This window comes from Pseudorasbora parva, chromosome 20 (assembly GCF_024679245.1).
Source record: "Pseudorasbora parva isolate DD20220531a chromosome 20, ASM2467924v1, whole genome shotgun sequence".
Classification (NCBI taxonomy): Eukaryota; Metazoa; Chordata; class Actinopteri; order Cypriniformes; family Gobionidae; genus Pseudorasbora; species Pseudorasbora parva.
Window position 1 is genome coordinate 18,244,321 of NC_090191.1, and position 144,179 is coordinate 18,388,499.

General features: G+C 38.4%; 4 protein-coding genes across 6 annotated transcripts; 2 read left to right on the forward strand and 2 right to left on the reverse strand.

The window, feature by feature from the left end:
* Nucleotides 1–4,749: 4,749 nt before the first annotated feature.
* Nucleotides 4,750–24,012, reverse strand: creld2 (cysteine-rich with EGF-like domains 2). The gene is made up of 9 exons (XM_067428501.1): nucleotides 23,673–24,012; nucleotides 23,327–23,409; nucleotides 21,709–21,819; nucleotides 20,981–21,072; nucleotides 18,579–18,755; nucleotides 17,628–17,726; nucleotides 13,602–13,685; nucleotides 11,992–12,087; nucleotides 4,750–5,111 (listed from the first exon to the last, which is right to left on the reverse strand). Exons 1-9 carry the CDS (start codon nucleotides 23,799–23,801, stop codon nucleotides 5,032–5,034), a joined length of 951 nt encoding a protein of 316 aa, XP_067284602.1. The 5' UTR covers nucleotides 23,802–24,012; the 3' UTR covers nucleotides 4,750–5,031.
* A 3,171-nt stretch (nucleotides 24,013–27,183) lies between these two features.
* Nucleotides 27,184–34,180, forward strand: alg12 (ALG12 alpha-1,6-mannosyltransferase). Of its 2 annotated transcripts, XM_067427045.1 has the most exons (9): nucleotides 27,184–27,357; nucleotides 27,776–27,908; nucleotides 27,990–28,163; nucleotides 29,772–29,966; nucleotides 30,088–30,190; nucleotides 30,321–30,545; nucleotides 33,463–33,632; nucleotides 33,714–33,789; nucleotides 33,866–34,180. In XM_067427045.1, the coding sequence occupies exons 1-9, from the start codon at nucleotides 27,196–27,198 to the stop codon at nucleotides 34,101–34,103; spliced, it is 1,476 nt and encodes a 491-aa protein (XP_067283146.1). In that variant the 5' UTR covers nucleotides 27,184–27,195; the 3' UTR covers nucleotides 34,104–34,180. The 2 variants fall into 2 exon arrangements, with proteins under 2 accessions (XP_067283146.1, XP_067283147.1); XM_067427046.1 differs by lacking the exon at nucleotides 29,772–29,966.
* A 583-nt stretch (nucleotides 34,181–34,763) lies between these two features.
* On the reverse strand, nucleotides 34,764–56,706 carry zbed4 (zinc finger, BED-type containing 4). Its single transcript, XM_067427061.1, has 2 exons — nucleotides 56,427–56,706; nucleotides 34,764–39,510 (listed from the first exon to the last, which is right to left on the reverse strand). The coding sequence occupies exon 2, from the start codon at nucleotides 39,313–39,315 to the stop codon at nucleotides 35,554–35,556; it is 3,762 nt and encodes a 1,253-aa protein (XP_067283162.1). The 5' UTR covers nucleotides 39,316–39,510; nucleotides 56,427–56,706; the 3' UTR covers nucleotides 34,764–35,553.
* A 1,245-nt stretch (nucleotides 56,707–57,951) lies between these two features.
* brd1a (bromodomain containing 1a) lies at nucleotides 57,952–85,357 on the forward strand. Of its 2 annotated transcripts, none has more exons than XM_067426907.1 (13): nucleotides 57,952–58,247; nucleotides 58,868–60,230; nucleotides 60,482–60,638; nucleotides 60,709–60,840; nucleotides 60,935–61,063; nucleotides 65,330–65,642; nucleotides 66,181–66,420; nucleotides 69,248–69,706; nucleotides 69,834–69,939; nucleotides 72,143–72,279; nucleotides 78,487–78,596; nucleotides 83,294–83,448; nucleotides 84,462–85,357. In XM_067426907.1, the coding sequence occupies exons 2-13, from the start codon at nucleotides 58,885–58,887 to the stop codon at nucleotides 84,643–84,645; spliced, it is 3,468 nt and encodes a 1,155-aa protein (XP_067283008.1). In that variant the 5' UTR covers nucleotides 57,952–58,247; nucleotides 58,868–58,884; the 3' UTR covers nucleotides 84,646–85,357. The 2 variants fall into 2 exon arrangements, with proteins under 2 accessions (XP_067283008.1, XP_067283009.1); XM_067426908.1 differs by having other exon boundaries at nucleotides 72,146–72,279.
* Nucleotides 85,358–144,179: the final 58,822 nt, after the last annotated feature.

A 144,179-nucleotide genomic window follows, 5' to 3' on the forward strand; every position in this document is an offset into this window, starting at 1 on the left:
ACCAGTTTGAACTGTCCAAAGAAGGCAGGATGGATCCATTTCATGCTTTCATGTTGTTTACACCCAGTTCTGACCTAACCATCTGAATGTTAGGCTACAGCAAAAATCAAGATTTATCAGATCAGGCAATGTTTTTCTAATCTTCTATTGTCCGATTTTGGTGAGTTTGAGGGAATTGTTTTTAGCTGATAGGACTGAGAGGAGTGTGTTTGCTTCTGTAGCCCATCTACTTCAAAGTTCAGTGGATGCATTTGTGTAGGAAAAATATCCCTATTTAAAACTTTACAAACTGTAATCTCTAACTTCCGGTAACTGTCATACTCTCATTCACCTGTTCCAGCATATGATGTAGATTAGATAGATTAGATTAGATTCAACTTTATTGTCATTACACAAGTACAGGTACAAGGCAACGAAATGCAGTTTGAGTCTAACCAGAAGTGCAATAGTAGAAAGTGCAGTATTAACAGTGGTTGAATAAGTGCAGGACATGGTTATGTACTGATATAAATAGAGATGATTATTGCTATAAACAGAATATACAGGTTAATATGTACTATATAAATATAATATACAGATAACTATTACTATAAACAGATTATACAGGTGAATATGTACTATGAATATGATCATAGAATCAATGTGTACAATAAATTAGATTAAGATGAGCAGTGTAGCAAAGTATGATATAGTGCAAATGAGCATATTCAAGTTAAGGTGGAGTAGTGCAAGATGCTTAAGTAAACAGATGTTGCTGTATTAAACAGTCTGTAGTGCAAATGAGCATTCCAGTAGTGCAAACGAACTAAAGGCAGATGTGAGGGGGGAGAGGAGAGTTAGCCATGTATGAGGGGAGTTGGGTCAACGAGGGTTAGAGTTCAGCAAAGAGACAGCTTTTGGAAAAAAACTGTTCTTTAGTCTGCTGGTCCTGGTCCGGAGGGACCTGAAACGTCTGCCGGAGGGCAGGAGAGTAAACAGTCTGTAGGCTGGGTGAGAGGAGTCTTTAAGGATGCTGCAAGCTCGATGCAGACAGCGTTTCCTCTGGATGTGCTCGATGGCAGGTAGTGGAGTCCCTGTGATGCGCTGGGCAGTTTTCACCACCCGTTGCAGTGCCTTGCGCTCTGCAATAGAGGAGCTCCCATACATACTGTAACACAGTTGGTCAGGATGCTTTCTATTGTGCAGCGATAGAAGTTCACCAGGATAGTCGAGGAGAGCTGGTTCTTCCTCAGTGTCCTCAGGAAGAAGAGGCGCTGGTGAGCCTTCTTGACCAGGCTGAAGGTGTTGGTTGTCCAGGACATGTCCACCGAGATGTGGATCCCCAGGAACTTGAAACTGGAGACATGCTCAACAGCCGTTCCGTTGATGTGGATGGTGTCGTGTGTGCCTCTTGAGTCTTTCCTGAAGTCCACGATGAGCTCCTTCGTTTTGGTGGTGTTGAGGAGCAGGTTATTTTCAGTGCACCATGTGGCCAGGTGCTTTGATCTCCTCCCTATAGGCAGTCTCATCGTTGTTGCTGATGAGACATCGTTGTTGCTGATGTAGGACACAGACGTAGTGTAAATACCGGTGATGAATGCGGAAGCGAAGATATAGAAGGATAGAGCAAAACAAAACCTGGTTCTCTCCAGAACCATATTCTCTAGCATATTCTCACCAGAGCATCTTACATCATACGCTGGAACGTCAGTCCCTCGTGAAAGCGTGTGCGACAGTTAAGTGCAAATTAGAGAATACAGATTGTAAAACAATCACTGCCACTAAACCTTGGATGATTGTATTCGTCTGAAAGAACAATGTCATATACACACTTGAGGGTGAGTTAATCATAGGCTAATAAGGCATTTACAGAACTGCATATATTCATATATATTCAAATATTCATACAGTCTCCAAACCATAGGATCAGGGGAATGCTTGTCTAGCTAGACTTTCAGACTGACGGCAGAAGGTCTGTGGGTGTGATGTCTGAGGCTGAAATTAGCGGGATGTTGGAGAATAGCTCCAAACTAGCGGGATGCTGGGACACCATATAGGCAGATGGTCGATGGTATATTATAATACAATATATATTATTTTAGATTGTCATGCTTAAAATTAAACAAATATAAACAACAATAAAAATTATGGAGAAAGTAGCTCATGATCACTGGAGTATAAAATGCATTACAGGAGCTTTAAGAAAATATAGTTTTCTGAAGTCGTAATGTATTTTTGTTTTAATTTGTATATTAAAGTTAAAAGTTCTGCATATTAAATTAGTTTTGCCTCTCGACATATTTTTGATTACCAATTTACCTTATTTATATTACTTAATTTAATTTTAGCATTCATCTATAACATTTTGTATCTTGGGTGCTGGTACACTAGTTTGTGTACAAGGTTTAAAACATTTAAATAGATATTGTCACAGACTGCATTCCCCATGATCCTCCCTGGCACCTGATTGTGTGCACCTGGGAAAGACGACTTCAGAAAGAAATACACATGAACACATGAAATATTTATTTTTCCTCCAAAACACCTTGGCCATAATAACTGTTGGGACAATTGTATGGTACGACGAGTCAGGAAAAGACTCTTAGAGAGTGTGGCCTACGAACTCCTTGTGAGACTTGAAGCTGGCTTCAAGTTCCATAGTGAAATAATAAGAGTTCAGTATGGACATCACATACAGTGAGTCTCAAACACCCCCCTCCTTTATATGTAAATCTCGTGCATGAAAAACACCATGAAAAAATAAGTGATTCTCAACATCACGCCACATGTGACGCAATCGCTGGGGATCATTAATACAGGTCCTTCTCAAAAAATTTGCATATTGTGATAAAGTTCATTATTCTACATAATGTAACGATAAAAATTAAACTTTCATTTATTTTAGATTCATTGCACACCAACTGAAATATTCCAGGTCTTTTATTGTTTTAATACTGATGATTTTGGCGTACAGCTCATGAAATCCCCAAATTCCTCAAAAAATTAGCATATCATGAAAAGGTTCTCTAATCAAGCTATTAACATAATCATCTGAATCAACTAATTAACTCTAAGCACCTGCAAAATATTCCTGAAGCTTTTAAAAACTCCCAGCCTGGTTCATTACTCAAAACAGCAATCATGGGTAAGACTGCTGACCTGATGAAGGCCATCACTGACACCCTCAAGCGAGAGGGTAAGACACAGAAAGAAATTTCTGAAGGAATAGGCTGTTCCCAGAGTGCTGTATCAAGACACCTCAGTGGGAAGTCTGTGGGAAGGAAAAAGTGTGGCAAAAAAAAACACTGCACAACAAGAAGATGTGACCGGTCCCTGAGGAAGATTGTGGAGAAGGACCAATTCCAGACCTTGGGGGACCTGCGGAAGCAGTGGACTGAGTCTGGAGTAGAAACATCCAGAGCCACCGTGCACAGGCGTGTGCAGGAAATGGGCTACAGGTGGACGTCCGTCTCTGTGGTATGTACTGTATTTAGTGGCCTGTCAACATTTGGGTGTGTTTACTCGCAGTTTATGAGGACATGATTCGGTTTATGGACTATTGTATGCGACTAAACGCTTAAACGCCAGTAGCAAGTAGCAAGCAAAACGGTTTTGCACGTCAGACTAGTGTAATGTTATACATAGAACAACAATGGAGTAACGTTAGCACATTTGAATGACGAAGCACGCTTTGTGAGAACGCTAGGTTTATGTTTGGGAGGTTTTACAATAAACAAACACCTATATTGGTCAGCTAAACAAATGTATTTAAACACACACCATAGATCGCATGCTCCATTGATAAATTAACTAACGTTATACACGATCGTGTTGTTTACTGATGTTTACTTACGCGACGATAGCCAACAACATAGACATTTGAATAAGTTTTACTCACAGTCTGTTTCCAAACCAGGACCGTGAACCCTTATCGTTGGGGCCGCTGCGTCAAAAATACACTTCTTTGGTAACTGTTGATTTCGTGAAGGCCTGCCAGCAGTGACCGCGGAGATCCATGTTGATCCGATGTTGTGAAGCTTCTCGACATTTCTGTGTTCAAATGGGTTCAAATGCAGCGTTGCCTTCCCGGAATGCCATGCGGCCACGTTAAAGTCGTTTGATGTCACCCATAGGAATAAAGTGGAGCGCGGCGTGACAGAAGTGTTCACGGACCTGCAGCTGAGAGCAGTGTTTATGGGCGTGCATTTGCTCTCTCGCCTCTGGTCGCGCGCTCCCTTCCAGGAGAAGAGCCCGTACGGCCCATACAAGGACCTTCCGCTCTGTCAACGTCAAGCGGACCCATACTCGAAAAAAACTCTCCAAAACTTGTGAGAGGAGTGGACCACAGTGTGCTGCGGAGCTAACAGAGACTTCCACCATCAGCTCTGTTTCTGTTCACCATCAGCTCTGTTTCTGTTCTGTTTTCTGTGTTGGTTGATTGTTTGTAGTATTCTATATTTTTACTTGTTATTCATTTTTTTTATCCCCCCCCCCCCCCCCCCCCCCCCTCCCCCCTCCCCTTGTTGCACTTTGAGATTCTTCGGAATGAAAAGTGCATTATAAATAAAATCTATTATTATTATTATCTTGTTCAGATACATGGTATCATGGAGTCTAGCAAATACCAACAGATTAAAAAAAGAAATAAATCAACCTGCTGGCCTCTGCTAGAAATCTTATAATAGGCCGTGGTTGAATCTTCCATCAGGACAATGATAAAACAGTCTGTGCCTAGTTTGTAAACAATTTTATGTAAAATGAAAGAAAATGGAGGATTTAGTTTGACTTTATTTCACTTTCAAGACAAAAAACAAACAAACAAACAAAAAAAACCCAACATCAACATCCAAAATATATCCAAATCAGCATAAGTTAAAAAACAGACGCATTTGTAAATGCATCTTAAGTAAACCTTACTCATTAAATAGTAAGTGTAAATGCCTTTCAGTCTTGATTATTGCAGATGAAGAGCTAACAGTAATGGTGCAGATACTATTGGTCCGAAGGCTAATTTTGTGTCGTGGTTGTTGTTTTCTGCAAAGCCATGTGACATCAGAGGTCCTCATGTTTTTCAGGCGAGTCCCCCGTTTGGGCACCTTCAGAATTAAATGCAGGCACATCTTTGTTCTCTTCTAAAATGAAAGAGAAAAATGATAGAAGTATGAATTGATAATTTAGCCTGTTATCATGTACGCACGCTCATGTTATTTACTGTCTTCCATTTGCAAAACACAACACATCCATTCATATTTATTTAGGTAAATTCAATGGCAGCACCTTCACTTAAACGCTTAAACGTTAAAAGATAGTGAGCAATAAAAGTACACGCAGCTTAATTTTCCCAAGACTGATAAAACACTTGGAAAATGATCAGCGACATCATGCCTTTATGCTAAGACTTATGGGTACTTTATTAAAGTACGTCACCATCTACCGTCATTGAACTACTCCAAAAGGATATCCACTAAATGATCACCCTTAGTATTCTGCAGAAACAACTTTAAGGCAAGTAAATAACAACAACTTTAATTTATGGGTAAACTGTGTAAACAGTACAAGTACATATTCACAACAATTGTAAATATTTACTATGAATTTCTTCAACCTTAACACATTCCTGGTGGTTTTTAATACACATGGCTTCCAATTGCTCACATATCTACAAGGGCATAAAGAGAGTATATGGTCCAGCATGAGAGAAAAAGCAAACAGGAAAGTTACAGTATATTACACACTGTTTATCAGCATAAATTCACTGCTATATGAGAAGAATTGGCTAAACTCATTAAAGTAGCAAAAAATCAGCATGTATGCTCGACTAGGCTATTAAAAGAGATGCTTCAAAAGGTAATAGATCATCTTAATATCATTAATATTATGTACCGAAAACCCATGCTTTTTTAGGCTTTTATCATACCAATCTCTCATTTGAAAGACACTTTTCTAGCATCTGTAAAACTGCATTCTACCATCTTAAAAATATATATTATGGCACATGCATTCAATGACAAATGCTGAACAGTCAGTTCATGACCTCAAGGCTAGATTACATAGGGACTACACATGCGGATAAATCCTCCTCTACTGGGTGGTTGCCCTGCTCACTTAATAAACAAACTCCAGTTGGTCCAAAACACAGCAGAGTTTTTACTAGAACCAGGATCACATTAGCCTGGTTCTGTCAACACTGCACTGGCTCCCTATTAAACATTGTGTACATTTTAAAGCGGTGGTTGTATGCAATTTCACTTTTTTAACTTTAGTTAGTGTGTAAAGTTGCTGCTTGAGTATAAACAGTATCTGCAAAGTTACATGCAAAGTGCAACGCAAACAGAGATATTGTCTTTTAAAGCTGCAAGCTTTTTCCCGGGTTGGTGACATAAACCCTTGATAGTTACCACAGATGTGACTTCTGGCCATAATGGTAAGGGGCGTGGCATTTCCGGACAACCTGTGCTTGACACTTCAGCCAATAAAAATACATGTTTCATTGGCCATCTTACCAATCTAAAGGCATCTTTACACAGCAAACGCGGCACAGAAACCGATTCTGAAACGGCATAAAAAATAATAATAAAAAAATTATAATTTTTTTTTTAGTATATATAAACAAACTCGAGCCGAAGCTCTCGTCACTCTGCCGCCGTGCTGAAGAAGCGCAGCGGACAGACAGTTTTTCCTCACTCTTCCTCTTCTCTTGTTCAGTCGCGCTAAAAACCGCCGCGGACAGAGAATACTAGAGTATATAATACTAGAGTATGTCCACTACATGCACCCCTACATAAGCACTTAATTCAACATATAAAACGAGGTTACTCGCTACAGTTTTATCTCGCAGACCCCCGCGATTCACGCTGTGGCCGAGCCCTCAGTGAGAAGCAGTGTGAGTCACATGCTCCCGTTGAGGTGTTAAAACTGTTAAAGGAGAGAGCGGTGGAAACAGTACACCCGACGCTAGCGAGTCAGGTTTTTACTGTCGCTAATTCCTCGTCCCGAAAATGGATAGTGGTCTCAGGCCCATTTTTCAGACATCTGAACAAAGCACTTAGGACATGCTCGTTCAAGATGCTGATGGTAAATTAAATTCCTTGGTGCACATTCGCCCAGAGGATTGGTTTTTCATAATAGATCTGAAAAACGCATACTTTCACATTCAGATAGCCCCCCACTACAGGCCATTCTTGAGATTCGCCTTCGAGGGGTAGGCTTATCAGTACAGTATCTTTTCTGGCACTGTCATCGACTCAAGACTCATGAACGAGCGGCTTACGTCATAAGATCCACCACGTCTTGGTAACGTACATAAAATCACCAGGGCAGCCGAGAGCTGACTCTTCACGCATGGCTAATCCATGCCATAAATCTCCTTTTATGGGCAGAGCACAATCTTAGGTCCCTAAGGGCGGCTCACGTGCCAGGTATTTTGAATCAGGGTCTGGACATGTTATCCAGAGGACCCATTCCCTCAGGGGAATGGTCTCTTCACCCGCAAATGATTCAGCTCGCACAACACTCGCTGCCCAATATTTTTCTGCAAACGCAGGGACAACCTGGCCCATGTTTGGCCCAGACTCCCTCTATATGCTCCCTCCGATCACGATGCTGCTGCAAACCATGTCTGTCGCCTGATACGCCTTTGAAGTGGTCAGTGGTTTTCTAATCAGTGTTCTGCGCGAAATATCGACGCACACATGCAAACTGGCGGAACTGCTCGCTTTTCTCCAAGAGCTAATTGACGCGGGTCGTTCCCCCTCCACGCTCAAAGTTTATGTCGCCGCCATAGCAGCTAACCACACTCAGATCGCGGGACATTCACTAGGAAAAAGTGATCTTATTGTACGTTTTCTTAAAGGGGCCAGGAGATTAAACCCACCTCGCCCCTTCCTCAGTCCCTATTTGGGACCTCGCCGTGGTTTTAGAAGCCGTGAAGGGTCCCCCCTCCTAACCACTTCAGTCCATGAGCTTGAAGCACTTATCACTCAAAACCGCTTTTCTGCTGGCTTTGGCCTCGGTTAAGCGAGTGGGTGGCTTACACGTACTCTCCGTGAGCCCTTCCTTCTTGAGATCGGGTCCAGCAACTTCAAGGTTGTGCTCAAACCGAGACATGGTTTTATACCCAAAGTGCTATCAACCCCTTTCAGTATGCAGGTCATTACACTGCCTCCTTTACCCGCGTCTCAGAGAATAAGACGCGAACCTATTCTGCCCAGTCAGAGCATTGAGATTGTATCTAAAACACTCCACCCCCTTCAGGCAGTCGGATTAGCTCTTCATTGCTTCGGTGGCCGCACTAAAGGTTGTGCTGTCATGAAACAAAGACTCTCACACTGGATAGTGGATGCGATCTCACTAGCATACAGGTCTAGAACTTAACCTGTCCTACAGGCATTAAAGCCCACTCCACTAGACGCATGGACTCGTCTTGGGCTTGGTCATGTGGCACTTCCATGGAAGATATTTGTGCGGTGGCAGGCTGGGCCTCTCCGCCCACTTTTATCAAATTCTACAATTTGGAGGTCCCAGCTTTACAAGCAGTGCTTTTCTCCGTCTAAGGGCTCTATCTGTAGCCCTGGCAACACGATTGCTTATATTGTACTCTACCATAGATCCGACTATGTCCGGTTAGGTGTTCAAACGAATCGACTCTTCCGGTTCTTTTCATTCTCCTTATGAAGCCCTCGTGTCGGTCTCTCTAGAGGTTTTTTGACTTTCCCTCATTCAGTTGGGGATTTTGGGTCAGTCAGTACGCACAGCGTTTTACATTGTGTTCCCATATGCAATACAAGGAACCTCTCGAAAGGGAACGTACTCGGTTACTTTCGTAACCTCGGTTCCCTGAGAGAGGGAAAGAGTATTACATTCCGCGCCGTGTTCGTGCTTCTCAGGTGTCGCTTCAGTCGATTTTTAAAACCTGACACCTATGGCGAATCAGGGTCTTATATAGCCTCCTGTATGCCAATACAAGCTCCTTTTTCAGCGGTCTCTCTGGAGCGCCCCCATTGGTTTGTTCCTCTCAGCCGCCTCACCATAGGTTCCTGCAGTTGCCGTAGCCGGGCCAATCAGAGCCCTCCTTGCGCCATTGCCGTGCAGCTGCATAGGTTACATACCTTTATTAATAAAGTTGCTTCATATTCTTGAGAAAAGGAGTTTTTCCCATACGCAATACTCGTTCCCTCTCTCAGGGAACCGAGGTTACGAAAGTAACCGAGTACGTTTTCCACAAACGCCATATACTGCAGTCACTCCGCCGTTTCTCTGGCCGCTCTGTGTCTGCGCTCGCTGCGGCTGCTTCCCCTCCCTTTACATAATGGATATTTTTATAGCTTAATGCTCTTTAAATATGTTGTTGCATTGTGAAAAGTTTCGTTGCATAAAGGACGGACCTGTCCACGATCGTTCTCTGTGGTTCTAACCAAAGAAGAACGCTTTGGAATCTCCATAATAGGTACCAGGCTGCATAGCCTATCTCTCTGAGCCCATAGACTGTAAAAGTGGTCAGGAATGTAATATTTCCCCAAAACAAAGTTTAGTTCTCAGCTCGTATAACATGAGCTTGAATATTTGACAATTTGTTCCATTCGATTTCCTTTAAATAGGTCTATAGCCTACAGACAGTTAGGCTATTTAATTAAAAAAAAATAATGTTATAGGCTAATATTTAAACATAGCCTAACTATGACATTTTAGGCTACGTTTTCTTTAACCCTTTGTCCAACGAAATTAAGCACCGGCGCATTTTGTTCCTTTATGACAGCGGGAACAACACACTCTAATATTTTGCCATATGCTACAGATAGCAATACATAATTATAAACTTTCTACTTTTATGTCATAACAACAAAGGCCGTGGATTCTGGGAACATATTGATAATGCACTTAATTTCCAAATGCTGTCTTAATTCATTTTTTTTAATAGCCTACAAATTGTTTATTAAACGCAAAGTTTAAGTTCAAAAGCATTTCTAAATTCAGTTAATAGTTCCAAATAACAAAATTTCAAGCCAAAATAACAAAGTGGTAAAAACTATCACCATGCAAATTAAATTTAGCCCTTCTCGCGCAGTTAGTAGGCTACAACCTGACTGGGAAACTGTAATAAGCTAAATGTTCTAAATAAATATGCACATAGCCTAATAATAATGATAATTAAAAAAAATACACAACTTTAAATAAACTCAAATATTCTACAATGTTGCTTATAGACAAATTACAATACCATAAATGATTGAGTAGGCTAAGAATAGGCTGCACTATGCCTAAGGTAAAAATCCAAACTTCAGTCTATTTTAACGACATGTAGGACAGCACATAGAATATATCAGAAAATATCAAGTCTAATATAAAATATCGTTCTCTCAAAGAGATATTTTTGGAATATAATACTGGGTTGCACAGTGACGCCGACTGGGTTAAGCATTTCTATGTCGCCTTGGATACTAGGGGCCGAGGTGGGTCAGATCCGGCAAAGCAGACCCACTTTAGAGGCGCCTTAACTTTGCTGTGTAAAGATGCCTTAAGACAATTGAGTTTTTCGGAGGGATGGGCTTCATAGAAGCAGAAAGCAAATGAGCCGTTCAAAGGACACTGGAGACAGCGGTGTGGAATGAAGGTAAAATATAAGAAAAATACGGTGTTTTAATGTTATACTGCGCCCCAAAACACAACAAAGCCTAGAAAAAAAAACACGGAACCACCCCTTTAAAATCTTGCTTATTAATTACAAAGCACTAAATGGTTCATCTTCTCATCTCCTCAGTACTTGAGCGAGCTCTTAACACATCCTTGTCTATTGCAGTTAAAAACTCAATAGATGGTCAATGGTCAATTGGTAATACCTAGAATATAAAAATCAACCAACCAATTTAGCACCCAACCTCTTCCTAGCATTGTTCGGGAAGCAGACACTGTCAGTTTAAATCCAAACTAAAAACGCATCTCTTTACTATGGCATACATATAGAACATTATCAATTTCTATTATTCAAACCAGTTAAATGATTGTTAGGCTGCATTAACTAGGTCAGCCAGAAACGGGAACACTTTCCATAACACCTGATAGTACATCAAAAAGAAGAATGGGATCTACGCTAATGTTAGTCTCTCTGTTTATCCCAAGGTTTACTGCAGTCAGCAGGATCCAGGCTTTATCCAGATCAGATGGTGGACCTGCGGCTGGACATTACCCACGCATCCCTGAAATGTCGGTAGAGAGCGTGTCAATTAAACTCCCCCTGCAATTGCTGGATCGACACAACATCCTCAATAAACCCGTCTCCAGCGTGACGACTTCAAGCTCTCAAATAATCTTACTGTGGCGAGGTGAACGATCGAGAGACATGGGAGGAGCGAGTGAGACTGGGGACGTGATTGCGAAAGAGCGTCACCTGCGAGCCACACCGGTCTCGAGTCCTCTCATGAGGGAGCTCGGAGGCAGGACGAGCGACACCAGTCAAGGACTAGAGTGGACCAGGCCTGGACTTTACATCGAGTTTTGTTTATGGTTTGTTATGTGTGTTCGGGCAGTCGTCCGTGAGGGGCTGCCCACAGTTTACTTTCGTTTTGTTTATTTAATAAAAGTTGTTGAATGTTCGCCGGTTCCAGCCTCCTTCCTTCCCATTTCTACGAACTTTATTACACTTACAAATACTTATTTATATAATAGGACTTCTGACCTGTAAAATTGCCAGAATCATAATCATATACTGTTTGTTGGCCAGAGGAGAACAGGCACCCAGACTGAGCCTGGTTTCTCCCAAGGTTCTTTTCTCTCCATTCTGGCCCTGAAGGACTTTTGGTTGCTTGCCACCGTTGGCTCTGGCTTTTGGCTTGCTCACTTGAGGGCACATTTAAATTTAAACTATATTACCAATCTGCCCGAATTGACACTATGATAATTTAAATTAGCTGAATAACATCACCGTTTTCTCCAATGCGGCTATACAGCCGAAACCAATTCTGTTGCATTATTTTTATTATTAAATTAAGGTGATTTTACATTAATGTGAAGTGATACCTGTGCAAGTGCCTTCTTCATCCTTATAGCCATCAGCACAGGTGAGGCAGTTATCGGCACCAGGTCCTTTGCAACCAGAGCATTCATTATTGCATTCTGGGATATAAAATAACAGTAACAGTATTTTAGTGGCCTTATTACATGCACTTACTTTAATAATAACAACAGCAGTAAGTTATGCATAATTACAAGCAACTGTCCTGAACCTACTGCAAGTACATGTCGTTGATTAATATTTCATCATTACTCCATACTAATTTGTGTAATTACACTATGCCAATTCACATTGAACCAACAGATACTGACCAATAGAAACTAATGGACTAACATTTGAGAGCAGCAGCACCACTAAGTTCTATAGATGGTGTCGCTGGATGAAAATCTATCAGTTAATTTAATAAATTACTATTGTTTTGCATAGTTTTGTTAATAAGTGCAGTAACTAATAATATTACTTGTTTTTTAATGGAAATTTACCAGTAGCACTGAGCTTGAATTTATACGCAGATAAAAGTAACTTATTAACAGTAGTGCAAAAACCTAATTTTTACAGGGAATTCAAATATTCTACTCTTAATAAATGTACTATGGTTCTTGTATTTTATCCCACTGAACAGACCAAAAGGTTCAGTGATAAGAAAAAGAGCATTCTTGTTTTCTGTGTAGTTTAATTATAATTTGAAGAAAAGTTTCTTCATGGCATTTTGTGACCTTCTACTTTCCCCACCAAAGACCTTCCTAATGACCTTCCACTCATTAGGAAAGGTGAGTGGAAATGGCTAATATGTGCTCTGCTCAACTACTGGTTATAGTGATAATTTCATGTAATTTAAAAAATAATAATAGCCTGCATTGGTCAGCATCTATCAGTGCAGTGTAAAGTGGCTTTAAACTTTTAAAGGGTTAGTTCACCCAAAAATGATTTTATGTCATTAATGACTCACCCTAATGTTGTTCCACACCCATAACCTCCGTTCATCTTCGGAACACAGTTTAAGATATTTTAGTCCCAGAGCATATGCAGTCTATGCACACTTTACTGTCCATGTCCAGAAAGGGAATAAAAACATCATCAAAGTAGTCCATATGTGACATTAGTTGGTTAATTAGAATCTCTTGAAGCATCGAAAATACATTTTGGTCCAAAAATAACAAACTACGACTTTATTCAGCATTGTTTTCTCCTGTGTTTCTCTCAAATCGATTAAAACGGCCATGAATTGATCAATGATTCGGATCGCCAGCGTCACGTGATTTCAGTTTGGATCACGTGTCAAACTGCTGAAATCACATGACATTGGCGATCCGATATTTTTTTTTATTTTATATTTTAGGACCAAAATGTATTTTCGATGCTTCAAGAGATTCTAATAAACCAACTGATGTCACATATGGACTACTTTGATGATGTTTTTATAGGCTTTCTGTACATGGACAGTAAAGTGTGCAGAGACTGCATATGCTCTGGGACTAAAATATAAAATATCTTAAACTGTATTCCGAAGATGCACGGACGTCTTACAGGTGTGGAACGACATTAGGTTCATCAATTAAATTTTTGGGTGAACTAACCCTTTAATACAGGGTACATTATAAACACTTCAACAAACCTTTACAGGAGAAAGAACCATCTGTGTTTAGGCAGTATTGGTTATCTTTGCATGGAGCTGAATCTTTGGTACACTCATTGATGTCTGCAATGGAGAAAATTTGGAAAATTAGGAATATGTAGGACTAATATATGAGACTTAGAATTATACATGCACAAATGTACAACTTCTTTAAGAATAAGGTCCCATTTTGGCTTCTAATCAATTGTTCTCATTCACCAAGTTTGTGTATGATGAACAAATTATGATTGACCAAAAAAGTAAAAAAAAAAAAAAAGTGATAAAACAAAACAAAACAAAACAAAAAAAAACAGGTAGGGAAAGCAAGGAAACAGCCCCCCAAATGGTGATCAGCAGTCACTAAAAAGTAAACGAAAGAAATGGTGGTGACAGAAGTCAAAATTAGGATAGAAGAAGAGTATCTGATTAGAGTGGTTAGCCAGCATCAGTAAAGACACTGGATCCATCTATGACACCCAACCAAATCCATGTAATCAGTCTCGGCAGTATGGCACAGAAGATTGAATTGTCCCATCTTTGAGGCTGCAAGGGCAAATAATGCAGCATGATGGCTGGCTACAAGACAGGGATGTTCTGGTTCTGCAAAAGCTGGCAGAGATCCTTGAGGTGTATATATCTAAAGTAAAGGTAATGTCACAGTTTGCAGGTCTGTGGATTTTCCTGTTTGGTTTGTTGATCGTGTCTGGAGATCGTGGGTTGCTGGGCAACTAACGATTGTTGATTAGCAGCTGCGGCTCAGTGCTGCTATTTAAGATCTGTGTTTGTTCGTTCAGTGTCGGATTGTTCTCTGTGGTAGTGTGCGAGACGCTGTTCCTTCCAATTCTCTGCCCTCCATCTTCCTGAGTTCCTGTTGTCCTGATCCAGTGTGGAGGTCCGTCGGTTCAGAGTTCCTGTTCGCTCTCCGAGTGGATGTGTATCTGTCATTCGGTTCCTCGAATGGAAGGTGTTCTGAGACCTGCCCATTGTAGTCCCTGTGCTGCCGAGGACTTGCTGCACCACGACTTTCTGACTGTTTCTACTATCATTCTGAGTTTATTCCTTTTAATAAAGGATTTGTTCACTTGCAACTGAATCTTGAGTTATCATTCCTGACAGGTAAAGGCAAACAAAAGCCACCCTCAAAGACAGTTCAGTCATTTTTTTAAAAATATAAAAATGTAAGGGTGTGTGCAAGTTTTATCCTGACACCTGGAAGTAATTGCCTTGATTAGAATGGTCTAATGAAATGGTCAAATGCTGCTACAAAAGCAATCATGACTGAGCTTACCATTCCATGGGAAGAGGAAATAAACACCCCATGAAAGGAAGAAGTTAAAATGCACTTATCTTGTTGCTGGGTGCAGGAAACATGCATTTATCATGTGTATCCTGGATGGGTGTAGGGGATTCATGGGAATATCAATGCAGAAGCAAGAAAGTATGGGTAGAGAACAGCTGCTTGTAGGAACAAAGGTTTGTTCCTCGGGCAAGCCATTGTACTGCATGAGACTTGGAATGTCTGGGTGGGAAGGCAAGATAAGTGCTGCAGAGGTGGCCGGGATACATGACCACTACCGATACACCAGGAGATGTGAGAAAAATACCCTACAGGTTTTGTAACAGCTACCGGTTTAATTTTAGTTTCCATCCCCTTTCCTTGATCAAGATAGGTTGGAGGTGCTTATCCATTGGTACTGTATATCAGAAACCAAGCCATAGACTTTTTGCATTCCAATTTACCATATTTATTACTGTACAAAAGTTGTACAAAAAAACGATGGTAAATTACGAAAGCCCTGAAAGGCCATGGATAATTTTTTTCTGTCTTATGTCGTGATCACATTAATATTCTCTAAGTTACACAACTGCGCCAACAGGTGGCAGTATAGAACCTACTAACTGAAGCTGCGGTATAGCCTATCCACCTTACTGTGTTTTATTGGTCCAGAATGAACGCATTGAAGACCTTTCGTGATCGCTATAATTTGTGCAGTACTTTGTGCATTAAGTAATTTAACTAACTAATAGCGTTTGGTGTTATACTAAACTTACAGTTTACCTCATTTTGAGAACTATTCTGTTTACACCTTATTGTGCATCTTTAAGATGCCATTTTAATTAACAGCCTTAATAACTTAGTTTGCCACTGTGAGTCACTCAATTTATATAGCTTATTAATAAGAAATGTGATTTATAGCCCATGTAAAGATGTGTACACTGTAAAAGTTATTTAGAAAAAAAGTTACCTGGTTGCCTTAATTTTGAGTTAATTGAAATTAAAATTGAGTTAATACAATGAACATTTTTGGAGATTCAACAACCTTTATTCAAATATTATTAAAAGATGTTGTAAGCATATTGGGTAATTGTGTGCGTTTTATTTCTGATGATGCAGTGAAACATGCCAAAGTGCTATTTTCATGATTTATAATTTTTTTTTATGTGGTTCAGATACAATAATATTTTGAGTTTCTATTTATTAAACAAATTTCCTTTGTATCAACTCAAATTTTTAATTTCAATAAACTCAAAATTAAGGCAACCAAGTTACTTACTTTTAAGTTAAACCAAAAAAAAAAAAAATCAACACTTTTTTTTACAGTGTAGCAGCCTATCAATTAATTCAGTGATACTATGTAATCAAAACTATTGTATTTTGTAAATTTCTTTGTAGCAAACCACACACAAAAATACTTTTCAAACAGCATGGATTAAACGTTTGTTTTTAGAAACATGGAGCTGCGTTGCACCTCTTTTTAATGGAATAGCATGGCTAGTAGGAACGTACATGATACCAGTCACAGCCGATCCTACAGGATAGTAGGATACTATAATAACAACAAATTATGTAATGCAATATTACATTTTCAAACAAATGAGGAAAATAAAATGGGTTGAATTGAAACTAAACGTTTTTTAGAATAGTTACAGAATAATCTGCCATCCTTCTGAAGGCACTCCCCCTGTGCTTTTGATAATTTAAACATGTTAATTACACAAATAAAATGTTTATTAAGCAAAGAAAGATTTTGCTGAAAGAGCCGTCAATAAGATGTGCATGAAAGTTATGTTCATTGCTACAGTAACAGTAGACTTCGGGTGCTGTGCAGTATTTCATAATGAAACTTTTGTCATGATCACAAGTTATCTCGAGATGACAAGAAAATGAAGTCATGATCACAACATAAGACAAAATATCCATGGCCGTTCAGGGCTTGCATAAAATATAGTATTGTGGTACTCACAGGTCAGAGTAATGAAAGGATGACTGCATAGTGAGCAAACTATCCAGTCAGCACACTATAATCTGTAATGAAATATTTTAGAAAAGATCTAGAAAAACACAGCTTAAAGGAATAATTCACCCACCCTTGTGTCGTTCCAAATCCGCAAGACTTCTGTTCATCTCCGAAACACAAATTTCATTTTTTTTAATGAAATCCGAGAGCTCTCTGACCTCTCCATAGACAGCTATTTAATTAACACATTCAAGGTACAAAAAAAGGTAGGAAAACTTGTTAAAATAGTCCTTGTTACAACCTTAATACAAAAAAAATAAAAAAAAATAAAAACTTTCTACTAAAAAACACTCCTTTTTAACAATTTCATTCTAGCCTGTACCAGTCTCCTATCCGTTGTAAAAAGTGCAGCGCTCATGAGCTCTACGACAGCCAATGCCGTTCGTGTGAGCACCATGACACATCTGCGGGATACAACGTAAACAGCATAGACTGGCACAGGCCAGAATGAAGTTGTTAAATAAATAGTTATTTTAGTTTGCTTTTGTGCACAAAAAGTATTCTCGTTTATTTGTTTTTAATACCTTTCAAGACATTTAAACTTTTAATTAAATAGCTGTCTAGGGAGGGGACTGAGAGCTCTCCGATTTCATCCAAAATATCTAAATCTGTGTTCCAAAGATGAACAAAGGTCTTACAGGTTTGGAATGACAATTTTTTGGATGAGCTATACCTTTAACTAAATGACTACATGAATTAAGTTTTCAAAGCAATTTTTTTTTCTTACCGATGCATGCTCCTTCTCGGTCTTCCTCCCAACCATTCCTACATTCTTTACAATCCTGATTGGTTCCTCCAGTGCAGGTAACACAAGACTCATGACACGCTCAAAAATAAATAAATAAATCAATTACAAATATATGACTGTAAAAAAAAGACATGCATGTCAAATATCAAAATATAGGACCAGCATAGCTCATAAAACTTGCATTGATAAATTCACATCAAAAGGGTATGTTAAAAACAGCATGCACCCAAAAAGATTTTAGAATTTAAAAAAAAAAATGCATTTTTTTAAATTCGAAAACTTTTTTCCGATTTAAAATCCACATTTTCAAGGAACTCAAGACTTCTGGATAACAGTATATGGATAAAATCAGTTCATTATTATAACTATAGAACAGAAAAGAAAAAAAAATCCCCTGTTAATATATCTCACAAAAAACACCCATGTCATATCAGAACTTTTGCAACTTTGTAACAATCAAGCTCAGGTGAAAAAAGTAACTTCAGGTGAAGACAGGCAAGTCACTATATTAATATTTTGGAATAGCCCAACCAGAGCACAGACCTAAATCCCATAGACAATCTATAGGGTGACTTAAAGCAGGCAGTGCATAGGAGATACCCTCACAACAGATTTTGAATGTTTTTGCAAAAAAGAGAGGGAAAATATTCCCAAATCAAGATGTGCCAAACGGTTTTCCTTCACCTAGGTTCAGGGGTGTGCACACTTAGTCAGTTGGCAATTTCATGTTTTTTTTCCCCACAGAAATGTATCACTTTGGTTTTCAGTGGCAATGCATAGGTTGTAATTTATCACATTTAAAAGGTACAAAGGTTCTGATATGATTTATCTTTGTTTTTAATTAAACAAAATAATCTGTTTTAATAGGGGTATGTATACTTTTTAGCTACTGTATATGAGGGTAATCAAGTTTTTTTTATTTTTATGTACCTTTGCACAAGGAGAATGTATCATTCCTCAGTGTACTGAAATATCCATCACTGCAGTCCAGACAAAACTCCCCTTCATATCCCTTATCACAACTGCATTTCCCATTCCCAGCCCTCGTTCCTTCTCCATCACATTTGCCGTTACCATGGCACGGTCTGTCAGCTCCTCCAACACAAGCTTAAAATAATACAAAATAAGATACAGTTTTTCAAGTTAAGATACATTTCCCTAAATCAAGATGATGGCATTAAAGTCTCCAACAAAAATGCACATACTCAATTGCATGCATTCCAAGAAGCTCTGAAATAGGCATATATTTGTCTTCCTCCCATTTCCATCAGCTTATATCTAGCTACCTGAAGCAAGCTTAATGGATCACAAATTAGAAGTTTACTCAAAGTATGTTAAATGTTTGTTCACCCAAAAATAAAAATTCCATAAGTTACCAACCCTCAAGTCATCCTAGGTGTATAACTCTTCTTTCAGCCAAAAACAATCAGTCATTTAAAAAAGAAAAAATCCTGGCTCTTCCAAGCTTTATAATGGGAGTGAAAATACCTTGAGTTTTTTAAGCTCCAAAAAGTGCATCCAGCCATCACAAAAGTAATCCATACCAGACTTGTGCAAAATTCAAAATTTCCTTTTAATATGATTAGTAACTAATTGAATTACACAGTTTACCTCAGTAATAAAACAATGTGTAATTAAATGACAAAATTAATGTCAATTTCCTTACACGCATCTACACTGTAAAAAATATTACACAGTATCTACTTAAAAAAAAAATGATGGTAACAATATTACATAATATTTCAGTAGTTTTTATAATGAATTATCTTATTAGTGGAATGTGCTTTTTCAATTGAAGTTGATTTTGAAAAAATTATATATATATTAAATGGGAGTAAATGGAAATAACCTGTTAATGTTTGACTTTCAGTTATGTTATTCAATTAATAGTCTATAATCCTGGCATAAGTAGAAACAAACTTGTTCTTGCACTAGCATTAGCAAAGTTATTGCTTATTGAACAAAGCAACATTCTTCATAATAATAATAATGTTATTCACATCACAACCTAACCAGAAGCTATACTCTTCTGCACAGAGGTAATGGTCAAAACTTCAACATTACAGAAATTCTTTCAAATGTCAAACATAAATGAACATTATACATTAACAGATGTTTCCCTTCACTCAAACACATTAAACAAAACTTAATTTCAAAATTAATCCCCATTTCCAGCCACATGTAAAGCCTGCTGGGAATTAACAATGGTGTCTCTAAATAAAACTACATAATTGAGCTTATTCTCTTAAACAAGTAATCTTATTTTCCTTAATTTTATTAGCTTAATTGGTTTCTCAATTCAAGCCTCAAAATTGATTACATTTCCTTAAAGCTACACTATGCTTTTTTAGTTTATTCTTAGCTAAAAAACACTTAGTTCTTTCAAAAATAGATGTGCTCATTAATGTATATTTACGTTTTAGTAACAAAGTATTCTTCGTAAGTTTATAATATGCCATTGAAAATACATACGGGTGAGGGGTTCGAATGCTGGTCGCCATGTAGCCCCTCTATCTTGAAAGTACATTAGCCAAAGAGGGACATGCCCATAAATTCAAGCTTCGCCTTTCGCGTTTTAACACTCGATGGCACCGTGTCAAATGTGAAGAGGGGGATTGCCATGTTAATCTTGAACTAAAGCGGCCACTGTAAGAGTTAAAACAAAATCAGAATTGAGAGGAACAGAAACTATTATTCACTGGATGGTCATATGCCTTTTCACCACTAGATGGGGAAAAATATCACACAGTGTAGCTTTAAAAAAATAAATAAGGAAAGTGTATCTCTTGGTGACATGACATAGGAGTAGTGTAAGCTTAAGTCACCTCTTTCACTTTAAACAAATAGGGCTTGACAACAAAATCAAGCTCCTCCGACATTTATCTTTAAAAACTCCTTTTATACTTTAATTCGTGGCCAGCGTTTTATTTTGCTCAATCCTCCGTGCTTCAGTTTTTGTCAATACTTCATGCATCAGGTCAGAGGTCACTCTTCCGGTGTAACTACTCGACTCACATACAGAAGCATACATTCGTTACCAGAAGCCAGTGATTATGGTTCATAAAAGTTATAAATATGGATATTTTTCATACAAAGACTCATCACTTAACCTCAGAAGTCCTTTATTAACACACTGCAGCCATATGAATTACTTATGTTGGATGGATGCACTTTATGGCGCTTCAAAAAGCTCTATTCCCTTATAAAGTATAAAGAACCCTTTAAGTATGTACAAATTACTGTGCACTTGCAATGTGTTAGGCAAGTATTCGCATTTGCTTCTGAAAAAAAATCTCTATGTGGTCTAATACAGTAAGGCTTAATTCACTTACTGTTGCAGTCAGGACCAAAGGAGCCTTTAGGGCAGCACACTTGAATGGTCTCTATACAAAACCATTTAAACAGATCTGGGTGTTTTCTTTTCCTGCAACAGAAATGCAAACAGTTCTTAGAATGAATTTCTTAATTTGATTAAATAGATGCTTTCAATAACAAGTCCAGAGCGTACATCCATTGTTGAGCGCAATACTTAAATTACAGACAAGCTTTGTAAAAAGATGGTGACTGATTGCATGGAATAAGCAGTAGGTCTTTATGAAAAAAGAAAAAAAATCTCTATGACCGCTATGAATATGCGTTAAATTTTTTTATAAAAAAGATAGGACTGTACATAACATGACAGCTGCACAAATGGATTTTTTCAATAACAGTTTTGTTTACTTCAGGGAAGAAAATATTAATACAGGCTTCTTTGAAATGCAGGCTCATAATTTTGGGTCTATCCCACAAAATGCAAGACAGTTGATCACCCTACCAAAGTATACAATGCTTCTTCTTTGTCTTTCAGAGCAGTGGACACTATACTGGACACTACAGCTGTAGTATGACAAAAAAAGCTGAAGTGCAAACAGGTCCATCTCACAAGCAGTCAAATGAAGAATGCTTGAAAAAGGCTTGCCTACTCAGCAGTGCATGAGACACAACAGCACACAGTATACCTCAGTCTTGAGAATAAAGTCTTCAGTAATTATGGCACAAATTCCCCATCTGAGTTCCTGACCTCTTGAACCACCATGTCTCAAAGTGTTCCTCGTTTTCCTCCAACATGTGGTTGCACTCAAAACTGCTGCTGTAACACGCACCCTCCAGTATCTCCATCAGCCTAATCTCACTGAAGAAATCACAGATTTTAGTGAATGACTGTAAACAGGTCTATATTGACCATCTGAGCAAATATAACCCAGCAGGCACAGTTACGTCAATGTGACATCAGTTAGACGTTGAATTCCAGAATCTAATGTCAGACATTGGTTTGTCATGCAAGTCATATTTTGGTTGAAAATAAAAGTCGAGTTGACGTCTAAACCCAACGTTTGTTTGAGGTCAAGCTCCAAAATTGGACAGACGTTGAATTTTGGGTGGAATAACAACCACAATGTAAAAAATATAAAATAAATAAATACATTAAAAAACAAAGAAAAAAATGGTGACATGTATGGCAACAAATTAAATCTCTGAAGTTATCAGCAGAGGAGGATTAAACAACTCCACAAACAGCATTACCATCTTCACACATTACTAACCAGAAAGAATTTATTTCTGCCAGAGGACTACAGAAGCTCTTATTGAGAATTAAAAGAGGTTTAAGATGGTGTTTTATTGAAATTAATAGTTTAGTTTGAAGTCACCATTATGGTGATAAGTGTTTACTTTAGATGGATAGTTTGACTTGACTTTTAAACTTAAGTTTTACTCTGGCTGTTGTGTTTGTTATGGCAAGAAAGGGAAGAGAAAATGTGATCAGATGATATTGTCTTACCTGATGATAAAGACATGATCTATTTCAGATGTGGTCTATTTCATTGATGCCATCAATATATCTAATCTAATATTTTGATACCTTATAATTTTGTATAATTTATAGCAAGCCTGAAATTCTACATTGTCCACTTATAACATTTTGATCTCTAGCATCTATTAGACTCACTCAGAAATCAATAACCAACATATGAATCTCAGCAATGGTGGTGTGCTTAATGCCACAGTGCATTCCGGGAGCCATAGACTGGTTTTGTATGATGCACCCACATCACTGTTATTGAAATTTATACGCTGATTCTTTAATGTCTGTGCGTATCTTTAAAACTTTTGGGGATTCCTCAGATCTGATCTCTACTGGATAATCAAAGGAATATTACAATCGATAATAAAATATTGATAACATATCTAAATAAAATAATAACCCTGAAAATGATCAGTGAATCGAACACTACATGATCACCATATCTTTATCATCAACAAATAGCTTACATCATCTGAACAGTTTCTCTCTCAGTTTTTCCCATAAACACAGTTACAGCAGCAAGAGAAATACTAATGCGATCACCATAACGGTGACTTCAAACAAAACATTTTTAACTGAACAGTAACATCTAAACCACAGTTATTTCTCAACAACTTTTGACATCTTACAGAAATAAAGTCTATCTGATTACTAATAAGTGACTTGGTTATTCGAACCAAAAGCAAACAAATGTTGGATGTAGACGTCAAAGCAATTTTAAATTTCAAACAAAATCTACATCCTGTGTCTGCTGGGAAGTTATAGTTGTGCATTTTCATTAGTGCATGCAAGTAAATGTTGTTTTAAGAGGTTTTTCAAATTTGATTCTTCTCACCTCGACTCATATTTGGAGAGTTTTCGCTCTTCCCATGCTGTGTTTCCACCACCAAAATTCTGATTTGCTGTTTTTTCAAGCCCCTGCGAAAAATGCATAGGTCAAAATCTAAAATAATTAAAGTGAAGCTTTAAAAAAATAATAAAAAGAAAAAGAAAAAAATTCAGACACTTGTATCACATTTATCCGAATACTATTACAATAAATGTAGTGTATCTAATGCTAGACACTCTCTAATAACTAATACAGCATATTGATTGTTTTATCATTTTAAAACTAACAAACTTTATTTAATGAAATGTGTCACTTTAAATGTGCAATGTTTTAGATGATAGATAGTACATACCTTGTCAAAATTGTCCACTAATTGTCTGCATGTTGAGCATAATGTATTAAAGTCTTTCGTATAGATAGATCCAAGTGATAGAAACAAAATAGCAAACATCAAATAAAAAATACTATATGGAAGTAACATGCTTTCATCAAGGCTATTGTCTAGCTCAAATGCTGTCCAGTAATAAAACACTGTTTTTTCTGGGTTTGTGTCCAGCTAGTTAAGATACCCTGAATCAACATCTAGTGCCTGAAATTATGACACGTTAATTATAAAGATGTGTAGAATGTCACTTTTACAAATTTCCATACCGCCACAACAGCTCAGACATTTGATTCAGTTTCCGCGTCAGCCCTTCGGTAATATTGTGTCTTCATGTAATTGGATAGTTCTCCTGGCCATCAACGTATTAGCCAATGAACTGCCTCCACGCGCAAGCGTGTCCGACTGGTACTTTAAACCACGCCCAAACAAGTTACGCCCCCTTCACCGAAACAACCAATTAGGGAATCGCTGATGTCGTCACTAGCATAGTCACTAGTAACACTTTTCTTCTACTTCTATTTCCTCACTTTTTTCTTCTCTCTTTCGCCACCTATCAATACGGCGGTATAACTTTAATCATGACTTTAATCACAATCATAATCATTTATCATTATTACTTAACTTATACACTAGGCTACTATACTGTCTTATGGTGTATTTGAAACCTGTATTACATGTATGAAGTGCTATTCAGTCAGTTGACTATAAAATACCAACGTGTCTGAAGCAATAACATATTTCTAGAGTAGCCTATTTATGAATTTATTACACATACACATTGGTCACAGGACTCTTTTAAACATTCATATACAAAAACATAAAAAGTAAAGTATATAACAGTAATACATTTCACATAATGTTGTTTTTCCATTTCAACAAATATTTTATATTTGTTAACAATACAGCATTAGGTGTCATTTAACAAAGAACAATACTGTTTTACGGAATTCATTAATCTTGGATAATGTAAGGGTCCATGTTAGTTAAGTGCATTAATTCATGTTAACACATATGTTAATTATATTAATATGTATATGGAAAACAAAAGCTTGACAGTCCATGTTAAGTAATGGATCAAGTATTGGTAATAAATGTATAATTCTATGGAAGGGATGGGCAACTCTTTTCCTGAAGGGTCCCGCGGATTTTAGTTCCAACTACATGAAGTTTCCCATCTCTGCTTGCTGCGATGTTTTCCAGGGTAGCATCAGTTAATCTTTCTTCATATTAGTTGTACGTAACTAATCCCAGTGCAAAGTCATTTGGGAATTGTTTAAAAGACATTTCCTCATGGGCTTTTGGCTCTAATATTGAATTTGACAGAGTTCAAAATCCCATAAAGGACACATAATCATATACTAACCACCTAGAAATAGGAAAAGAACACACACGTATTGTGACTGTTAGAAGGAGGTCTATGTTCAAGGATGTTTTTTTTAATGTAAAAAAAATCACACACATTCAGAAACACAGTGACTTTGATATAGAGTACATTTTCATCACATCAAGAATGAAATACTAACAAGATGCTTTTTTCAAACATTTTTTCATAAGTGCTCCTTGTTTTCATCTCCACCTTTAAATTTAGAAGGTTGATTTTAGAGCCAGAGTATAACGTTTAAGCAAAAAACATGCAACAATTGGGCACACCCCTTTTCTCACTTAAAAACACTAGGAAGACTATTAATTTGATCCTGGCCTCACCAGACTCTTTAAATGTTAAATCCTATAATTAAACAATGAATCCATGGTGCCTATCATATGCAGGTGACACAATAAATGGATAAAAAAAGTACAAAAAGAAAACAAAAGGAAACAGTTCTTACAATTGAAAGTGATTTTGTTTTTGTAATATTAATAAATACAATTAATCGAAACAGATTTCGTTGTAATGCATTCATACATAACATTACACAATATAAACTGAACAGGAACAGAACATGAAAGAAAAAACAAAAACAAAAAACATTTGTACTCACTTTTCACAAAGCCCTCTGCACGGAATTTCATTACAAACTGTGAAAGAGGACCCTTAATCTGAAAGTCACTGAAAGACATTTACCCAATTTCTCAAAATAAAAGTTATGTGTTAGGCAATGTAAAAGATGATCTACTTACCTGCCAAAAAACAACAGCTTTTTTACATAATGACAATTACCACAGTTAACACATGCAAAATTATAATAATGTGCTGTCAATGCCTCGACGTGCAAAGAAAGCCAAAAAGAAGAGTAATAGTCATAGTTTGGATATTTCATCTGGTTTGTTTGCTGCAAGATATCCAAGGCTCAACCAACTTCAGTATCATTCTGGGTAAGCACATTTGTAATATTCATATTTCAACATCTCACTGATTTGATATGCTTACAATAATTATGTGAAACACTGAGTGACTAGGTTCAGTGAAATGTTACTGCAACAGTAATACGACAGTATAATTAATTCAAATTAAATACAAGAGAAAGGTTCCAGTTGAAAAAGTGGAAAAGTCAAATCCAGTTAAATGAGGTTGATTTTATGACCTGAAAGCATGAAAGATACATGATATAAAAATAAATAATAATATATAACAAAGGTTAAGTGCAGTGTAAATATTAGGCTACATAGTCATTAAAACGGTGCAGCTCTTTCTTGATAAAGTAAAAAAAGGAAAACACCAAAGGAAAACAAAATAAAGAAAAAAAGAAAAAGAAAAAGAAAAGAAACTAGCTACCCAATTAGCTAGGACTCCAAAAAAAGCTCCAGGCGATGTATTTCCACTCACAATTTTGTGTTAACCATTATTAGCTAACATTCGCTATGAATATCGTATTTACATAATATGTATGACATACTATAATGAGAGAGGATTTGCTCAGAGGTGAGTGGAATATGATTTAAACACTTTTGATTGGCCATTGCGTTCTAGAACTCCATTTTTTTATTATTAAATGCCAGTTACATACATAACAAATTTAAAACAAAAATACATATAATATTCACAAATTCAACAATACAAGAACAATTAAATGTAGTCTAAAAAATTAAATTATATAATTAAAAAAAAAAAAAAAAAAAAAGAGAGTATGAGAAAAGTAAATAACCTGAAAGCTTCACATAAAGACCTAGTACGTTTTGCTTTGCTGTTTTTCATCCCGAGTAATAATTCAATATAACTCTTCATTTCTATCCGAAACAACAAAAAATTGGGTTTTTCTTTAGCCCATTTTTGCTTATGAATATGATATTTTCCCATTATCAAACAGAGATTAATAGTGAATGCCACATAGTTCTAGAACTCCATAGACACTTCCTTGTCCGGTTTTTGACGTCACGACTGCAGCAGTCTATTTACATCTGTCTAATCATGAATTTCTACTTTAAAATGCACTGAATTTAATAAAAATAGATCCAAATTACCGGATCAATAATAGAAAATGTTTGGGTTGCTAAGCCCCGCCCATAAAGCGCAGACATTTGCGCATGCGCCTGTGGACGTGTATGACGCGCTATGATGGCGCGGAAGGAAGCTCTGAATGAGCATCGTCTCCTAATTTTAATGATTGGTGTTGCATTTCTACATTTGTTTACCTGTCCCTACACTAAAGTCGAAGAAAGTTTTAATTTACAAGCAATTCACGATGTTCTGTATCATGGATTTGAATTTGAAAAGGTAAACACGAAGCTTATTTTTACACGTTTAGGGTTGTGTTCTGTTTGATAAGTTGTATATCGTGAAATTCAAGAGGTTTGTGATATTTTACATGCGTTTAGATGGATTTTGATGGACAGTTTAGTCAAAGCCTTCCGTAAAAAGTACTATGGGGGAAGGCTAATATTACACCATGGTACTATCAGATTGTAATACCACGCTCCAGATTGAATACTAGGCTATACCGTGATATGTGTACATTTTTGAAAATAACCACAAACATGAAAATAAGAAGACGTGTATATATATATTTATATTTATATTGTAGTAGTGCTTGGACACTTTTGTGCTGTTTAAATTTTTCTTTAAAAAAAAAAAATTTTTTTTAAATTAGAGTACAAATACCACTATTAATTCTTTGTTATAATGGTTTCTCCAGTATGATCATCATGAGTTTCCTGGTGTGGTTCCACGGACATTTCTTGGACCCTTGTTCATATCAGCACTCAGTGCACCAATGAAGTGTGTGCTTGCCCTCCTTCAAGCACCAAAGTTTTACACTCAAATCCTAGGTATATCTGAGATCACTATTTGTAGGCTTCATATTATTCTCAATTATTTTTTGTTTCATTAACTTTTTCTCTGTTCCACAGTGAGAGGTGTTCTTGGACTATGCGTGATTCTGTCACTATGGCAGATGCAGAGAGAGGTTCGGAGGCAATTTGGGTCAATGGTGGCCAGTCTGTTCTGCTTCATCTGCACTACACAGTTCCATCTGATGTTTTACAGTACCAGAACCCTCCCAAATGTGATGGTTTTGCCTTTAGGTAAAGGCTATAAAGTACAACATTCACATATAACACTGCCAGTAAATATGGTTCTTAGGTGGAGTTTTATGGAGCAATTTTTAGTTAACTTGGAGTAATTTAGTTCTTTTGGTTTAAAAAAAACAAAACAGCTAAAGCAACATGGCTAAATATAACACATTTGTGTTTATTACTATGTCTATAATTACTATTATGTACTATGTCATTGTCCTTTGTTAGGTTTTGAGTGTTTGTGAGTACTATATTTATATTCATGAATTATGTTCATGATTAATGGCCAGTTAATTGTCGTTAAGATACTCAACTGAGCTTGTCAATTGATTTCAGTTAGGACATGAGCACATGGCAAAACACTGCTTATATCTAAATCTGAACATTATCAGGGTTTCCACAGGTCTTAATTAAGTCTCAATTTGACTTTCCACAATTTAAAGCATTAAAACGTCTTAAAAAGTTAGAGCAGAAGGTCTTAAATCAATATCATAGCATTCAGTTAGGGCCCTATGATTTTTGTGATGCAGAAAACATGGACTGAATTGCAGAATCCATTCATTAAAATGTAATTCACTGTATAATGCAGAATGTCACAGAATTTGTCAAATTTTAGATGAATAAATCAAAAGTAGGTTAGAACACTTAAAGGGACAGTTCACCCAAAAATTTAAATTCTGTCATAATTTACTCACCCTAATGGCGTTCCAAACCCGTTAGACTTGCGTTCAAGTCTCGAGTCGCTTCGAGTCTTGTCACAAAATTCGGAATAAACCGCTTGATTCATATGGATTAGTTTTATGATATCTTTTTGAAGCATCAAAGTGGAAGTTGCTTAGATTGTTAATGGAGGGACAGGAATCTTTCCCATTTCAATAAAAATATTTTAATTTGTGTTCTGAAGATTAATGAATGTCCATTTCAAAATTCACATTTAATTTAACCAAACCAGAGTTCATAAGGCCTTGATTGCAAAATTAAATTGCATGCACTGCAAAAAATCTTTTCCAGTACAAATTTTAAGCATCCTTGTATCAAGATACATTTACTTGTGCTTGTAAAAAAAATTACTTGTAAAAATTAAGTTTTGTTTTCTGAGAAAGTTAGCAAAATTAAGTGATTTTATGCTTAAAGCAAGAAAAAATATCTGTCGTTGAGTATTAAAATGACTTTAATTTGAATTGTTGATTTTTATTAACACATGGGCAGTTATTTGTTTAAATCATAAAATAACTTTCACAAGGTTTCCAAAGATTACTTATCTCAAAATATTTTTTGTAAAATTTATTAAAAAGCTATGGAGAACTGTTGGAAATAATTGTATTTTCAAACTTCGAACTCAGACTTACAACTCATTGTGTGCTTCTATATTTACATTTAGAGAACATATTGATGTGTTATGTTCGCTTAATTTTATTCTAACTTATTCTAAAAAAATTATTTAATTGGTCTTAAATTTACCTTCACAAAACCTGCAGAAACCCTGTTTATTTACTTCACTCTAATAAATGGTTGTCAATCCCAAACCTTTGCATTATGTGGCTAAAAAAACACAATAAGAATCATATTCATAAAAATGGCATTGTAATAGCATCCATATTGTGTTTTATTAAACAGTTCTGCTGACGCTCACATCTTGGCTGGCCCAGAGACACGGTGCGTTCATTTGGCTCTCTGCTCTGGCCATTATTGTGTTCCGCTCTGAATTGTCTCTCCTCTTCGGCTTGATGTTGTTGATGTCACTCCTGAGCAAGAAACTACATTTTCTACAGCTGCTTTACCATGCCATTCCTGCTGGTGTTTTATCTTTGGGTCAGTGATGCACAAATGTTTTTAATTCTGTATTTTGTCTACTTGACACAGACTGTGTCAAGCTTCACAGACCCTTCTGTCTACCCTTCACAGACTGAAGTGTGTTTGCTTTCTTTTGTAGGTCTCACTGTCATGGTCGACACAGTTTTCTGGAATAAGCTGCTCTGGCCTGAGGGTCAGGTACTATGGTACAACACGGTCTTAAATAAAAGCTCCAACTGGGGAATATCCTTTTGTAAACTACAGTATTGATCAACGTGAGATTGTTCATTTTTGGGCCAACTTAACAAAAAAAGTATTTCTGCGTGATCCTGTCCAAATTTTGTATCTTTCCTTGACTACTTCTGTGCCTCAAACTTTCCCTTTTCTGTGGTATTTCTACTCTGCTCTTCCTCGAGCTCTTGGCAGCACAATCATTTTTATCCCACTCGGCCTATTAGACAGACGGACAAGAAAACTACTCATCGTAACAGTAGGCTTTATTCTGCTGTACTCTCTACTGCCCCACAAGGAGCTTCGTTTTATCATCTACACCTTCCCTGTGTTCAACATGATTGCTGCCTGTGGTTGTTCCTTCATGTAAGCAGAACATATTTTGACAATTTAACAATTCGTTTATTGTTAAAAGGGGCATGAAACATACTGCAAGTTTCATAAATCAATTCTTACACAAACGAATGACAGTTAACTTACAGTTTAAAATATGATTTTTTTTTTACCCTTCAGAAAATGGGAGAATCTATTAAAATATTAAAAGTATTTATAAAATATATTTTATTAAAAGAGATGGTAGTGCCAAGCAGTTGCGTAGGCAGAATTTTATCTTTGGTCGGGCCTGGGCAAAATTGAGCAGGAACATTCATGCGAGGGGAATGGACAGTGTTAATGTCACTGTCTACATCATGGGTGGGAAACGTTGATCCTGGAGGGCCAGTGTCCTGCTGATTTCAGCGTCCTGAAGAGTTCAGCTCCAACCCTAACCAAACACACCTCAAGCTAATCAAGGTCTTCAGGATTACTATAGTTACAGGCGGGTGAGTGTTCCTTTTCAGGGTTGGAGCTGAACTCTGCAAGAGAGTGGCCCTCCAGGATCAAGGTTCCCCACCCCTGGTCTACATAAACCAAAACTGTAGCTACAACCTGTCCACATACAAAACATGAGCAACAGTTACAACAAACATTTGAGACTTTATTTCCACTTTTCACAAAAGGTTTTCTTTTCCGATCTAATATGTGATGAGAAAAGGAAGTACATCGAGTTCGGCAAATGGTGGATTTGAAGTGCAGGTTGAAGTGCGTCAAAACATTGCCATGCACCGTACCCCCTTTTTTTTTTTTTTTTTTTTTTTTTAAGAAGTCCTACTTATAGAATTTTGCATTGCAGCTGTTTCTCTATCACACAACTGCAAATTATAGGCTAAGTGAATAGGTAAACACACTCCATGAAGTCACAGGCATGAGCCACGTCACATGAGACCACATCTGTCAATCAAACTCATCAAGCATTATGCAAAAAACATTTCATTTATTTTAGTATTTGAGATGCTATAATAATTTTGTAATTATGTCAAAATAATTTAAACAACTGTTATTTAACAAATATTATTTGTATAATAAACTGGGGAGGGGCTAGTAATCATAGTAGGTGGGCTGCTGGCTACTGGCTACGCCCTCGGTGCCAAGCATTTTGTCCTCCAAAGCAACGCTGGTAAATACATTTATTTTTTGCCGTGTACAACAGTTGAGGATGGAAAATAATTTGTTACAACTATTTGACCTTTGTAGTGCAAAAAACTTTATAAGCTGACCTCGAGAAACATAATGTAAAAATCTGAAACTGCTTTTCACGATCCCATTAAAGTGCATTATGAGGCATGATGAGTTTTTTTCAGGACATGCATCCTGAACATTGGGGTGGGGTCCGTATAAAATCAGATCTTGCATCTATGGAACTATGATCCGTTTTACCCCTATTTAATAGTTGTAATGAGTTTTCTTGCAGGTACTCCTCTTAACGTGATGTATTTTAGAGAGAAATGGAATACTGAATGAGAAAAATGTATAACAAGATTTTATTCATCCATCCAAGAAATTTTGATTCAAAATAAAAACATAAAAGTGGGCATTACCAAAATGGAGCCAAATTAAATGTGACCCTGGACCACAAAAGCAGTTATAAGGGTAGATTTTTGGAAAATAAGATTTATACATCATATGAAAGTTGAATAAATAAAGTCCATTGATGTTAGGGTAGGATAATATTTGGTGGAGATGCAACAAATCACCTTTAAATGGCTAGTTCACCCAAAAATTATAATTTCTGTTATTAATTAATTACCATAATGTCGTTTGACAACCGTAAAACTATCGTTCATCTTCGGAAAACAAATGGAAGATATTTTTATTGACAGGCAATGTCATTTCCTCTAGACCCAAAAAAGGCACTAAAGGCACATACAAAGTCCATCTCACTACAGTTTATGTTTATGTATTAATTTTATGAAGCGACAAGAATAGTTTTTGTGCGCAAAAAAACTAAATGACGACATATAGTGATGGGCCGATTTCAAAACAAATCCTGAATCGATACGCTGATTCATAACCGTATCTATGCTGTTGAATTCTATATTGATTGTGGTTTAGGTCTTGGCGTAGTGCTCAAAATGGTGCTAAAGTGTGCATTTCCTGTAACCATGAGAAACAAAAAAGTGTACGTAAAAGTGCCTTATTAAAGCCACAAAAATTAAGGGCTTTACGTAATATTCTTGCGTCTGCGTCATGGTGCTTCGTGAGTTCACGTCAGAGGCTCATGCGGAAACTTGTAGAATTAAATCATTATTTCAATTTTTTGCACACAAAAACTATTCTTATCGCTTCATAACATTATTGTAGAATCACTGTAGTAAGATGGACTTTAAACATCTTTAGTACCTTTTATGGGTCTTGAGAGAGGAAATGTCATTGCTGTCAAAGGAGGCCATTCCGAGCCATTGAATTTCAACAAAAATACTTTAATTATGTGTTCTGAAGGTGAACAAAGGTCTCATGGGTGTTAAACAACATTAGAGTAAATAATTAATGACAGAATTAAATCAATTCAATTGAAGACATCAATTCATCATCCAGGTTTAACTTAATTTTATGGGGAGAGGAAATGTCATTGCTGCCAGTTGAGGCCTTTCTGAGCAGCACTATCACAACGGATTTCAACAAAAATATCTTAATTTGTGTTATGAAGATGACATGAGATTTTTGGGTAAACTAATCCTTTAACTCTAAACAAAGGAATGGCTATTCTCTTATTTGCTTATATTGGCAAATGCTAATATAGTCTAATGTACAATAAATATTAATATAATTTAAAAGACAGCATTTTGCAAATATGCTATATTTATTATTAGCTTTGCTTTAGTATCAGATTTGACTTTCAGAAAAATATGAAATCTTGCAAATGAATTGCTCATATTGTTTTTATTTCACTATTGTTTTGTTGCAGTTTGAAGAACTACCACAAGTCATGGATGTATAAAATTGGTTCCATAGTTGTGGTTGGACAGTTGATGTTAAATGGAGTATACACAAGTGTTTCTCTGTATGTTTCCCATCATAACTACCCAGGAGGGAAAGCAATGCAGGAGCTGCATAGATTAAGGCCAGCAACAGCACGTACGTTTATTTTTGCATATTTAATATTGAATTATTATTGTAATCCAAGCAATCTGGTTAAGTTGCATACTTTACACACAGATGTGTCATTACACATTGATGTACTTGCTGCACAAACGGGAGTCTCACGGTTTCTGGAGCTAAATAATAACTGGAGGTGCGTGACCATTCAACTATCAAAGATAATTATGTGCAATGTGATTAGTCTGAATGCTTTTCCTTCAATTTCCTAGATATGACAAGAAAGAGGATTTGACCCTTGAAGATCCACTTATGAAAACTTATTCACACCTGTTAATGGAAATGAATGCAACTAAGATATTGCTGCTCAAAGACTCTTACAAACCTTTGGTCTTCATCTCAGGATATCAAAGCCTTGCATTTGAGATGTCCCAATTTCCACCTCTCAAAATCAAGTTAAACAACAAACTTGTGCTTCTAGAAAGACATTTAAATAATGAACCTAGATAACAGATAACGAAAGCTTGGAGTGAAATTGACTAATAAATGCTGCATTTCATAAGACCAATAAATAAGTGGTTATCTGAGTTCTGTTGCTGGTATTATTTGTGAAATTTTTATTCATGGAAAGCCCCTTGAGATGCAACATCTCGTTTTCAAGGGGGACCAATTGATTGGGGGACCTATTACTGAGGGAAGCATTCATGATTCCAAGTGCTCTTTATTGTGGCTTAATTTCATAGATGCACACATTTTAAAAATGTGTTTTATTTATTGATGCTTCTTCCACAGGCTTTAAGATTTTTGCAAATGCATTCACTTTTTTTAAGCATGTTATCACTACACCTCCCTGTGGTTTGTCAACTTTTTAATGTTTCATAGAATAATAAGTCATAGATTTTCCAGTCAGACTGCCCTCTCCAACAAATGCCAAAATAAAATTACCTTTTTTTTTTTTTTACACTACTCATATAAAATTACTACATTGTTCAGTTTGGATTTGAATTAGAATACTTTTAGCAAGATCATTCAGTTATGGAAACTATATGCATCTAGTGATAATTACAAAAAAATATATAATGATCTGAAACATTTCAAAATGTAAAAGCAACATGGTTTTCAAAGTGTAAAGTTTTATTTACAAATTGCAAAAAAAAAAAAAAAAATATTCCAGTTTGAATTTTTCCTGTATCAAATTATATTTAGGAAATTATTTATAAAATGTACAGTACATTTCCTTGATGTCCCATAATTTAACCCTTTAGATTTATATAAAAAAAGATTTGTGCTTGAGACAAATTTTCAAATAGATTTCAACCTGAAAGTACAGCATTATGTACATTTTTTTAAACAAATAAAAACAAATCATCATCAGCAAAAAAAAAAAAAAAAAAAAAAACCTACTACCGGTAATTCTAACAGTACCATGAGCCACAAAAATCACAACACATAATTAAATAAAATACATTTAAAACATCTCAGTCACAGCATTTATTTTGGGCCATGTATTTATATAAAAACAGTATTCAGCATGTAGTTTCAATTTTATAAAATCAGTAAAATCAGAAGACTACGACTTTGCACATCAATTAATATTTACAGCATGTTGACCTGAAGTAGTTTGTATAAGGCACAAGGAGAGAGAAGACAAAGATATATTTTATCAAATAAAAAGAATCAGTACAGCAACAAACAATAACTACCCCTATAACTAGATAACCCTCCCTCCCTGAAAACACTTTTCACCAGGAATAAGACTCCAGTTATCAAGTGTACTCAACAGTAGTACTCAAAGCAGTCTTTTATTCAGTTAAATATTCAGATGCTCTGTGTATTGAATTTGAACCACAGTAAAATTAATTGTGGTTAATTAGGCCTTCTCAGAAAGTTACTTGAGTGGTCCTAGTTTGAAGTTCATCAGAGTCTAAGAAACAGCCTTGTAAATATAAATACATAATTATCAGTACTGAAAATATATCAAAGGAAGGTTGACCTTTAAAAATAGAAGTCCTTCAAGATTTTCTAGCAATGGTCGGGACTGATTCAGAGCACAGTTGACACTTGATGTGCTAAAAAGTGTGTCTGCTGGTACAATGCTGGGTGGACAACCCACATAGCGTACAGCTACTTTGGCAAGGTCAGGCCACAGTAACTTCTTCAGGTTCCAATAATCCAGAGGATCACAACTCTGGTCAAGAATGTCCTCCTCCAAATACTCCAGCACAGCAAGCTCCAGTGATTTTGGTCTCTCCTCTTGCTTGATTTTCTGTCTAATGTCATCCATTAGAGCCCAGAGGTTCTCTTTGTTTGAGGCCATGCTGTTTGATGAAGCTGGTATTTCACTACATCCATTTGAAAGTGGTGGCTTGGTCTCCCCAGGGTTAGATGCAGACACCTCAAGCTCTTGTATGAGGTCATGCTTACACTGTTCTGCTTCTTCTTCAGTAAAGAGGGATGTCTTATACCTTGGGTCCAACATGGTTGCCCATATGTACCTTGGGTCATGAAGTGTAGGGGACATTCTAGTCACCATTGCTTCCTTTAAAGACTTCAGCATATTATCAATACCCATCGTCTCATCAAAAAGCATATCTATCTTTCGGTTGAGTATGTGAATAAGTGGAATGACCTGACCTAGTGTTGCAGTGCGATTGCTCATCTCCCTGCAGGCTACCTCAAAAGGCTTAAGAGCATTGCAGACCGATTGCATGACTTCCCACTGGTCACAGCTTATCAGTTCCCTGAAATTGCACTCTATCGACATCTCATCAATGGCTTTCTTTTGCTCTACTAATCGCTCAAGCATAAAGTATGATGTTTTCCACTTAGAGGGAACATCCTGAACCAGCTGATTTTCAGGTAACTGATAAGCTTTTTGCAGCTCTGCCAACTTCTCCTTTGCTTTAGCAGAACGGTGCACTCTTTCACAGATTTTTCGAGCAATACTAAGCAAATTCTGAACCATCCTCTGACTTTTTATGGCTTCATTAACAATGAGGTCTATGTTATGACCAAAACACTGCATGGTGGTGTGGTCACTGCTCTCTAGTATGCTTCCAATAGTTTGGTTATCTGTTACAGTAAATCCAATTTTAAGGCCTGAGGAACCAATCCAGGTATCCCAAAGATATTCAAGCTGCTTCTGTATGTTCAGCATATTGTAGTCACAGTCAATTGAGGAAACACCGAGGAGGGCTGAACAGTGGAAATCTTGACCCTGAACTAGAACTTGAGACTCAAATGTTACCCAGTGGGCTGTAAGAATCAAGTACTCTTGAGTTTGGCTGCTCACCCATACACTTGTTGTGAAATGGATGATTCCACCTTCAGCCTCCTTTAGGTGGGTCAGAACTACTTCTTTCACACTCTCATACATTTCTGGGATTGCGGTGCTGGTAAAGTAGGATGAGGAAGGTAGAGAATACTGTGGTTGGAGGTATTCCAGTAACCGGTTCAGGCCAAGATTTTCCACTACAGTTGATGGCTGAAGATCCAGTGCAAGCATTTCTGCAATGAGTTTGGTAATTTTTTTGGCAGCTGGGTGGCATTCACTGAACTTTTCTGCATTCTCCTCATAAGTAGAAATGTCCATGAGCTCCTGCTTAACTTGAATTTCAGCAGATGAGACATCACCTGAGATATTACTATTATTTTCAAGCACATGTCCATGAAATCTCTGCATGTGCCTAAATAAGCAACTAGTGCCTAAATTTGTTGTCTTTTTCCCCCTACTAATTGTGCGGCTACAGTGCAAACAGACCACCTTAGTTGGGTCCGCAGAGGAAATAGAAAAATGATTCCATAGCTTTGAAGTCTTTTTGCTGAAAACAGGCATTGTATGGGGTTTGTTCTCAACAGCAGGGGTGTCTGTTGCATTTTTCATCAGGTTGTCCTCTGCAGTAGGTGTTGAATGAGGTGACTGAGGTGAGGAAACTTTGTCAATTGTGCTTTTTTGCGTCTTGAGAACATCAGGATGCCGTCGCATCAAATGCCTCATTAAACAGCTCGTGCCAAAGTCCCCTCGTTTACCACGACTTATGACACAAGGACAATATCGACACAAAGCTTTGAGTTGGTCAACAGGAGAGACAATGAAATGATGCCATACTTCTGATTTCACCCGTTTCATTATTTTCTTGTTTTGTTGAAAAACCGAGCTCTGATCTTGGGATACACTGTGCCCCTCAGTTTGTTCCTCTGGAGAGGATGACAGAGGTATATTTTCCCCTTTCAGTCTAAAAGATGCATCAAGTAAGGACTCTTGTCCAGATTGATATGTAACATCATTTGCCTCATCTTCAAGAGTCATGTGCTCACTGTCATCATTGGGCACTTCATCTGATATGGTATCAGGGCGATGCGAGTTACAGAGGAATTCCTTTTTGACCTCTGTGGATTCTTGTGAGCGTGATAGCAAAGTTGGCGGAGTGGTGTAAGGCGGAGGAATGGTTGAGCCCTGTCCGTTTTCTTCAATGACTATATCTCGATGGGCCCGCCACATGTGGCGAATAAGGCAGCTCGTCCCCAAGTCTTTTCCATTTTTGCCACGACTGAATTCATTCATGCAATGAATACACACTGCTTTTGAGCTGTCAGCAGGGGATAAATAAAAGTGTTTCCAGACTGCGGAGCGCCGCCGAGAACTTGAGCTTTTAGGGGCTGATCCAGGGGATTCAGTCAAGTCTGTGGCATCATCATTATGGTTGTTCAAGGAATGTGGGGAAGGAACCGTACTAGAGTCATTCTTGACACTCTTTTCTGCTTTTGGTTTGACCTTTTGTAAAGAGTCTTTGGACACTATGTCTGTGGCCTCAGCTTGAAAGGAGGACAATGAAGTATGGTTGTCTGTAGGTTGCTTGATGCTTACAGACAAGTCTCCATTGTTTGGTGATTTGTTAGGAGGTATTAAAGATGAAGAACTGGACAAATTATTTAATGAATCCCCATCTTGCAGAAGAACAGTGGGATGAGCCCTTCGCACATGCCTCATTAAACAACTAGTACTGAGGTCTTTCTCATTTTTACCCCTGCTGAATTCTTTCATACAGTACATACAGATTGCTTTGGTACTATCACGTGGTGATATGAAAAAATGATTCCAAGCAGGAGATTTTTTTCTAGGGTTAAGGGGACTTCTTATGGATGATAGAAGGCTTTGTGTGACAGCATCCATTGCAACATCATAAAGAGTACTTGAATACCCACTGAACAAGTTACCATAATCATCATCATAACCTCTAGTGGCAAAGGGGCCAAAGGCTCCATCAAATGATAACTTTTCATCATCCTGAGTGATTTCACTGGTTTCATTTGGTTCTGCTTTGATACATACACTGGTTTCAATTTCTGAATTATTCATTTCAATATTCTGGCTCTTATTTGAAATAGCTGGAGACGTTTGAGAGTCATGCTTTTCACAAATTTCTGCTGCTGAATCCTCTGTTGAAAGCCCATCGACCTCAGAAGATCCATCTTCCTCTGCGCCCTCAAATGACAAAGACACCAAAGAAGAGTTTTTTTCCAGTGTCTCAGAGGGACAGGCATGGGGTTCTTCTTCCAGTATCTCTTGAGGAGTAATTCTGTATGATTTGAACACATAACCATCTTTCCCTTCAATTTTTAAACAGGTTCCTTTGGCCTCTATTCTCTTGTTATCTTTGGAGCCATTATGCTCGTGGCTTGCATCCTCAGTCTTCTTTGAGAGGCTGTCCTCTCCGTCCATTATTGCAGAAAATTCTGCAGTGAAAGAAAACTTTCTTTATTCAAAGCAGCTTTTTAAGTGTTCAAGTGTCATGGGTGTGGTTCTTTCTTCCATCCAGATGTTTATTTTAACATGTTATATCTGAGCCCAGATGCAACAGACATATATAGACCTCCATTTAGGATAGTGTAAATCACTTGTGTTCATTTGTAGAATCTGCAAAATAAGATAAGAGATAGAAAAACATTAAAATAATTACAAATACAATTAACAGTATAAGTAAGTAATCTGCATGAGTGATAAAACATGCTATATACATTGACAAAAAAACCCCACAACAAATAACTCCTAGGAGTTATTTAATTTACTAACCAATAGCATTGCTATTGATTATGCCTGGGTGTCAAATTAAGATATTTTTGATGAAATCCGAGAGCTCTCTGACCCTTCCATAGACAGCAATGTAATTACAACTTTTCAAGACCCAGAAAGGTAGGAAAGACAAAGTTAAATTGTCAAGTCAAGGCAGCTTCACAGTGTTAAAGCAGCACCAGGTAGGTTTTGCTCTCGGGGTCCCCCTACAGTTGGGAAACCGTATTGTCCTCTACTACTGTCGTAAACTCTGTCATCCTACATCAGGGGATGCGCACGTGCATTTGTTGACATGACAGGTACAGTGGCATATATTTCAGCATGTCATATGAATATAATTTCATCTAATTTATTTTTTCAAACGCCAAATGATTGCTCAAGTTTAAAAGCCATCGTCATTATTGTAGCCTAGTCTATTGGTTACCGTTTTACATCATGCTACCATAGATGAATCAGCAAATTTGAAAAATCGATTTGCATTATAGCTTGAGGCAAGACAAATAAACAAATATCACAGACATGTTAGGTATCCTAAAACGATAGTTAGGCTAGCATGTCCGAATTTAAGAGTGTTTAAGACGAATTTAAGACCCCTGTGGTGGAAGTGACGTATATGCCGTAAAGCAGTCGAATTTTGTAGTTCTTTGTTCTCGGATTACCCAAAACCCGAAGTTTAAAAGTATGATTAAAAACGATACAGACCCTGTCAGGCTATGGCAGACGTGTCATTCAATCTATCTTAAGTCGATGTATCACAAGAGTCTTGAAAATATATTATGAAGGTTGAAAAGTTGCCTGGTGCTGCTTTAACAGGAAAATAATACAACAGATTTTGATTCGGCTGTACAGCCACTCTGGAGAAAACGGTGGTGTCATCCAGCTATTGTCATACAGTGTCAATGCGGGCAGATCAGTAATATAGTTGAAATTTAAGCGTCCCCTATTGAACAAGTGAAAAGCCAAAGGCAAAGCCAAAAGCTGTTAAAAAATCGTCCATGTCACTCCAGTGGTTCAACCTTAGAGGGTTAGTTCACCCAAAAATGAAAATTAGATGATTATCTGCTTACCCCCGGTGCATCCAACATGTAGGTGTGTCTATTTCTTCACAAATTTTTAACTCCAACCGTTGCTGTGTGCCAGTCATATAAAGGGGTGAATAGGTAAAAAGATTCAAATGGTGTGAATCGATCAATGCTTGGGTCGCCAATGGCATTGATCCATTCACTGACTCATTAACCGTTTGAATCTTTTTGGAGAAACACGGAAGAGGACAATGCTGAATAAATTTAAATTTATAGATTTTTTTAAAAAAACAACTGATGTCACATATGGACTACTTTGATGATGTTTTTATTCCTTTTCTGGACATGGACAGTAAAGTGGGCATTGACTGAATATGCTCTGGGACTAAAATATAAAATATCTTAAACTGTGTTCCGATGATGAACAGAGGTCTTACGGGTGTGGAACAACATTAGGGTGAGTCATTAATGACATCAATTTCATTTTTGACAGCTGAGATCGACATCTTCTCTGAGTGAAGTTGTCACTGAGACACTAACAGGCTTTTTCCGGGATTTTTTCAGCTCTATCGTCACCGAATCAGCTGTTAGAAGCAAACCATCCACCCGCACCCGATAGTCACAACTTCAAATCCTACGTGTTAAGCGCGATGCTATCGTCACATATTAGCTACACTGAAGTAGGTTGCTAAACAAAACAAAAAAACTTATTTTGGCAAAATTACATTTACATAAACCAGGGTCGACATGAGCTGAAAACGAAAGTTAAAGAACGACACGCATTCATTGCGTTTTAGCGTGATATGAGAGTTCTGCGTCTTTATTAAAATCAACATATTAACGATTTCTCTCATCCACCAGCAATGTTTGGGATGTTTATGCACCTGAACCGCGGATATAACCGCAATCTGCTCATACTCCGAGTCCTTACACAAAAAAATGTCTTTCTGCAATATCTGTGTGTAGTTAAATGGACTAAGCGAAGCATCGAGGCAGATGATTTTGCTTCAAGGATTTTTTTGATTCGATTAACTCGAGTTACTCAATGAATCGTTTCAGCCCTAAAATTACACTTCAAATTTTTTTTTCCCCAAAGTTAGTTTATGTCATTGAAGGCAGTTATCATCACGATGATTTCATTTCAAGTGTTCGTTTTTAAAATAAGTTTAGTTTTAGTTAGTTATCTGACGCTGTAAAAACGGGGGGTGTGACGTCATGATTGACAGCTGAGACTAACGGCTTCTCTGAGTGAAGTTGTCACTGAGGCACTAACAGAGTTTTTTCGAAATTTTTGGGAGCAGATTGGAGCTTTAGCTTTAATTTCTACATTTCCATAACTGTTTATTTCACACCAACATAATTAATTGTTCTGTATCTGCGAGAGTGTGGGCGGGCTTTTGATATCGCAGCTGTACTTCCTGCTCTACTTCCTGCGCAACTCCGGTCCCGAAATTGCTACTGCTCAGACTCGGTCCCAAGATGTCAGCGCCGTGCACCCCCGCCTGAAAGCTTCAAAAATGGCAAGCGGAAACGGATGATGTCGAGTCATCCATATTTTTTTACGGTCTATGGTATCAACTCGTTTAAGTTAAGGGAATAACATAGTTTAATATGAAAAGGCAGTGAAGTATCCCTTTAAATATCCCAAAATTGGCAGCTTGGCAGGCTACTGAACTGTATAGGTTTGATTCATGTTGAAGTGTTTGGGACACTTTTAATGTTGAGCCTTTTGCTTCAAGCTCTCAAAGTTTACTAAAATAAAATAATTTCGCTTTATCGACATTCAAATATAAATAATTATCGGTTATCGATATCGGCCAAAACATTCTTCTCTCAAGAATCGCGGGCAAGGCTTATATGCTCCGAGAATCTCCCATGATCGATCGTTGTTTAAATTAACAAACAATTAATCGATTAATCGTTAACCTTATATACTTAATACTGCAATATGGGTCTACAGCAGTGGCATAGCCGACAGCATGACAGGATGTGAAAATGCTGCTCAAAACGCATGTTCCTCACCAAATGAATTATTCCGAATGTGTGGACACACACTTCCTGGAACAACAAGCTGAAATGGCACCTAAATCCAATTCATTCAAAACGATTTTTTTAAATAGTGTTTTCATTAATGTTATGTAATGTGACCGTCCCAATCATAGTTCCTGGAACAACGCTCTGAACACGGCACCTAAACCCAATGAATTTTCAACCATTTATTAAAATAGTGTTCTCATTAATGTTATGTAATATGACAGTCTCAATCATAGTTATTATGCATTGCTGTTAGAGGTGCATACACTAAAGCAGAAGCACTGAATGAAAACTGGTAAAAACTGAAGCCCTTTGCTAGCATGTTTTATTTAGCTAAAAGAAACGCATCCTATATGAAATTGATCACATATATACAAAATACATGTAATATTGCATGTAAAATCTGCACAATCGGATGCGAATGCACAAGTGAACTTACGTGCACGCGAGTCAGAATGCTTGACTCATGTTGTGCACGCGCTCTTCCTGGAGCAACGCAATGAAACACGGCAACTAAACCCAAATTATTCACAATCACAATGTTTTATTACAATAGTGTTCTCATTAATTTTATGTAATTTGACAGTCCCAATCATTATTAACTGTGTATTCAGTCGGTCTGTGTTCTGTCAGGACAGTCAGGACGCACGAGCTGCTTCGCTAAACAACTGAACTGCTGTGTGCTGCTGAAATAAGCCAATCAGAGCAGAGCTCAACATTAATATTCATTACTCTTCCAAATAAGGCAAAAACAGAGAATTACACCCTAGGGACAATTTATAGGGTTGTAAATGGACCTGTAAAACTGTATCTGGACAATTTTTTCCCTTAAATAAGCCACATACCCTCTATATATAGCCTGACAAGCCAGACCCACATTAGGGCTGGGTGATATAGAGCATAATATATCTCGATATACAATATATATCTCTATCTTTACAGGAAAAATAACCCCCCAAAAACTACAGCAAAAACAAATATGCCAAACACCACAAATTCTTTATTTTTATTTTTATTGAAGTGCAAAGAGGTCAGTTCATGAAGGAACAAAGTGCTTTGGTGACATAAAAAAACCTCCCTGATTACATAAATAATAATAATTTAACTGTAAAATAAAATAAATAATAGGCCTACAATACATATAGCCATCCTTTCATTCATTTCATGCTTTTTAAAAGACGAATCAAAAAATCCTTTTTTAAACTTAAACAGTAAGCATTTTGCAGAAAGATGGGGGCATGACTGAGATATTAATAAACTGATTTTGTCATAACACCACTTCCTGTTAAATTTGTACCAAATTTCAAACAGTAGATGTCGCGCTCTTTACTAAAGATGCCTCATCATGCGCATCATTTAGGCTACACGAGTCTAGACATGTGCCGATTTTCGATAATGCGATTTATCACGATAATGAATATGCAAGATATTGTTATCGTGGGCACTTTAAAATATCGTAAATAATAATTTATTAACAATTTATATTTTTTTTTATAATGCACTCAAGAATACTTTGCCCATCAACCGTATAAATGCTCAACACTGCTGTATTCTGCGTCAAAGGGACACGCGCTCAGATATAAACAAGCCCAACGTGCGTTTGCACATGACTGAACCGGTGAAGGAGACGCTGCTGAAGTGCCGCTCAGTGACAGCAGAGGGCGCTGATGAACTGCAGAATGCAGCCGGTTACCCCGGAAACCAGCAAACAAACAAAAAAACGCGTGTAGTTTTTAAAACAGCCATTTGTTTTTGTAATCTCAATGTTGTTCATCACAGCACCAAATACTTAATACTTAAAGACTTAATAGGCTATTTATTTTCAAATTTAAACATTTTTATGTTTTAATCTGGACTACAACCCTAATAATTAGAACTGTTCTAATTATTTGTTATTGTTCAGTATAACTTTGAGATACGACTTCATTAGTTAACATGTTAATTCATTATTACCAAACTGACAATGAAAAATACTTATAAAGAATTAGTCATTCTATGTTAATTTCTTAGTTACTTTTTAATAACATTAAAATCAAAATCAAAATAACTTTTAATGGACCTAAGATAAAACTAACAATGATCAGTATTTCTTAACTAACATTAACAAAAACATTATACTTTCTGTACCAAATGTAGCTATTGCTCAATCTTAGTTAATGAATTAACTAATGAGCCCTTATTGTAATTTGTAAGCCTACCTGTTGTTCTTTATAGCCTAATTCTTTTGCACTTTAATCTGTTTGAAAATTTTACTTTTACAGCTCTGAAAAAAATCAAGAGACCACTTAAGATTGATTTCTCAATGAGGGGTCTCTTAATTTTTTTTCCAGAGCTGTATATATTTTTGGTGCATTATTGTATTTAAACATTCAGTTATTTTTGTTCTTACAAAAATAGTTCGTAAAGCTGTTATGCTATGGCAACACTTTTTTTTTGCAACTTATTTAAAATATCGTGATAATATCGTATATCGTGATAAAACGTCATCAATTAATCGCAACATGAAAAATTGATATCGGCACATGCCTACATGAGTCGATTTTCACTTCTTTTCCAGTTACTGAACGAAATATGAATGTCAGAAAGTAGGCTATAATATGATGGCTAAAGTACAACTTACAGAAGAGCACTGTGTCTCATAGGACACCCGGGATGTCTCGTATTTCCCTCTTGGTTAAAACATGAATAGACGTATTCATCATAATCCTGTGATAAAGCTGACAAAATAAAAATAATGATATTGCAATCATTTTAAATGTTTTTAAATAATATGCGATCATCAGTTAGAAACAAATCATAAACTGACATGATTGCGACTGCGAGTGCGTCTCGCACGTGTCAATCACCTTGACAGTAGGGCTGGGATAAACGATTATTTTTTAAACGATTAATCTAGCGATTATTTTTTCGATGCATCGATTAATCTAACGATTAATTTTTCCTGTCCGATTCGGTTACGATTCGATTCGATTACCGATTATCTCCCCATTAATTGCCTAATAGCAATTTATACATGTTGATTTAATTATCTGAATGAAAAAACAAATTCCTTAACATTGCAATATATGTTTATTGCTCTTAAAATTCCAAAGTAAGACTATACAAGAGCAATGCATTCAATAAAACCTTGAAAACATAAAGTAGGCTACACACACACACACACACACACACACACACACACACACACACACACACACACACGCACACACACAAATAAATAAGTATTAACCTACAACAAAGAAACATATTATACGATTTTTCTATGTATGCAACTCAGCCTACAGGCTATGCCCATCGATTAAATATCAACAAGTTGGTTAATCAAATCTGGGGACACACTGCAAGCGTGAGCGTCTCGGCTGCGTCGCGTGTCCGTTTTTGTTTCGGCTCACATGTTAACAGGTTGGAGTTTGCACACTGCCTGTGACGCGCGGAAAACGCGTGCATGCTGGAAATAGAAGAGCGCCTATTTTTCACACGTGTTGGGAGCGTCTCCAGGCAAAATAGAATAGGAAAAGATGTATATATATCATTTTGACACGAATACATATTATTAAATTACATTTTCATGTTTGAAAGTCTGTAGATTTACATAAATGCAGATATAGGCCTAATTGTAATAATAATAAACGTCAATTATCGATTTTGAAATATTGCAACTGTCAATACAGAACGAAATATTCTGTAGCCTATTTTGCCGTCAATACCATAGATATGTGGCTACTCCCGACGTTTTCTTTGCTGTATCAGTAGGCTATTTATGTTTAACATTAGGAATAGGGCTTCCCTCCGCATCAATAGCAGCAGCAGCGCCGCGTCAGACACGCTTCTATAGTGTCCAAAGGCAGAGAAAACGCCACACAGCCCCGTGGCTGACACGCAGCAGAAACGCCACGCGCATCCGCGGCATGACAGTGAAAAAAGTTAAATGTAGAGTGCATTATGGGCCACAATATTCTGTTTAAAACCGGAATAGTCCTGGGATGAAACTGCTCACTTAGAGGATGGATACCCTCGGTCACATCAGCGCGATTAGACATTGAACATTTTAAATTTAAAACAGCTTATTATGTAGGTAACGTAGCCAATGTGTCCGATGCTTTCACTTGATGCAAACGTTTGTTTTTGTGATTAAAATACATCAAATATTACCAAAACATCTGTCTTCCTGTGTGCAGAAATTTGTTTATGTAGCCGTGACAACAAAACGCGTGCGCGCATGCCTGTGATGCTCCGTGCGCACCGCGCGCCAACCCCATAGACTGTGGCCAACCCGCAAGCCTTGCACTTCTCAAAGTCTGAGGAGCCACTCGTGTTGCTACCATAGATATACATAATAAATAATATACTTAATTACATAATATACTTTATTATGTACATCTATGGTTGCTACTACTCTCCGGCGCCGCCATCTTTATTTTGAGTCTGACGAATCGACGCGCATATTTTGCATCGACGTATTTTTTGCGTCGACGTCATCGATGACGTCGACGCGTTGTCCCAGCCCTACTTGACAGTGGGTGAAACTTGCGATTTGAACTATGATGAACATTAATATTTCTTTATGAGTTTTAGCAAGCAGTTGTGTTAGAACGAAATTCATGGTCTCTAAATTGAGTACTGAACAACGGGCGCGCTTGTCAACTTGATAAATAATCCTCACCTGGTTGCGAAAGCCGGCGTGTTCAATGAGACAACACGTGAGGGGAGGGGGAACAAAAGCAACGAGGAGGGAGGCGCGCGAGCTGGGGGCGAGCACAGCACAGAGAAGGCAAAAGAAGCAAAGTGGCGGAATCAGAATTAAATATAAACAATATATCGATATATACGATGTTGTCAAAATCCATATCGAGTTAAAAAAATATCTCGATATATTTTAAATATCGAGATATCGCCCACCCCTAACCCACATCAAGATGTTTGGTCTGGAAACTCACCATTGACAGGGCTCAATCCGAGGGGTGGGATAAACAGTTGCCTTTCAAACTCGAGCTTGTTGATAGATTAAACATTCGGCGTATCCGGTCGGCAAAACTCCGAACACATCTTCCCTTTTTAAGAATGACTTCACTGCCGTTCTTAGTTCTTTTCTTAGTTTTTTGCTTAACTCCAAGTCTTCCAGAGTCGTGGTCAAAGCTGATTCGAAAGGCCGCTGTTCGCCAGTTTCTGTGTTTACTAAAAGCACGCGCAACTCGGCCGACGTCATTATGGCCCCGCCCACCGACTCTATACACGATGTGATTAGCCCGGCAAGAGTTTGGAACCTCAGAAGGGTATTGAGAGTTGCTAGACGACACTCGCGGGCAGATTAGATTTGCTGCCGCTAGGGTGCGTCTAGATTTCTAGGCGACTCTATGTACATATCAGAGAACAATTTAACATATCGTTTCAACTCATTCTAGGGCACCTTTAATCAGTGAATGTATTTCAAGAACAGGGACAAATCACAATGGGTGCATTTCATTTTGTGATTTGAACGGAATTAATAGTCTCCGCAACAGCAATCAATAGAAGCGCTAGTCAGTGCATGAGCCACCGATACTGAAAACAGCGGCCACGAGCACTCTGCATGATTTCACAAACGCATTCCAGCGCCAGATCACTTCTTATGTAACTACTAATCAACTAGAGATGTTTAATTTGTATTACATACAACAACCTTAAGGTGCAATAAAAGTTGCTATCTGCCACCATCACTGCTGCTGATACTTCGGGTACTTCGTCATTTGCCTTGAGACTGAGAGTTACCATCAACATCCCTGTGGACACTGCCCACTAGCGGTCTGCATGTGAAATTGCACAGACGTGGACAACAATGGAGAAGTATAAATGAAAACCAACGCGTTACTTGTGGCGTAGGTCCAACTAGGCCTGTAACGATAACAAATTTTGCTGGACAATAAATTGGCCAAAAAATTATTGCGATAAACAATAATATTGTCGTTTTGAGACCATTTTCATCTAAACACTTCTAAAGACTATTTAACACTGAAAAGGGAATACATTTTAAATATTCACAACAAATGAACAAAACAACCAAAAACAATAAAAGTAATGGACTCTTAGTAGGGATGAACCGATCCACATTTTTTCACTTCCAATCCGATCCCGATACCTGAATTTAGATATCGGCCGATACGATACTATTCCGATACCAGAGCTGTGTTTGCTTTAATATTATTATTATCATTATTGTTGATTTTATATGATTCTGAAATAAACTCCTCTCAACAGGCAAGTATGATATGTATTAGGGGTGTAACGATTCTCTCGTTTTCACAATGCATCGATTACAAATCCTGACGATGCATATGCATCGATCTTGAAACGTGTATTTTGAATCGTGAATCGCTAATTTCGACCGATACTCGATGTAAAATGCTAAGAATCGGATGAATCGCAATTAAAAAACGATTAAGTGCTTTAAAATAAACATTTGATTAGATCTACTACATGCAAATTAATATAGGCGTTGTGCTGCGTCACCCGCGCCCTCACAGACATGTGCTGCGCTCTTTAGTGCCTTCACTGGACTGCACTCCCGCTCCGTCCGTAGCTTATATAAAATAAAATACTGAAGTTGAGGAAATGGGTCATACTGAGCATTTGAAATACAACCCCGCTTATTCAAGGATGCACATTTATTGCATGGACAGTGCAAACAGTTGTAAGTGTCTAAAATGCATACGCACAGTTCTGATGAATTTATATTAGGGCTGCACGTTTTCAAGTTTTTCATTAACCGTTAACCGAGGCCCTTAGCGGTTAATACTCGGTTAACCATAGTGTGCGTCAGGGTTATTTTTAGCTTATTAATTTGACGACCACCATCTCCGTAGTGAACGCGTCTATATAGAGAAATGCACATCATGGATTACATATTCAGAGAGTAGCCTATTTCTTTTCGTTTTAAATTGTTAAAAGACATTTCAAGTTTCTTAAGGTCTATTTCATGTCTGCGAGGCGTACACTGAGTTTCGTTAAATTAGGATGAGATGCGCTCCAGTTCACGAGCAATGCGAGTGGCCGCGAGGGCGCCTGCATGATTAGGGCATGTAGTAAAATATGCAGCCGAGAATGATTCACACAGACAGCGTTTGACTCGCGCGGCTGAGCCTCTCCCGGTAGAGAGTTCAAGCATCTGTGGACTCGTCCCTTCAGCTCTGGCCATCTTGCTTTCAGTCCGCGATTAGCTTTTTTGTTTTCTTCATTACAGTTAAAGTAACGTCTGCTTTTCTCTAGTCATTCACAAGTTTCTCACTTCAAACTTTCTTTCTTCTGCTCCGTTATGCACAGCGCGCGTGGCTCGCGCTCTGCTTCTGCCCTAATGCGACTTTTAGTCCAGTGTGATGTATGTTATTTTCCTCTTCATGACGCATATTTTGACTGATGCGACTCATTGTCCGGAGCGACTTATAACATTCTTGCATTTTGGTGATTTGCTAGTTATTTTTTGTTTTAATCAGGCTCATGTCCGTCAGTCAAGTAAAATTCTCTTTCACTTGTCCCTTCAAAACACCCAAGTCCCAGACAAGCGTTAATGTTGAGCCCTGCTTTATATTAGTCGTTAAGATCTTTGTGGTGCCGTTTTAAGTGATCAGACAAATCGGTGTTTCCTTGTTTTGTGGCCACAAGACACTCCATGCAAAGTACCTCTTTTTGTTAAACATCCTCCTTTATGTAGTCAAAATAGTCCCAAAAAGATGATTTCTAGTACGAATCTTTTTTTTCCCCTCTTCGGATCCTCTTCGTCGCACATTTTAGCAGTGAATATTTGGCCGTAAGCGGTAAGCAGCGGCATAACGAACCAATCACTGTACAGGCATGAGGAACGTGCATGTCACTCCAGCAACAAACTTGTTTACTGTGTGCTACTGTTCTCTTAATACACCATGGGCTACTACCCTACACATCGCATGTTCCGGCGATGTGACTATCGCACACGCGCACATCGCAATGTCGATGTTAAAACAGAATATCGTTCAGCCCTAATGCGTGCTGCAAAAATAACAGTGCGTGAGACCCCATTTCGCTTTACGTGTGCACATAAAATTTTGCAACTTTGCGTGTGGCTCTGCGACCGAAGAAGCACGAGTTCCAGGGGAATCTGGCCGAGCATGATGTCTCATCACCCAGTCTGCGCGTTGAGTTTAAACACTTCCCCAAATGGACGAGTCGCGCGCACAGTGAGCGAGAAAGACGAGGAAAACAAACAAGCATGCAAATGGAAATTATCGCGACCTAAGAAATTATTGAGCTCATTTTTTTTATCGTGCGATTAATTGATTTATTGACTATCACGACAGGCCTAGGTATCTATTAAATACTTAAAGTAACATATATATTTTGTAAATGCCTTACAATAATGCCAGTTAAACTTAACTACACTGTAAAAAAATTCTGTAAAAATAGGGCACAATATACTGTATAAATATGAAAATTTTCCGTATTGTTTTTTTTTCAGGTGTTTTACCTGTATTTTGTACACAATGCATTAGTTTGTGTTTTAAGAATCAATGGAAATATCCGTTAAATTACTGTATAATGTACTGGTAGAAAATTACCAGTACATTTTCCATTTTTATTTGCAGTGTATGACTATGTCCAATAAGGGTGTAAGAAAATCGGTACACATGAATATCGCAATATTTTGTTTGGCGATTCTGTTCTAAAAAAAACACTGTATCGATATTTATATATTATAATCTTGTGGCTCAACAATTTTACCTCCTACTGACCAAAATCCAACGTACTTCCAGACATGGCTTTTTAGATTATGGAGTTAAAATCTCTTTCTCTGCTGCGGTCGAGTTGGGCTCTGCACTTTCTGCCATCTTTACTGCAAGACGCGTCCACTTTCAGCATTGACTCCTGTGACCTGTCCCTGAACACCCATGCGCACGCTCACTCGCAAAGCAAGACAGCCACGCCTCTACTATCGCAGCGGGGGATTTTTTCCGCTTTTTTTTTCTTTTCTTTTCTGAATATTAATTTTCACCTTCGAAATTTGTTTTTTAAAAACTATTCGAATATATATTCGAATTTAGAATATTCGTTGACAGCCCTAGATGGCAGTGTGTTATCTCAGAACCTAACTGACGCGGAGCCAGAGAAGCGCAAGGTGAATATGTGTGCGGGTACATTAGCATTAGTAAACCTCACAAGACGATAGAATTATTCCACTCCTGCAGTTTACAAAGTTGAAGTGTGGACTCACTTTGGCTTCAGCTACAAAGAAGCCACTAAGGAAATCAACAAGAGTCTATTTGTTTGCAAAATAGGCAAAGTTCAAATCCAGTACTCGGGAAACATTGAATCGGAGAGCTAGCTTAAACATAGATATGTATACGTACACATATCTATGCTTCCAAACGTCATCCGCGTTGCTGAGAAGCGTTTCGGTAAAAAATAGCACATTTTCCTCCCAGTAACAAAGTAAACACACTCCAAAACTGACAGTGGTGGCAGCAGAACGAAATCATCTGATCATAGTGATGTGGATATGGATGCACCAGCTCTGCAGTTAAGCCTACTTGAAATGGGACTTTATACAATAGACTGCATTAAAGAAAACAGCTTTAGAGTATTAAATATAAAACAATGAACCATGGAATGAATGAACTATGCACTTTCTGTTGCTAAATAATTTAGAAATGAAAAACTGCTATACTGTAAACCTTTAAAACATGTAGAATAAAGAATCCTGCAGGCACTTTACTGTTTCCCTTTACTTAGATTGCACAAAATAGTGATTAGTTATATAAATGATACTGTATTAATTAAATAAAACAGTTACTTGTCATGCTTTATGCATATGGTTGTGTTCTTTATTCTTTTAAATTAATCTTTCTAAAAAAATGATGAATGGTTTGTCTTTTCTTACAATATCACAATACATCATATCGTAACCCCTGTATCGTGATAAGTATCGTATTGCCAGATTCTTGACAATACACAGCCCTAATTTCCACTGTTTCACTGTAAATAATTCTGTTTTTAACGAATCAGCTGAGTCGACGATTTGCTAATAACGCATTCAAATTTGGCTGGGTGGTTAATAACACATTTGTCTGTGGTGTGACAAACTCAGAACACATATTTAATTTTGACTTTACAGGGACTTTAAAATAAACATTATGTGGTTGAAAAGAAAACACTGAGAAGTTCTGATAAATGAAAAGCGCTGGCTGAGTGAGTCCCTCTCGACTCACAAGCCACACAGTATCTACACAGATGGCACGACAAATTACCGATAGTAAAATGACGCCCCATTCTATTTCTGACGTACTTCATGTGCTCATGCTACAACTGGTGGGTTGGTGTAGGTCAGGTCGTACGTCTTTTATGTTGAGTCGAGTCGCTAATCATCAAACTTGGGACTCGAGTCCAAGCCAAGTCCACGCAAAGGAATACAAGCAACCCCCTGCAACTGCGATGGTCATGGTTTTTCATAAGGCTATGCTCTTCTTGTTTTAAACTTCATGTATGTGTATTGAATGCTATTTAATTTAACAAGTGTGAAAAACTAATTTTTTCCCACCAACTGGCTTTTTATTTTTATTTTTTTACTTACTCTAGATAGTTTACCCAAGAATTAAAAATGTATATTTATCTGCATACCCTCAGGGAATCCAAGATATATGTGACTTTGTTTCTTAAAAATAATGATTTTTAACTCCAACCCTTGCAGTCTGTCAGTCGCATAATGCATGTGAATGGTTATTATATATATATATATATATATATATATATATATATATATATATATATATATATATATATATATATATATATATATATATATAATCCTAATCCATATGGACTGACCCACGGTTCGGCATGCACGTGACCTGTTGTGGATTTATTGCTGTTTTGTTGTTGTTGTGTAAAACAGGCATAAGAGGTACTCTCTCTGTTGAGAATGTTGACATCCTAATCCTTTTGAAAAAATAAATAAAAAATTGTGTCATTATAAGCTCAGGCCCATTTTCAAGTTTCAGGTTGTTTTTTACGGTAACAACTGAGTAAAATATGATATATTCAGCTGGTTTATTTTATTTTTGTTAAAACCATAACCATATAGGTTATGTTTGTTAACACCAAAAGTTCCTTGTTAACCTATAAACCATATAGGTTATGTTAACACTAAACGTTTTCATGTAATAAATGGAATGCAAATTGTCTCCACTGATCCAACAGCTTTCAGTGCGCTATGACTTCCGGTAAGTGTCAATGTACATGATACGGCGTAGAGATGCACGCAAGAGATCACTTCCCATGCTTGCGTAAACTACGCCAGATCGTTTAAATTGACCTCATTTACCGGAAGTAATCACACACTGCAGGCTGTTGGAAATAGTGGTGTATTAGAGGTAAAAAATAATATAAATACTGTTCGGTTTCTTGCACAAACCGATCGTTTCATGTCTTAAGACATCATTGTGTCATCACAAGCCACAGGGTTTAAAATGGATTTGTATGTGCAGACTGACAGACCGCAATGGTTGGAGTTAACCATGGTGTTCTACTTAAGAAACAAAGTCACCTATATCTAAGGGTTGGGTAGCGTTCACATTTTAATCAGTACCGATACCGATACAGCTGATCTAAAATGAGCCCAAACGTCGGCTTTTAACATTGGTGGTGCAGACTTGAACGGGGGCAGCTGCTGTCTACAATCTTGCTGTTTTGGTAAAGCGCGTCTTGTACAAAGCTGAACGCTCTCACTAGACTGTTGCCCACAGTGGGCTGAATCGATTCATAGGATTTGATGTATCGCTATTGAAAAACAAATAATTCCAATGCATTGATGAATCGATATTTTTATCCAGCCCTAGTACATACAGAATATTTTTTTTTAGATGAGCTAAACATTTACAGTTTAGGAATAATCATTTTGGCACACTTTCTTGCGATTAGAACTGTGACAGATTGCACTGATCAAGCATGAGCGCTGCTGGAATGACACTCCTCAAAAATAGCGAGTCAAAGCGCAAACAACATTTAAAGCGGCACTCCTAATAGTGAAAGCACAAACATAATTTTAATCACCAGATCCCATTTGGTTTTAGTAGTATGATTATTTAATGCATTTTAGATGGTTTATTCTTATATGTATAGTGCATTTATAACGGGAGAGGAGGTACATAGTGACCGGGAGAGAATGCCTACATTAAAAAAAGCGTGAGTAATGCGTGAGGGGGGAAACATTTAAGTTTTCGGAGTTTCAGTGACATTACTACATTAAACCAATATAATGTTGAATGTAATGCATAATGATGCAATGGGGGACTATTTGTGGGTCCTGATAATAATACAATAATAATAATAATATTTTAATAATAATAAAAAAGAAAGTAAAAAAAAAAACTCTTTATTTTGTCTTAAAATATTAATAAGTTCATCCATAAGTTAAGTATTGTGATTTATATGGAATCGTGACACAAGTGTATCATTACATCACTAGTATAAAGCTATTCATTTAATGTAAATTGTGATAATCGTATTTAAAAATCGCAAATTTCAATTCCAAGGGAATAATTTACAATTATGATTTTTGTCATAATCGTGCAGCCCTACATATAAGTTTCACATTTGTTTAAGATTACTTTTCTTTGTTCTACCCCGTTTATTTAGCCCTATTTTCAGTTGTTCTTGGTTTGTTCTCATTTATGTATTGTGCGATTTGTGTTATTTTGTATGTGGGTATGTTTATTTTTATATCTCATTCACGCAAAAATATAGCAAAAAAGTACCTACAGCAAAAAAATAAATAATTATATATATATATATATATATATATATATATATATATATATATATATATATATATATATATGTGTGTGTGTGTGTGTGTGTGCACTAAACAAAAGTATTTAAACGCTATACTGATATTAACATGTCCCTAATTTCTTAAACTGTAAGTGTTTATTGATTAAATAGCTTGTATTTTAAGAGGAACCCAATATATATATATATATATATATATATATATATATATATATATATATATATATATATATATATATATATATATATATATATAAACTAGTACTATTTAATTGGTGTATTCGAATAATGAATTCAAATGACATTTTCTGTCAGTTGTCACGATATATTAAGGCATAAATAAATGGAATGACCAAAAATTTACATTTGGGCTACCCACTGTAATTATGACTGATAGTAATTATATAACACAGTTTGAATAACAATTTGTACAATTGATCTGAGGCGTTTCTATAAGGGAAGTTGCAGTAACGTTACTCCTCGAGCTACTCATCAACGCACGCTCTCGCGACCTGACGAGATGTATGTGCTAGCTCTAGCAACACATGCTAGCGGCTAGTGCATTAGCTCGCAGACAAAACAACAGGAAAACACTGCTCTCTCACCATAACGATATAAGCGATTTATTTGTTTGTATTTCCTTCTAAATCCATTTGTAAACCGACTGCCTGTGCTTTTAAAGTGCCTACACTAAGTCATTTAAAGGCGTAGAATGAAGATATTTGACTCAGTGACAAGTCAATGGTGTGGCTACGTTAGGCCACACAGGACATAACCTGATGAGGCAGAACCGGATCCTGGTCGCACAAAACAGAGAAGCTCGTCGAACTACCCGGATCACTGGATCTAAACCAAAATCATGCATGCGTGTAAGACTATGTAAAACACTTGATTAAATACATACGTATGGCTTACCTTTGTGTCCCGAGGTTTACTTAAGTGAGTTTCGGCTGTGAAATGGTTAAGTAAAGCGTATGGTTGATCCAGTGTTGTAATTGAGTTGGTTGCTTTGTCTCCTGTGCCGTAAACAGTGCGCAGTAGTAGCGCCACACGGCGTCAGACGGAAGAAACAGGGCGCTATGGCGTCATAGAGGCTTTCGATATGGTGGGTGGGGTTAACAAAACAAAACTACAGTCATTCTGTTTAATAACTAATGAAAGGTCATAATAATCATGTAAATTAAATTACAAAGCACTTGCTTCTGCATTTTGTATACTCGTGTATAGACATTCAAACTAAAGAAAACGAAATGTCAAGAGCAGAGCTTGTTCACTAAAGCAAACCATACGGGGTTTCTTGACCCGAGGGTCTCTCTCAGGGGCAGTCAGGCAACAGAAGAGGTGGGGCAAAACATCAGGCCCTTTGAAATTTAAATGTGTTAAGGACAGTAGTAAAAACGTGGTAAATTTGCTGATTAAGAGATAATCAGTTGTCCGTATCCAGCGTTCTATTAATGTTTACTTCCTGTTTGGAATTTATATTATATGTTGGGATTTATTTATTTATTTATTTTTGTTGAAACAACTGAAATGCATAACATTAATCATGGACATATTATAAAATAAGAATATAAATAATGCAAATACAAAAGTACTAAACACATGAAAAACTAAGTCATGTGTTTAATTTTTTTTTCTGTAGAAAGTTAGAAAGAAAATAGTATAGACTAAAAATAATGGATACAGAAATTGTCTGGAAACAACCAAATGAATACATTTTACTTTATAAAATATCATATTCATAATGAAGTAATGTCTTCTTTTAAAAAAACAACAAAAACAAATTATAAGTACTTTATTTTTTATTATGCTTTGAACAACAAAACAATACAACATACACTTTGAAGCAGGGAAGCAAATGACACATGCATAAAAGAAAAAGAACACATAAGAAAAAAATGCAAATAAATAAATACATACATTTATAATAAAAGCTAATTCACAGAGATACAAGACCTTTGTATAATTCACATATTTAAAGACAGTACACAGATGAACAGTCTTAATAGCTTTTCCATTAGTTTGAGTATTAGATAAGTCATTTTCTAATTATTTAAGGGCTACCGAGAAAGGGGCTTACATAACTGTTGGGATTTTCGTTATTGTTGTTGAAAAAATTGAAACTGCATAACATTACAAGCAATAATCATGGTTATATTGTAAATTAAGAATATGAATAGTGCCAATACAAAACAGTAGTATAAACTCAAATGAATGTCACACAGATCATCTTTCTTTGTGCTTATTTCCTTCAGAAAGTTAGAAAATGAAACATGAAACAGACTTAAAAATATATTTAAAAATATGGTCTGGACATAGAACCAAATGAATAAAGTACACGTTCCTTTATTAAATATAATTTCATAACAATTAAGTATGTTGTCTATGTGCCCTATTGCTACTACGTCATGACGTAGTGCGTTGCGGGTGGGACGTCTATTCGTAGTGAACCATCCGCATTGTTGTTGGTTGCAGGCGCAGAATCGTATCGCTGCTCGTTGCAGGAAAGGGAACGACACTGCCTTTGAATGGCAATTACACCAAGTGTTTTCCTAGTGATTATTAGTCCACTGTTATAGTCCTGGCGGCCGCTGTGGATAAGGTTGTGCAGCATTCCAGATTTATCCATGCAGAACTAAAAAAGTGGGCTTTGGATGAGGACATTGTGTACGGAATCACTGCAGGCCATCTCGCCATTGCAAAGCTGCTCCTCTCTTTATCCAACAGATATCAGAGGTAATACGATCCTAAAATATCGGTCAATCTATTGCCATTTGCAGCGGTACACCTGTTTTATAATGTATGGGGTTATAAAGAGATACGGTATCAATGCGCATCCTTATGGTGTCTCAAAACATAAGGAAATGCCTGCCTAGACAGCATTTTAGGGGATCATAGACGCGGCCCTGTAAAGAAATAAAAAAAAGCTTCGGTTTGAATGTTTGCAATGCACATATAATGACCAAAATGATTTGAATTGTACGTCCGAAGCGTGTCACTGATGACGGAAAATGCTTCGATTTGAATTGCACCTATTATGCAATAGTAATCAATATTCTCTTGTAGTACCTTAATAATACCGTAGTACCTTAATAATAGTAAGACTGCAGTATAATTAAAAATACATTGCACTTCACTGCCATGGTATAGCTTAATTAGAAGTATCATATTATTACTAGCCTTTCTGATACTATCATTGTACCATGGCAACTGTACGTTTTGAATAACTTCTTTCTTGATGGCATGAATAAGTTCTTAAGAAGCAGTCAAGTAAGCATGGTTCGAATTTTGATAGATGCATTTACATCTAATTCAGTGTTGTATTAGGAATAACAGTAGTTGTTCTCTCTTTTCAGCTTCGTAAGGATCCCCAATGAAAAGAAAATCTCTGCCTAAGAAAATATCCACCCCCCAACGACTGCCTTCTCCCATTAAACATTCCCCAAACCGTGAGACGCTGACTTTCGCCCAGGCCCAGAGGATGGTGGAACTAGAAGTTGATGGCCGGCTGCACCGGATCAGCATCTTTGACAAGCTTGATGTCATCATGGATGAGGATCCCATGGCACAGGAAATTATAGAGTGCACGAGTAATAAGGAGAATGCTGAAAAACACCAGCAGGTTTTGGTACGTTCTGCACGCCTCAAAAACAACCAGCAGAAAAAGAAAGCTGCTGTTACTGCACAAAAGTCTTTGGTGCAAGATTTCAACCTTCTTGAGCCAAATTTCCGCACAGTGGATTACAATCTTCCCGCAATCCCATGCAGACCTTCTACGTATTACAAGTATGAGGAGAAAACTTTAGAAGAGCTGAATGAGGAGGTGGAGTATGATATGGACGAAGAAGACTTTGCCTGGCTTGAGCTGGTTAATGAGAAAAGAAAGTGCGAAGGCCTTAACCAGGTTTCCCCCAATGCCTTCGAATTCCTTCTTGACCGTTTTGAAAAAGAATCATTCTTAGAGAGTCAGGACCAACAGAACCTCCAGTCCTTAATTGATGAAGATGCTGTTTGCTGCATATGTATGGATGGAGATTGCATGGACAGCAACGCCATTCTTTTCTGTGATATGTGCAACCTAGCCGTTCATCAGGATTGTTATGGTGTTCCGTATATTCCAGAGGGCCAGTGGCTTTGCCGGCATTGTCTGCAGTCTCCTACACAACCCGCTAACTGCATCCTCTGCCCTAACAAGGGAGGAGCGGTCAAAAAGACAGATGATGACAGATGGGGACACGTGGTTTGTGCTTTATGGGTTCCAGAGGTTGGGTTCTCCAATACGGTATTCATTGAGCCTATCGATGGTGTCTCAAACATCCCGCTTGCTAGATGGAAGCTTACCTGCTACCTCTGTAAAGAAAAAGGTGTTGGGGCTTGTATCCAGTGCCACAAAGCCAACTGCTACACAGCTTTCCATGTCAGCTGTGCGCAGAAGGCCGGCCTTTTCATGAAAATGGAGCCCATTAAAGAGTTGACTGACACAGGTGTCCTCACCTTCTCAGTAAAAAAGACAGCCTACTGTGGGGCTCACACCCCAAACGGCTCTGTTAAAAGGCCACTTACAATATATAATGACACTAAGACAAATGACAGACTTAGTCAGTCAGTGGACAAAAAGAACAGCATGACAGGATTAAAAAAGCAGAAGAGACTCAAAAACAATACGGTAGATGTAACCCCAGTTTCATCTGTGTCTGTACCCAGCATTTCACCTGAAAGGTATGTTCTATTCTGTAGATTTAGCAAAAGTTTGAGATATCAGACCCTTTTAAGTCATTTCAGCGCAAATATCAAGATATACATTGGCATAGTCACCAAAAGGCTAAAAAACAAATATTTTTAGCCATTCTGTCTAGCCATATTATTTTACAGTGCAATTATTACTATGATATTTTTTTTGCAATAGCTACAAGATCAGATCACAAAATTGTTTATAATTTTTAATTTCATTGTACACTGTCATTCTACAGGTTAAACACAATCCTCAATCAAGTTTCTCTACAGAAGAAGGTGGCATTTGGAGAACTTGTCTTGAACTATTGGACACTTAAAAGACAATCAAGGAATGGAGTGCCACTCAACAGACGCCTCCAAACTAGCCTACATTCCCAGAGAAACACACAGCCGGTAAATATCGCCTTACTAAGCACTTGAATATGGTGATGCAAATTTTTTACTTAAAAAGTTGTAATGACAGAAACAGTCAGAGGAGGAGACTCGAGCGTTGAAGGAGCAGCTGAAGGAGTGGCAACGGTTGAGACATGACCTTGAGCGAGCGCGACTCCTACTGGAGCTGATTAGGAAGAGAGAGAAGCTCAAGAGAGAGGAGGTATGCTTTAGGTCAAGATAAGCATTTGAATTGCTAATGTTTACTGTTTGCATGTACGTGTTCTTGGGTGGTGACTCTTGTGATTCTGTTGCAGATAAAGCTTCAGCAGACTTTAATGGAGTTCCAACTCACTCCTTTCACAGTTCTTCTGAGAGCTGTGCTTGATCAGTTGCAGGAGAAAGACCAGGCACGCATTTTTGCAGAGCCTGTCAGCATTAAAGAGGTTGGTCTGCAGTTTCCTTAACTTTAAATGAAGTCAAAAGGCAATATTTTTTTTCTTTCTAAGCAATCATTACAAATTCTAAGCAAATTTTACAGAAATGTATTGTTAACATTTTCAAGAAAAACATTTTTTTGGAGAATTTTTCACGCTAAATCAGGGTGCACAATATTTATCAGGTAAAAATATGAATTGAAACTTAATATAAACAGCTCCTGTATTAATACCTATTGTACATATATAATGTATTAAATAATGAATAGTTGCCTAATAAAGAGTCTACAACCAATGATGGATTAAGCTAAATTAATGCAATGAAATCCATTTTTTAACATTCCATTCTGAATCCATTTTCTTCACAATTTTCTTAATATTATTAAAATTATAAAAACCCTAGTTGTAAGTTAATTTCCCCCTCTTCCTAAAGCTAATAAATTATTACTGATATCCAAGTAATAAAATTACCAAACTTACTGTTAAAGTAGTTTGTATCAGTGTTTTTAATATGAGGATTGTTTCTTTCGATCAGTATTACAGGTATTCGCATTTCCACACTTACACTTACAACCCCAAATCAGAAAAAGTTGGGACAGTTTGGAAAACGCAAATAAAAAAAGAAAGTAGTGATTTCTAAATTTACTTTGACTTGTATTTCATTGCAGACAATATGAACACAAAATATTTCATGTTTTGTCTGGTTAACTTCATGTCATTTGTAAATATGCATCCTTTCCTGTCATTCAGACCTGCAACACATTTCAAAAAAAGTTGGGGCAGGAGCAATTTAGGGCTAGTAATGAGGTAAAAGGGTTAAATAATGATGTGATTTGAAACAGGTGATGTCAACAGGTGATTGAAATTATGATTTGGTACAAAAGCAGCATCCAAGAAAGATCTAATCCTTTAGGAGCAAAGATGGGCCGAGGATTGCCAGTTTGCCAACAAATACGTGAGAAAATTATTGAAATGTTTAAAAACAATGTTCCTCAAAGAAAGATAGGAAGAGATTTGGATATTTCACATTCAACAGTGCATAACATAATTACAAGATTCAAGGAATCTGGAGGAATTTCAGTGCGTAAAGGACAAGGCCGCAAGCCTAAGCTGAACAACCGTGATCTCCGATCCCTCAGGCGGCACTGCATCAAGAATCGTCATTAATCTATAAGCGATATCACCACATGGGCTCAGGACTACTTTGGCAAGCCTTTGTCAAGTACAACAATATGTAGTTACATCCACAAATGCCAGTTAAAACTGTACTGTGCCAAAAGGAAGCCTTATGTTAACAGTGTCCAGAAGTGCCGTCGACTTCTCTGGGCTCGGAGGCATCTGGGATGGACCATCACACAGTGGAAATGTGTACTGTGGTCAGATGAATCAGTATTTCAGGTATTTTTTGGAAGGAATGGACGCTGTGTGCTCCGGACCAAAGAAGAAAAGGATCATCCAGACTGTTACCAGCAACAAGTCCAAAAGCCAGGGTCTGTCATGGTATGGGGTTGTGTCAGTACCCTTGGCAAAGGTAACTTGCACTTCTGTGAAGGCACTATTAATGCTGAAAAGTACATAGAGATTTTGGAGCATAATATGCTGCCTTCAAGAAGATATCTTTTCCAGGGACGTCCATGCATATTTCAACAAGACAATGCAAAACCACATTCTGCACACATTACAATGTCCTGGCTGGGGAGGGTACGGGTACTTGACTGGCCTGCCTGCAGTCCCGACATGTCTCCAATAGAGAATGTGTGGAGCTTTTTGAAGCGCAAAATGCGACAACGAAGACCCCGTACTGTTGCCCACCTTAAGACTTGTTTGCAGGAAGAATGGGACAAAATTACACCTGAAACACTTCATCACTTGGTGTCTTCAGTCCCTAAACGTCTTTTAAGTGTCGTGAAAAGAAATGGCAACATTACAAAGTGGTAAATGCTTTACTGTCCCAACTTTTTTTGAAATGTGTTGCAAGTCTGAATGACAGGAAAGGATGCATATTTACAAATGACATGAAGTTGACCAGACAAAACATGAAATATTTTGTGTTCATATTGTCTGCAATAAAATACAAGTCAAAGTAATTTTAGAAATCACTTCTTTTTTATTTTATTTGCACATTCCATACTGTCCCAACTTTTTCTGATTTGTTGTAATAATTGAGACAAGCATGTTACTGAAATGGTTAAAAAGTCATTACCAGACTTAGCTTGCCACATTTAGATATCCTGCATCCTGTGCCTTGTATGTCTCACCCAACCTGAATCAGATGAGCATCAAACAACAGCCTGTATCAATTCTGATAGTTCTCAATGCAGTTTTGAAAAATCCTAAAAAGGAGTTGTGTTAAAGGAACACTCCACGTTTTTGAAAATAGGCTAATTTTACAAGTCCCTTAGAGTTAAACAGTTGAGTTTTACCGTTTTTAAATCCATTCAGCCAATCTCTATCTAGCGGAAGCACTTTTAGCATAGCTTAGCATACATCATTGAATCAGATTAGTCAATTAGCATCGCTCTCAAAAATGGTTTCAACACTCTGTGCGTGATTAAATACAGGTCCTTCTCAAAAAATTAGCATATTGTGATAAAGTTCATTATTTTCCATAATGTAATGATAAAAATTAAACTTCCATATATTTTAGATTCATTGCACACCAACTGAAATATTTCAGGTATTTTATTGTTTTAATACTGATGATTTTGGCACACAGCTCATGAAAACCTAAAATTCCAAAATCTCAAAAATTTAGCATATCATGAAAAGGTTCTCTAAACGAGCTATTAACCTAATCATCTGAATCAACTAATTAACTCTAAACACCTGCAAAAGATTCCTGAGGCTATTAAAAACTCCCAGCCTGGTTCATTACTCAAAACCGCAATCATGGGTAAGACTGCCGACCTGACTGCTGTCCAGAAGGCCATCACTGACACCTTCAAGCGAGAGGGTAAGACACAGAAAGACATTTTTGAACAAATAGGCTGTTCCCAGAGTGCTGTATCAAGGCACCTCAGTGGGAAGTCTGTGGGAAGGAAAAAGTGTGGCAAAAAAACGCTGCACAACGAGAAGAGGTGACCGGACCCTGAGGAAGATTGTGGAGAAGGACCGATTCCAGACCTTGGGGGACCTGCGGAAGCAGTGGACTGAGTCTGGAGTAGAAACATCCAGAGCCACCGTGCACAGGCGTGTGCAGGAAATGGGCTACAAGTGCCGCATTCCCCAGGTCAAGCCACTTTTGGGCTACAGAGAAGCAGCACTGGACTGTTGCTCAGTGGTCCAAAGTACTTTTTGCGGATGAAAGCAAATTTTGCATGTCATTCGGAAATCAAGGTGCCAGAGTCTGGAGGAAGACTGGGGAGAAGGAAATGCGAAAATGCCTGAAGTCCAGTGTCAAGTACCCACAGTCAGTGATGGTCTGGGGTGCCATGTCAGCTGCTGGTGTTGGTCCACTGTTTTATCAAGGGCAGGGTCAATGCAGCTAGCTATCAGGAGATTTTGGAGCACTTCATGCTTCCATCTGCTGAAAAGCTTTATGGAGATGAAGATTTGGTTTTTCAGCACGACCTGGCACCTGCTCACAGTGCCAAAACCGCTGGTAAATGGTTTACTGACCATGGTATTACTGTGCTCAATTGGCCTGCCAACTCTCCTGACCTGAACCCCATAGAGAATCTGTGGGATATTGTGAAGAGAAAGTTGAGAGACGCAAGACCCAAAACACTCTAGATGAGCTTAAGGCCGCCATCGAAGCATCCTGGGCCTCCATAACACCTCAGCAGTGCCACAGGCTGATCGCCTCCATGCCACGCCGCATTGAAGCAGTCATTTCTGCAAAAGGATTCCCGACCAAGTATTGAGTGCATAACTGAGCATAATTATTTGAAGGTTGACTGTTTTTGTATTAAAAACACTTTTCTTTTATTGGTCGGATTAAATATGCTAATTTTTTGAGATAGGAATTTTGGGTTTTCATGAGCTATATGCCAAAATCATCAGTATTAAAACAATAAAAGACCTGAAATATTTCAGTTGGTGTGCAAGGAATCTAAAATATATGAACGTTTAATTTTTATCATTACATTATGGAAAATAATGAACTTTATCACAATATGCTAATTTTTTGAGAAGGACCTGTATATTCAGTAGTGGTGTACCGATACTGATAACTTATTTCTGATTTTGGAGCACTCCTTTATTGACCTATAACTTGAAAATACATGTAAAAAGTGTTTATTTTTTTTTCACCCTTATTTTGTGTGTTTCTCACAGGTGCCTGATTATATGGACCACATCATACACCCAATGGATTTTTCCACCATGAGCAAACGTATTGATGCACAACGCTACAAATATCTGGATGAATTTGAAGCAGACTTTAATCTCATTATTGAAAACTGCATGAAATACAATGGCAAGGATACATTCTTCTACAGGGCAGCTGTTAGATTGAGGGACCAGGGTGGAGCTGTGCTCAGGAAAACTCGTCGAGATGTTCAGACAATCGGCTTTGATTTTGCAACTGGCATGCACCTGCTTGAACAACCCAAGATCGAGCCCTCTGCATCTTTCTCCTGGGAAGATGGTAAATGCACAAAAACTATACTGGTATACTGGTCAGGCTACAAAGTTTTTTTTTTCCACCAGCCAAAGTTACAATTTGTGCATGTGACAATTCATCTGTAGCCACAGTGGTTTTGCAAAATCAAAATGACATGAACCTGCATGTAAAAGGAAATTGCTCATGGGCGAACTAATCTCACTGTACCTTATGTGTTGGTGTGAGATGATAATTAGCTGTATTTATGTGCAAAACAAATTGTGAATCACACACACTGTTTTTCTTTAGTCTGCTTTTAAAAATATAGCAAAATAATTGTATTTTATTCAAGCTGTGTGTCTAGGCAATGGCATTTATTGACAAATGCCACTCCTAGATGTACTTACTGGCAATGCTCAATTTAGTGCTTGCTTCCTCGAAACTAAGAATCACTAATGGAATTTTTAAATTGGAATAGCTAAGGGGAATTAGAACCATTCAATTCCTTGCAGTTCCCATGCCTACATTTAAAAAAAAATCAATCAAAAAATGAGGCTTTAATAAGCAATTCTTCTACTTTCAGTGGACCGCTTATTGGTTCCAGCCAATCGAGAGCACATGTCAATTGAAGAGCAGCTGAAGGAGCTACTAGAAAAGCTGGATCTAACTACAGCAATGAAATCAAGCCCGTCACGGAGCAGACGACTGAAGCTGCTCAAGAAAATCATCACTGACATTAGGCTTGAGCTGAGTTTGAGGAAAGCTCTTTCTGCGGTTGAACTAAAGAGTGCTGAGGAACAAGCTGGCCATATCCTTCAGAAAGGTTTGTTTGAAAATTTTTGGTGTTGATGTTTTCTTGCTATTGACCAGTTGAACATTTGTCAGAGCCTCGTGGACAGCATCTTGACATATCTCCATTGCTTTTCTGATCCCAACCCCTCTCTATTAAGGCGGGCATACACGGTGCGTTTTTTGCTGTCGTACGAACTCGCAGACAATTTTTTTTCTCGGGAGAAATCGCGTGGACATCGTGGATGCTCATATGGACGCGGCTCGCACCATGTGAGAGGAAATGCGAGACGAGCCGAGCACGTTAAGAGCACCTCCCGACTGTACGATAATTTTTAAACATGATTAAAAAGTTCGGGGAGTCGGCCCGATTTTTATCAGCATATGACTGTCCCCTATTGCCAAATCATGCACAAGCACGTAACATAGCCTCAATCTATGAGTATTATTAGCTCAGTGGCTGCAAACATACAGCATACACACACACACACACACACAGTTTTGTTTCACTATATTACATTACATAGACTTCCAGTGATTTTATTTCAGGTAAATGATACTTTCTATCCCCTAACCCAACCCCTACCCCTAAACCTACCCATCACAGAAACATGTGCAAAACAACAGATTTAAATAAAAACATGTTTTGGCCGATTTATAAGCCTTTTTAACTAGTGAGGACCAGTCCAATGTCCTCACTGGTGAGTCATTTTCATATTTTACTATATAAGTGCGAACATTTGTGTCCTCACAAGTATTGCCAAACAAGGAACACACTCTTTCTCTCTCTCTCGCGCGCACCCTTCTCTCTCCCTCTGGTTGTTTCAGTTGAAAGGAATGGCTACTGTTCTCTGCTTTTCAACAAATCATTTGGACACATTTTTCTTTATTTTTTGTATCTGATGAAGATAGCAGCAACATTGAAAGCTCCGGTCTCTGTGTTTAACACGAAAGCTTGTGTGATCGCGGCCGGCTCGCGGTGCAAACAGTCATGCCGTGTACCAGCTAATTTGATGCGATGATCAAATTAAATGACTCGTAGCGTCTGCAATATCTCACAACCTCCCGAATGTCCGAATTCGCACAGTGTACGCCCGCATTTAAATTGTCCTGTCCAATAAAAGCTAAAAATCCTCCAAAATACACTTATTAAAATCAAACAAACAAACAAACAAACAAACAAACGAACAACTATTTGTTTGTATTCAGATGTGATAATACTTTTCTAATTAATCATCTATAATTTTTCACCATGAAGGACATGTCCAATCTGGTCTTGGAAGTTCACACTGGAGAACATTTGTACGTTTTGAAAGTTTCCTATATCAAACAAGAATATTCAAACTTTTTTCAACTCATTAGTAGAGATTCAACAACAGAGTTAGCCCAACAACAGTATACAACAGCATGGGTGAACGTATTCTGCTAGTAGGTCTTTTTCTTGCGTTTCTGTAAAGTGCACTTAATTCTTAGTTTAAAAAAAAAAAAGTTATTTCTTAAACTTTAGTTCTGTTATTAATTTAGACATTTTATTGTTCCTTTATTCCCATTTCAATGATTATAAATCATCTTTTTCACTGCTTTTGGCGGTGGACAGGGGTCAGTATATGCACCCTGACTCATGTGGCTATGCAGCCCCATATGCAACATGCGGCTATGCAGCCCCATATGCAACAAACATGTGATGAAACTGTTCTTTCAGAACCAGCATTAACTTCTTTAGAAATTTGAGCTACAGTAGCTCATCTGTTTGTGAGGACCAGATGGACTTGGACTACTTTTGATAGATACTGACTACTGCAGACTGGGAAAATACCACAAGAACTGTAGTCTGACTCAGTCGTCTAACCATTACAATTTGGCCCATGTCAAACTCGCTCAAATCAAATACGCTTACCCATTTTTCCTGCTTCTAACACATCAACTTTGAGGACAAAATGTTTACTTGCTGCCTAAATAGACCACTCAGTAACAGGGGCCATAGAGATAAAGCGATAATCAGTGTTATTCACTTCATCAGATCATAAAGTCACTTTATGATTGCTTGTGCAAAAAGTATCTTTTTTTAAAATAATAATAATAATAATAGATTTTATTTATAATGCACTTTTCATTCCGAAGAATCTCAAAGTGCAACAAAAGGGGGGAATAACAACAAAAATGAATAACAAGTAAAAATATAGAATACTACAAACAATCAACCAACACAGAAAACAGAACAGAAACAGAGCTGATGGTGAACAGAAACAGAGCTGATGGTGGACAGAAAACAGCTGATGGTGGAAGTCTCTGTTAGCTCCGCAGCACACTGTTAGCTCCGCAGCACACTGTGGTCCACTCCATGTAAAATCACTTTCATACACCTCACTAAGTCAGTGTTAGGCAAAAATCAAAAGGTACCAAATTATGGTTATCTTGATCTGCTGTGAAATTGACAAAATTTTACCAATTGCATTATTGAACTTTTAATGACCTGAGGCCCCCCCCCCCCTCCATCTAATGCAAGTGAATGTTGGCCACGTAAACCATTTTTGACGGTCCAAGAACCATATTTATGCAGCTTCAAATGGCCCCACGTCTACTCTAGCGAAATACTCAGAACAAAATAAAAAAATATGTACTTTTTAACTACAAATGCCTGTCTTGATCCAGCTCTGTGATATTTGTTCACAAGAGGACTGAGTTCACAAACTCTTGTCTGACATGCACGTTGGGATGGACATAGATTTTGTTTTGCATTTGCATTAAATTGCACCGACAATACACACTTTTTATTTCTGAAAAAATGTAAACATTCCAAGCCTTGACAGTTTATACACAGTATCTCCAGTATCTGACAGTATCTCCTTGTTTCATGGCAGGTGATAAATCTGTCCCACCTAAGCTTGAGCCATCTGCTTCTCTGATGCCCCTCATTAACACGGAAAATCACTCTGAACCACCCACATTGAAACCTATTGAACCCAATCCCGACAAACACAGATGCCAACTGGATGGCATTTCCCAACCACTCAATGGACACTCCCATCTGCAGATAGAGGACAGCGATGTCAGTGTAGTAGCTACGTCAACTCTGGCCGAGCCATCAAGCCCAGTAAACCGACGGACTTCTGTGCTTTTCCGCAAATCAAAAAGCACAAGCTCTCATAAGCCAATGAATGACAGTGAAACTCCCAAGGACAGTTCTCGTCTTGGTACAAAAACATTCCTGTCGGTGGTCATACCACGCTTGGAGACTCTACTCCACACTAGGAAAAGGCCACGGAATGCCAGTGGAGACAGTTGCGAGGATGAATCGCCCATCAAACGGCTGGACACAGGTAGAATTTGCAGGAAAAGAGTAAAAAAGAGCAAGACCATTGTGATTGATTTAAAGGCAAATGAGTAGTGTTTGCACTTTGGTAGAAGGCCAATGTGCTCTCTCTCCTTCTTTCTTGTTTCTGTCAGGGCTGTCAAACGGGTTTGGCTTGAATCCGGAGTTGTCGTCTTCTAGCAGGCAGTTGGAGCCTCGTCGCAGGTGTGCATCTGAATCCAGCATGTCTTCCAGCAGCAGGTGGGTAGTTGACAAAGTACTTTTGAGAGGATGACATGTACTGATGTAACATATTACATCTAAAACTATTTTCAATAGTATTGTACTTATTTCATGTAGTCACTTTTATATACTGCACTGAAATATAATGTACAGTTTCTCTTACTGTATATAAGATAATCTACAGAAAACAACCCTCAATGGTAGTAGTTTATCTGGTTCATGAACACCTGGAATAAACAACCAGATAATTGTCTAATTCAGTCCATGTTTTTGAGATCCCTCTAAAAACAATTGGTCACTTACAATACACTATAATAATAGAACACTACAAAAATCAAACCTTCAATTGAAGTAAAATTAGACAAAAAGTAAATGTGGACTATGTGAATTAAATGTTTTTCTGTAAAATATTTTTCCCCCAATTGCAACTTGTTAGGACACATGGTATCAAAAACTCTAGTAGATGTCAGGAAGCATAACTGCTGATGAGAGGTTTTGGAGGAAAACATTCCAGGATTTTTCTACATCTTATAATGCAAGTGAATATTGGCCAACGTAGGCCATTTTTGACGGTCCAAGATAATAATAATAATAATAGTAATAATAATAGATTTTATTTATAACGCACTTTATTCCAAAGAATTTCAAAGTGCTACAAGGGAAAAATAACAAAAATGAATAAAAAGTTAAAAATATAGAATAATAAAAACAATCAACACATAAAAATTAAAATCCTTATTTACGCAGCTTCAAATGGCTCTACGTGACCCCAGCCCACAAATGAGGTATTCTCTAGTGGTTGGCTCTTCTAGCCGGACAATGGTCTTAAACACAACTTAAAATAATTACAATAGAATTGTAATTACAATTGCAAAATAATTACAACAAAAAGCTTAATTGACAACAAAATGAAGAATTTACAATGGACATAGCAGTCCCCTGGCCTAAACCTCATAGAAAACCTTTGGGATGAGATGAAGAAGAGAATCAACAAGCATAAACCTCAGAAGGATCCAAAAAGCTGTTTTCTTGGCAATTGAATGTTGCTCGAAGTAAAGTTAAATGAGTAAATGACAATCATTGTTGTATTTAGTGTCCTAAAGAGAGTTAGAGAGTCAGTCACTTGTAACCTGAAGGTTGAGGGTTCTATAGTTCCAGTATATGTACACAATTTTTTGCTGTAAATATTTTGAATGAAAGACCATGAGCATAACACCAAAGACATTTTCCATGACACTGTATTAAAAAAGACTAAATGTATTTTTAAACTGTATTTTATCACTAAACTATCACTTTTTTTCTAAGTAAAAATATTATTTTAACATTTTTATTTTATAATGAGTAGTATCAATCAATCAATCAATCAATTTTATTATATAACGTTTTACAATGACGATTGTTTTAAAGCAGCTTCACAGTGTTAAACAGGACAATATTGCAACAAAATTTGATTTGGCTGTACAGTCGTTCTGGAGAAAACAGTGATATTATCAGCTTATTTTAATTTATCATAGAGCGACAATGTTAGCAGATCAGTATTATAGTTTATAGAATTAAATAAGACCCAATTCATTAATTTTACTTGTATATTTAGTTGAATCATTTAGATAATCATTTTAGTGCCCCCAACTGAGCAAGCCAAGCCAAACGTGACAGTGGCAAGGAACCAAAACTCCATCAGGGCATGATGGAGAAAAATAAACCTTGGGAGAAACCAGGCTCAGTCGTGGTGCCAGTTCTCCTCTGGCCTATTATGAAGAAGTGTATGATTATTATTCCTGGTTCTAGTAAGAACTCGAGCTGCTGCGTTTTGGAGTATTTGGAGTTTGTTTATTAAGCGAGCAGGGCAGCCACCCAGTAGAGCATTACAATATAAGCATTACAAGTATACTGTGGTTAGATTTGTTAGAGTTGTGACAGCAACTGTTTAGCATAGTGACATTCAGTACAGGTATACAGCAACGTTCTGTTTAAAACATATTTATATATGTTCATTTTATCCAAAGCATTTTTTATCAGAAATTACCAAAAACACCATGTTCAACTGAACACATAGCACCGACAACCATACACTGAATACTCATCTGATTTATCTGTAAAGTACTGGAGTAGTCAAAAGGAACATCCCTTTATCCCTGCTCTATTCTTATTTAAATGTGTTTTTGTCCTTTTTTGAGCTCATCTCCCACACCATACCATCATGTTTTTTATCTGTCTTTAGCAGTATTGCACTTAATCTTCCGAAGTGTGGGAAGGGAAAGCCAGCCCTCATCCGGAGGAACACAGTGGAGGACAAGAGTGATATTATTGCTTGCATCGAGAGCAGAAACTTTGCCAAAGCTGCTAGAATAGCTGCTGGTAGGTATCGCACATTGCATTCCCAGACGTTATAAGCAATCCAAACTCACAGCATATGCAGCGATGGAGTTTGAGACTCCATTATCTGTGCTGTAGTATGTTTTAAAAATAATAAAAATCATTTTAATACATTGTGCAACCTTACAAAACAGTCTATTTATGCGGTTTGTAGATTCTCGTCCATGGAATGCACCACTTCTGGTATTTTGTTGGTTACTGGACACTGTTTTTTTTTTTTTTTTTAATCGAGTACTCAAATTTAATCGAGGAATCGTGACAGCCCTAAATAAAATAGTGGTGCAGGGATTATGTCAGAACCTGAACGACTAATTTGCCAGTGGTTCCTTCAAGATTTGTTTGTGGTTTTATAATGTGTAAACATTGGTAAACATAACTTGACGATACTTTGATGTTTTGTTCTCTGTACAGTACACGTCCACTGTACAGTACACACTCACACCCCAAAGTCGTATCTAGTTAATTATTAGAAATGTATGTTTTTAAAAATGAGCATAATTGGTTTAAAATTTGCATTTTCAGTGTGTGTATGTAATTTATGTCAAAGTATCGTCAAGTTGTTTACCACAGGATTTTTTTTATTTATAAATAGAAAAACTCCATTATAAAACCTTGTAGGAAAATTTTGAGTGAGTGTATTAGTCTAGGTTTTGATGCCATCCCTGCATCGCTCTATAGTTACAAACAAAGGCATAAACACTGTTTCTGATAACCTTTGTGAAATGCAGACAAACAGGTACCAAATACAGAAATGCCCCAGTTTAAGCTTCACAGTTAATTGTGAAAAGATTGAAATCTTGATCAAACACCCATGCATTCTTATGTTGCATGTTGCCACTGACCCAGAGAAAGCCGTTGTCATACATGAAACTAGCCTAGAAATCTAGACGCACCCTAGCGGCAGCAAATTTAATATGCCCGCAAGTGTCGTCTAAGAACTCTCAATACCCTTCTGAGCTGTATTCCTCACAATCTGGACGGGCCAATCACATCGTGTATAGAGTCGGCGGGCGGGGCCATAATGGCGACGGCCGAGTTGCGTTTGCATGCTTCTAGTTAAACACAGAAACTGGCGAACGGCGGCGGTCTTTCGAATCAGCTTTGACTGCGATTCTGGAAGACTTGGAGTTAAGCTTTTCTCTGAGAAAAGAACAAAGAACGGCACTGAAGTCATTCTTAAAAAGGGAAAATGTGTTCGGAGTTTAGCCGACCGGATACGGTGAATGTTTAATCTATCAACAAGCTCTGCTTCACCTCCGTTGCTCTGGTTGGTGTAGCGCTATCCTATCGCGTGCAGAGGGAGTTTGAAAGACAACCGTTTATCCCGCCCCTCGGATTGAGATTGTCTATGGTGAGTTTCCAGACCAAACATCTTGATGTGGGTCTGGCTTGTCAGGCTAATATGAAACCGCTTCACAAACAATTTGAATTCAAAGCACTTTTTTAGAGAATCTAAACGCTGATGTTTATGATTGCAGTCAAAAATCACCAGTTTTTAATTTGACATAAATTCTCATCCCTTTCCAAACAACAAATAACAGTGGATGGGCTATGTATTGTTTTTTTTTTAACTAAGCATTTCAATTTAAAAGAACACTTACACTTTAATGTTTTTGTACTGTTTTGTTTAGACTACCTTAAAATGTTGTGAGCTAAATAATAACCTAATGTGTGTGTGTGTGCCTATATATATATATATATATATATATATATATATATATATATATATATATATATATATATATATATATATATATATATATATATAATATATACATATACAGTCCCTGACAAAAGTCTTGTCGCTTATCTATTTTGTAGAAATACCTGATATTAACCTGACTTTTAATTAATTAATTGGTGTTAGAAATAGCTCATATGAAAAGCTAAAACCCTCCCAAATGATGTTTAATGCACTGAAATAAATAATTTTCACAGAAGAAATATTTATCATTTAATCAAGACAGAAAGGTCAAATTTTGGCAAGACAAAAGTTTTGTCGCCTATACAGAAATGTAACAAATTTACTGCAAATACAAAAATATGTCAGCAAATTAAGTTGTGGCGCTGTGAGATCCAAATTTAATATCTTGTATGACTTCCATGAGCTTGAAGGACTGCATCCATGCGGTTTGGCAAGGATGCATACAATTTATTGATGAAGTCATCAGGAATAGCTAAGAAAGCAGTCTTGCATGCCTTCCAGAGTTCATCAATATTCTTTGGTTTCGTCTTCCATGCGTCCACTTTCATCCTACCCCACATATGCTCAATGATGTTCATGTCTGGTGACTGGGCTGGCCAATCCTGGAGCATCTTCATCTTCTTCGCCTGAGGAACTTTGATGTGGAGATGGAAGTATGCGATGGAGCACCGTCCTGCTGCAGAATTTGGTCTCTTTTATGGTTGGGAATATAAGAGGTAGCTAAGATTTCTTGGTATTTTAGACTATTGATGTTCCCTTCCATCCTGCAGATCTCGCACACCCCCATACTGGATGTAACCCCAGACCATGATTTTTCCGCCACCAAACTTCACTGTTTTCCGGGTGAATCTCGGATCCATTCTGGCTCCAGTAGGTCTCCTGCAATATTTGCGGCGACGGTGGTGTAATTCAACTGAAGATTTATCTGAAAATCCACCTTCTGCCACTGTTCCAGCGTCCATCCTTTTAGCAGGCTGTGGGCCTTGGCAAATGCCACACGATTTTTCAATTGTCTTTTGTTTAGTGCTGGCTTCTGGGCACTGATTCGATCATGGAGGCCATTTCGAGGCAGAATCCTACAAACTGTTCTGGTTGACACAGGGACTTCAGGTGACCAGGTCTCGTGTTGCTCTGCTGCAGTGGAAAATGGGCTGGCCTTGGATTTTCGAGCCAACAAACGGTCCTCTCGAGCAGTTGTCTTGCGGGGTCTGTCTGACCTGGGCTTGTCAAAAACGTCTCCAGTCTCTTCAAATCTTATTTTTTCCTCTGTACTTGAAGCTGAGACACATTTAAGGTGTCTGCCACATCAGCAGTGGATCTGGTCTTCAGCCTCTTGATAATCAAAACTTTAGTCTCAGGGTGAATCTTAGGCATGTTTGCAGAGGTCTAGTTGCAGTTGATGTGAAGGTCTAGCGTACTGGGGTTCTTTTAATACACACTTGAGTAGGGCTGGGACAACGCGTCGATATCATCGATGACGTCGACGCAAAAAATACGTCGACGCAAAATATGCGCGTCGATTCGTCAGACCCAAAATAAAGATGGTGGCGCCGGAGAGTAGTAGCAACCATAGATATACATAATAAAGTATATTATTTATTATGTATATCTATGGTAGCAACACGAGTGGCTCCTCAGACTTTCAGAAGTGCAAGCCTTGCGGGTTGGCGCGCGGCGCGCACGGAGCAAGCGCTCTTATACACAGGTGCGCATGCACGCGTTTTGTTGTCACGGCTACATAAACAAATTTCTGCACACAGGAAGACAGATGTTTAAATTAAGTTACGGTACCGACATCCAGTTATGGTGTCCCGCCTTTGTTTTACTGTCTATTAAAGTCTGCCGCGTTTAAGTTACGGTGTAGCCTGTGTACTGTCATAGCCTACATGTTTTCATAATGCAGAATATTCACTCAGCGCGCTGTCAGGCAGTCTGGGGCTGCCCACTGCACGAGTGTGTGCACTCGAATGCCGCGACATCGTGAGCTCACGCATACAATCAGTAGTAACAGTTCGCAATTATATCCATATATCCTTGCTTTTCTTGTAAACCCGATAAAATCCATGGCAATGAATGTCATCGGGGATGTTTAATCCACAAGCATTCTGAGAATTATTCCTACTTGTCGTTCACATCAATCTAAAAGTTGTCCTTTTAGGCTATAGGCGATTTTCATTCAAAGATGTAAAAGTAATTGCTATGTAGCCTATTGTATCATTTTTTTGCTAGATAAAAACATTAAAAACATATTGCAATAAATAATTTCTCTGTTTAGCGTATGAATGGGCAATCCGATCCAGTCAGTGCTGTCATTAGAGCGTGATAGCCAAACTTAACCCTTGATTAACCAGCGGCACTATTTGCTATTTATCTTATTACAATCACATGCATTTTTACATGATTTGTTATTTGTTCTATTTTTTATATCTTTGCATTATATATGCAAATGTTTACTCATTAGAAATAATCTTATCTTGTTCATATAATTCAGTGTCACCTATCAACCTGTAAGTTTTGCTGCACAGCAATGAAGGTACTCTTTACAAGACGTATTGTGTCCTTAATAATGGCATCAGAATGCAACCAAAGCACATGATGGTAATAAGAAGATGGCTATAATTAATTGTAAATCATCCAAAATAAATGCCATGATCATTACATTTTATACAGGTGTTACTATATTGATTTTGTAAAAGGTGATCAGTAACCAAATATTGATAATATGGAAGTTACTGCCTTTTGCCTTGGCATGACTCCTCATTTTTTGCAGACAATACAAAGGCAGAGTGCAGTAACTTCAAAATAGTGTGTGTGTGTGTGTGTGTGTGTGTGTGTGTGTGTGTGTGTGTGTGTGTGTGTGTGTGTGTGTGTGTGTGTGAGTGTGTGTGTGTGTGTGTGTGTGTGTGTGTGTGTGTGTGTGTGTGTGTATTTTGTTATGATTTTATTGAATGCATTGTTCTTGTATAGTCTTTTACTTTGGAATTTTAAGAGCAATAAACATATATTGCAATGTTAAGGAATTAGTTTTTTTCATTCAGATAATTAAATCAACATGTATAAATTGCTATTAGGCAATTAATGGGGAGATAATCGGTAATCGAATCGAATCGTAACCGAATCGGACAGGAAAAATTAATCGTTAGATTAACCGATGCATCGAAAAAATAATCGCTAGATTAATCGTTTAAAAAATAATCGTTTATCCCAGCCCTACACTTGAGACCTAATTGATCCAATATTAGTCACAAGGGAAGCTCATATGACAAGGTGACAACACTTATGTCTTTGCAAAAATTGACTCAATGGGCTTTACCAAGCTGTGAATATTAGAATACTTTTTGAAAGTTTAGTTTTTCACTTAAACATTATCACAAAAGCTGGTGGGATTAAAATGAGCCATTTCTTGTAAAAATATCTTGATTAGAAATATATTTCAGCGGCACTTTAGGTCAATTTGTACACAAGCGACAAGACTTTTGTCAGGGACTATCTATCTATCTATCTATCTATCTATCTATCTATCTATCTATCTATCTATATATATATATATATATATATATATATATATATATATATATATATATATATATATATATATATATATATTTATATTTATTTTTTATTTATTTATTTATTTAATTTGGTCTAATCCTCTAATAAATTACATGCTGTTTTGTTTAGTAGCCTTATGATCAGGTTTTGTACATCATTTGGTAACATTTTAGTATGGGGAACACTATTAACTACGACTTTTGACTCAATAAGTTGCTAATTTACTGCTTATTAAAGTTAACACACAGTTTTTGTAGCACTAAAGTTGAGGTATTAGGTAGGATTAAGGGAGAATAAGTAGAATAAGGGCATGCAGATTAAGACGTTAATATGTGCTTTATAAATCTAATAACCAGCTAATATACTAGTAACATGCATCCTCATAAGCAACTAGTTGATTGTGAGAATTGAACCCTAAAATAAAGTGTTACTGAACATTTTTCTTTAGAATGACAAATGATTTGTGATCTCTTTTTATGTTAAATAATTGTGATTCTCAATTAATCCAGAGTTGCGCAGGCCTAGTTGCAGTGTTGATATTATGAAACATCAACAGCATTGGGATGCCTCTTTTCTAGGCAGATAAGAGGAGCAAACTAACTGTTTAATGCAATCTGCATTTAATGTCCACATGCATGAAAACATGCCTTGATTTTTTAAAAAAACATTTACTTTTTTTTTACTTTTTGCATTACACTTTATGAATCTAGTTGTCTATATTAGCTGTTTGATAGTTTTTTCGGAAAAAAAGTATTTATTTAAGTTTAAATACTGCATGATATTACCTAAAACTTTTTTTTTTCTGGCAATCACTAATGGGTGAAGTCCTAATGGGAACTGAATAGTCTTAACTGTGAAGTAATTGACAGTGTCATGGTTGAATGTTGGTGGTTGAATCATAACATGGTTAATTGGTATTTCTGATTTCATAGAAGTTGGCAACAGCAGTATTTGGATGCCCTCTAGTGCTGCCACAGTTGTGCTGGAACCTCTCAAACTAGTTTGGGCTAAATGTAGTGGATACCCCTCCTACCCTGCCCTGGTGAGTGTGCATGTGTAGAACTTGCTATTTCTCTCTCTCTCTTCCTTTCTTCCTCCTTATTCATGTAAAGGTGACAGTGGAGGTGTTTGGAGTAGTGTGTGTAGTACAGATGTGTCCAATCCTTCACTTCTAACACCACTTTCCTGGTGGTTAAGCTGATATTCATTTAGCCATTCTACTTAGTCCTTATGGCTTCAGACTTGCAGTCTTGTACATGAGGTCATATTTAATTCTATAAACTATTAGGTCATATTTAATTCTATAAACGATCCAAATCAAACTAGCCAAATCAAATTTTGTTGCAATATTGTCCTGTTTAACACTGTGAGCTGCTTTGAAACAGTCATCATTGTAAAAGCGCTATATAAATAAAGTTGATTGATTGATTGATTGATTGATTGATTGATGAGCTGTGACATCTATTTGGACCCTTTCTTTTCTTATCAATTCTGAAAGCTTCCCTATTTTCCATCTACAGATACTCATGAAATTCATCTACAGAAAATTGCTTTTAAAAAGCCAAGAACATAAAGTTTTAACAACAAATACAATTAGTGTTAATTTAGTGTTAAACAGCATTTGCACGAGTGAGAGTAAACGCTTTTTAAAATGTATTATTATTCATTTATTATTAAGTTATAATGATCAGGGATGGGGTTAGTTCAGGCTCAGGAATCTTGGAAGAACCAGGATATTTTTTATTTATTTGTATTTATGTATTTCTGATTGTGTTTGGCTGAAAGAAGAAAGTCATATACACCTAGGATGGCTTAAATTAGGAGATTTTTTTTTTTTTTCGTTTTTAGGTGAACTATCCCTTTTAATTAGTTTGTATTACAGTATGTTTTTAAAATTTTCCAGTGTTTGTTTTACAGGAGATTGTCTCTCCTTATATATATGCACACAGACAGAGAGAGAGTCTGATTGTATACTCAAATTTATTGCCATTAGTTACTGTTTACATAAAAAAAAATCATTTCACACTTTTTTTATTCATGTCATTTGTTTTTGTTATTGGAATTTAAAGTAATGGGTTCTTTTAAAACATTTTGCCAATCATTTTTCTCTTGTATTTTCGGATGACTTTTTTGTGGTTGAAATTTCGGATTATTCCTAATGTATCTCCCCTGCTTTCTATAATATTTCAAAAAATACAGAAACAACTGGACTTAAAGTTGTGCTTATTAGTAGCACTTCTAGGTAGGCAGCAGTAGTCTTGTCTTTAAACATTAAAGGGGGGATGAATTGAGAAATCAACTTTCCCTTTTAGCTTTTGATATATAAAAGCCAAGGTCATGGTAATATAACAATATCCTGTAAGTTTCAGAGCTGAAAACGTCCTTGTTAACCAAAGAAAAGCTTTTATAGACACCATGCCCAGAAAACGATCGTGTTCACATCTTCACGTCATCGACAGACGAAACGCCTCTACAGAATAATAAGCATGTGTAGTTCAGTAGCCCCGCCTACCGACTCATCAGATCACACTAGCCAACAGCAATAAACATACCGCAGAATATAGCAAGAGCTTGCGCTATTCCTGGTTATTGGAAGAACAGTCGCTGCATAAGCTTCCTTCAGATCATAATATTAGGAATGTGTGGTTGAACTTGATTTTTAATGAAGTTCCAGCTTACATGGGGAAGACATGTACATGTTCACTTAATTTCACTGCAGAATCATTTGTAAACAAATCTCAGATGGTGCTGGAATTGTAGACGTATTGACAATAAAACGTTCTTATATTGGATCCGACAGGAGGAATTGTGCAACACACATATGTGAGTAAAACATGTTTTTTATATGTAATAGTAATGCATTGTTATAGATCGTTTTGCTTATGTGTACGTGTCTAACAGAAAATATCTTGGCTTTATCGTTGGATCTCATAATATTCCTTTCTTGTTCTGCGCTATTGTCTCCCTTGACTTGACATTTCAAGGGTGCGCGTGCATGTGTGTGTGTGTGTGTGCGATTCGCACTTTATATCGAACAATTGTGCGGGCTATGTAATACAAAAATAATAGTCCAATCCATCACGGGTGGATAAGAAATAAATCATTGTGTTTGTTTGATAAAGACATACTTGAGTCATTCCGGTTGCCGCTTTCAAAACAACCCCTCCCTTATGTGAACTAAACTGACAGGGGCATAGATATAACAGGAGCTGAAGCTCATTAAATATGCAAATCTTATCCAATCTTGGCTGTAGGCGTTTACTTCCAAGTCTCCAGTACCCATCAAAACCCTGCATTTTGGAGAGAGCCTTAAAACCAGTGTAGAAAATAGCCTTTAACTTATTAGTTATGATGTTTTGAATGTAAAAAACCACACGAACATCATTAGTTGACCTCAGACAACAGTATATAAAAAAAAAGCCAGTTCATGACACCTTTAATAGTTCTGAATTACATGCTCATTTGGCTAAACTCGTTGAGTGTAGCGGGGTATTTACTTTTTTTTACCTTTGAATTTTTTAGAATGTGATTATAAAGCCTTAGTTATAATGCCAAAAATAACTAAGTTATCAGTTATCGGGCAGTGTGCATCAGCACATTTTTGTCATCCATCAGTATGTCCCTTCACACAAACAGTCAGTGGAGTATACTTTGAAAGGCTTGCATGCTAAACTGTGCACAAGATGGAGTGGAAAGTGGAAAGCCATAATACCCGTGCTTTTGGCTGCATTCTCAAAAAATAAAAAAACTCAATATTTTTTAAGAATTTGATGTCGCTAACCTTGTAAACCAAGTTTTCGGATGGACTGTTAAAAAACAACTGTATGACCTCACTCCCACAAGTTGGAGCCAGCCAATTAAATCTTACTACATGCTTTTCAGTTTCATGTGCAATATGCATCAGATGGTTAGGGTACGAAATGTGAGTTCACTGGTGTACAAATTTACACTGAGACTAAGCTGAGGTTAAGCAAATTACAACACTCTAGATGAAGTTAATATGAGCAATTTAATCGGTCGGCAAGAACAGTTGCACTCTCAAATCACAGATTTACAATACAATACAATAGGCTACAATAGATTTAAGAACTAATTTTCAGTTTAAAAACTACCATTGACCATGGGTGAAATCTTTTTGCATCAGCATATTATTTGCAGAAATTTAAAGCAAATGAGTTTGCTTGCTTGTTACTTGTTTATTTACCTTATTGTTTATTTTCTATATTATTTAATAATTGACTTTGTTTTATTATCATTGGAAATGATGCTCACGAAATGTGAATCATTGTCCATCATTCATTCTACAATCAACTGGTGGTAAAGAAAAATGCCATGTCGCAATATTGAAAATATTTCCATTTTAAACCATGAAGGCAAGTACTGTGTAATGTGCAAGTAACTTTGCGCTGAAATTATGCTAGTGATAATAATTGAATGCATTAATTGCAAATGCCAAATCGTCTTGATTTACTAGACTGTGTATTTCTTGCTTGCGCCAATGGTAAATGTGGATTTGGGTCTCACGCAGGACACGTGCTGTCGCAACGGAGCTGACCGGAGCTGACTACTCATATCGGGAATCTTCTGAATGAGTGACGCTTGTCTGCTCAGTCCTTCATCTGCAATTTCTGTTTTTGTTTTTTTGGAAAAGTAATCCAGATGTAAAATGGAAAATTATCCAGCCATTTTGTCTGATCATTTAGTTTTCCCTGTAGTCATACTAACAATGATAAACTAATAAGAAACCTATTGATCATATTTTGCCTCATATGAATGTGGAGATGTACATAAACTGTAATATGTATTTATTTAAAAAATGCTTGCATACTAAAAGTGGTACTTGAGGCTTATTTAGCAAAACCATTTTCTCATTTACTTTAACAAAAGTAACATTTACAAAACTGCAAGCACATTATATGCTTTATGCTTGCATTTGTACAAAAAATGTTGCAAAATGTTAAACACAGCATTAGACACATTCAAAACTAACAGCTCTTTTGTTTCATTTAGAAAACACTGCCATTTAAATGCCATAATCATTTCCCAGTTACCGACACCAGATGTTCATGTGTGAAAACATTTATACATAAATTGATCACTTAGAAATCGAAACTGAATGTTCTCTAGAAATTATTTGTACCCCCTGTTTCTGTTTTTATACTAGCCACCAAGCCACCTTTATTTCTGTAGCACTTTACACAATACAGATTATTTCAGAGCTGCTTCACAATAGTAACAAATTCAAATTCTGCTGTAAAGCAGCTCTAACCTCCAACTGCTCCCTGGGCGCCGCAGCAATATGACTGCAGTATAGTGGAGGCGCCTATGCTGAGAAATGTATGTTTATTTAAATGTCACGCTGTTAACGTGGTACTAAATTAGCTTTCACGTTCTGCGCAAACAATTCGATATGGGTCTAATAATAGCGTGCAACTGTGCATTTATCCAGATTTATCCATGTAAAATGGTTAACGTTAGGCTACTACACTTTGTGTTTCCTACCCCATATAATTTCTACATGGACCAGCTGTGTGAGTGATTTATCCATCACAGACTGCGTGACTTTGCCACTTCTGTCTGTAGAGCTTTTTTGTTCTGTGACCAACCGACTAATTCAAATTTTGCCGACCAAGCCTTTTCTCATTGGCTGACGCTTGGTTGACTATTAGGGGCAGGCCTAATCATTTTACTGTTTCCAGAATTGTCATCATGTTCTTTAACGTTATTGTTTTATTACAGATCATAGACCCTCATATGCCACGGGTGGGGTGCCAGCACAATGGAGTCTCTATCCCAATGCCCCCACTGGACGTGCTACGGATTGGAGAACAGATGCAGTACAAGTCCGAAGAGAAACTTTACCTTGTTCTCTTCTTTGACAACAAACGTAGCTGGTGAGTTATTTATTAGTGTTTGCCAAGTCAAGAATCACTATTACTATTAAAATTACTAGTACAAAAAAAACCTATTATATATATATAAAAAAACTACTACTATAAAAAAAAGAATTGTTTGCTGCTACATTTTTTTTAGATACCAGTTAAATTTCAGTCATAATTCACAATTCCAATTTTGAATTCCAACTATGTCTAACTCATATAAAGTTTAAATATTATTAAAAGAAAATAAAACAAGGAAACAATTAAATAAGAACAAATAACATAAAAACTTTACAGTTATGTTACTAAAAAAAACATTACATCACATTTTATTTCCACGCCAACTGTATTACATATTACTTATTTAGCTGAAAAGCCATTAATTGTGTCAAAATCAGGTGCCAGACTTCCTCTAAATGTGGTTTCAGTTACTTGATCATTATCAGATAACAATGTTTATACCTGGATTTTAATGTGGCAGAGTGTGATTCAATCACTAAAAACACAAGCATCACATAAATATGTACAAAGCGTGCAAATCTAGTTTTACTCAATTGTAGGAAGATATATATTTTACTAAAATGCTAAGACACAAATCTTAGTAAATCACCTTGCGTAATTTGTTGCAAAATTACGTAAAAAAATTGCGTAAAAAAATCTCCTTCCATAAATTTCGGGAAAAAAGGGAAACTTTTTCAAATCCATATCCAGTAAGGTCAGCCGCAAAAATAACCGTTCATGCCTTTTCAGTGTATCAAGTAAATCCTGACAGTAGATTTTAAACGCCAAAAAAAGGTTTGCACTCGTGCAAGCTGTTAGTAAATCTGGCCCTTAAACGTAAAATAATTTAAAGATGAAGAAATTAGTTATATGTTTTTTGTACATTTGTAGAGAAATGCAAATGCAAATAAAAACTAAAAGGCTGAACATGCACCTTCATTAAAGCACAAAAAAGGGCAAAAGCAACAAAATTTGTATCTGGGGAAGTTTTATCTAATAGGCTTGTGTGTGCTGTTTTCCTTCTCCAGGCAGTGGCTTTCTAAATCCAAGATGGTTCCTCTTGGTATTGACAAAACCATAGACAAGATTAAAATGATGGAGGGACGCACCTCAGCCATCCGCAAAGCTGTTCAGACCGCCTTCAATCGTGCCATGAACCACCTCAGTCATGTCCAAGATGAACCTGTTACTGACCTCAGTGACATTGACTAAGACTAGCAAATGCAGGGACATTTCAAAGCCTTACTGTTATTCCTGACTGACACCTGCTGTGTGACTTCTGTAGTTTTTGCTACTCCAAATCTTCCAGTCCAGTCTCATTTCTACAGAAGTCAATTCTGTAAATAATGTAAATCACGTGACATTAACTTCTTAAATCTAAGACGTACATTTGAAGATTTACAATAATATGTACTGTACATACATTTTTATAGTATTTATACATTTTAGTGAATTATACCCAGCATAATTACTCAGTGATGCTGGAACAAACTGACAAAATGAATAAACTGTGTGAAACTAAAGCAGAAAAAGAGTAATCAGGGCTGGGACATAATGTGAGAGTGCTTGCTTTGTTTAAATTATTGAAGTTTTTACACACAGGCTTTTATTTGGCATTTTTTTTTGTAATCTAAGAATGTTTTTTTGTTTTTTTTTACAACATTTTAACCTATTTTGATTTATTTATATAATTGTATTTGCCTGTTTTTTCTATTTGTCTTTGTTGTCTTATCAAAAGTCTTGTTTTGAAACCACAAGTGCGTTATTCTAATATTCTAATGAAACCAAAAGAAATGCTGCCCAGACTGCATTTGTTTGTGTTGAGTGAATGGTTTTGCATCAAATGAAGTTTTCTTAAATTTTTGTATTTGTGTATGTGGGAACTCCATAATGGCTGTAGGATATTGTATTGATGTTAATTTATTGGGGGGGAGGGGGGATTCTATTCTATTCACTAGGGAATTAATCTTAGTATTATTATTTTTTTTACTGGAATTAGGATTTAATCTTTTTTTTTTTTTTTTTTTTTTTTATATGAATCTTTTATAGGGGTGCCCTAGATAAATGTTTACAGTGGCTTCATTTATTTATGTTTATTCTGGGTTATAGTGGGTAGATTTTGGAATACTTTTTTTTAATTCCACGTTTATTTGGTAATAGAACTGTCTTTTATTTTTTTAATAAATTCATAAATGAGCCATTTGAGTCCTGGTCATTTAAACGTGTAATGATATATCGCAATATAAAAACTGAGACGATATGTATCGTTGATGGAAATTATATGATTTGCGATATAGAGTTGTTTTATCTCAGTCTCATCTTGTTGTAGTAGACCTATTTATATGGTATAATTCAACCAAACACAAATTTACAAATATACCACAAATGTTTGTCATCATGTACTCACCATCATGTCGTTTTTCATTTAACTTCTAAACACAAATGAAGATATTTTATGAAACCTGAGGGATTTCTGTCCCTCCATTAAAAATCCATTATTCCTCTCAAACCTAAAATATCCACACAAATAAAATGTGTAAAGGCATTGTAAAAATATCTAATTGAGTGTCTAATCCAAATCCAAGTCTTCTGAAGAGACACAAACGATGGTTTATGATGAACAACTACGCACATACAGGATTAAACACGGATGCTCAGATGATTGTGTGACGCACGGAAACAACATGAGAGTGAGTAAATGCAGAATTAAAGTTCTTGGATGAGCTAAACATTTACAGTTTGAGAGTGCTCATTTTGACAAGCTTTTTGCGATTAGAGCCTCTGACGGATTGATCATCTGAAGTGCACACGCTGCCAGAATGGCCCACTTCAAAAGCAAACATCATTTAAAGCAGCACTCCTTAGTGAAAGCACAAACAAACACTCACCTAAAGGATTATTAGGAACACCATACTAATACTGTGCTTGACCCCCTTTTGTCTTCAGAACTGCCTTAATTCTAAGTGGCATTAATTCAACAAGGTGCTGAAAGCATTCTTTAGAAATGTTGGCCCATATTGATAGGATAGCATCTTGCAGTTGATGGAGATTTGTGGGATGCACATCCAGGGCACAAAGCTCTCGTTCGACTACATCACAAAGATGCTCTATTAGGTTGAGATCTGGTGACTGTGGGGGCCATTTTAGTACAGTGAACTCATTGTCATGTTCAAGAAACCAATTTGAAATGATTCAAGCTTTGTAACATGGTGCACTATACTGCTGGAAGTAGCCATCAGAGGATGGGTACATGGTGGTCATAAGGGATAGACATAGCAGAAACATGCTCAGGTAGACTGTGGCATTTAAACGATGCCCAATTGGCACTAAGCGGCCTAAAGTTAACCAAGAAAACATCCCCCACACCATTACACCACCACCACCAGTCTGCACAGTGGTAACAAGGCATGATGGATCCATGTTCTAATTCTGTTTACACCAAATTCAGACTCTACACTGTAAAAAAAAAAAAAAATGTTGGTTTTTGTTGGTTTAACTTAAAAAAGTAAGTAACCTGGTTGCCTTAAAATTTTGAGTTTATTGAAATTAAAAATTTGAGTTGATACAATGAAGGAAATTTGTTTAATAAATAAACTCAAAATATAATTGTATCTGAACCACATCTAAAAATTGATAAATCATGAAAATAGCACAATTTGGCATGTTTCACTACGTCATCAGAAATAAAACACACAATTACCCAATATGCTTACAAAATCTTTTAAAAATATTTTAATTAAGGTTGTCGAATCTCAATAAAATGTCATTGTATTAACTCAAAATTTTAATTTCAATGAACTCAAAATTTTAAGGCAACCAGGTAACTTTTTTTCTAAATATTTTTTTACAGTGTACCATCTGAATGTCTCAACAGAAATCAAGACTCATCAGATCAGGCAACATTTTTCCATTCTTCAACTGTCCAATTTTGGTGAGCTTGTGCAAATTGTAGCCTCTTTTTCCTATTTGTAGAGGAGATGAGTGGTACCTGGTGGGGTCTTCTGCAGTTGTAGCCCATCCGCCTCAAGGTTGTGAGTGTTGTGGCTTCACAAATGCTTTGCTGCATACCTCGGTTGTAACGAGTGGTTATTTCCGTCAAAGTTGCTCTTCTATCAGCTTGAATCAGTCGGCCCATTCTCCTCTGACCTCTAGCATCAACAAGGCATTTTTGCTCACATGACTGCCGCATAATGAATGTTTTTCCCTTTTCACACCATTCTTTGTAAACCCTAGAAATGGTTGTGCGTAAAAATCCCAGTAAATGAGCCGATTGTGAAATACTCAGATCGGCCCATCTGGCACCAACAACCATGCCACGTTCAAAATTGCTTAACCAATGATCGGCCCTTGGGGTCCAGCTGACCCCGATGGACTTTTCCTCCATTTTTTAAAAGTGTTCCCTTCATCTCAGGGCTATGAGACTCTGGGACTTTTCCTAAATAATCTATCTAAACATGCACAAAAAATCTGGGCTTGATTTGGTTGTTCTAAAGGTATGTAAAAAAAACTATTTTTTTTATTTATTTTTATTTACCGTTTAAGTCCCTCGGGGTCAGATTGACCCCACATTGAAAATGAATGGGAAAATGTAAAAAAGTATTTGTTTCACTTTGTTAGTCAAAACAAAATAAACTAAATCCAGTATAAATCTGAAAATTTCTACATTTATATCAAGGTCTGTTCCTAGAGCATAAACACAAAGTGGAACAAACTTTCTATCTCATACACACACATGTACACACACACGCATGTATGTGACTACAACAGAGAGTATTTTTACTGAAAATGGCAAATAAAATAAACAAAAATGTAATAAAAATAAATCTGAAAAAATTTCACAAATAAATGAAGGACTAATACTAGAGCACAAATGCAATATGGATCAAGCATGTTCACTCACACACACACACACACACACACACACACACACACACACACACACACACACACACACACACACACACACACACACACACACACACACACACACACACACACACACACACACACACACACACACACACACACACACACACACACACACAACACGCACAGGTGTATGGGGCATTTTAGCAATGAATGGGAAACTGTAAAAAATGCTTTTTTCCCCACTTTGTTTGTAAAAAAAAATCCACTAAATCAAGTATAAATCTGAAAATTTCTTCATTTATATCAAGGTCTGTTCCTAGAGCATAAACACAAAGTGGAACAAACTTTCTATCTCATACGCACACACAAACACACTTCTTCACTTCTGTTCATTACTGTTTATTGGTGCTGTTATTTTGTTTTGTTTTCTCTTGTGTTCGTTTTATTTACTTTCCTAAGATTAATTTCTTGTTCTAAAAAATAAATAATTTGTGATAAATAATTTTCTGAAATAAAAATGTGATTACAGTCTTTTAGTGGCAACTTGTAAAATTTCTGCAAATGTATGTATAATAATTTGCAAAAGCAAATAATTCAAAATATATCATACAACAACAAAAATAAATACAAAAATACAGATTTTGAATGTATTTTAGAATGTTTAAATCTAGGTTCACAAACTGTATATCATAAAATTGTGAGGAGAAGTTGAAGTATCAAGAAAAATGAAGTGAAAGTGAAATGAGTCCCTATATGGTCCTCTAGTGGATAATGTGGTCATTGCACTTTACATCTTTAATTATACATGCTAACGTTTTTCAACAAACCTGCAGAAGGTAGTATTCTATCTCTAACACATAGAGCACTGTCCAAAAACAATTTAGATTTAATTAAAATCATAATTTAAGTGATTTTTTTCATAAAAAAATTAGTTTTCCATGAGCCAATTTATGGCATAGTTAAGGAATTGTGCAGTAAATAGGTAAAAAACTACAAAATATCCACAAAAACACAGCATAAATGAATAGATGAGAAGTAAATACAAAAAATGATATATAGTTTGCCATATCAATTTTTTATATTTCCTTATGCAATCGCTCTGTAAAAGTTTGGGGCCTATCTGACCCCAAGGGACTTAAACGTCACCCTACTTGAGGTACGATAAAAGGTTAAATCACCTTTTTTTTTCCCTATTCTGACATTCAGTTTGGAGTTCAGGAGATTGTCTTGACCAGGACCACAGCCGTAAATGCGTTTTAGCAACTACCATGTGATTGTTTGATTAGATAATTGCATTAATTAAACACCAGTGAAGGACAGAGGACCAGCCAGGCCTACAATTTGAGTTGTGTTTTGTTTAATTTTTTGTTGTGTTTGTGCGGGCATCCGTCCGTGAGGGGCTACCCATCTTTACTTTCGTTTATTTAATTTATTTAAGTCTTTGTTTAAATGTTCGCCGGTTCCCGCCTCCTTCCTTCCCATATCAAAGAACTTCATTACAATGAGAAATTGAACAGGTGTTCCTAATAATCCTTTAGGTGAGTGTAATTTAAATCACCAGATCCCATTTAGTTTTAGTTATTGTTCAAAGTATTTCCGATGGTTTATTCTTGTATGTATAGTGCATTAATAGCAGGAGAGGAAGGACACTATAAGCACCGGGAGAGATGCTGCTTGTATTAGAAGCATCCGTAATGTGTGAGGGGAAAAAATGAAAGTTTTGGGACATTACATTGACATTACTACATTAAAAGACTTTATATAATGTATAATGATGCAGTGGGGGAATATTTGTAGGTAATAATATTAATAATAATAATTAATAATACAAAAATGTAATAAGTAAAAAAAAAAAAACTCTTTATGTTGGTGTAAAATATCGGGATACATATTGTATCGTGATATATATTGAATTGTGACACGAGTGTATCGTTACACTCATCGTACATATTATTTTCTGCATGGCAATATTTCTAAGAAAACCATGTGCCATGGTTCCATGTCAAAAAAGCAATTGTTACTTCCCAAAAATAGCATTGGAACATGTAAAAAACAAAAAACGAAGCACTATGGATTTTTTAAAATTAATTAATTTGTTTTATTTGTGTGTGTGCACTTTTTTTTTGTAAATGGTCAGGTCCTGCTTCGCTACACAAATTAAAAATTGAGTTTTGGTAAGACTGTAACCTTCAGGGCTGGACTGTAGAGTAGGCCTAATTGTAGAGTATGACAGTAGGCTGATGTTCTAATCCAGGATGTTCTAGCAGGTTCTGATGGTCCTTTTCTCTGACCACCAGACACTAGCTGGCTCACATGTGTTCTGACCCCCAGACTGTGTTCTAATCTATCAGTTCTATCTTTCATTTCAACGTTAATTAAAACATATTGAATTACATTATGTTGTATTTAATTTTGTTTAGAGTTACTTTCAAGTGTTTAGAAAAACAAATAGTGCTTAACTGACCAATCCCCATGATTATGTTACTAGTCCAATATTAGTTCTGGAACGTGTGGTTGTCAAGCTAGCTGTCAGATTATAACATGGAAAAAGTAAGTGGTTCACTTTACCCCTTTGATTTCTCTGTCTGTCTCAGTTTACCACTAATGTGGGGTAAAGTGAGACACAAGACAAATTTTTTAAAATCATATTTTCACTGACCTGCATCCTGAATATATTCTGATAATTTCCATTGCTAGGAGACATCCTGAAATAATGGGAAATGTGTCAATTTTACTGATATATCATTTTAGCTTGCTTAGATCGGGAGCAAATGTAAAAATTGTCTCACTTTACCCCACTCTCCCCTACTACTTTTTGCTTTTACTTTTTGCTACTTCGTATTACAAAACAGATAATTTGATGTCTAATTTCAACAGATTATCATGTCTTTCCAATGTTCCAAAGCATATTCTGTCACTAGAGGACACTGTAGCTCTATGAAAGAAAAATAGAAAAAGAAAGCAAGTCTACATTTTCACTGAGACAAACAAAGTCATCAGAACACTCCTTCACATAAAGTGAAATTAGCCAGCTCCTGAAATGTGTTTTTTAAAGGGTATTTGTGCATCACTTATTTTTTTATATCTACCTGCTTCCATTTTCTGATTTTTAAACTGTGCAGATATTTTGCATAGGCCCTATGGAGTTTTCCCTAAAGCACCAGATCAAGCACACTGCTCGGAGGAAACAATATTGAATATTAATGTTGTGAATGTTGTGTTGAAATGTACCTTGTTTGAAGTGTTTAGAAAGCTGTTGATTGTACTGATAGACTGATGGTGGTGAATTTTATCTTCAATGCAAATATGTTGCTGTCTGTTTGGTGTCTAATTGCTTCAGGAGGTAAACAGCACGCTCGAGTGGACGGAAAGTCAGGTGAAGCGTGAATATCAATCTCTCACATCAGTGTCATCAAATGACTTTTACAGAGTTGAAGTGCCCTAATTAGCTACTGGCCCCCAGTGGCCCTTCTCTGATGGCACAGGTCTCTGAGATGTACTAATGGATATCAGCAGGTGCGCTTAGGTCTGAATAATGCATTATTCTGCACATGTGGGGCTGTCACTTCAGCATGTAGATAATATTCTTTAGGTATTCTGTGACAAAAGCATAACAGTGACTGCTTTCACTGACACTCCAGAATATATGTACACTGATCTGGCAATATGTTTATTATTAGGCTATTTAAAAAAAGAAAGAAAAAAAGAATAAAAGAAAAAAATAAGAACATTTGCCAAATCAAATTTGCGGTGCAACCAGCAAGCAAAAATACATGCAGAAAAAGATAACTAAACAGGAAAATGGTCCTATTTTTATAGCACTTTACACAATACAGATCATTTCAAAGCAGTGATCAACAGGAGAATACTTATTTAATAATGCAGAGTTCAATTCTGTAAAACAGCTCTAAAAAAGAAAATAGTGTCCATTATTCAGCTTTAACTTATTTCATTGTTCAGCTTTTTTAAATGTTTCAGATTTATTTCCATTGTAAAGATCATCAATTATTAAATTAGTTCAGATTGGCTAGCCTGCAGATAATAGGGATGTCATCATCCCCCAGTTCACATCCAATATCGTCAGTGCTGTCAGATTAATAATATTGTTGAATATTAAGTGTTCCCAACCATTGTTGGGGGTAATGAATTACAAGTAACTTATTACGTAATCAGATTACTTTTTCAAAAAAGTAACACAAGTTACTTTTTAACATTTTTTTTGACTGACAGCTATCTTCCCCATGTTAAGAAAAATCGAGAGCATGTGCAACAGCGTTATGTTATGTGTTAACATGTTATTCTAGTTCTAAATGTGAGCATTTATTTGTCTCACTTGCACAATAAAGATTAAAAACTCCTCAAAATGAATAAAATCAGTTAAATGCAAAATCAGAATACTATGCAAACCTCCAATAATTAAGCATTTAATCTGCCTTTATTGATCAATATTTTGCTGCTAACTTTCGATGATTCAGTTAAACCAAAAGCAAAAATTACTTTAAATTTGTAGTTTTTATTGGGGAAGTAAGTGTTCAACGTTTTTCTCCTGGGTTCTATTCTTCCATTATCAAGCAAGCAAGCAAAAGCAAGCAAGCAAGGAAATTGTTGACCCACAGATCAACAAATGTTACCAGCAGAATAGATCATGCACATACCAGACCGTAACGCTCCCCATCATAGTCGAACAATCCCTGGAGTAGAATTTTTTTATATCAACTTTGAGAAGGTGTTTGGCAGCTTGGACTGAGAGACCATATGAGAGGCAAACATATGATTTTATATGATCTGCCAAACAAACATATGATGATATAATCATATGTTGATTCTTGTTTAAAGGGGGGGGTGAAACACTCAGTTTCAGTCAGTGTCATGTCAATCTTGAGTACCTATAGAGTAGCATTGCATCCTGCATATCTCCGAAAAGTCTTTATTTTTTTAAATAATTATATAAGAAAGATGCGCTGTTCTGAGTCTTTCCGAAAAAAGCCGAGCGGGTGGGGGCGTATCGTGTGAGCGGAGCTAAATAATGACGTGTGCGCGCTGCTGCTATTGTGTTGAGTCGAGTGCTTCGTAAAGCTGCTTCGTAAAGCGGGAAAAACTTTATTCAAAATAAAAATATGGCTTTTAATCAGATACAGCCATACATCTATGATCCGGAATCAGACCCAGAGGCTGAAGTTGAACAGGAGCAGCAGCAAAAACGACTAGAGCAGGACGTCTCTATGTGGTACAAGTTATACACTAACTATATAATATGCTTAGCGACTCGTGTTATTTACATATTTATACTTGAATTATATCGTCGTATTTTTGTCTTTGAAGGTGTACATGTGAGAAGTGCAGTTGTGCACGTGTGTGTGTGTGTGTGTGTGTTTACGCGTGGTTTGTGTAGACAATTGTAACGTTATTAAGCGGACTGGTTTTGCACGGCAGGCTAAGTTAGTTTTTACATAGAAAGACATGGAATAGTAGCGCATTTGAATGAAGAAGCGCGCTTTTTTAGTTCAACATATTTCCCCACTCTTTGTGTATTGTTGTTTGGAGCGCTTTTACAATACACAAACATAAAGTTACACATATAGTGGCCAGCTAAACAAATGTACACGCACTACACATCGCATGCTCCATTGATCAACTATACGTGATCATGTTTGGGCTACTTGATGAGCATAGGCAAAAACACAGACATTTGAAGCAGTCTAACTCACCGCCTGCGGTTCAAACGTTGGGACCTTTATCGTTGGGACTGCTCCATCCTTCAGCATTAGGCGATTGGAAAATCCGGCGTCAAGCTGGGCCTTGTTTATGAAACAGTCGGCACCGAAATGCAGCGAACAGATATAAACATTCGCGCAACTCAGTTGCTGATCCGGAAAACATCACCTGTGCAGCGCAGCCTACGAGCCAGCGCTTTGATGGGCGTAGCCTGTTACTTTCGCGCTCTCTCTCTCTCTCTCTCTCTCTCTCTCTCTCTCTCTCTCTCTCTCACGCTCTTCCGGTAGAATTGTCCGTAAGGCCCATACAAGGAAATTCCGCCCCCATTAACGTCAAAGGGGACGCATGATCGCAAAAAACTTGCCGAAACTTATGACTAACCGGAAGTAGTATTTTTGACAAAGAAACACTCCCATCAAACGTCCACCTTAACTTTTGAAACTTTGTCCATGTTTAGTATGGGATTCCATGTCTTTAACAGTGTAAAAAGATCAGTATGCATGAAACAGCATTTCACCCCCCCTTTAAACAAATATATATAACATGAGAGACAGAACAAATAAGAATAATATATACTATTCATGAAACCACAAAACAGAGAAACAACTGTAAAAGCCAATAGTTATTCTTACTTAGAATTTTTAATTAACTTTACTTAATACTTACTCCAAAAACTTTAATCTTGAAAGTTGTCTTGAAGGAGCTTGGAGGGTGTCAATACTCCTGTTGGACTCAGATGTAGATTGCAGGGCATTACCACTCCTATTGGACTCAGTGTGGACAGGAGCTTGGAGGGAATCAACACTCCTGTTGGACTTAGTGCAGCTCCAGTCAGACTTAAAGCAGGCTGAATCTTGGAGGTTGTCCTCCCTCCAGTCAGACTTAATATGGGCTAGAGCTTGAAGGTTGTCTTCACTCCAGTTACACTTAATGTGGGCTGGAGCTTGAAGGTCATCCTTACTCCTGTCACACTCAATGCGAGCTGGAGCTTGAAGGGTGTCCATACTCCAGTCAGACTCATTGTGGACTGGAGCTCGGAGGAAGTAAGCACTCCAGTCCAACTCTATGCAGGCTAGAAGTTGAGGGGCGACAACACTCCTGTTGGACTCAGTGCGGACTAAAGCTTGGAAGGCATCAACACTCCTGTTGGACTCAGTGTAGACTGGAGCTTGGAAGGCATCAACATTCCTGTCAGACTCCATGCAAGCTAGAGCTTGGAGGACAGCAACACTCCTGTTGGACTCAGTGGGGACTGGAGCTTGGAGGGCATCAACACTCCTGTTGGACCCAGTGTGGACTGGACCTTGGAGGGCATTAACAGTCCTGTTGGACTCCAGGCAAATTGGAGCTTGTAGGGCGTCAAAACATTTGACCAATAAATTATCTGCCTTACAAATAAAAAAATTACACTTTATAATCACTTTCATATACGTACATTAATGCTTGAATTAAGTTTTTGATGCCTCCTTGTTCAAATGTAATTTGTACTTTGACACATTAATGTGTCCCTAATTTGCTCATGACATGGTTATGTAATTGGTCTTTTTTCTCACCTTCAGCAGAACTGATGTATTTGTTACCAGCTCTTCTATTACCAAAAAGTACCAAGCTCTCTTTATCTTTTTACATTTCTTCTCCACTACTCTTCCTTTTGCCCCATCCACATCAGAAGCCAGATAGTTTTGGAGTGGGACTCACGTTTACACTGGAAATCTGGAATCTGGAACTGAAAATATAAATGACATCTATATTGTAATGAATAAGCTAAAATGTTATGAATAAATTAAATAAGACATCCTCTTATTAGTGCCTACTCATATTACTACAGCCTATGATAGTTATAAATTAAGTGATTCTTCTATCCATTTTATGAAGTGTTTCTTTTATCCAAACTTGATCTGGATGATCTGCCTTATGACCCCTTTAGGAATTAATGGAATGTGAGGGATGCTTCAGTACACATAGAAAAATCTACTAATGCTAAAACTTTACCAAAATTATTTTAAATGAATGTAATGAATTCATACTAAAGATGACTGATTTTAGGTCCCAGCTAAACAGCTAATTTGCTTCATATAGAGCTATAAGGCCATCTACTGGCAAGAGTCATGAAATATCATTATATTATATTTTGTTCCCCCACAAGAGGTCTGCAAAGACACAACAAAGGCACAGTATGTAAGATATTTGGATTAAAATATCCAAAAAAACACTCAAACAATGCTATATAATTTGTTTGTTATGTAATTGTGTACTAACATGATCTCAGATGTGTCCAAGAATGTGTAAATCCAGAGAAATAAGCAATATTAATCAGGATAAGGACCATCTCCTATCAATGACATCATACCCACTACCATTAACTTCCGGTTTTAGACTAGTAGAAATCATAGAAACGAGAAGGGTGTTCCTGCACAGCCGGATGCTGCAGTTTCAGGACCCTAGTTCTAAGACCGCAGTTCTAGGACCCTAGTTTTTTGTGACAGCACCACCTACAGAATTGAATGACCAAAACACTAATTTAAGATGGTGATTTAACACCGATCAGACTGTGAGTACCAATATTCAATCAAGTTTTATTTTATAAAGATTAAATGAAACAAATTAAAATTACGAATTAAGAATTTGTGTGCTTGTTTTATTAATTACTATGATGTTCTTGATCGTGGCGTGGCCATGATTTATTAAATCCTTTTTGATTTTGAATGACTATAATGCATAGCCAGCACATTAATTAAACTTAAAAAGATGATAAAAGCATGTTGGTGTAAGGGTGTGTATGATTTAACTGTAGCTTACTGTTTTAGTTGGGAAACTTGCTGAATACTCATTGTTTTACCATAGTTAAGAATAAAATATTCTTACATAACTGTGCTGACTGCCTGGTTGCACTATAATTTTAGCCTGTCTCAATGATGCATATTGTTTGACAAGTTCAGCCATTTATACTTTGGCTACGTTCTTATAGCCTTTACTGATATATTTTTGCTGCGAATGATTAAAAAGATTAAAATTAATCATTTAATTGAAAAAAAAAAAAAACTAAAATTCTGTATGAATCTAGCACAAATGTTATTTTGTTATCCTTGGAGCTGGACTGAAAAGACTGGGCATAATATTGCATAATATTTAGCTACTCATATAGCCTATATTCCATTCTGCATATCATGTAGATTTCATAATGTAACTGAGATGGCAATGGCTTTTGACATGTATGTTACCTTTTTTTTTTGCTTTTAGGTATTGTCACTAGCCTGGATGCCAGCCGAACCTAGCCCCGCCCACAACATTTTTAGGTCGGGCAGTTCGGTCTGGCCTTGCTCCATAGAGGAGTAATTATCCCCGAACAGAAACTGTTGGGACCAATGAAATCATCAGGGCGGGCTTCAGACGATGGCGGACAGATGATCAACAGTAACGTAATCATGCACGCCATCAAAGGGGCTTGGATTATATTTTTTCAAATCCTGAACGGAGAACTTGTTTTTATATGCATTCACCTTCACAATTTCTCTCAGAAATGATGATCATGTTGGGTAAGTGCTCTGTGTATCATTAAAGTATTTTATTTTTTTACAACACCGGCAAAGATCGTGTATTCCAGCCTCATACCAGCGCACGTGCAGACAGGGTTGCCAAGTTTTTACAACAAAACCCGGCGACTACTAGCCCTAAACAATAGCTTTTCGGGGGGGGGGGGGGGGGGGGGTGATCTTCTATCTCAGGTGGAGGGCTTAATATTTTACCCCCGCCCAGAAATGTGGGGCTGATTGTGAGCATTGTGAGAAGCTGCCCCACTCCCGCCTGTCTGAGAAGGGTGATCAGGATCGTGTTCCCTCTGGTTCTGGACCCAGAGAAGGACATCATGGGGATCACAGATCGATCTCTTGGCGGGGTTTGAGACGGACGCGAGCGCTCTTTCTCTGCCTTCACCCGAGAGATCTGTCTGGTGTCTGATCTCTGGTGTCGGGAGCCCGCGCTGCGGCTTCTTCCGCCCAGAGTGAGAGCCCGCCGTTTCAACACGCCAGCTCTGAGGAGGTGGAGGCGTTGAGCGTCGGATTAGGGGAAGATGATTCGCCATCTCCTTCCCCAGCACACGAAGAGCTGGTGGAGGTGATTACTCACGCTGTGGCGAAGTTAAATATTGATTGGCCAGCCGAGAAACAAGGCGCTCGTCCGAAAAGCAAGTTAGACGAGCGCTTTTTATTGTCAAATGTGTCACCTTCACCACTGGGTCTTCCTCTCTTTCCTGATTTACACAGTGAGCTGTGTAGATCGTGGAGGAAACCATATTTATCACGTCTTTGCAGCCCTCAAGTAAAAACATATCTTAAAAACATATCTTGGTCGTCTGAATTGTACAGTCAGAAAACTAAAATTCAAGATGCTGACACTAAGTCAGATTGTGACCCAAATCAGATCCGAGGATTGGTTTGTCACAATAGATCTGAAGGAGGCATACTTCCATGTCTCCATCCTTCCACAACACAGGAAGTTCCTGAGGTTCGCTTTTGGGGGCAAAGCGTACCAGTATCGGGTTCTTCCGTTAGCTCTCTCACCCCGCACGTTCGCGAAATGCATAGATGCAGCTCTGGCCCCGCTCAGGCTGCAGGGCATACGCATTCTGAACTATATAGACGACTGGCTGATTTTGGCACAGTCACAGGAGATGGCGGTTCGGCATTGAGATGTCGTCCTCGCGCATATTTAAAAGTTGGGGTTGAGGCTGAACGCGAAGAAGAGTGTGCTTTTTCCAGTATAGAGGACCACGTTTCTAGGTGTGGTTTGGGATTCCTTAGCAATGTGGGCATTCCAACGTGATTCCTTTTGGCCTGCTGTACATGAGGCCCTTACAGTGGTGGCTCAGGACCAGAGGGTTTAACCCGAGGGGGAACCCTTTTCGTATGATTATGATCAAGATCACGCGGCTGTGTCTCCGTGCCTTGGTCATATGGAAGGAAGCCTGGTACCTGTCCCAAGGTCCGGTGTTGGGGGCACAATGTCGTTGAGTCACCCTGGCGACAGATGCCTCTCTCACGGGCTGGGGAGCGGTAATGGAAGGCCGCTCAGCCCAGGGTCTGTGGGGGGACTATCATCTTTGGTGGCACATCAACTGCCTGGAGATGATGGCAGTCTTCAATGCGTTGAAGTTCTTCCTTCCGGACCTGAGGGGCCACCATGTGTTGGTCCATACGAACAACACATCGGTGGTTTCCTATGTAAATTGTCAGGGGGGTCTGCGTTCGCGCCCACTGTGCAAGCTAGCGCACCAGATCCTCCTGTGGTCTCTGGGGAAGTTACTCTCTTTGAGAGCAATCTTTATCCTGGGGGCCCAGATTATAGGAGCAAACATCCTGTCAAACCAGGGGCTGAGGCCAGGGGAATGGAGACTTCACCACACGGTGGTGAAGCTCATTTGGGAAACATAAGGCCAGGCGGAGGTGGATCTGTTTGCATCTCAGAATACGACGCACTGTCCACTCTGGTTCTCTTTGACACATCGAGTTTCTCTGGGACTGGATGCCATGGTACAGACGTGGCCGAGGCAGCATCGGTACGCATTTCCCACAGTTGTGCTGCTTCAGGGAGTTCTGGAGAAAGTTCGCCGGGAGGGGATAAGTCTACTGCTAGTAGCTCCTTACTGGCCGAGCCGGATTTGGTTCTCGAACCTCGTAACACTGCTTGATGGCTCACCTTGGAAGATTCCGATCAGGAGGGATCTTCTATCTCAGGTGGAGGGCTTAATATTTCACCCCCGCCCAGGAATGTGGAACCTGTGGGTTTGGCCGCTGAGGGGGCCGAGCTCATAGAGTCTGGTCTCTCTACCGATGTAGTGAAGACCATTCTTAGCTCCAGAGCTCCATCCATGAGGAGACTATATGCCCTGATGTGGAGGTTGTTCACTTCTTGGTGTCAAGAACGACAGTTAGATCCAGTCAACTGCCCCATTTGTTCAGTGCTAGATTTTCTACAAGAGCGATTCTCTTCTGGGTTGACCCCTGCTACACTAAAGGTGTATGTTTCATCTATTTCTGCTTACCATGCCCATGTGGATGGTATTACTGTGGGGAGGAACTCGTTGGTAACTCGTTTCCTTCGTGGCACTAAGAGGCTGAGGCCTGCGGTGCTCACTAGAGTTCCTACTTGGGATTTGGCTATAGTGTTGGAAGTTTTATCTGCGGCTCCGTTCGAGCCACTTGACATCATATCAGAAAAGTTTCTGACTCTGAAAACCATCTTCCTTCTTGCCGTCTCTTCTATTAAGAGAGTAGGAGACCTTCAGGCCTTATCAATATCCCCTTCGTGCTTGGAGTTTGCACCAGGGATGGTTAAAGCTTTCCTTTACCCTAGATTAGGGTATGTTCCGAAGGTGTTAACCAATGTTCCACAGTCTATAGTGCTGCAAGCTCTCTGTCCTCCTCCATTGTTAATCCAGACCAGGAAAGATTGAACCTTGATTGAATATAGGAGCAAACATCCTGTCGAACCAGGGGCTGAGGCCAGGAGAATGGAGACTTCACCACAAGGTGGTGAAGCTCATTTGGGAAACATAAGGCCAGGCGGAGGTGGATCTGTTTGCATCTGTTTGCGAGCACTGGATGCTTATGTCCACAGAGCTGCCCGATGGAGGAAAGCAGATCAATTGTTTGTTTGTATGATATTGTACAAAATTGTGTTAAAACATAATTAAGCCTTCAGGAAACTCTATAACAAAACTGAAAATTTTGCAACCCTAAAAGTCAAATATTGTGTAGAATTTTGTATTCCTCACTTTAACAAGCTTCAAGTTACCACTGCTTTCTTCAAATTTACAGGCCACTCAAGAACATTCTATGACTGAGCTTTGAACCGCAGATTTGGATGTATACTTTGGGATGGCTGTCCTTCAGGAAAGTCTATTGATTATTAAGCTTCAGTCTCTGCACCGAAGGGATCGTCATCTTTACCATAATGGCTTGATACTTCAAATAATTCATGATATCTTTTTTCTTCAAAAACCCTCAATGGTTTTCTGGCACAACAAATTTTAAATTCATGGGTGTTAGTGAGGTGAAGTGGACACACCTGAACTTGGGGGGACGCCGGGCGAACTGAATCGCATAGTCTGGTGGTATGGATGAGCCAGCAGACGGACAGGTCTGTGGTGCCGTTGATCCCGCTGGTTCGTTTGCTGGGGGTCTTGGCTAGCGCTCCCCAGCCCGTCTGCTGGCTCATCCATAAACTAAACACAGCTGACAGAACTAATCTAACGAGGGTGACTATGGAAACAGACAAGTGGTGGGAAAACAGAACAAAAGAAAAGTGGAGTCCAGGGGAAGGGCTGGAGCGGATTCAGAACTAAACTAAGGAGGGTGACTATGGAAACAGACAAGTGGTGGGAAACAGAACAAAGAAACATGTGATAACTCAAACCAGGAAGTGCAGGGGCAAAACACAACAGAAACAGACCAAACATGTAACATTACTCCCCCCTCCCGGTAGGCACGTCCTCATGCCGTAAGAAGTCCAACGGGGAGGTAGGGTGGGCATCCTGGAGTCCTAGGGGCGGGAGTACCAGGGCCTGGCTGGCTGGGGACCTCTAGGGTGGAGCTGTGGGCGGCCATAGTGGGTCAGGGGCCGTGGGCGGCCATGGTGGCTCAGGAGCCCTGGGCGGAGCTGGAGCCTTGGGAACGTTGGGAGCCCCACCCACACGTTCCCTACCCATGGGCTTATGCCCCCCCAACAAAAACAATTTTTTTTTGTGCAGAATTTGGGGGGTGCTGAGAGGGTTCGTAGGCTGGAGCAGAGTTGCGGGCTGGAGTGGCCTTGAGAGGTGGAGCAGGCTCGGGAATGTCTGGAGCGGAGTCCAGTGAACTGGGAGCTGGCCCAGGCAAGCCTGGAGAGGGCTCATGGGTGGCTGAAGCGGAGTCCAGGGGAACATCTGGAGCGGATTTCAGAGGAAAGGCTGGAGCGGAGGCCAGTAGGGCACGGAACGGAGTCCAGTAGGGCATGGAGCGGAGTCCAGGGGAAGGGCTGGAGCGGACTCCAGGAGGGCTGGAGCGGAGTCCAGGAGGACTGGAGCGGGCCCAAAATCGATGAGCCAGCTATTCTGTGATGGCTCTCCAGTGTCAGAGACCCTCTTGGCAAGGGCGGTCGCAGTGAAATGGCATGTGGAGGGCTCTGTAATCGGGTGAGGACAAATGCAGAGGACAATGCTTTTAAGGGGTACTGTTCCTGTTGTCCTGTAGTCTGCTCCACCCTCACATTCTGAACTCTCATTTTCCACACTCTTCTCTGCGGGATAACAACTGCACTAATTATTATTTCTTAAAAAAAAAAAAAAAAAAAAAAAAAAAGTTGGGGTTGACTAAATAAAAAATAATTAATAAAAAAATTATATATATATATATATATATATATATATATATATATATATATTTCATAACACATCTAAGAATAGAACATACCAAACTTGTCACATTCCCATTATTTGAAATTTCTCCAGAAGAAAGTAAATTTAATGAGAATTATCACTGGCTAATGGGAATTAGAATTAGTCAGATAAAGAAGATTATCTTGGCAGAATTAGCACTATCTGTCAACCTCAATTAAAATAATGAGAATTAGGAGAAGGCTCAGCATTGCTATTTGCAGGCAGTTATTTGGTGGACAGAGGAAAGTCAAAATTCTGTGTGGCAGACAAGTCTCTCAATAATAATAATAATAATAATAATAATAATAATAATAATAATAATAATAATAATAATAATAATAATAAGTGCCCAAAGTGCTTCAGCTTCTGTCACATAAGCATGGCAGGCTACTGTCTGGGCCCTAACAAAGTTGGTGGTTCCTGTCCTGTCTTGAACTGAATTATGCTCTATCGAAGCATGAGTTCAAATAAGTGTATTGAAACAGAACCTTACACACGTTTGGCCAGGGGGCTGACATTTATATCAGTGAACCTAAAATATGGCACCTTTCATGTTCAGATAATAATAATAATAATAATAATAATAATAATAATAATAATAATAATAATAATAATAATAATAATAATAATTCATTACATTTATATAGCGCTTTTCTAGGCACTCAAAGCGCTTTACATTGAAGGGAGGAATCTCCTCAAACCACCGACGGCAGCCATATTGCGCCAGAACGCTCACCGCACACCAGCTGATTGGTGGAGAGGAGACAGAGTGATTAAGTCAATCAGGATATGGGGATTATTAGGAGGCCATGATGATGAACAGGGGCCAATGGGCAAATTTGGCCAGGATGCCAGGGTTACACCCCTACTCTTTATTGAAGGACATCCTGGGATTTTTAACGACCACAAAGAGTCTCTGTTTAACGTCTCATCCGAAAGACGGTATAAAACCTGTCAATTGGCTATAATGACATATCGCTAATCATATTCATAATCATCCAGGAGAATTTCCTGGCAATAAGAATGTTGAATGGCACAAGAAGTCTCGCCCGTCATGACCAACTTGTGCTGAAAATGTGCATGCGAGTTTGCATTTGCAAGTGGATTACATTTAACTGCTTCAAAACTTGTGGCAAAATTTGTGGGGTGGCATTCAAATAGATCATATAGCCCATTCACAGTCTGTTGTGACATGCTGCTGCCGCTCTGTACAAATGATCACCCTTTTAAATTAAATCTATGTGCATTGTTGTTGTATGCATTCATGGCGTTGGGGAGAACCGGGCATAAGCTAGTGCTTTTTTGTCTCAGTTTGTGTAAATCCACTTGGTATTCAGAATATGTATTTTATCTCCACATTAAATTCACACATGTCTAGTACAATTATGGGGTTTTGTTGATGTCATTTTTGAATAATTAAAAATATGCAAATTTGAGTTTGACAACAAAGATCGCTAAATACAGCTATACAGCATAGTTAAAACATAATAATAATTAATATTTTTTTATTTATAACTTTTGTAATTATTCGCCCTTTTCTCATGGTTTCTCAAAATAATTCCTAAAAGTAAACAGAATAGCATATTTCTAAGAGGAGCATATTGTAACGCAGTGTTACAATGTCAGGTCAAGTCAACTTTATTTATATAGCTCTTTTACAATGACGATTGTTTCAAACCAGCTTCAAAGTGTTAAACAGGAAAATATTGCAACAAAATTTGATTCAGCTGTACAGTCGTTCTGTAGAAAACGATAATTTCAAATTATCATATAGCAAAAATGTGGGCAGATCAGTAATATAGTTATATAGTAATATAGTAATATGTGAAAACTTAGATTGACATTTTTGTGTCCTCAATTGAGCAAGCAAAGCCAAAGGTGACAGTGGCAAGGATCAAAAACTCCATCAGGGCATGATGGAGAAAAATAAACCTTGGGAGAAACCAGGCTCAGTCAGGGTGCCAGTTCTCTTCTGGCCTATTAACAAACAGTGTATGATTCTGGCAATGTTACAGGTCAGAAATCATATTAGATCGGAATATTCGAAAGTTTGAGTTATCACACAAGAGCCGGGTTTATTGACACTGACGCGTTGATTACACAAAAATATGAATATCTGAAGGATCGGAGTCATCGACGGGTTTATTGAGAATGGCGTTTTGAGTAAACAATTATTGAATATGAATATTTAAAAGATTGGAGTCGTCATGCCAGAGATGGGTTTATTGAGGATGACGTGTCGGTGAGGCAAATTACCTAGTTGACACAATCTCAGCAGACACTCCAGGATGCGCTGGTCATGTCTGGGTGCAGGTCCACCATCTGATCTGGATACGGCCTGTATTCAGCTGACTGCAGTAAACCTTGGGAATAAACAAAGAGACTAACATTAGCATTGATGCCACTATTTTATGATGTAACAAGTACATTAAGTGTTATGGGATGTGTTCCCAGTTCCGGCTGACCTAGTTAAAGCTACACTGTGTGATATTGTCCCCCATCTAGTGGTGAAAAGGTATATGAGTGAAACCATCCAGTGAATAATAGTTTCTGTTCCTCTCAATTTCGATTTCGTTTCAACTCCTACGGTGGCCGATTTAGTCATTGCTTCCAGTTCGACCTCTTCGGTGAGTGTTGCTTCAAGTGATGAGGTTACTTTTGAAAACTATTATAATTTGCAGTTATTTAATTTGCCAAATGATCTATAATCAAATTAATCTATGTAAAATGAATAATAGTTCCCTTTCAGTCGGTCACGTTCGACGTATGTCAGAACTGAACCGACGAATTGGGATCTGAACTCAGAGACCTATCCACTTCGAGTGTATAAAAACGAGCCAATCGGAGATTGGCATGTGATCCGCACATTCCACGCTCCGCCCCGCAGCGCGGGTATAAATAGGAAGTGGAATGGCAGATCAATGCTTTCAACTTCGGAGCCGAACAGTACTATTGCTGTTGCCACGAAGAGTGTTAAGAATTGAGTCTTTTGTGAGAGGAAGGAACTGCCAGTGCGGGTGAAACGGCGCTTCAGTGAGAGACCGATCCTTTGTTGCAATCGTTTGCATTCAAGTCCATTCACAAAAAGAGCTTTTGTTGTTGGTTCGCTGGGCGTTTCCCTTTGAGTGTCACACGCAGGCTTGCACTGTGGACTGCGTGCTGACCGCGGTCATCTCCCTGAGTGCTTCAGCACAAACTAAAAGAGCAGTTTCCATCCTAAAAGAGCAACACGGTTTGACCCTGCGACTTTTTCAAGATGTCATTCAAACCGTGTGTTTCTGGGTGCGGTCGCTTTCTGTCCCCGCTTGACGGTCACGTTCGTTGTCTCATGTGTTTGGGCATTCAGCACGCTGAGGCTTCGTTCGTGAATGAGTCATGTTCCCACTGTGGGAACACGACTATCGCAGTGCTTAGGTCCAGACTCCAATACCTCAAAGCAGGTGGAGCACCCTTGCGCATACCCCGGTCTAGCGGTCCTTCTGCGCCTAAGCAGAGGGCTGCTACTCTGGCTGATGACTTGGGTGGGGACCTGAGGGTGACGGTCAGGGCAAACCCGACGGGTCAAATGGCTCCTCGGGCCCCTCCCCCCTCCGCTGTGTCGGTGGAGTTCCCGGAAGAGCGTGCTGACCTCTCGCGCGGAGTGCCAGCCGTTTCCTTTGGGGCTCCGGCGGAAGACAGGATGTCGGTCGCAGTATCGGGGGACGAGCTAATGGGCTCTGAGGATGAGGATTCGGCTGCGCTGCCCCCTTCGGGTGTGACAGCGTTGCCCGAGTCTGACCCAGAGCTTACTGCTATGCTTTCCCGGGCCGCCGCAAGCGTAGGGCTCGAGTGGAACCCTCCACCGTGTCCCGAACCTTTGCGGTTGGACGATTGGTTTCTCGGGACGGCCCGTGCTGGTTCTCAGCGGCCCTCCCCGGTGCCTTTCTTCCCGGAAGTGCATCAGGAGATCTCGAAGTCGTGGGCAGCGCCGTATAGCGCTCGCGTGTGATTGACGGACTTCTCGCTCCCGTCGCATGTTCCAACTCGCCCGCCAACTCGCTAATCAATTCCGGGACGTGGTTGCTTTCACACAGAAGGCGACCCGGCAATGTTCCGGGAATATTGCGGGTCCGACGTGCAGTGTGAAAGGGGCTTAAGAGTGATCCTCCATCATCATATAGCAGCCTAAAGCAATCCTCCTCTTCACATTCGACACGGTGCCATCGAGTGTAAAAACGCGAAAAGCGAAGCTTGAATTAACGGGTATGTCCCTCTTTGGCAAATGTACTTTCAAGATGGAGGAGCAACATGGCGACCGCCATCCGAACCCTCATCTGTATTTATTTTCAATGGTATATTATAAAATTACGAGAATACATTATTACTTGAAAGGAGTAAATATACATTAATGAGCACATATATTTTTGAAAGAACTAAGTGATTTTAGCTAAGAATAAACTAAAAAGGTTACACAGTGTAGCTTTAATGCAGCCTAACAATCAGTCAATTGATTTGAATAATGTAAGTTAAAAATGTTCTACACAGCAAAATCCCCAGTTTTAAATCAACACTGCTCAGAGTGTATTTGGTCCCATTCCACAGAGAGTTAAAATAACACTGAGCGGTGTTAAAGTTAATTAAGAGATTAATTAAGTGATGATTTACCATTAGTGATGAACACCTGATGATAATGAGCAGAATCACTGAAGGAAAAAGAAACACAAGAATACAACTTTAGCCACAGCCTTTGATGAGATCAACTGAATATAAAATAAGACATTAAATCTCCGAAGACCTCAGCAGAGGATTAAACAACGTCACAGTTATTTCTGCCATACTGTTCGTCTACATAAGCTCTTGTTTAGAATTAACAGGTTTAGATGTTGATGTTTTATGAAAAATGTTTGGTCACTATTATCCTGATTAGTGTTTCCTTTAGTTGGGCAGTTTGACTCAGCTTTTTGAAGGGCAGTGATGTTTCTAACAGTGTTTCCTAAAACATACTTAGTTACAATGGAAACCAGAAGCAAATCAGGTGATATAATTTTCATAATGAAAATGAATGAATTACTAATCTCATCATATATCAGATATATATATATATATATATATATATATATATATATATATATATATATATATATATATATATATATATATTATTTTTTTTTTATTTATTATTTATTATTATTTTATTTTATTTATTAATTTATTATTATTTATTTATATATTTTTTATATTTTATATATTTATATACTTTTTTTTACATTGACATTTAAAATATTTTTAAGACTACATTTTCACACTCTTACAATATAACAATTCTTAACTTGTTGTTATTGCAGTCATGATTTAGATCCAGAACTTCGTCCAGAACTTTAGTATCCGTTATAATAAAATGCTCTTTGACAGGAATAAAATGGAAAGGATAGTTTATCCCTGGATTGCTCATCATTCTTGTGCATCTGAAACTTCTACTCAATTTTAGGACTGAAGAAAATAATTCAAAACCAAAGCCTAAGCGATTCTCCTTGGGATAGGCAGTAACAACAGCTAATTTATGCACCCTCATGGATGCAATTATTTCTTTCTGCTGAATTTGTGACTGTGGCACAAAACCTCACAAGCTGAAACATGACACGCAAATATCCTGTTTATCAGCAGATGAATTATCACCAGTTTATTGAGATTAGTGACCCCAGCTGTCACCTGTATGGATCCTGGTTTCTTTCTCTTTCCATAATCCCCTTGCATCAGGATTGTTTTGCGGATTTTATCATGTTTTAGATCCCCTGGAAATCTTAAGGCACCATCTTACCTATCACTTCTGGCTTATATTGTTCAATGAATACAGAAAGTCCTGATTTAGAGGAGTGAGGCATGATTGATCAATAGTCCCTGAAAATGATCAGTGGAATTGGCTACAGAACAGAGTGCTCTGTGATCAGAGTGATTAGAATTGTTTAGGTTTGTAGATTTGTAGACTAATGGAAGTTATTGGGGTCAGTGATGAAAATATGTTAAAAGTCAACATGAAATGAATGTGAGACTATTTTCTTTTTGTTCTCAGTGAACATTTAGATTCCTAGTGAACATAAAGAAGAAAAAAAAACTGTCGTATAATCTCATAATCAAACTCATACTCATAAAATTTCATAAAATCCAATTCAAAATCCAATAACTTGCTCCACCTTTAAAATTCAGTACAAGCAAACATTCACTTTTCTGCTCTACTTGCTTTGACAATTAATTAAAAATGGTCCTACCTGTCTTCAACTTTGACCAACAAACATTGCCTTTCTATGCACATTATATTTTTTAAATAAAATCTTTCATTACAAATATGGTGATTATCTAAGATGGACCTAACTTAATATATTATATATGTATATCTGTATTTGAATCCAACCATGTCATGTCAACAAATGAAAAGTCAGCAATCTATTTATTATCATGTTAAATATGGTGCCTTTAGCCCCAACAGCAGGGGTGCCTTTTACCCATATACTCCATACTTTTTCACATTCTTCCATTACTGAAAAACTTTTGCTTTAAAGGTGCAGCGTGTACTGTTTACGAGGATCTACTGACAGAAATGGAATATAATATACATAACTATGTTTTCATTGGTGTAAAAAGATGTAACAAAATGCATAGTTATGTTTTTATTACCTTAGAATGAGCCATTTCTATCTACGTACACCGCAGGTCTCCTTAGAGTGAAGTCATCTTTTGAGGCATCATGTTTCTACAGTAGCCCTAAACAGACAAACTGCTCTACAACTGCTCTACTAGTGCTATAACCTTATCCCTGTAAAATTTACAGAAAAACAATGTAAAATCCCAACAGAATATTATTGGAAACCCAAAAACATATATTTTTTTTGTTTAATTCACAATGAACTTTTGTAAACTGTTAAACAGAATATTGTGTTATATTTACAACAATGTGTGATTATAATCAAATTTGTTTGTTAAACCTACAAATATTGGTATCAAAAACAGAGAAATACTGTAATACTGTAAAAACTATTTTGTTAATTTGATATGCAGATATTGTAAAAATTAAAGTTTTAGTCAGTTTTTCTTAGAAATGTAAGTCATTTTACAAGTTTATGCACTTAACAAATGTCTAAACATGTATTTGAATTGCATATAAATGTTCCATGCATTTTGATTATGTAATTTTGACAAACAAATTAATAAACCTAATTATTAAATCTTATTTGTAAATCAAACATAAATGAAACAGGTAAGATACTCAGATGAGAAGCTCACTACTGAGTTAAAGTACTATTGAACCAGTGTTGAAGTTAATGAGATAATTAAGAGACGGTTGCAAATTAATGATGAACACCTGATGATAACAATCAGAATCACTGAAGGAAAGAGAAACACGAGAACTACAACTGACTTCAGCCACAGCTTTAGATGAAATCAACTGAAGATAAAAGAAGACATTAAATCTCTGAAGATCTCAGCAGAGGATTAAACTCCACAAACAGCATGACAAGCTTCACACATTACTAACCAGACTGACTTTATTTGTGTAATTTATGTATTAATGAAAATAATAGTTTTATTTGACGTCACCATGATGGTGAACAGTGTTTTCTTTAGTTGGACTCTTGACCCTTGACTCTCCAACATTAGTTTTCTGGCTGCATTAATTGTGTTTATAGCACTTTTGTTATGGCATGGAAAGCAAAGCAAAAACATGGCCAGGTGATTTGGCTCTTTGTTCATGATGCAATAATCATCATCTAGTGATCACTGGTCTTTTTCAGAGTCTAAGGTCCTTGTTATAATAATAATAATAATAATAATAATAATAATTAATAATGTGTTCGATTTATATAGCGCTTTTCAAGGCACTCAAAGCTCTTTACATTGAAGGGGGGAATCTCTCACCAATGTGCAGCACCCACCTGGATGATGCGACCGCAGCCATATTGCGTCAGAACGCTCACCACACACCAGCTGATTGGTGGAGCGGAGACCTAGTGATGAAGCCAATCAGGATATGGGGATGATTATGTGTGTTAATTTTGTTTTATTCATAATAGTGGTCAACTGGCAATTTCATTCTACAGCACGAGTTTCAGCAATGTTGTGGCAATCTAATAATATGCAGAGTTTTTAAAAAAAGTGTGCAAAAGGTTTTAATCGATGGCAGTCATTAGACACAAACAGATATCAAGAATCAGTGTATAAATCTCAACAATGGTGAAAATCAATGAAAAGCTTCATGCTGCAGTGCATGCTGGGTACCACCAATCAAAACTCTCCAATGGGTCCCAGCATGCATTGCGGCATGAATAAATTATATCTGAAGTGACAAATATTCTTTGTTTCTTACTATTTTTTATTTATTTTTACTTTTGCTGTTTTTCTTGTGACGTTTTATAGTAGCTTGTTTCATGTTAAGAGTAGATGTTTATCTGATTTTTTTAATTTTATTTTGCCATTGTAGAGATACATACACTGATTCTTGATGTCTGTGGGCCCTATTTTAACGATCTGAAATGCAAGTGTCAAAGCGTGAAGCGCAAGTAATTTTGTGGGCGGGTCCCGCCGCTGTTGCGATTTATCCGGCGGGATAAATGGCTCTTGTGCCCGGCGCAAATCTAAAATGGGTTGGTCTGAAGTAGCTTCATTATTCATAGGTGTGGTTTGGGCGTAACGTGAATAAACCAATCAGAGCGGCATCCAACATTCCCTTTAAAAGCAGGTGCGCAAGATCCATTATGAATCGCTATTATTATGGCGTATTTACCAGGCGCACGCCAGAAGCGGTTCACAGCCGACGTGACTGATGTTCTTGTAAGAGCAGCCCTTACAAAACAAAAATATATTGCAGTATATTGGAAAATTTCATGCAATACATTAGGAAATATATTAACATATATGGGAATTAATATTTATATCTTTCAATATATTGCAATATATTGAAAGCGGCAATCATTTGTATATTTTGCAATATATTACATGAATATATAATATATTTTATAATACCATCAATATATTATTCCATATATTTACAATATATTAAAATATATTTCAAGTAATATATTGGTAAATATATTTTCGTTTCGTAAGGGAGTGAAAGACAGAGAAGTTGTGTTGTATGGGGAAGGGAGAAACCCACCCAAAATAGCGTCGGTTAAACAGTTTTTTCAGTTTTTCAGTCGATTTTTTTTCCTGGGTGTTTGACGGACAAACCAATTTGTCAGATGTCCTTATATACAGATATGTCTTGCCACTATTGGGCAAACAGGTCTGATCCTTAATTACTACAATAAGCCTAAATAATTTGTAAGCTAGATTTATGCCTATTTTTTCACATCTTCGTGGCACACCACAATGTGTTAATATTTTTTTTTTTATAGTGTAACAATTTATGATTTGCAAAAATAACTGTTGCATCTGTGTAGATTTCATGAGCAAAGTGTATGCGCATTGTGCACGCTATACGGTCAAGCATGCGCCCTTAAAATAGCATAATGAACAACGCGCAACGCGCCACTGACTTTAGACTAGGTTTTTTCTGGTCAGTGGCGCAATTGTTTAATGGAACAGCAAAATAGCACCAGGGATTGTTTGCGCCGGAACACGCCTCCTTTTTTGCGCTGATCCGCCCAGGGAGCGCAAGTTCATTCACTAGTTTAGCGACACTTCTGTGGAGGGAAAAGCGCGCTTTGCGCGGGTGCAAAATAGGAATGACACATGCATCGTGTACAAAGTCAATTGCGCTGGGTGCAAGATAGGGCCCTGTGTGTGTCTAAATAATGCTGTAGTTTAAATCTTTTTTATAAACCTGCATATTGTTTGATTACGACAACCATACTGGATATCGTACTGTAAACCACATGGCTATTATTACACATAATACACAATTAACACATCACCTTTATAACCAGAGACTCTGAATGAGCTCAGTGATTCAGCCACTACATGATGATTATATAATCACCATTAAAGAGCCAAATCACCTGACCATGTTCCTTTCTTGGCTTTCCAAGCTGTAACAAAAGTGCTTTAAAAACACGGTTAAAGCAGCCAGAAAACTAATGTTAAAGAGACAAGGGTCAAGAGCCCAACTAAAGAAAACACTGTTCACCATCATGGTGACTTCATATAAAACTATTATTATAATTAAAAAAGAAATTACACAAATAAAGTCAGTCTGCTTATGATGTAAGCATAATTGGATGCTTAGTTTGTTAATCTAATCCAGAATCTCTTTCGTAAACAATCCCATTTTTTTAAAAAACACAAAATTATTTTATGTTACCAAACTGGGAAACTTCTTAAAATGATTTTATTCAGTTATTAATGATTTATAAACTTATGATTTACAAAAATAGTTATATATATCACAAATGTATTGAAAACACAAATTTACAGCATTGAGAGAAAATTAATGTTACTGTGTCAAGGTTCAAGAGCCTAACTAAAGCAAACACTGATCACCATAATAACGTCAGAAGAAACAATAAAACAACATCTGTTAATTCTCAAGAGCTTCTGTAGTAGTCTGACAGAAATAAAGTCAGTCTGGTTAGTAATGTGTGAGGCTGGTAATGCTGTTTGTGGAGTTGTTCAATCCTCCTCTGCTGAGATCTTCAGAGATTTAATGTCTTCTTTCATAGTTGTCACATGCCTGTCCTGTCTTGTGTGCACATGTGGGTCTTGTCATTTTGAGCATGTGCTCATGTAATTGTCTGATCCCTCCCTCCTTGTTATCTGATTAGTGTTTGATTTCTCCCACCTGTTCCCTCTTGATTTCTCCCCTTTATAAGCTCCTTGTGTTTGTCAGTCTGTGTTGGATCCTTGTGTATGTCTGCGTCTTCCGTCCTCCCTGTGATTCTGTTGGTTTGTTTTAGTTTGTATTTTTATTATTCTATTATGTGTTTTTCCCCCTTGTGGGTTGTTGTTTTGAGTTTATGTTTTGTTTTTGTAAATAAATTATCATTCTCCTGCACATGAGTCCTCGCACCTAGTGATGGCCAAATGAAGCGTTTCAAAGCATTATTGCTTTCTGATACAATTGTGTCGAAAATGGTTCGTTACTCGAAGCTTCATTCAGATAGAAATTGCAGCACCATCTCCTGGTGAAGTAAATGTAATGCAACAAAGCTGACAACCATAAAATGCAAGTAGGCTTATGTTCACGCCCCGTACGTGATAACCGAGGCGATCGAAGCTGAAACAGTGTTAGTGCTGTGAAGCTCATTTATGTAGGTACATTTTACAGATACTGAGGAATTTCATGTGTTCACCTTGATAATAAAACATTAATGATGTGTGCGTGTGTAATTATTTCTTTAGACAAGGACAGAAGATCAGACCAGCTTTAAAAAGCTGCAAAACATCACAGCAATTCTATTGGTTTCTATTAAAATACCAATAGGAACCGTTGGCTTTTACAATTTAAACCATTTTTCTTTGTGTGTGGGACATATTCCATTAGGATGTGATGCCCCCACCAATAGAACCCAACACAAATCAGAAGAGACCCGCAGAGACCACAATGATTCCCATTACAACCAATAAAATTCCCATGAAAACCATTAAATGCAATAGAATTTCAGTAAAAGTGTTTTTTATTTATTTTTGTTTTGTTTTATTTATTTACATATATTTTTAGCATGGCAGTATCATGTGTGAAAGCACATAAGAAATACACCGGCAGGTTTCAAACCTGTCAACACTGATTGGGCTGTGAAAGCAGTCAGGTGGTTCACTACAGGAGTGAAGCAGTTTGTTTGCTTCAGAAGGCATTTTCACGTGACTAGTGACGTAATGATACAAGCTCCGAAGCAGTGGTTCATTGGAAGGACCGTTCGAGTTTGAAGCAAGTTTCGGAGCAACGGTGTCAGACGTAACTACTCGCACCATTTTCCCTTGTCTGTGATGTGACAATATTCAGTTGATGAAATCAACTTTTTTTTCTGTTCATGTTTCTCTTTCCTTCGGTGATAACAGCAGATGTTCATCATTGTCTAAATTCACTCACTTTTTTTCGCTCTCTGTCAAGTGGTCTATATCAGTAAACTAGTGTAGGGAATAGTGAATAAGGGGATAGGGAGTGATTTTGAACACAGCCTCTGAGTGTCAACTTTAGTCGCTGTTAATTCACAGTATAATACTGTTGGCTATTTTCTCGAAAATGACAAATGTTACCCTGAATGCATTGTTTTCTACGGTATATTACTGTTTTAATGCAAAACATCATGTTACTGTCAAAATGTGGCCTTTTTTTACAGCATTTGTTTACAGTGTAAATATAAATTTAATGTAACACTTTTCACAATTAGTTAAACATAAGAGCTGTTATAGTAAAAATGCACTAAAATATAATAATTAATAATTCTATTAGTAATAGTTAGCTATTTCAAATTGAAAGACGTTAGCTAATCACAGCAGTTGGTGTTTACACTGAAGTCTCTCCACCCGTAAAACAGAGCGGAGGGCTACAATCAGGAAAAATGCATTTTATTCATAAATTATTAACATTTTTGATGTAAAAAAACATTTTAACATTATAAGTGTACCCCAGGAAATATCATAAAACAATAAAACCATGCAGTTCATGACCCTTTTAAAGTGAACTGGCAGCATTTATTTTAATCAGTCATCTCAATATGTGGTGGTGATCACAGAAGGGATCTGGTCTTGTTGCAAAAGTCCTGGTGTGCTAAAGGACCCAGGTCTCATTTGACACCTCTCCTCTCTGAGGAATGATAGGTTGACTTTAGCTCAAGCCATCACTGTATCCCAACACTACAGGGCTTGTTAAGCCTCTCAGATTGGTTTGTGCCGGTAAAACTTCTCTGTAGAATTACATTTTCCGTGCCTTTCTTCTTACCCAAGGGATGACTGTTTGGTAATCCAATTTTCTTTACAACTGTGCTTCTGTCATGCAGTCATATCACTGTTGAATACATTAACAGAGAATGTTTTATGCACATAAATTCCAAAAAGTAATTTTCTTTTTGTTGGATACACTATAAGTTAAATGTAGGTACATAGCACAAAAAATAAAATAAAAATAAAAATAAAAAATACGCTTGAATACATTATTAATATTCATGCTAAATTTGGAAGTTTGAATTGAACCATGTCTAGAAGTTTTAAACTTTTCTTAGATATTTTTTTGTTGTTGAAATATTTAATTTTATGCTGGTCAAAAGCATTTTTTTTTCCTTTTATTTTTTCAGTTTGCTGTTTGTTTTAAGCATATTTTTGTCCAATGTAAAAATATCTGCTGTAATTATGTTGCACTGACTGGTGAAAATTTAAACATGTTTCAACATCATGTTTGTGTATCTGTAACTATTTCTGCGGGAAAAGTATTTACACTTTGCAGTAGGCGAAACACATAAACCAGGGGTGCCCAACCTTTTTTGAACAAAGATCTACTTTTTAATTTGTCAGTGTGTCGAGATCTACCCTGGTTAAATTCAGATTAGCCTACTAGCATATACTCTTGCTATTCCTGCCAAATATTTATACTAAAGCCCTTAATTTCGTTGCTGTCAATAACATTATAAGTCACTTATAAGTAATTGATTGATTGTTCCTGATTGATTGCTTATTTGCTCCTGTCTGTCTGCCTGCTGCTGCTGCCTGCCTCAGTGTTTGTAGCTCTGTATAGCTGTTTGAATCGCTATTTGATATATTTTCTTTGTTATTTACACTGCTAAATATAACTTACTAATCACCATATATTTTTATATAGCCTATCAATTTAAATTTGACATTACTAGCTTTTAATCTAAATCACTACCACACGTTACCTTTCGCTAGCCTGGTAGCTTTCCATCCCGGCATCCGGGTCTCCTGTTTTCTGAGTTCTTTAGACAATAATAAGTAATTTTTAATATATATATATATATATATATATATATATATATATATATATATATATATATATATATATATATATATATATATATATATATATATATATATATATATATATATATATATATATATATATATTAAAATTATATATATATATATATATATATATATATATATATATATAATATATATATATATATATATATATATATATATATATATATATATATATATATATTATATATATATATATATATATATATATATATATATTATATATATATATATATATATATATATATATATATATATATATATATATATATATATATATATATATATATATATATAATACATTTATAATAATATTTTCAGTATTACTCAGAAGTCTAGTTTCAAATATAATTCCTTTGAAGTTTTGGTGCTTTATGTAATGCTGTGTAGTGTAAATGATAAATCCCGTTTGACATTTGTGTTGGCTACTGTATACAGGCCACCAGGGCACAATATAGACTATATCAAAGAATTTGCTGGTTTTGTATCAGAGTTAGTATTAGCTGTAGATAAAGTACTAATTGTTGGTGATTTTAATATCCACGTAGACAATGAAAAAGACGCATTGGGATTGGCATTTAGAGACATTCTAAACTCTATTGGAGTTAGACAACACGTATCGGGACCCACTCATCACCTTAATCATACTTTAGATCTAATAATGTCACATGGAATAAATGTTGATACTGTTAAAATTCTGCAGCAGAGCGATGACATCTCGGATCATTACCTAATATATTGTATACTTAATTTATCTAAGGCTGCAAAGCCATCCCCTCGCTTCAAATATGGCACGATAACCGCTGCGACTAAAGATTGCTTTGTCCATAATCTTCCTCATCAGTTTCATCTCCTCAGCATTACAGATAGCCAAGAGGAACTTGATGCTGCAACAGAAACTATTGACTCTCTCTTTACTAGCACTTTAGATATAGTTGCTCCCCGGCGCTTAAAGAAGATTAAAGCAAATAATCCAACGGCGTGGTACAACGAGCACACTCGGGCCCTTAAAACAGCAGCCAGAAAAATGGAGCGCAGCTGGAAGAAAACAAAACTGGAGGTTTTTCGCAATTTGTGGAAAGAGAGCATGATGGCATATAGAAAGGCCATAAAATCTGCTAGATCTGCTTATTTCTCAACTCTTTCAGAAGAAAACAAACCCAACCCTAAGTATTTATTCGATACAGTGGCTAAACTATCAAAAAATAAAGCTTCAACTTCTGATGTTTGTAAACAAAACAGCAGTAATGACTTTATGAACTTCTTTGCTAGTAAGATTGATAATATTAGGAATAAAATTATAACCATGCAGCCGTCTACTACATTATCACTTCAGACAGAGCATTGTACTGTCACTGAGGAAAAATTACACTCATTCACTACTATAGGAGGAGAAGAATTGGCTAAACTTGTTAAATCATCAAAATCAACAACATGTATGCTTGACCCTATACCGACTAGGCTATTAAAAGAGATACTTCCAGAGGTCATAGATCCTCTGCTTAATATCATTAATTCATCTTTGACATTAGGATATGTACCGAAATCTTTTAAGTTGGCTATAATTAAACCACTTATTAAAAAAACGCAACTTGATCCTAAAGAATTAGTCAATTACAGGCCAATCTCGAATCTACCGTTTCTATCAAAAATACTAGAAAAGGCTGTGTCTTCACAATTATGTTCCTTTTTAGAAAGAAATGGTATATGTGAGGATTTCCAGTCAGGGTTTAGACTGTATCATAGTCCTGAGACTGCTCTAATTAGAGTTACAAATGATTTACTCTTATCATCTGAACGTGGCTGTATCTCTCTATTAGTGTTACTCGATCTTAGCACTGCATTCGATACTATCGATCACAATATTCTTCTGAATAGAATCAAAAATTATGTTGGCATTAGTGGAACTGCTTTGGCATGGTTTAAATCGTACTTATCTGACCGTTATCAGTTTGTAGCAGTAAATGAAGAGATGTCACACCGATCACAAGTTCAGTATGGGGTACCGCGAGGCTCAGTGTGAGGACCGTTGCTTTTCACCCTGTATATGCTACCACTTGGGAGATATCATTAGAAAGCATGGCATTAGTTTTCATTGTTATGCTGACGATACTCAGCTCTATATTTCCTCACGCCCTGACGAAACCTACCAATTCACAAGATTATTGGAATGCATAGCTGATATAAAAAATTGGATGAATAGTAATTTCCTGCAACTTAATTCAGATAAAACTGAATTTTTAATTATTGGAAAAGAAAAGCTCCACAAGTAGTAACTGAGAATACTGTCTAACACTTGATGACTGCTCTGTCAAGCCCTCGTTGTCAGTGAGGAACCTGGGTGTGCTCTTTGATACCAATTTGAAAGCCACGTTTCTAGCATCTGTAAAACCGCATTCTATCATCTTAAAAATATATCTAAATTACGGCACATGTTTTCGATGCAAAATGCTGAACAGTTAGTACATGTATTAGTTAGTACAACAGTTAGTTCATGAGGCTAGATTATTGTAATGCTCTACTGGGTGGTTGCCCTGCTCGCTTAATAAACAAACTACAGCTAGTCCAAAATGCAGCAGCTAGCGTTCTTACTAGAACCAGGAAGTATGATCATATTAGTCTAGTTCTGTCAACACTGCACTGGCTCCCTATTAAACATCGCATACATTTTAAAATCTTGCTTATTACTTACAAAGCACTAAATGGTTTAGCTCCCTGGTACTTAAGCGAGCTTTTAACACATTATACTCCATCACGTCTATTGCGGTCTCAAAACTCTGGCCAGTTGATAATACCTAGAATATCTAAATCAACTGCAGGTGGTCGATCCTTTTCCTATTTAGCTCCTAAACTCTGGAATAGTCTTCCTAGCATTGTTCGGGAAGCAGACACACTCTGTCAGTTTAAATCTAGACTAAAAACACATCTCTTTACTATGGCATACACATAGAACATTTTTAACTTTCATTATTCAAATCAATTGACTGATTGTTAGGCTGCATTAACTAGGTCAGCCGGAACCGGGAACACTTCCCATAACACCTGATGTACTCGTTACATCATAAAAAGAGTGGCATCTACACTAATGTTAGTCTCTCTGTTTATCCCGAGGTTTATCCCGGATCTGGGCCCTGTCCGGATCAGATGGTGGACCTGCCTGGACATGACCAACGCATCCTGGAGTGTCTGCTGAGCCGTCTCAATTGGTGTCCCCTCCGAATTTGCCTCACCGGCACGACATGCTCAAAAACCCGTCTCCGGCGCAATAATTCCGATCTTTCATGTATTCATACTCTTGTGTAACGAACGGCTCATCCTAAATAAATCCGTCTCTTCCTTGATACCCTGAAATTTTGAATATTCCAATCTAATATGATTTTTGACCTGTAAGGTTGCCAGAATAATAATCTTACACGGTGTGTTAATAGGCCAGAAGAGAACTGGCACCCCGACTGAGTCTGGTTTCTCCCAAGATTTATTTTTCTCCATCATGCCCTGATGGAGTTTTGGTTCCTTGCCACTGTCGCCTTTGGCTTGGCTTGCTCAGTTGGGGACACTAAAATTATGATTAAAGTTATTCAACTAATTATACAAATAAAATTTATGAATTAGGTTTTATTTAATTCTATAAACTATAATACTGATATGCCAACATTGTAGCTATATGATAAATGAAAATAAGCTGATAACATCACAGTTTTCTCCAGAACGACTGTACACCCAAATCTAATTTGTTGCAATATTATCCTGCTTGACACTGTGAAGCTGCTTTGACACAATCGTGATTGTAAAAGCGCTATATAAATAAAGTTGATTGAATGATAATTATAAGTTGCTGTCACATTAACAAATCATGACTTTTTTATAACATCAATAAATGGCATTTTAACAGTTTACAAATGTGCTTTTTTCTTAAAAATAATTCAATCATGAAATATTTCAAAACAGATCAATAGATGTTTGATGCGTTATTAGATGATACTTAATTTATAACATATATCATTGAAGTATTTTTGGCAAAATTGTTTTAGTATCATTTCAATAAACAATGGTTAATTATAAACAGACCATTAGTAAATGATCAGTATAAGCTGGTCTGTGTTCAAAAGCACACAGATGCAGGTCTGCTAAAACAGAATTTTTATTTAAAACAGAACAGCAATTGATTTGTTTTCAAGGGGACAATTTATAAATGACTTATAACTGAATAAACAAAACATTCATAAAAATTTAGCATATTACTTATTAATAATTTATGAATGTATAATCATGGTTTGTAAATGATTAGTTCATAATTAACTAATAAGTGACTTATAACTGAACATATTATGTTTTAATTTTTTATAAAACAATCCTATTGGCCACCCTTTACGGATGTAAACAAATATTTAACCAATGAAAAACACTTGTGTTAAATCTCATTACTCTATTGCAGTGTTTCCCAACCTTTTTTATAGCACCCTTTGAGAATTTTCTACATTTTGTGGCACCCCCTTGCATACATTACACTAGGGGTGTAACAGTACACATTGTTCATGATTCGGTTTGTGTCACGATTTTAGGTTCATGCAGTACGGTTTGGTATTTGCTATGTTCAGAAAAAAAATAGAATACTGTCAAATAAAAAAAAAGAAAATAAGAACAAATGATATAAATACAAGCAGCAGCACAAATAAATACTATATATCGAGCAAAGATACTACTAAAAGATAATTTTCTTCTTCCCTTTTTCTGGTTTTTGCTACTCGGAGTAGTACACAAATCTTGGTATTTAGGGCACTTGTTTCGTTTTCTTCTGCTAAATACATAAATGTAAATGTACTAATAAAATAAACAATGCTTTTCAGTTTTCTAATATTAGACCTGGTTTTCAGGTACAGATATTGAATAAAGTGATTAAATGTAAAATAACTGCATATTTAACTGTTTAAATTAAAGATTAATTCTTATTAAACTTACAAAATCTATTCAATCAAGAGCAGTGAGTGATTTTCCTTATCTTTTGTTTAACATTAAACAGACAGCATTAAAGTCTACAGCCCCTTTAAGACCTACTACACAGATATGTGTCGTCTTTCTCAACTCATCAAGATGGACATGTTAACATACTTCTTGTGTAAGTTTGTCCATTTAAGCGTAAGACTTGAAAGATAACTCAACATTTGTGTGCTCTGAGATGAGTGCGTGCTTTCGGATGATGCACAGAGACAGATTTTCTCTCAGCGTGCAAGTTCTCTTTCACGTCTTCTGGCTCTACACACGGGTGATGACAGTGAAAATAACTGGTCCTATTCGGACATACGGCAGCACTCGCATAGCCTGACAAGCCAGACCCACATCAAGATGCTTGGTCTGGAAACTCACCATTGAGAGGGCTCAGTCCGAGGGGCAGGATAAATGGTTGTCTTTCAAACTCCCTCTGCACGCAATAGGATATCGCTATAACCAACCAGAGCAATGAAGGTGAAACGGAGATCGTTGATAGATTAAACAGCAAAACTAAGAACACATCTTCTCTTTTTAAGAATGACTTTAGTGCCGTTATTTGTAGCCTGGATGAAAGCCGAACCTAGCCCCGCCCACAACATTTTTAGGTCGGGCAGTTCGGTCTGGCATCGCTCCATAGAGGAGTAATTATCCCCGAACAGAAACTGTTGGGACCAATGAAATCATCAGGGCAGGCTTTAGACGATGACCGACAGATGATCAACAGTAACGTAATGATGCACGTCATCAAAGGGGCTTGGATTATATTTACTCGAATCCTAAACGAAGAGCTTGTATGTATATGCATTCACCTTCCTAATTTCTCTCAAAGATGATGATCATGTTGGGTAAATACTTAATTTTTTTACAACACCGGTTTATTCCAGCGCATGTGCAGACAGGGTTGCCAAGTTTTTACAACAAAACCCGCAAACTACTAGCCCTAAACAATAGCTTCTCAGGGGGTTATCCAGGGGTAAAATGGTGTTTGGGGGGTAAAATGTGTGTTATTTTGGCAAGATTGCCTGCTAAAATTCGCACTCATGGGTCTATATATCACATAATAGTCGCTTCAACCCTTGGACATATAAAACAAACGCGGAAAAACGTGGACTTGGCAACACAGTGCAGTTGAGCTCTGTCTGTTGACATTTGACATGTGTCGCTTCGTTGCTCTAATTGGTTGTAGGTCTATCCAATTGATGTCTTTCCTGGTTCGGTTGAAACACGCCTCATAATCACAGCCCAGTGGAGCGGTTCCAAACTCATATTCTGACTAGAATTGAGTATGACCACGTCAGGCTACGTTCTTTGTTCTTGTCTCGGAGAAAAGATTAACTCCAAGTATTCCAGAGACACGGTCAAAGCTGATTCGAAAGGCCGCCGTTCGCCAGTTTCTATGTTTACTAGAAGCATGCAAGCGCAACTCGGCCGTTGTCATTGTGTTAAGCCCTGCCCACCGACCCTATACATGATGTGATTGGCCCAACCAGAGTTTGGCGTTTACAGCTCAGAAGTGTATTAAGAGTTGCTAGACGACACTCGTGGGCAGATTAGATTTGCTGCCGCTAGGGTGCCTCTCGATTTCTAGGCTAGCACTCGCATGCATTGAACAGAGTTTACAGAGAGATCGTTTTGCCCAGGTTTTTCTTTTATCGCTGTTGTATCACCGAGGAGCCAGCACGTGAATCATCGACAGAAACATAAAAAAAAACATTATTTTCAAGTTACAACCCATATAGATGCGTCATCAGATGTGAGATGAACCGCAGTGCGTACACGGCACCCCTGCTCACCTCAGACGGCAGTCTGCACCCTGGTTGGGAAGTTTCGCCCCTCCTCCGGCACACAGCAGAACATAATCAGTGATCTTGTAAGGGTAAATAAATAACTTTTTTTTATAGGCTAAATACAGCATTTTTTTTACTCAAGAAATATGAAATATGTTAATATTGTATGTATTTGAGGTGTGAGACATTGAACGCTGAAGAGAGAAAGGGCAAACCAGAGTGCAATTTACTCCCGCGAACTACTGGAAAGCAGTCTGCGATCGACTGGTCGACCGCGATCGACTGGTTGAACACCCCTGCCTTAAACAATATCTGTTTCTTGAAAATCCTGGATAATGGATGCTACTGTGTCCCGGGTGAGATTTGGCTATGCTCGTTCACCAGCCTCTCTGTCAGATAGCCTATGGTTTATGACATGGTCTATGATAGTAGCTCCTATTTCACCTAATTCTGGCCCTTCTTTGAGCACCACCATGCATTCTAACTCCTCAATCTCTGCCTTCTCTTCATCAAAATCCTTTCTCTTGTCCTGGTGCTCATCTTCCTCTCCATCATGGGAGATATTAAAGCAGAAATACATTCTTACTCAGGAATACAAGCATTTAAAATGAACTTACATTGTTCATACATCATGACTATGTTGGCATGACATAGGAAGCATACATACACACAGGGATATATCATATACATTCTGGAATAGATTAATTGAAGGCTGCATAAAGAAAGTGTGTGTGTGTGTGTGTGCGCATGTGGGCTAGGTCGCAAAACCGTTGAAAGTGTCAACTTCCCCAGACTCATCGGCAGCGGGCCCCTAATTTATATGCGACTAAAAGCTATCCACCATAAACATCAGAATTGACTCATCTTTGATCCTGGTGAAAGAGACTCCATACGCTACACATATCATTGCATATGCATTTGTAGGAGTTTCCTTTTTCACACACAGCATTTATGGGAGGAGAGTATTTAAATGCAAGGTGATTTACTAAGGTTTGAACTAGTCAATTTACTGGTATTTAACCCATTATTTGCCCCAAAAAAGCATGTGTTAAAACAAAATGCAAATTTTCATTGTAGATTGGTCATTATGGAAATTATTCGGCTGTCTGTGTTCTGTAAAGTGCGCGTCTTTAGTAGATCACGTGAAGAACTCTCCACTCCCATCAGCACTTTTTTGGAATTGCGCTCTCATGCTAATTTGCCCTGTTTAGTAAATCAGGCCCTAATTGTTAATTAAAACTGGATTAAAATTCATAAGATGACCTTGCTTACAGTTGCCATTCTTATAATTGTTTTGAAGGGGCTTTTGTTTTTTGCCTAGAGGTAGTCTTGGGGGCATAGGTGAGTTTGTTGCATTTGACATTTTCCACAGGGCTTTTTCAGGCCCACTGAACTGACGGGGAATGACATTTAATTACTGGTGAGCAGCCACGCAGTTCAGCTAATTACAATCCCCGGAGTTTAGTCATCATACCTAATTAACTTTTACTTTCATGAAAGCTTAATGGCACGGGGTGATGGTGTTACTGCATGCTACATTTTACAAATATTGATGATGAGTTTTGGAAATTAATTCCAAAAAGAACTTCTGACTTCCTGTGTACTTTATGGGGTAGATCATGCAGATCTATCCGCAAGATCAGATCTATTTGTAAGGTCTTGTACAAGAGCATCACACTTTGAACTCTCTGCTCACCCACTGTGCTCTCATCAGACACTTTGTTGCCCCCCTCTGATTGGGTCTATCATGATAATAATGAGCAAGAGAACGCCACATGCCACATTTCTACCCCTCACCATTGTAACAGAGGGCAGACCACCAGTTTCAAGCTGCTGGTCACCAGAGTGTCATCTATCTCTCGGCAGGTGAAGGCGTCACTCTGGGTTTGCTCACAACCATGGGGAAGTACAAGGTCATTGTTTAAAATTTGTTGACTCAGTACATCAATGAATGAATTGTATTCATGTTTAATAATGAAAAATAAATGCCTTTTAGGGCCCTGTTTACATGGTTTTAAGATGTGTTTTGGTTGATTGTATCACAAGCGGATGACGCTGTAAACAGGGTCTAAAATGTTTTGAGCTTGTCCATTTTCAACCACTTCCTGAGATAGTAAAAAAATGCATTCAAATGGATTGCTTTCATAGTGTAAATGCTCATGTGGATACATTTGTTCAAACTTCTGCAAAAGATCACCTTCTCTTTGCCTACTGACCTGATACATAAACATAACGGTAAGCCCACAGGATTTAAACTTCGGCTGGAGACTAATTTTTGTTTTAAAGTTGAAAAATGTACCAAGCACAATGTTCTCTCACAATTCCTGATTTCTAAAACATTCACTCACTACCTGTCTCTGTATGTTGTTCTGTTTTCTCCGGTCATGTTCATATGTAAATTCTATGAGCTTATTTTTTCCATTCAATCAAAAGATCTGAAAAAGCCTGTACACCTACTCAACTCAAAGAATTCAGGACAGAAGTGGTTGAAAGTGGACAACATAACACCAGGTTTAAATGGGTATTTGCCTCGCTTGTCAACTTGTGAATTGATCAAAACCAACCGTTGTTGATCAGTCTTTTCTATAGGATTTCATAATGTAACATTAGTTAAAGGGATATTTTATACAAAAATTAAAAATCTGGGTACACTGGGTTCTCATTTTTAACTGGTTGCTTATTAGCTTGCATATTGGCTGGTTATAAAGCACATATTGGCTGGTTATAAAGCACCTGAGAGGAGCAATTAATTGACTGATAGACAACTACTCTGTAAGTGTTTGTAACTTTTCTCATTTGATTGTTTGTTCATTTGTTGTTGGATAAGTGTGTCTGTGTAGTGCAGTTGTGTGTATTATTAGTTTTGGTGTATTCTCACGGTGTGTGTGGGAGTTAGCATTTGTTGAGTTAGCATTTGTTTGTTCATTGCCACGTTGGGAGTGAGTTTGTTGGGGGCGTTCCCAGCTGCTTTCAATAACGATACTCAGGTGAGTATAAATAGCGTGATAGTCCGCGGCAGCAGAAGCGGCAGTGTGAAGCCCTCCTTGTGTGAAGACCAACGAGTGTAAAGACCTCAACTCTTCCCTGTGCAACTCTTCCCGAGCAAGGACCCCGGCAAGGCACTTGAGTATCATCTTCCTTTTCATTATTTGTGTTCGGTTCTTTTATAATTCCTATCTGACCTTTTCTCTGATCTGTAGTCACCATGTGCTTTCAAATCTCAACTATTACTACTAGCACTCGTAAATCACGCTCTGTATGCACGAGACGCCGCAATCCTAATAATTTGCGCTATATCCTAACATCCTCTGCTACTTTACTCTCTATTCCAATTGGTCTCTGGAATTGCCAGTCGGCTGTAAACAAAGCAGACTTTATTTCATCTATTGGGACTCATTCTCAGCTCAGCTTCATGGCCCTAACTGAGACCTGGATCAAACCAGAGGACACTGCCACTCCTGCAGCCCTCTGAACCAATTTAACTTTTTCACACACTCCTCGGCCTATTGGGAGGGGTGGGGGTACTGGTTTGCTTATCTCAAATGATTGGAAATTTGATCCATTACCATCTCTACCGGCCAATTCATTTGAATCGCACTCAATCACTATTACTCACCCTGTTAAAATCCATGTGGTAGTGGTCTATCGTCCTCCAGGTCACCTCGGTAACTTTGTGGAGGAGTTGGATGTGTTACTTTCTAGCTTCCCTGAGGATGGCACTCCACTGATTCTGCTTGGTGACTTCAAAATCCATCTTGATTAACACCTAGCTGCAGACTTCAGCACTCTACTGACTTCATTTGACCTTAAGTTAGTATCTACTACAGCTACTCACAGATCAGGTAACCAATTAGACCTTGTCTACACATGCAACTGCTCCACGGACAACACTTTAGTTACTCCATGACACACCTCAGACCACTTTCTCATCACTCTTAACCTCATACTGACTCCTGATACAACACGTTCTCCTACACAGATTACCTTTCGGCTAATCTACGCTCACTCTCTCCCTCTCGCCTGTCCACTATGGTTTCATCTTCACTCCCTCCACCTGCTCAGTTCTCAGCACTGGACACTAACAGTGCTACCGACACTCTTTGCTCCACTCTAACATCCTCCTTAGACAGTTTTTGCCCCCTTTCATCCAGACCAGCCCGCCCCACCCCATCTGCCCCCTGGCTGTCTGATGTTCTCCGTGAACATCGCTCTGGACTCAGGGCGGCAGTGAGGAAATGGCAGAAATCTAAAAACTATACTGACCTTACCTTGTATCAGTCTCTTCTCTCTTCTTTCTCTACAAATGTCTCCACTGCTAAAACAACATACTACCACAACAAAATCAACAATTGCTCTGACTCTCGCAAACTCTTTAAAACATTCTCCTCTCTCCTTTGTCCTCCTCCTCCCCATCCTTCATCAACTCTTACAGCTGATGACTTTGCATCATTTTTCACAAACAAAACATCTCTCATTAGCAACCAGTTCTCCTCACCACAAACTGACCCGCACATCTCAACAACTAACACGAACACGCTTCCATCCTTCTCTCCGCTCTCCGAGGCAGATATTTCTAAACTCATCCTTTTCAATCACCCTACTACCTGTCCACTTGATCCTATACCCACTCACCTCCTTCATGCTATTTCTTTTTCAATCACTCCTGCACTCACTCACATTGTCAACACTTCTCTTCACACGGGAACCTTTCCCACAACATTTAAGCAGGCTCGGGTAACCCCACTGCTTAAGAAACCCTCTCTGAATCCAGCACTTTTAGAAAACTACCGACCGGTATCCCTTCTGCCTTTCATTGCAAAGGCCCTTAAGCGAGTTGTGTTCAATCAACTCTCTATGTTTCTTGAACGGGACAACCTCCTAGACAACAACCAATCCGGCTTCAAAAGTGGCCTTTTCGACTGAGACTGCCTTGCTCTCGGTAACTGAGGCACTGAGACTGGCAAAAGCAGCTTCCAAATCCTCAGTGCTCATTCTGCTGGATCTGTCTGCTGCTGTTGACACCGTTAACCACCAGATCCTCCTGTCAACACTTAAGAAGACGGGGATCTCAGGAACTGCTCTCCAGTGGTTCAGGTCTTACCTCTCTGGTAGGTCCTACAGGGTGTCATGGTGAGGTGCAGTGTCTAAGTCACATAATCTAGCTACTGGGGTTCCACAGGGCTCAGTCCTTGGACCACTTCTCTTCTCCATCAACATGTCATCATTAGGTTCTGTCATTCAGAAACACGGCTTCTCCTATCACTGCTACGCTGATGACACTCAACTCTACTTCTCATTTCAACCAGATGATCCTACAGTCAGTGTTCATATCGCTGCCTGTCTGACAGACATTTCTGACTGGATGAAAGAGCATCATCTTAAACTCAATCTTGCAAAGACAGAATTACTTGTTTTCTCAACCAACCCAGCACTTCATCAAAATTTCTCCATTCAGCTTGGTTCATCGACCATAACTCCATCAAGGACAGCCAGAAACCTTGGAGTTGTGGTTGATGACCAGCTAAACTTCACTGACCACATTACTGCAACAGACCGGTCCTGCAGATTTGCTTTATACAACATTAGAAAGATTAGACCCTTCCTATCAGAACAGGCTGCACAACTCCTGGTTCAAGCTCTTGTTCTCTCCAGACTGGACTATTGTAATGCTCTTCTGGCTGGGCTTCCAGCATGCACTATCAAACCCTTGCAGCTGATCCAGAATGCAGCGGCGAGAGTGGTCTTTAATGAGCCGAAGAGAGCGCATGTTACGCCTCTCTTCATCAAACTGCACTGGTTGCCAATGGCTGCTCGCATCAAATTCAAGGCACTAGTTATCGCCTACAAAACAACCACTGGCTCTGCACCAATATACCTCAACTCACTTGTTCAGACTTACACACCCTCCAGAAGCTTGCGTTCTGCGAGCGAGCGGCGCCTCGTGGTTCCATCCAAAGGAGAGGCATGAAATCGCTCTCACGGACATTTTCCTGGACCGTTCCCACCTGGTGGAATGACCTGCCGATCTCAATTCGTGCTGCCGAGTCTATAGCCATTATTAAAAAAACATCTTAAGACACATCTTTTCCAATTGCACTTGACCAATACAAAATAGCACTTACTGATCACCACAGCAACGACCAAAAAACGCACACTCCTGGATCATATCTACGTCTCTCATCCGGATTTGTGCCTTCAGGCGGGTATGTTACATAGTTATCATAACTATCAAAATTTTTGTTTGGGTTTTGTCAAGTCTAGCATGTGCTCCTGTCATTGTCTGATCCTTCCCCCTTGTTATCTGATTAGTGTTGATTTCTCCCACCTGTTCCCTCTTGATTTCTTCCCCTTATAAGCTCCTTGTGTTTGTCAGTCTGTGTTGGATCCTTGTTTCATGTATATGTCTTCCGTTCCCCCAGTGACTTCTGTTGGTATGTTTTGAGTTTTAGTTTATGTTCTATTATGTGTTTTCCCCCCTCGTGGGGGTTTGTTTTGTATTTATGTTTTATTTTGTTAATAAATTATCACTTCTTTTGCAAATGAGTCCTCGCCAATGATCGCCAAATGAAGCGTTCAAAGCATTATTGCTTTCTGATACAATTGTGTCAAAAATGGTTCGTTACTCGAAGCTTCATTCAGATTGAAATTGCAGCACCATCTTCTGGTGAAGTAAATGTAATGCAACAAAGCTGACAACCATAAAATGCAAGTAGGCTTATGTTCACGCCCCGTTTATTACGTGTTTACCGAGGCGATCGAAGCTGAAACAGTGTTAGTGCTGTGAAGCTCATTTATGTAGGTACATTTTACAGATGCTGAGGAATTTCATGTGTTCACCTTGATAATAAAACATTAATGATGTGTGCGTGTGTAATTATTTATTTAGACAAGGACAGAAGATCAGACCAGCTTTAAAAAGCTGGAAACCATCACAGAAATTCTATTGGTTTCTATTAAAATACCAATAGGAACCGTTGGCTTTTACAATTTAAACCACTACAGATTTTTTTTTCTTTGTGTGTGGGACATATTCCATTAGGATCTGATGCCCCCACCAATAGAACCCAACATATATCAGGAGAGACCCGCAGAGACCACAATAATTCCCATTACAACCAATACAATTCCCATGAAAACCATTAAATGCAATAGAATTTCAGTAAAAGTGTTTTTTATTTATTTTTTTGTTTTATTTATTTATATATTTTTTAGCATGGCGGTATCATGTGTGAAAGCACATAAGAAATACAGCTGGCAGGTTTCAAACATAGACAGTAAAAGAAATGGACGGAGCGATCCCATTGCCTTCTACGGCGTTAAGTGATGTCCGTATAGGAGCACTCACTTCCTGATGGCTGAGCGAACTGCGCAGGCTCAGACTGAGCTTGACGACGTAGATGTGACGTGAGCCTCCTGTCTGACAGCTGTAGGTCTTCTAGTAGATGTGGAAAGTGAAAGCTGAATCACGTTGTTTAAATATTTTCTCCCGTTGCTTTTGGCTCACTATGGGCTTCTCCCCATTCTTCCCCCTTGACTTTATCAAACTTTGTCTCCAAGTCCCCCCGACTGTCTCATAGACAGTAAAAGATTGCCTGCGAGTGTCTCCTCAGGTCTATACAGTAATTTCTCAACTGTGCGACAGAGTCGCGTTGGTTATGACGCAATAGTTAGCCTATTTTTACAAAAACAGCTTCTACGGGGCGATAGTGTAAGATACAAGGTAACGAAGCCTTTTATGCATTGTCGTGTTTCTTTAGAAATAAACAATGGACAAATGGAGTCTTTAAACGTCTCAGATGTAAAGTTATTCACTGTCAAAGTGACTCAAAAATGAATGGGAGTCAATGGGATACTAACAGCAGGTGATGGCTTGGTTAGCAATGGCAGCCCCTAGGGGTGGAACACTTTCCGAGCGCTAGATTACCCCCTTGGTTTCAAACCTGTCAACACTGATTGGGCTGTGATAGCAGTCAGGTGGTTCACTACAGGAGTGAAGCAGTTTGTTTGCTTCAGAAGGCATTTTCACGTGACTAGAGTCCTCGCACCATTTTCCCTTGTCTGTGACGTGACAATGACGTGGAACAAAACTCATTTTGGCGTGCCTATGCTATGCTGTTTTTCGTGTGCATATTATACGCATTTTATGGTGTATTATACATATGAATACATGCGTTCACAACTGTAAACTTATTGATGTGTATCACATGTTCTTTAAACATCAGTGTATTTAAACATGCACTTATGTACCAAACCCCAAATTAAAAAGGAAAAATAAAATAAATTAAATTAATAAACAAAAACAGAACAATGCAGCAAAGATTCTGTACTAGAAGATGTCTCATAGCGCCCCCTACTGTATAACAGTAAAAATATGGATAGCTGGAAAATTCAGTCAATTGCAGTAAAGTAGATTTTAAGTAATTTTCTTTGTACACAACAATGTACATTAAGACTATATGTAAAATGATGTAAAGGCTACTCAATCAAAATATAACACAATTACATCCAAGTATACTTTGACTATTTAATTATACTTTTAAGTGTCTCAAACAAAAGAATGAGTACAAGTATAGGCTAAATATACTTTTTTGTCAGTATAAGTCAATTATAAGTTTCTATCAGTATATTTAAGTGCAAATTTAAGCATATTTCTGATAAGTAAAAAATAGGGTTTCTTATTTTTAGTTTAAAATAAGTATAGAACACTTGAATATACACTCTTTGGCTATCAAGGTCTGTGGCACTGAATTATCTAATCTGTTGTGCCTTTTTATTATAGTCAGTATTTTCCTGAAGGAATTAACAGTGTTGACAATACAGCCGTGTTTAGTTGAGGCAACAGCCTACCAGTTGTTAAACCTGCTGCCTATAGACTGATTTGTTGTCATTGTTTTAAGGCCAAATCAATGTGTCAACAGTGAACTTGAAGAGGTTTAGAGAGGTGCTGTCATTTGACTGCAGGCAGCCTTGTGATGCTTCAATTACTAAATTATGCTTTAACTCACATGCTGTTTCCTGTCAAATAAGAGGTCTACTATTATCATAATGCTCAGAGGTTACTTGTTCATTGCTGAGAAGACTTAATGACTTGTTTCATACAGGGATCCCATGTCCTTGCTTAATGAGTGTAGTTTTCTTTTCTTTTGTTGGCATATTTCCAGTTAAAACAAAACATTTTAGGGGGTACAGTTTGACTCTCTTTTTAAATCAGACATTTCTGTGCTACTAGCACAACCAAATCAAATTAAATTTGAAAAGGATTTTTCCACATTTTTGATTGTAGATTTTCTCATCAAGTCTGAATACAGTTTTAGATGTTATTAGAATGATTTCTTCTGAAACACTTATAGACTTCGTTTATCTTCTTCATAATGCTGTCCAGGAGAAAAAAAACTGAGGCATTAAAGACATCTTATTTAGATTTGTCTTTCCTATGGGAGAGCCGTTGGTGCAGACAAAGAGCCATAGATAGTTGAATTTAGGTGTCATAATGAGGTTGCTATTTCAGATGCCAAGGGAGACGATAAATTGGCTCTTGTGGCATTTCTGGAATTGACTTTGCTAATTGGTGGTAGAAAATATTTGGTTTACATAGTATAAAGGTCAACCGCTGTCAAAAAATGAGTTTTGAAGTGAAGTGTTAAATGAGTTCTGGTTTCTAAAATGGAAATTGACTAAATGCCATTGGCACATAGCTTGATTCTGTTCAGATGCCAAAAAACTTACTCACATCATTGACTGAAAATGTAGATCATCATATTGCTTTTGTCATACTATCACTCAGATGAACCACATCCAATTATGGTAGCCTGGGTATTGCTATGCACTCTCTAGGGTGTTTTTTGTGGTTGTTTATTGGATCAAGTTAAAAGTAGCTTGGCCTCAAGTCTCTAATATTATGTCTTAGTGCCTGGGAAAAACATGGCACCCGGGTGCACTATGGGAAGAAGGTATGGTGGAGGCAGTGTGATGCTTTTGGGCAATGATCTGGGAACCTTGGGTCCTGCCATCCTTGTGGATGTTACTTTGAGATGTACTACCCTTTCATGAAAACAGTATTCCCTGGCTGTGGCTTCTTTCAGCAGGATACTGTGCCCTGCCACAGAGAAAAAAAATATTAGGAATGGTTTGAGGAGCACAACAATGAGTTTGAGCTTGGCCTTCAAATTCCTTGGCCTTTCAGATACTACACACACCTTCACAACTTCTAGTGGAGTCCATGCCTCAGTGGGTCAGGGCTGTTTTGGTAGCAAAAGGGGGACCAACACAATATTATTATAATGGTCATAATGTTATGCCTGATCAGTGTATATGGCTCTAATTTATTTAGCTATCTAACTAAATAGATATGCCCCTCCTTCAGGAAAAATGTATTTTATTATCTGCTAGTTGAAATTTTGACATCTGTTCACTTAAAAAAGTAGAACACCTCTCATTTCCTCAAGCTGCACAAGTTGAAGTATCATTCATGTCGCCAGTGGCGTGTTAAGCCTTCACGGGGCCCTGGGCTAAGCTTTTGCGGGGCCCTTGCCACCATCTTTTAATGCAAACAACGTTCTGTCACTTTAATTCAGCACGTTCAACACGGCAATAAATAGACTCGGCGCAGAAACGATCGACACGCTGCTGCAGACGCACCGCTCCTGGAAAGCACTGCCGGACCGCATCCGTGTGCAGTTTGAAAGCTGTAATCTGTGAACATTGGGACGGAATATATACAGGCCAAAAGTTTGGACACATTACTATTTGTAGTGTTTTTGAAAGAAGGTTCTTCTGCTCATCAACCCTGCATTTATTTGATCAAAAATACAGGAAAAAAATGTAATACTGTGATATATTACAATTTAAAATAATTGGTTTTCAATTTATTATACTTTAAATGATCATTTATTTCTGTGATGCAAAGCTGAATTCTCAGGATCTTTAGGTCTCAGTGTCACATGATCCTCCAGAAATCATTCTAATATGATGATTCATTTTCAAAGTTGGAAACAGCTCTGCTGCTTAATATTTTTTCATAACCTGTGATACTTTTTTTATAATACTTTGATGAATAAAAAGTAAAAAAAAAGAAAAAAGAAAAAAAGAAGCAAATGTTTTAAAAATAGAAATCTTTTGTAACAACAATATACACCATTGGTCAGTAATTTGGGGTCAGTCATTTTTTTTTCTTTCTTTTTTTGAAATAAATCAAATATTTTATTCAGCAAGGATGTGTGAAATTGATAAAAATTGATTTATATTATTTGAAAATATGTTTTTTATTTTATTTTAAATAAATGCAGTTCTTTTGAACCTTTTATTCATCAAATATTATGTAGCAGAACTGTTTCCAACACTCATAATAAATCAGAATATTAGAATGATTTCTGAAGGATCATGTGACACTGAAGACTGGAGTAACGATCCTGAAAATTCAGCTTTGCATCACATATATATATATATATGTTGTTATATGTTGGACTACTACACAACAATAGAAAGCCGTATTTTATTGTTATTATCTTAGCACATTTGAAGCGCCGCTAATGTAAATCGGTAGCGGAAAAAATATATATTTTATACATTGGGAATTTGGGATGCACTGCTGGGGTGGCAGACAGGGTGGCAATGGTCTTTCTTAGGGTGGCAGTTGCCGCCCCGCTAGATTCACCCTTGCCACGGTCATATTTTCTTACATTTTCGTTCGATGTGTTGAGGTGACGATGTACTGGGTGTCCGCTGTGACTCGATTCGGGTGTGTGACAACCATGGTGACAACCATGCTCAACGTACGCATAATTACCTCGATCCCCCCAAAAAAGGAAAAAAGATAATGCAAAAGAGAATTGTCTCGGGGCCCTCTGGTGTTCAGGGCCCTGGGCTGCAGCCCATATTGCCCATTAGGTTAACATGGCCCGGCATGTCGGTAGAATAAACCGTGCAGGACAAGTTATGCTCTCCAATAGTTAGAGTTAGACATTTGTTCAGATCTCTAACTTTAATCTGAACACTGGTAACAGTGATGCTTGCATTAACAAGCTCCACTAATAAGAAAATTTGCTCAGATTGCTTCTTTTTCTTCAGCCTCGAATAGGACATTTCTGTTTCGTCTGGAACACAACATGCCAGTAAATCACTTTTAATTAGGATAAATGCCAGACTATATTGCACCAAATGGTTTTACTTAATAACTGGCAGATCATTAGCAGGCTTGTGAGGACAGACGTTCACTCCTGGTAATTAACAGCAACAAACGTTAGACATATAAACCTTAAGCTGAGACCTTGCAGGATTTTCATTGGTTATGAGGGTTTAGGAGTTGAGTAGGTGACTCACAGTGAGGGACAAAGCTCAAAAGAGTGCTCTCGTAAGTGACATCCCATCTGTCTAGCCCTTCTAAGGCCTGCAGGGAGATCAATGATGCTGAGATGGCCAAACAACCTATCTGCATCTACATTAGTATTCTTAGGGGGCACAGGGCATTTAGCAGCCTTCCAGCACAGATGCCATGTCGATAGATTGATAAGACAAGAGACAAAAGGACCCTAGAGTCCATGGTTGGAGAGTGATTTAACCAGGCTCATCACACACACAGACAGTCAAGACCATATCCCTTAGTCAGTTCTATTTTAAATGTGTGTCATCTGGACACTCAATGCTAATTTTTAAGATGCCATGCATTTTTTATGCCACACAGAACATTTTTGAAAACCAGTAATTTTTTTTTGACATTTAATGTTATTATTAGTGGTGATTTCTAAGGCAAGTATCACTTTATCACATTATTGGCCGATAATCCTTTTATATAGTTTGATCGGTGGTCTCTATAAAGGCTGATCAGATGATGCAAAACTTGTGAGGATTGTTTATGCACAGCAAAAATTGCTTCAATCACTGGTCTCATTTGGCAGTTCTAGGTGTTGGAAAAGGACATTTGCAATGTCATTGGAGAGAAAAAATCCTACAGCAATGAAATCAAAAAATTATAGGGCAGTGCGATTGATTGTGTATTTCTTTCCTTCACAGATTTCTTTTCTCTCAAAAAAGGCTAAACTTAACATCAAAATCAACTAAATCACTGACTGTCAGAAAATTATAATTAATCACTGGCAGTCAGTATTTTACTGTTGCTAAACTTCATGATGTGCTCAATAATAAAAGGAGTGATTAAAACCGCATTAAGCCACAAAATAGATACTGTTGCCCAAGCAGCTTTTTAGGAAGTACTTCGACTCGGCGCAGTAAAAAGACCCGGCTGAAAAATCCTCCCTCACATATACCCCTCCCCCCTATTGACCGAAATGAGAGGGTTGATTTCATGTTTCTTTTGTTCTTACTGAGAATAATCCATAAAAGAGTAAGTTACATTTTTAATTTGCAGGGTATAAGGTGGAATAACATTCATAGCATAATTCTCCCTACTACCTACTCTTGAGTAACAAAACATTCTAAGGTTAGATCCAGTTATCCACCATATAGCACAGAAACTTTCTTTTAACCAATTAATTGTTTTTAACTGTAGCATTTTTACAGCCTTTTACCGTTAAAAATCACAATAATTTGTTACAGTGTACTTTAAAAAAGACTACTTTTTACTCCTATTTTGAGTTGTATTTAAGACAGGTACTTTATTTTACTCTAATAGAACTACATTTTTGACAAATGTACAAAAAAACAGTACTTCTATTGAGTATGCTTTTTCAGTACTCTTTCCACAACCGTGTAACAAGTACAGGTCCGTCTAAAAAATTAGCACATTGTGATAAAGTTAATTTTTTGAAACTGAAATATTTCAGGTCTTTTATTGTTTTAATACTGATGATTTTGACATACAGCTCATGAAAACCAAAGTTCCCTTTCGGGGAACTCGAGCTGCGTCGAAACGCTGTGAGAACGCCTCTGCGTTAATGCGTCGTGAAGCGCCTGTAGAACCATTTCATCGGAAAAAAGATCGATCGTCGGCGTGATGACGTCATCGACCGGAAGCTATAAAACGTCCGTGAAAACAAACAGGAACTAGCTTCTGAGCCTTCAGCGAGCGATCTGTGTGAACCTGTCTGTCTATTTGGTGTTTTTGTCTGTCTATTATCAGAGATTTTCCACCCTTTTTGTTAAATATTCCATATATTAACAGAAAAAAGAGAAAATAAAATAGATAGAAATGGCGAGTGAAAGCAGCAATTTCAGAAAGTGTGTTCCTCCCTGCCCACGCTACATCACGGGCGGGGACACACATCTTCTCTGTGTTGCATGCTTGGGAGCGCAGCATGCCCAGGCAGCCCTCGAGGGGGCTGCTTGCGAGCACTGTGAGCGTATGCCACTGAGAACGCTGCGCTCCCGCCGGGCACTCTTCGAGGAGGGTGCCTCGGCTCGTGTTCCCCGCGGCTCTGGTCCCGCTGCCGCCGAGGCGGAGCGAAGGCTGCAGTCGTGGGGATCACAATTGGATGTTGCAGAGGGGTTAGAGACGGGCGCTGCCTTATCTCTGCCCTCACCTGCTCCATCCAGCGGCTCTTCTCGGGGCATGGAAGCACGCATGGCGGTTTCTTCCCCCCCGAGAGAGTCGCCGGTACTTCATCTGTCCAGCTCTGAGGAGGTGGACGTTGAAAGTATCGATACTGAAGATTCGCCACTTCAGTCCCCTGCTAGTGAGGAGCTAGTTGAGGTTTTGACGCGAGCAGTGGCCAGGTTAAACATCGACTGGCCCACTGAAAGATCTGAGGCAGGAAGAAAACGTCATAGTAAGCTAGACGAACGCTTCCTGCCGTCTCGCGCTTCAGAACCTCAGCGACGGGGCCTGCCGTTCTTCCACGATTTGCACACCGAGGTGGCAAGATCGTGGAAGAGACCGGCTTCATATCGTGTCTTCAGCCCGCAGACTTCGGTCTACAGCAACATTTGCGGGCTGAGACAGTATGGTTATGGGGCGATGCCAAAGGTTGAAGAGACGCTTGCGAGCCATCTCTCGCCTTCCTCGGCATCGTCCCTGAAGGCCCCGACTTTACCCACCAGACCTCTAAAAACAACGTCGGCGTTGGTGGGTAAAGCGTACTCGGCGGCGGGTCAAGCGGCTGCATGCCTGCACACGATGGCTATCGTGCAGGCATACCAGGCTGACCTGCTAAGGGATTTGGACGGTAGTGATGCTGTGGGGGGAGATATTATCACTGAGTTAAGATCTTCAGCTGATTTAGCTCTCCGGGCCACCAAGGAGACGGCCAGATGTGTGGGCCGCTCCATGGCAGCATTGGTGGCTACGGAGAGGCACTTATGGTTAAACCCCACTGACATCAAGGAGAGGGAGAAAGCCTTCCTGCTTGATGCGCCGCTTTCTCCTGGAGGCCTCTTCGGTGACGCAGTTCACACTGTCACCGAGAGGTTCCAGGAGTCGAAAAAGCAAGCTGCGGCGCTCAAGCAGTTCCTCCCTCTCCGGGTCCAGGTCCCTGGGGCTGCTGCTGATACCACCAAGCAGCCCAGGCCGAGTACGAGCTCCTCATACAGGGCTCAACAGAAACAGAGCGTCGCTGCCCGAGCTCCCCCTCAGCGTGGGGACGAGGGGCGGCGCTCTCAGACGAGGCCTTCGAGGGGCAGGGCTGATCTGCGGACAGTCCTGATCGCCAAGAAGGCCTCGTCGAAGCGTTCCTGACGCCAGAAGCGTCAGGACGCTGAGGGTGGTTCCCCCCGTAGGGAAACGGTGCTTACCCCTGCCTACGGTACCCGTTTCCCTACGGCACCCTCGGGGGGCCGCGCTGCCAACCCCGCCGCAATGCCGGGGCGCAGTCGGTCTCCGCGGGCCACCCGAGGGTGGTCCGCACCCCCTTCGGGGGGTCCCCGAGCAGTCAAGTCAGTTGTTCCCTGCCGGTCCGCCGCTTCAGGGCACTGCGCTTGTTGCTCAAAATACACCAGAGGCCAGCCTCGAGAGGCTGGTTCCCTTAGTAGATTTTCTAGACGAGTGGAAACGTCTATCAAATATATCTCGTTGGGTCCTGCAGATAATAGAAAAGGGGTACGCCATTCAATTCAGAAGTCGGCCACCTCCTTTCTGCGGTGTCCTACCTACAGAGGTGGGCCCGGAGCAGGCTCTGGTAATGGCACAGGAAGTAGAGACACTCCTGCAAAAAGGGGCTATAGAGAGGGTTCCCCCTCCCAGCAGGGAGTCTGGCTTTTACAGCCGTTACTTCATCGTGCCGAAGAAGGATGGGGGCTTACGCCCGATATTAGATCTGCGGCTATTGAATCGCTCGGTGGCCAAGCTAAAATTCAAGATGCTTACACTCAGACAGATTGTAGCGCAGGTCAAATCGGAGGATTGGTTTGTCACCATAGACCTCAAAGATGCGTATTTTCATGTCTCCATCCTTCCACATCACAGAAAGTTCCTGAGGTTTGCCTTCGGGGGAGAGGCATACCAATATCGTGTACTTCCCTTCGGTCTAGCACTGTCACCCCGCACGTTCACCAAGTGTGTGGATGCAGCTCTGGCGCCGCTGCGTCTATAGGGCATCCGCATACTGAACTATATCGACGACTGGCTGATTCTAGCGAATACAGAGCAGATGGCGGTTCAGCATCGAGATGCTGTTCTCGCCCATATGTCGAAGCTGGGGTTGAGGCTGAACGCCAAGAAGAGTGTGCTTTCTCCGGCTCAGAGAACCACTTTTCTAGGTGTGAACTGGGACTCGGTAATTATGCGGGCGCAATTATCGCCAACACGCATAGCATCGATCCTGGCAGCCGCCAAAGAACAGAAGCTAGGCCGAGCCGTCACTGTGAAACAGTTCCAGAAACTGTTAGGTCTCATGGCAGCAGCGTCCAACGTGATACCTTTTGGCCTACTGTACATGAGGCCACTGCAGTGGTGGCTCAAGACAAAAGGGTTCTCCCCGAGGGGAAATCCGCTCCGCACGATCAAAGTCACGCGGCGATGCCTACGTGCTCTGGTCATGTGGAAAAACCCGGGGTTTTTATCTCAGGGTCCCGTGTTGGGGGCTCATGTTCGTCGCGTAACGCTAACGACAGACGCCTCTCTCACGGGCTGGGGGGCGACCATGAGTGGTCGCTCGTCCCAGGGTCTATGGCAGGAGCATCAGCGGCACTGGCACATAAATCGGCTAGAGATACTCGCAGTGTTTCTTGCATTGAAACAGTTCCTGCCCGACCTCAGGGGCCACCATGTACTAGTCAGAACAGACAACACGTCCGTGGTGGCCTATATAAACCACCAGGGGGGTCTGAAGTCTCGTCCGTTGGACAAATTGGCACATCGGATCCTCCTGTGGGCCCAAGGGAAATTGCTGTCAATCAGGGCAGTATATATCCCGGGGGCCCTGAATCAGGAAGCAGACAGCCTGTCGAGACAGGGGCCGAGGCCCGGGGAATGGAGACTCCACCCAGAGGTGGTGGAGCTCCTCTGGAAGGTTTATGGGAAGGCAGAGATAGACCTGTTCGCTTCGGCGGAGAATTCTCACTGCCCGCAGTGGTTTTCTCTGACCCATCCGGCCCCGCTGGGGCTGGATGCCATGGTACAGGAGTGGCCGAGGCTGCCTCTGTACGCCTTCCCCCCGATTGTCCTGCTTCCAGGAGTTCTGGAGAGGGTACGCCGGGACGGGGCCCAGGTACTTCTAGTGGCTCCGAACTGGCCGACCCGAGTATGGTTTTCGGACCTGATATCTCTCCTGGAAGGCTCTCCGATGGAGATTCCGACCAGGAGGGATCTACTCTCTCAGGCGGGCGGGAGATTCCTGCACCCACGCCCAGAGATGTGGAAACTGTGGGCCTGGCCTCTGAGGGGGCTAGGCTCATAGAGGAAGGTCTCTCGGCCGAGGTCGTAGAGACCATCCTACACTCCAGAGCTCCGTCCACAAGGAAGCTGTACGCTTTGAAATGGAGACTTTTCTCAGCATGGTGCAGAGAACGCCAGTGGGACCCAGTTAACTGCCCGGTTGGTACAGTGCTGGAGTTCTTGCAGGCAAGGTTCTCGGCAGGGTTGACCCCCTCCACACTTAAGGTGTACGTGGCGGCCTTGGGTGCCTTCCACGTCCCTTGCAGTGGAGTGTCTTTGGGAAGACACCCTCTAATTACACGCTTCCTTCGTGGCACATTAAGGTTGAGGCCAGTTATGCACTCGAGGGTCCCGGCATGGGACTTGGCCATTGTTCTGAGGGGCTTGTCCGGACCTTCGTTCGAACCTCTGGAGGAGGTTTCGGATAAGTTCCTCACCCTAAAAACCATCTTCCTTTTGGCCATCTCATCTCTTAAAAGGATAGGAGATATTCAGTCCCTGTCGGTAGAGCCCTCATGTCTAGAGTTTGCGCCAGGGATGGTGAAAGCATTTCTACATCCCAGGCCGGGTTATGTCCCCAAGGTTCCTACGAGCCCACGGGGCCCCATCACTCTACAAGCCTTCTGTCCTCCTCCATTTATGACGTCAGACCAGGAAAGATTAAATCTGCTGTGTCCTGTGAGGGCACTGGATACTTATGTCCACAGAGCTGCCCTGTGGAGAAAAACTGAACAATTGTTTGTTTGCTTTGGACCCCCTAAGAAGGGGGCCCCAGTATCCAAGCAGAGGATGAGCAAGTGGGTGGTCGAGGCCATCTCACTTGCTTATGAAGCTACCGGGCAGCCATCTCCACTGGCTGTCCGGGCGCACTCAATCAGGGGTATGGCTGCTTCTAAAGCACTTTTGTCGGGGGCTTCCCTCCATGATATCTGTAACGCGGCCGGTTGGTCGTCTCCTTCTACCTTCGTCAGGTTCTACGAACTAGACCTGGCATCTACAGTAGGGGCACAGGTACTCTCGTAACCGTGTGCGCTTCGGCTTCACACATACGAGACACTTGGTCCTATGGCGATGTGGGTATAAGCGTTCTCACAGCGTTTCGACGCAGCTCGAGTTCCCCGAAAGGGAACGTCTCAGGTTACGTATGTAACCCTAGTTCCCTGAGGGAACGAGACGCTGCATCGCTTTGCCATACTCCCGGCGTGTCCGTGATCACTTACTTCAGGCTTTATCAGAAGTTAGTTCCTGTTTGTTTTCACGGACGTTTTATAGCTTCCGGTCGATGACGTCATCACGCCGACGATCGATCTTTTTTCCGATGGAATGGTTCTACAGGCGCTTCACGACGCATTAACGCAGAGGCGTTCTCACAGCGTTTCGACGCAGCGTCTCGTTCCCTCAGGGAACTAGGGTTACATACGTAACCTGAGACGATTCCTATCTCAAAAAATTAGCATATTTCATCAGACCAATAAAAGAAAAGTGTTTTTAATACAAAAAAAGTCAACCTTCAAATAATTATGTTCAGTTATGCACTCAATACTTGGTCGGGAATCCTTTTTGCAGAATTGACTGCTTCAATGCAGCGTTGCATGGAGGCAATCAGCCTGTGGCACTGCTGAGGTGTTATGGAGGCCCAGGATGCTTCGATAGCGGCCTTAAGCTCATCCAGAGTGTTGGGTCTTGCGTCTCTAAACTTTCTCTTCACAATATCCCACAGATTCTCTATGGGGTTCTGGTCAGGAGAGTTGGCAGGCCAATTGAGCACAGTAATACCATGGTCAGTAAACCATTTACCAGCGGTTTTGGCACTGTGAGCAGGTGCCAGGTTGTGCTGAAAAACAAAATTTCAGGCATTTTGAACCACTGAGCAGCAGTCCAGTGCTGCTTTTCTGTAGCACAAAGTGGCTTGATCTGGGGAATGCGGCACCTGTAGCTCATTTCCTGTACATGCCTGTGCACAGTGGCTCTGGATGTTTCAACTCCAGACTCAGTCCACTGCTTCCGCAGGTCCCCCAAGGTCTGGAATCAGTCCTTCTCCACAATCTTCCACAGGGTCCGGACACCTCTTCTCGTTGTGAAGAGGCCATCTAATTTTTGCCATACTTTTTCCTTCCCACAGACTTCCCACTGAGGTGCCTTGATACAGCACTCTGGGAACAGTCTATTGGTTGAGACATTTCTTTCTGTGTCTTACCCTCTCGCTTGAGGGTGTCAATGATGGCTTTCTGGACAGCAGTCAGGTCGGCAGTCTTACCCATGATTGCGGTTTTGAGTAATGAACCAGGCTTGGAGTTTTTAAAAGCCTCAGGAATCTTTTGCAGGTGTTTAGAGTTAATTAGTTGATTCAGATGATTAGGTTAATAGCTCATTTAGAGAAACTTTTCATGATATGCTAATTTTTTGAGATAGGAATTTTGGGTATTCATGAGCTGTGTGCCAAAATCATCGGTATTAAAACAATAAAAGAGCTGAAAAATTTCAGTTGGTGTGCAATGAATCTAAAATATATGAAAGTTTAATTTGTATCATTACATTATGGAAAATAATGAACTTTTATCACATATGCTAATTTTTTGAGAAGGACTTGTACATCAGGTGACCTAGTTAATGCAGCCTAACAATCAATTAACTGATTTGAATAAAATAAATTGATAATGTTTTATGTTTATGTCATAGTAAAAAGATTTGTTTTTAGTGATTTTAGAGTGTGTCTGCATCCTGAACAATGTTAGGAAGACTGTTCCAGAGTCTAGGTGCTAAACAGGAAAAGGATTGACTGCCTGCAGTTGATTTTGATATTCTAGGTATTATCAACTGGCCAGAGTTTTGAGACAGCAATAGACGTGATGGAATTTAATGTTTTAAGAGCTGCTTAAGTACTGGGGAGCTAAACCATTTAAGGCTTTCTAAGTAATAAGCAAGATTTTAAAATGTATACAATATTTAATAGGGAGCCAGTGCATTGTTGACAGAACCAGGATAATATGATCATACTTCCTGGTTCTAGTAAGGATTTTGAGCTGCTGCGTTTTGGACCATCTGAAGTTTGTTTAGTGAGCAGGGCAACATCCCAGTAGAGCATTACAATAATCTAGACTTGAGGTCATTAATGCATGAACTAACTGTTCAGCATTTTGCATTGAAAGCATAACCCATAATTTAGATATATGCTTAAAATGGTAGAATACAGTTTTACAGATGCTAGAAAAATGGTTTTCAAATGAAAGTTTGTTATGAAAGAGCAAACCCAGGTTCCTCACTGAAGAGGATGACTTGACAGAGCAGCCATCAAGGCAGTATTCTAGGT

Bases quoted from the DNA above. Each gene is read 5' to 3' on its own strand.
- creld2 (XM_067428501.1), bottom strand. From the start codon at position 23,801: ATGTTACTTCCATATAGTATTTTTTATTTGATGTTTGCTATTTTGTTT. The intron at 18,756-20,980 runs GTAAGTGAATTA...TATTATTTTAAG, and splicing joins CTTTGGTCCTGACTGCAACA to CTTGTGTTGGAGGAGCTGAC. The intron at 12,088-13,601 runs GTTTGTTGAAGT...TTTATATCCCAG, and splicing joins TGGTTCTTTCTCCTGTAAAG to AATGCAATAATGAATGCTCT.
- alg12 (XM_067427045.1), top strand. From the start codon at position 27,196: ATGATGGCGCGGAAGGAAGCTCTGAATGAGCATCGTCTCCTAATTTTA. The intron at 27,358-27,775 runs GTAAACACGAAG...TGGTTTCTCCAG, and splicing joins ATGGATTTGAATTTGAAAAG to TATGATCATCATGAGTTTCC. The intron at 30,546-33,462 runs GTAAGCAGAACA...GTTTTGTTGCAG, and splicing joins GCCTGTGGTTGTTCCTTCAT to TTTGAAGAACTACCACAAGT.
- zbed4 (XM_067427061.1), bottom strand. From the start codon at position 39,315: ATGGACGGAGAGGACAGCCTCTCAAAGAAGACTGAGGATGCAAGCCAC.
- brd1a (XM_067426907.1), top strand. From the start codon at position 58,885: ATGAAAAGAAAATCTCTGCCTAAGAAAATATCCACCCCCCAACGACTG. The intron at 60,639-60,708 runs GTAAATATCGCC...TTGTAATGACAG, and splicing joins CCCAGAGAAACACACAGCCG to AAACAGTCAGAGGAGGAGAC. The intron at 60,841-60,934 runs GTATGCTTTAGG...ATTCTGTTGCAG, and splicing joins AGAAGCTCAAGAGAGAGGAG to ATAAAGCTTCAGCAGACTTT.